The 144,179-nt window shown below is 37.2% G+C and overlaps 3 protein-coding genes across 3 annotated transcripts in view; 1 reads left to right on the forward strand and 2 right to left on the reverse strand.

The window, feature by feature from the left end:
• Positions 1-779: 779 nt before the first annotated feature.
• mllt3 (MLLT3 super elongation complex subunit) lies at positions 780-96,984 on the forward strand. Its single transcript, XM_041221633.1, has 14 exons — positions 780-905; positions 1,554-1,734; positions 47,031-47,113; positions 47,344-47,487; positions 48,442-48,480; positions 52,635-52,757; positions 55,627-56,235; positions 79,099-79,177; positions 81,301-81,348; positions 81,614-81,788; positions 82,735-82,834; positions 84,786-84,857; positions 87,097-87,168; positions 95,516-96,984. The coding sequence occupies exons 1-14, from the start codon at positions 894-896 to the stop codon at positions 95,645-95,647; spliced, it is 1,869 nt and encodes a 622-aa protein (XP_041077567.1). The 5' UTR covers positions 780-893; the 3' UTR covers positions 95,648-96,984.
• A 20,399-nt stretch (positions 96,985-117,383) lies between these two features.
• Positions 117,384-119,501, reverse strand: LOC121296283 (histone H2A.Z). Its single transcript, XM_041221648.1, has 5 exons — positions 119,409-119,501; positions 119,041-119,118; positions 118,648-118,761; positions 118,210-118,339; positions 117,384-117,970 (listed from the first exon to the last, which is right to left on the reverse strand). Exons 1-5 carry the CDS (start codon positions 119,409-119,411, stop codon positions 117,909-117,911), a joined length of 387 nt encoding a protein of 128 aa, XP_041077582.1. The 5' UTR covers positions 119,412-119,501; the 3' UTR covers positions 117,384-117,908.
• A 21,945-nt stretch (positions 119,502-141,446) lies between these two features.
• The window catches only part of LOC121296289 (DNA damage-inducible transcript 4-like protein), a 3,426-nt gene continuing 693 nt past the window's right edge, over positions 141,447-144,179 (reverse strand). Inside the window, exon 3 of the mRNA XM_041221662.1 lies at positions 141,447-143,357. Within this exon, the coding sequence (XP_041077596.1) occupies positions 142,867-143,357 (491 nt within the window). The 3' untranslated portion in view covers positions 141,447-142,866. The remainder of the gene's footprint in view (positions 143,358-144,179) is intronic.

Genomic DNA, 144,179 nt, shown 5'->3' on the forward strand with positions numbered 1-144,179 from the left:
TCAGTGTGTAATATAGTATTCAATTCTAGACACCCGTAACATTTCCAAATGGTTAGATTCAAGGTGCCCCATTTCCATTTGTTGCACTTTCACACAGTGAACGCGGTGTTGCCGATCGTTTCTGTGATGGTTAGCAGGGCTTTACCATGTATTATCAATAATGATTATTATTTTACTTACTACCATTTTTTTTTTTTAAATTGTGGTTTACACACACACACACACACACACACACACACACACACACACACACACACACACACATATATATATATATATATATATATATATATATATATATATATATATATATATATATATATATATATATATGCACCAGTGTTGCCTGTGGGAAATCCTTATCCTCTCTTTTAGCAGGTTAACTTTCCTGCGTTCTGTTCTGAGAGTTTGGTCGTAAATGACTTCACACAGCACACCAGCGTGACGACAGCCTTAGCCTACTAAAAAATAAATAAAAAATAAGGTACGCGATGACGATAAATCCCTCTCAGTAATCTTTCAGTATAATGATAGTAAACTTGAATAAGTATATTATACATGTGCACCGTCTTGCTGTTAACCCTTTTCTTTTGTTGCTAAGCAGCAGTCGCGCTCCTCTGTGTGGCAGCGCTCCTTAGGAGGGTAGTTAGGTACAGCATGACATTGGCTGACTGATCAGTTAGTTACCTCGTTTCATTGGCTCGCCTTTCTCTGTTATGTCTGTGTCTCACTGTCAGTGTACACAAACAGCGCATGCGTCTTGACTCAATCTTCAGCCCTTGGAACTCGGGCTCAGTTCAATAAGAGAGACCATGTCCGCCATCAACCTTATGAACTATCCTTTCATTTAAACCAACTTCTTCATGAAATAGCTGTAACACACGGCCTCAAGCATGGCCACTTCGGTGAGTATGCACAGCTCAATGCCCTTGTATTCCATACAAATGCATGATACTGTTGTGCTCATACAAAAGGTGATACTGCAGTTCAAATAGTGGTGCAGCTTTCCAGCCATATTTCTATACAAGTACAGTAGAACTAGTGAAGCAGAGGCGCGTCCACAGTGCTGCATTTCTCACGCATTACAGCATGTCTGCAAATAGAAGTTGTAGAATTTATTCAAATTCGGGTGAATATTTCAAGAGTGTGTTGCAAAGCAGTTACGACCCGTGCAACAGACATGTCATGCTTTCCAATAGGCAGGTTAATATAATAACGATTGTGGAAATGCTCTATGATGGGGCATTGCTATTTTTATTGTTCATCAATTTGTTGTTCTCTTGAATTACAGATAGATTTACAAATTATGCATTACTTCCTTTAAAAAAAAAAAAAAAAAAAAAAAAAACGGGCATTACAAAAATGGCATATGCGTCTTGCTGTTAATTTGATATATTAAGAATTGTTTGTCGATCATTTTTTTTATTATTATTATTTTTGATTTGCGCGTTTGGTTCTTAAACTGTTAATCCGTACAGAACGCGTTTGTGCGGGTTTTTTTTTTTCTTCCGATTATTCTTTTAAAGTTGTATGGGGTTTGTTTGCTCTTCTAGGGTGCAGTTCAGGTGAAACTGGAGCTCGGTCACCGAGCCCAGGTCAGAAAGAGACCTACAGCGGAAGGGTTTACTCACGACTGGGTGATGTTCGTTAGAGGACCGGAGCACAGCAACATTCAGCACTTTGTGGAAAAAGTCGTTTTTCACCTCCACGAAAGCTTCCCGAGACCAAAAAGAGGTAAGAATATATATATATATAGTTGCATTGCATTGCATTTTTTAAAACTAGCATTAATCTAAGTTAAATATCATAAAGTTACTTTATTGTTGGAAGTTTTAAAATGTTGATGTTTTTTTTTTTTTTCTTCTGGTAATTCATTGAGAGTGATTGTTGACTTGGACTTTATATCAATTTATAGCCAGTTTGTCTGGTGTTGTTGGTTCTGTTATGTGTATTTTTAATGATGATAACAATCAACGTGTTTGTATGGGATTGGTTTGCGTTTTTTGTTTGTTTCTTTCAGATCGATTTGATTAATTATCACAGATCATTTATATAAATATAGGCTATATGATGCACTTGAGGTCCAACAAGTGCGTGAGTTTATTGGTATACATGTCTATCCATTTGTGAAAATATAAGATTTAACTTGTTTGAGAATTAATCTTTAAGGTAGCATTTTCGTTTTTACTTGACTAATAGTGTGTTGCAGCGGGGTGCAGACTTTATGCTGTTTGACAAGTTAATTGTTGGGGAAACTTTGTTAATATAGATTATTACTGTTATTTTAAGTAAACATTGATCAGTTTCTGGGTTAGGCGGCTCACCGCCACCCTCTATAGGATTAAGCGGTTACAGATAATGGATGGATTTATCAGTTTCTTATTTGCTTTCCGGTGTTAGGCAGATTTCTGTACACCACATAATTATGTATCCCTGCACGATTCCATGCCCGTGCACATGCAGCTTTTCAAAGCTGGACGTGGATGCGCGATATTCCTGTGCCTGAGTCCCGCTGTGTTCTCAAGCACTGCCATTGAGTTCTGCAGCAGTTTGGAACAAATATTGAAAACAACTAATTCTGTAGCAAAATAAAACAGCACATTTAACACCACCGATTTTCCACAATAGGGCCTAAGCTCAGCCTCCTACGTTGCTCAGTACACGAAAACCTTGATTAAAAGTATTTTAATAAAACAGTATTTTTCTTTTAAAACACATTTAAATTGTATTGCATGTAAATGCTCTTCAGAAACATCAAGCGTTCACGTACAGAGATCTTGATCTACACAGGCGTCAAACCTAAGGGGACAGAATTCTGCGTAACACGGGTATGTTGATTAAAGTAAATCTGTGGATCGGTTACATTTATAAAATATCTTCAGGATCGACACCTATAGTCTTGGGTTAAATATGATTTTTATATAATATGACACTAGAACGGTTTAGATTATACATTTTAAAGCTCCAAAACATGTCTGTTGATGGAAAAATAATCTCTCAGTTTCATTTCTGAAATGGGTTTTAACACGAGGTTTTGCTTTGAATACTGGTAGCCTATTGGTTCAAAAAAATAATACTAAAACTGAAACATTGTAACTGTGAAATGCGGTGTCACTGAAATAGTTACAATTATGAGAATCTCTTCCCACAACTTGTTTCAAATGAGTACAAAGTAGCACGATATTACTAGTAATTCAATTTATTAGCTCTTCCATAGGTAATTTCAAAAGCGCATTCTCTGGAGTTGCCCCAAAAGTGAAACACAAACTTGTGTAAAACGAGATTTAAATAGCGGTCCTTTGCATAATTTGAAGAGTCGGTTACTGTCATTGTAAGGCCACAGCAGATGCCTGCTGGTCTGGCATTTTGTGTTCATTTGTGCCAAACTGAATGCCAAATGTTATACCATTCATAATTATTTTGTGCACAACCTTGGGGAACGAGAGCGCTGCTAGGCGTGGCAATGCTTTGTTGTTAAGTACAGTAGGCTATTAAATATTTGATGTAATGCTTTCTGTTTTGGGTTAGGTCTCACGTTGGCTGTGTTTGTGTTTGGTGATCTTGGCAGAGATCAATTAAAATGTTTGTTGCTTTGAGGATTTTTTTTTTTTTTTTTTTTTTTTTTTTTTTTTTTTTTTATTTCTACAGCTGCTGGTGTTTTTGAATTTTCCTTGACGTGACAAGTGCTGGGAATGAGGCCAGCTCCAGTGCCTGGGAGAGACCCTGTCTTATTGTAATTACACGCAACTCGGATTGCAAGGGAACACTGTTTATTGGGAACAGTTGTAAGATTAGTCTGTGCCGAACACGTCTCTCACTTCTGTGATTCACGTATGTTGTAGAGCTGGGCATTTAAAAATGCAGACATGAATGGAGGGGGATGGCAGAGACGTCTCTAAAGTAAACATAAGGAGCAGATTTATAATTTACTGTTGGTTTCACAGACCCCAATTGGACATCCTAAGGTAGATCAAAACGGGTCTGAATTTTATATGTCTGAGATAATATGAATTATTTAATTTATAATGCAGGGTGGTAGAATATAAATAAAGTTCATGAATTCACTACTGGAATGTTTACTGGGCTTTTAATGAATACAGTGTTATGAACATGATTAAACCAGGCACATACAGTATGACAATTGTTTTATTTCAGTGGATACATGTAAACCATTTATTGAATATCTCTATGTTTAAACAGTCTTAAGTTTTTAAAGCGTCACTTTCTTATTTATGAATCGGTTCTCTAAGTTTAAGACGTTAGAGTCTTATTCAGCCAGACTTGTGTGTTTCTTCAGAAATCAAAGTATGTTAAGTTTATTTGAATTTTGAAAAAGGTTTCACAATTGTGATTTCCCCTTTGAACTGTCTGTATGTTGTGGTTAAAGGGAAAGAAATAACTAATTGCTTCTTTCAATATATCCTTAGAATACAGTTTATGTCACTTAACCTCTCATGTATGTTAAATTAGCTGATATGCAGGCCTGATGAATTGGTCTTTTAAATCCATAGCCCTCTAGGAATAGAATAGCTCAGTAAATCTTAGCCTGATGGCTCGACACAGACTCTTGTGTTTATTATTGTAACCCAAATCCTTACTTTTGAAATTGTGTCAATGCAGCCCTGTTCATGTTTGTAACCCTTCTTGTCTGATGTTCTATCACCTGATGATGTCACAGTGATGTCATTTTGATCTCGCAGCAGGAACACAGGGTATTGAACATGTGCTCATTTAATTATGTTGTCTTTTTAAGGAACTAGACTTTCCATTCTAATCAAATGATATATTGCAAACACAGTATTATAAGTTGCTAAAAATAGCCTTATGTCAATATTAAGCAATGTATATACCATTTTAGATTAGCCTATTTCATGCTGAAAATCTGAATTGATTTGCAGACAATGATTTGGCTTTTTAGCAGCCTGGAAGAGATGTAAACAATAATGCAATCTACTATACTATGTCACGATTCTTCTTTCTGAACAGAAGAGTAATTTACTCAAACCAGTAAAGGTAAAAGTCTGAGTATAGTTAAATGAGAAATACAGGCATATTGTAATTTAAAACGCACACAATTTTAGTTTATACACTTGCCATAATAAACACTACTGGTGCAACTTTATTCCAAGAGCACTTTATTTAGTCCGGTGGGCTGTCATTTGAATCATGGCTTTCTCACTTTAAAATGGCAACCAAATGTTGTTTATAATTGTATTCCAGCAATTACAGGTGTGATACATCGACTAAACCTATGGTATATTGATTAAGGAGCTAATGGTTGTTAGTGATGTTTTGTTAAAGCATTTATCATATTATATTTTATTATTTTTGAAGGCATCTAATAAGGTGAGACTTCTATTCTAGTGCTGTGTTTATTGTAATGTACCTTGTCTTCATCCATCAGATTATGAAGACAAGGTAGATTACAATAAATTAATACAGCACTGGAGTCCAAAAGGCTAATAGAATTTGAATTTATTTATTTAAACACTATAGAGACACGCTTTATTCACTTCTAATGAGCAGTGGTTACAACATTCTGCCCGTGCACCTATCTCTTGTTTTTTAATTTTTTTTAAATTTCATTAATTCTTCATTCTGTGGGTGTTGGTATGTACAGGACCGTACATTATAGCTGTACATCTTTTGCTACTGTTTGCACTGCAGCAGTTAAAATCAAGAACAGCAGTAAGAGAATGCTTTTTTTAGCTGGCATCCCTCTTCACTTGACTAGCTGGTAGGCTGTGGTTACAAGGTCTTTGTCATGTTTTGAAAATCCTGGCCTGTGTTTGCCAGCAGGATTTGCATTAGCTAAATTGAGGTTTTTAGAAATGTGGTTCCACAGTTCCACATTTGTTAGACATTTTTTAAGTCTTTGTACATATTAAACCAGTAATATAGATTTAACTCATATATATATACATATTTTTTTTTATGTGAGGAGGCAATGCCTCCTTGCCCCCTCTAAGGAGCCTCTACTATATAGTTTTGAACCCCTACTAAAAATATATAATCTTTTGTATACATTTTTGATGCTTCAAAGAACTCCTAAAATAACTCTAAATCAATTTCAGGGTCCCAGAAGCCAGTCTTTGCCAGTAGTATGACCTTGTTATTGTAGTGACTTGGTCACTTTGTTGTGAAACAATTACATGAAGCTAAGGATCTCCGATTTATTACAGTAGTCTCTGCGTATAGGAACACCTCCTAAGAGAACATTGTAAATGCGCCAGCTAAAGGAACAGGAACTTCGCTTAAAAACCTTCTTAGCACGGATAGTGTTTCGTTCACAATGGATTCAGTCAGCGCTCCAGGTAAAGTTTTGGTTCTGGGAGTAACTTACTCTCTAACACTAAGAGAGTAAAATGTGTTTTCAGGGGGTAAAATGCAACATTACCTTGAAGTCATGAGTAATCTTGATTTTAAATACTGTACAATCTTTAGTGGCAATGGTGTAGGCATTAAAGAAGAGCCTTCCATTTTAACTGCAGTGTTACTTTGGACTACTGTACAACCATGAATGTGTTCTGCAAGGTTCTTTATCGGCTCTGCACACATTTTCTCAAGGCATCACACTGACTCTGCAAATTAATTACGTTCCTTATATTTTATCATTAAATTCTTTAAACTCAGTGAAAATGGTAACTTCAATATGAAGCCATACAGATACATAAAATAAGAAAATCCATTAAGTTGTAAAAGTTTATTTAATATTATAGTCACCTTTTTTAACAGTTGCTTCTGACGATGGTTCCAGCTGGATTTGTAGCTGTACTGGTGTGTTTCGGCTTCAACCTCTGTAGCTTTGATTTTTTCTTATTCATACTGTGATTGGCTGCAAAGACAACAAGGCTAGCCAGAGATTGGATAATGTTTGTTTGGTCGGTTTTACTTGTGTAGTTTCCTAGTAACTAAATACATTGTATTCTGGGAGATGTAGTTGTTAGTTGAAGTTTTAGGGGAGGCAGACAAGCTGTGTAGCAGAATTGCTATGCATATTTTTACGCTTTAAATTGAATGCGTATTTCTGATTTTTTAACATGTTAAAATGAATAGGTACACAGCTTATCTAGACTGCAGATACAGTACTGTTTTATAACATGATCATTCATCATCATCAATCTTAAATTTAAATGGTTTATTCAGTCTTTTCAAAAGCGACTTGTCATCACAAGAGTCTTGATTAGTTTAATAAATCTTTCCAGAACCACCGTTGACTTGTTTTTTGTATTCTGATTTCATGAGTGCACATCATCGCTACAAAATGGCATGTGAACAAATGGGGAAAATTGTTGGAAATTGTTCGAGCTCTTGAAAAAAACCTGACTCGGACACAAGTTGCCGAGCAATTTGGTGTTTCCTGTTCTGTTGAGTTGCTTCACCTTTCTGTTAAATGTACATGTCTTGTATATTGCTGCTGCATTTTGTAATGTGTAGAGGTGCTGTGGAATTTAGTTTGACAGTTTTTACTTTATTTTTATAGTTTATTTAACATACACTTGTCTATTGCTTTTCTCTTATTCAGTTCATTTCATATGTTGATGCATGTGCGTCATGACAGTTTATTTATTTATTGATTGATTGATTTCATATTGTGTCTGGTGGCTAACTCCATCTTATAGAGCACTTTGGCTATAAGAACACTTCACATGATTCCTGAGGGGTGTTCTCTTAACCACAGACTACTGTAGAAAGATATCGCCAGACTTCACAAGTACACCTAGGTTGAAGAAAGTAAAGTGTGTTTCAAATGAGCTAAGCCTCAGAGATCTCTTGAAAATAAATCATGGGGTGTGTGTTTGTTTTTGCAAAGCTGTATTAAAAAATATAAATCTTGCTAAATTCCTGATACTACCAGAACTACTTAAATAAATCTGTAAGGTCTTTTGAATGCAGAAAGCACACTGAACCAGTGTTTGTCTTGTCTTGAGGAATGAGTGTAGAGTATTAAGGAAATGTTATGTTCACAGCAGGCACATACTTACCTTAAAAAGTAAGTCATCTAACCTGACATCCATAATGAGGCGTGTTTCCTTTAAATAACAGAGGCTTGTGTCAACTCTAATAGTGTTTAATGCTGATGCAGAATGCTGTATTTTAGTGACAGATTGAATCCAAGGAATGATAAACAACTGAAAGTTCAATGCTTAATGTTACAACATTTTTAGATGTAACAAAGTGTAGCCTAGTTTTAAAATGTAAATTGTAATGGTTATTCAGTATGGTGGGTTGGTGCACCTAACAGATAGAACCTGTTTTGTGGAAAATCAGCACTGTATATAGGTGAAACATTTTTATTATCGCCAACAACAATTTCAAGCAGTAGTACTTGCACTAGCTGTGTAATTTGGTGCCACACAGTGATTGACAGTTTGGGCTTTTAAGATTTGGGTTGGATTTATTTATTTATTTATTTATTTATTTTTCTCCAAAAATGCCTTGGAGTCAGTTGCTTCAATAAATAACCAGAAAAGGAAATGACAAACGTCTGGGATTGTGGTATACTATACACACACACACACACACACACACACACACACACACACACACACACACACACACACAGCTGGGTTGTGTTGTTGTTTGGAGGCATCCATTTGACACAGATTCTAGAATTAAGTTTAGTTTGTCACAACATCCCCTATAATGCGGGATGTCTAATCTAGCAAAAAAATACATCGTTGTTAAGCTTGCAAGATTTGTGAGATGATCACTGAAACTGTTTGTGGGATGTCCAAGGCTGCTGAAGCTGTGCGTTGCCTTTTTTTTTTTTAAGATAAACAGTTTTATGAACAGGCTTATTATTTTCTGTTCAGGGGCCCAGGCACTTTGATCAGGAGAGCTGTTTGACTGAAGACTGTAGAAATTTAAAGGAAATCTGAAACCTGTGTTTGACATTCTAATGTTAATAGACTTTAAGAATTGTTTTCTATCAATACCCCTCATGTGATAAACGTCCAGTGGTCTGGTCTTTTAAATGTCGAGAACAGCATTATCTCACTTCCTTTGCCTTTTGAAGGTCTATATTGTTTAATACAGTCAAATTACCAGCTGCTAGATTACACTGGTGCCTTCTCGGGACATACACAGGATAATTTACTTACTTTAATTTGAAAACACATGTCTTTTTATAAGTAAATATATTTTCGACATTAATATAAATATTTTAAAGACTGTCTTTGGCAGACCATATGTTTTGTTTTGTTTTATATTGACATTGACAAAATCAATTCTAATCTTTAATCATAATGATGACAAAGGTAAATTTATTTTTAGCATCTGGTTGGCTCCTTTTGATGTGCCCTCATAGATATTTAATATTTTATTTTGTATATCTTTATTGGCACATAGATATTCTAATTGAAGCCAATGGATGCCTAACCATAAAAGCTTACAATTCTCAGACATATTGGGTAGCCTTGGAAACCAGATACTTAGCACTGGATACTGTGAAGAACCATCTGAAACTAAATTAATTGCAACATGTTGTGTTTTTTTTCTTCCTGTCTTTATTTCATGACCTTTTGTTCAAGTATGATTGATCTGTGTGGAAAGCATTACAGGATCTTGTGTTTTCAAAATAAACTCATTAATTTCTGTTGCCACATTCGATCGGTTTGTTACAGCAGTTCAATTGTATTTGAGTACTAGAAGAAAATGTACTCTTTGACTCTTTGCTGAATTACAATTTCTAAGTTCTGTTTTTAGCACTGGTCACATTTGTCCCATGGTGACTGTCTATAAGATAGGATTTTTTTTTTTTTTTTGTGATGGCCATGACACACTTTTACTATGCAGTATTAGATGTTTCACTATTTTCTTTAAAAAATATTATATTTTAATATGTATTCCATCTCATAAGCTAACCAACATACTGAAGCCTAAAGTTGTTGAAAGATGGAGCTCATGTTAAAAAAAAGTGGTTGCAAGGTAGGAAGAATGATTATAAAATTAGCAAAATGTGGGGGTAAGAATGTGTACATGGACAAGTACATTTCTGCAAATATAAGCTTTTAAAGGATAAAATACCATAGTATGTGTTTTTAAAAAAAAAAAAAAAAAAATTGTCTGTCCCTTGAGTACTATAGACTGGCTCTTGTTTTTTTCCTTATGGCGCATACAGTGGTGCCCAAAAGAAACAGCTAGTTTACACACTGTAATCGGTAGGTAGGCCGACTACATGTAGAATGAGCTTCCAGTTCTTTGTTCCACCATATATATAGTTCCTTTTAGGGATTAATTATTATATTTGTCTATAACATTACTCCGTCATTTACTGAACCTGAACCTAACTGGGTTCTATGTGTTGCTGATAGACCCTGAAGTTCTGTTTGATAGTGGTAACCACCATTTTACAATATACGTGCTATCTATCTGGAGGTGTTTGTCAATGTCTTTTCAAGTCGGTGCTGATCATTAGTAGGCATGCTCAGTCAAACTAGTTAGGGTCCAACATGAATCAACCACACTCTACAATATGTCAAGACACTACTGTAGCATTTATATTTTTTTACATATACATTGCATATTGAATGTACTTTTATATACAGGCCAAACATCTTAACCCAAACTACCAAAACTTCATTTAGACTATTAAACAAGTACTGCAGGTGACTGAAAGACTTTGTAAGGAAACGCTGTACCTATATTTGTTTATACTGTGCTAATATGTTCAACAGTAGAGGGTCTTCTGCAGCAATCAACACCATCTTGCATTTGAGTTGTTTTCGGGAGGACACATTAAGTGTATTTGTTTAAAAGGGAAGCCCGATCTATGGGGCGTCTAAATATAAAAAGATGCATTTATGTTATGTTTAATCAAAACAGGCATGAGTTAAATCCTGTGACTACATTCAAATTCTGCAGGAGCTGAAAAACCAAACTGTCGTAATATATTTTTCTTCTGTTCTGTACGATTTTGCTGATTTCAGCTGGACCCAGGGATGCCGTGCTTTATGGGCAATGCATCATTAATTTTTATACAGTAAAGTCACAGGGAGAGCCGAGTATCATTAAAACAGTAAAACTACATTATTCTTTCACATCACAGGTGTTACATTAGATATGAATAGATTGCCTGTAATTGCGTCATTTTCTCTAAACAACGTGCACAGATTGGTTAACCTAGCTTAAATCCCTCTTGGCTTTTTTTTGTGTGTTTTTGTTTTTAGAAAGATGTACCTTTTTGGGTTCACTGAAATCCCTAAAGTACCATTTGCTTAAAAAAAAAAAAAAAAAAAAAAAAAAGCCTTCAATGTTACAAGTATTGAAGATTATTTTGCAGAATATAGTGTCATTTTTCATTTGATTCTGAATAGACACTTAGGCTTTATCTAGATGTTAATCCTGGCCTTGTCCCATTTTGACAAGCCAAAAAAGAAGGGTAGATTTATGAAGTCTGTAAATTGATCACTGTTTTGATTTGATATAGATACGTTGTCTTTTATAATTGTATGCCATTAAACAGCCTTGTTCATGATATCCATTTGCTGTCCATCATTCCTTCTTTCTGTAGTAACTAAATACAAAACATTCATTTATCAGGGTTTAATACATTGAGGGAAAGTGTTTTTTTTTTTTTTTTTTTTTTTTTTTTAATTTTAAAAACCTGTATTTAATGATTAAATCAATATGTTAGCCTCTGGGCTTTAGGTCTCAGTTTCTGTATTTATTGGAATCCGCCTTACAATCATGCATATAAACTTTTATTTTTTAAGAAAAAAAGTGAGAAAGGTGAACTTAGATAGAGTTATATAGCTTCTTTACTGAAAATATCCATATCTAGAAAGCTATCTGGACCCCAGAAGGGAACCTTGTAATTGTAATTGTTCTTGTTAGTTTTGTAGTTGGAGTCCTGATAAATATTGAAAACAGACCCATTTTCAGTGGTTACCCAGAGTAGTGAAAGTATAAAATTAAAGAGGATTGAAATAATTTAAATTCTGAACCCAGTTATGTATTGCTGGTCTTCTCAGAAAATTAGCTTTGGTCCCCAGTTTCTTCTGGTTTTTCCTCCAGTTTTGCAAGCCCAATCGGTTGTTTACTCTGTATGGTAACTGAGTATATTCTTGTATTGATTTTTCCACACTAAATTGAAGTATGTTTTCAACATTGTATGTTTGAAAGTTTAATCCACAATGACCGTCTCGCTACTGCTTTGAAGCAGCCTATGCAATTGAAAGATTTTGGAGAATTTTAATATGAAGATACTTGTCATTTAGTAGTCATCAAATCAATTTGTATGTTACGATTTTGGTCTCTACTCGTCTATGCATATTTCATTGTTTGTATTTCTCATATGTTCGTGTTTTTGTTTCTTTAGCGAGCGAAACGATTTTTGGTTTACCTTTTCTGTTCTAGAGCGTGTAATGAGAAAATAGTATAACCTGGACAGTGAGTTGGTATATCCCCAGTGATGTCAAAATTCATTTTCACAGTCTAATTAGCTATAGTGCAACTACAGGGGCAAGGCTTCCTTTAAAGAACATATGATCAGGGCAAAGATATTTCATTACAAATGACACTGAATGACTTAATGATATTATAGGAGTTTAACGACAACAGCGTCTCTGGAATAATTTGTTCTAAGGTGTCCTGGGTGTCTAGTTAACATGATGGAAACCACAAAGCCTGGGGCACATGGCCCTCTGTATCCTCTGTATTCAGTGACCTCTTCAAGTCTGGAAGTGACTCTTGAAAGGGAAGTGGTGTTAAACATTCAGGGGAAAAAAAGCCATGGTGGGTTTGCACACACAATAGCTGCAGTGATCCAGCAAATTCAAATGTCGGGTGCATAGACTTTATTATGAATCTGTTTCCCCTTGCTGTAGACTTAGAACTGAGGCTACTGGCAGCTTTAGGAAGTCTATGATTCCAGTTTCTCGGGGGTTCGGTGTCTGTCTCGTCTTTTGCTTTTATGTAGCATTATTATTATTCAGTCATTTAGCAGACACTTTTATCTCTGGCGATTTACAGAGACCTGGGGGGTGAACTGTGCATCATAACTGCTACTGCAGAGTCACTTACAATAGGATGGAGCACAAGGAGGTTAATTGACTTGCTCAGGGTTCACACACAGTGAGTCAGTGGTTTAGTTGGGATTGAACCTGGAACCTCCTGGTAACAAGTCCCTTTTTTAACCAATTACCACCAAGCCTCTTGTTAAATCAAAATTACATATGGATCGTCCAAATAAAAAGCAGGGCCACAATGCAAATATCTGGAACACTTGATGCAGTCCAGTAATATTTAGACAACAGAATTGTTTTGAAACAGTAACTGTATTTTCACCATGACAGTCACATGTGTTTTGATGAGATTTGAATTCTTTTAAAATACATAAACAAATCTTGGAAGTGATGCCCTGAATAATGTGTTGGTGTGAATCTAAGATGAGAAAATGTTGTACAGTGGATTTGTTTTTTGGCAAGTTGCTTTTTCGAGTGGCTGCATCTGCAGCACTACAAAGCGGTAAGCTTGTTTTATCTACCCTCTTTATCTGACAAAAGCATTTTTCAAGAATTACCAGCGCCTCCTGGATTGTATTGTAAAGTAAAAGTGCTTTGAAGCCCCCTCCCCAGGTCAGGCGGAATATCAAAGAGCTCCAGGAATTCACCAGTAATTGTTTTACGACTCGCCAGAAATCATACCTACTTGTATAGGTGGTACACAAAGGGAAAGCTGTGAAACGACAAGCTGTTGCGGCTGGCATGAAACAGAAGAAGAAAAGGGGAAAGGGAGTGAGAGATAGCATGAAACAGGAACTGGGCTGCAAATGCTTATTCTCTTACTGTTTTTTTTTTTTTTTTTTCTCAATGAAAGGGGGGGGGGCTGAGGAAGCAGTTTATTGAAGCATAGTTAATAAGGGCTGTCTGCTGCAGAGACATTTTTTCACTTAAGAACATAAAAACAAGGGAGTAATATTCTCTTTACTGTTTTTAAACAAACATGGTTTGTGAGGTTGCTCTTGCTATTTGTAGCAGTAGTGGGTTATAAATTACTTAAACAGTAATTTTTACAGCAACTGCGGCTAGAACTTCCTAAAGATGTGAAACAACTTACACAACTTTTACAGGTCCCAAAAGTTACTGTTCTGTTAAGTTCAGAGATACTTGGATCTATTTGCTTCTAAATGTTCAATGTGTATGATGCATTGTGTGCAGCTGGTTCCAAGTTTTAGGAAGCCTTAGAAAATCTTTATTTATTTATTTATTTTATTTTACCAAACTGCAGTGGTTTGTTTAGCTGAAACATATAAAATCTTAATCCACGTGGCTTCACGCACACAAGACTGCTGTTAGTTTTCTCAAAATGTAATTTAGCTGAAAAGTACTTGGAATTTCAAGTGTCATAAAACATAATGCTTATAAAACAGAATGTTATTAGATTAACTGCTAAAAGGCATGAAAACACACATAATTGCAGTTATAAGAAAATGAATCTGGTTAAGCTTTCTGAAAATAAACATACTTCAGAAAACTTGAACTTGTGTACAAGCAAGTAAATACCCAGAGAAGCAGAGAGGGGAAAATGGAAAATGACGGAACTCGGTTTAGCAGCCGGCTATACTATTGCTTTCAAGCTGAAATGAGCCCTACATTTATGCACACAAAAGGAGGGGGCTTACAAGTTTAAGCGTTAAAGCAGTTTTGATTGATTGTCCTAATGGGGTACTATAAACTGTAATTGAGGCTGGTTCCTCTGATAACCAGAGAGATGATACAACTGCATGTAAAACATTTTAATAGATGTTTGTTTTGACAAGCAGATCAGGTCTTTACACTTCATTACAAGATGTGGCAGCAATCTCTGCTTATGAGTACAGCAGTTAAAATATAACAAGCAAATAATGTTTTTGGCCAGAGTTTTTGATTGCATTGAAAAAATGCATCATATGTTTTAATTATTCAATAGCATTTCTAGATGGTGAAGATTGCTTCACTAAATGGATAATTTAGCAACTATGAAAGTCATTACACTATTTTGTTAAATAGTTGGCACAGTACAGTTGAGTTTATCTTGTTTACTTTGAATGTTTTTTTATTTTTTTTATTTGTGTTCTATTTTCAAAAGTCTGCCAGTTCCAGTAGAATGTCAGTAATTCTGGTCCCAACACATTCCAATTTGGTAATTTCGTAATAACAGTTTAAGATTATTCTTTTGCTGTGAATTCAGTTTAATTTCAAATTACACATTCTAGCACTGGATTAAATTTATCAGACACACATGCTCATCAGTGGCCTGAAACTCACAGCTGCTTAATGGAGTCAAAATAGATGGAGTTTTGGCCTCCTGTTGGTTTCTTTCTTGACCTATAGCTTTTAACTACATGTGTGTTTTAGTTTTTCTTATCTTGTTAGCCAACTGCTTTAAATTTCAATAGTTGTGTGTTGACCATTATCTGTATTGTATGTAATGTTTATAGAAAAAGTCCAATTGTCCTAGAGTCATGTGCCAGGATAAATAGCCTTTATCTGAAAATGGAGTCTGGAAAACTAAGAACAGAAAAATTAGACTTGTTGTTTTTTTAATGAATAGGCTATAACCCCCTGATAGGATTTTTGGACAAGCAGTATAAATGTGCACACTTAGTCCAGGAGTTTCCCAGTACACACTACATTAGTAACAGATGTGACATGAAAAAATCGTCAAATTGAATACTATTGCTGTACTACTATTTAAAATAGAATGTGGTGATGCATAAAATAACTAATTGTCCATTTACAAATTGCGATGCAACATCATTCTGTTGCTTCCATAGGGTACCTCTCAAAATCCATCCTCCAATTGTCTAACTTTTGAGCTGTAATCATACAGTTACTTTGTGTGGTAATACTATGGTGTGTCAGCATAGCTCCTGGGCCCACACTCCTTTACTGTGGTATTTCATTTCTGAGACAATCAGTTTATAGTGTTTTAAATTTAACACAACCGTTTCCAAGAAATAGTGAGTGATTTGGGCAGACTGCTTAGAGGAAGTGAAGTGAAAATGATTTAAGTAGAATTGTACATTTCTAGGAGTCTTGAAGTGGCATTGTCTCTGTTCGGCCAGCTGCCAGGTGTTCATCCCAAATGAAAAGTTAAAACCAAGATTTTAAAATCATTAAGCAAGTCACTTTGACAGTGTGGAGGTTTATTTTCGTGTGCCTATTAATGTCACACTATGCCAAGAACTGGGACTGGATAGAAAGGGATTTGACTTACAAAAAATTAATTTCTCTGATGGCAAAGTAACCCAACGCAAGTGAATATGAAACCTCTAACTGTAGAACCATGCATAATCATGGGATTATTGGGGATTAGAAACAAAATGTATTATTGGTATTATCTTTAACCATTCCATCAAGTTAGGTTGGATGTAGAAACCTATTTGATTTTTGAAACAAGGAGATTTTTTTTTTTTTTTTTTTTTGTAAAATGTCATGTCAATTTCCAGCATACATGTTTGTTGTCATCTACTGTAGTTTAGTAGCAGGTATAATATTGATTGACTGTTGAAGATCTCTTCAGGTAACATCTTTAACCCCTTAATGCCTTTTCTGTATCATACAATGCTTAGCCACCGCCTATATTTTTATTTTTAAATCCAGCCTCGCAAGCCAGAATTTTTCACATACAGTACATTGTGTTGCTGGACAGAAAAAGTGTTTTGTACAAGAAACGGAGTTTAATTAGGTTTTCTAATTTCGAAAATGCTTGGGACAATACTGGGTTGATCAGCTTTCAACTCTGCAAAGTCTTCCTCTAGAAAGTAATGCTGCACTCCTTTCTAGTGGTACACAGACAGAAGTTTTAAAAGGATGCTTTTTCCATAAGGTGTTGAATCATGCCTATGCCTTTTTAATGAAGATGTTTAGTGTTAGTGGAGATCTGTTCACTTCAGATTTGCATTGTAATTTGAAGATACTGTAACATTTGCATTTGAACTTTTATAATAAGTGTCTAGTTTTTTGGTTGTGTTCAATGGGTTTTCAATATGTTCGGTAGGTTGTAGTCATATTGTAAAAGTGGGCAGAAGGCGAGGGATGAGATTTTGGCAGCTTTGTCACTGCCTGTGAGTGTGTGTGCACTGCTGGTTTGTTTTCCAGGCTGCACAAAGGCTAATCCCTGCTGGTTACCGGAGTGAGAGAGTCTGGGAAGCCTATTGTTTCAGTTGTAGACCATATGGCAATAGTGGAGATCAAAGCATTTAGGAAATTGGCACTCTTCATTTTGAAGCAGTTATTAGTTCTAACACAACATTTCCTAATGTTGTGCTTTTGTGTGTGTGAAACAGGAGCTTGTTTTGAGATGGAATTTAAACCAAACCATTGTAGCTATGCTGTTTTGATTCAACTGATTTGATATTGATAGTGATACAGACTTTGTTCTTTTTTAGTGTTTTGAAGAGATACTAGATGCAGCATGGTTGGTGTAAAACAATGTGACCAAGCCTCTATAATATAATCAATTTTTTAAAATGTTATTTTTATTTATTTTTTATTGCAGTGTTATCTGCTTTTGCCACATATTTCCTGTGGATTTTCATGTGCAACCAGTCTGCTGTCCATAGGATGTCCCAGTAAACAAGATGCAACACCCAAGAGTTAACCATAAAATTCAGACAAACATCTAGCACTTGCAGCAGGGAAAGAAAAACATGCCTTTTTTCAGGTTAAGTCAAACTAGGATGATTTGTTCTTTCCAGGTTGGTAGGAAAATTGGATAGCAGCCTTCAAATGTCTTTCAATAAATCTGATCTAGCCAGTGGCATGTATACAAATAATGTCAATGGCATATTTACTTCTAAATGACACTATGCTATTTATTGTTAAGAAAAGAAAAACACTTCAAATCCCACATTTGCCACTGTTATCTCAACTTATCGCAGATAAACCTTAGCTTAGTGAAAGGAAACTGGAAAGCCATCTTTCACTTACAGTTCTAGTTAAAAGCATCAAGAGACATTCAAGTCAAGTAGTGTAGCCATTGAATGAAACTGCATTAAGCAGGCAAAATTCATTGTTAATGGGCCCAAGTATCAGCATTTTTTTCTTTAATTCCAAGCCTTAGAGTTATTTCTTTCAACGGCAATTGTAGTTTCTTCTCCTCCAAATTAACCTTATCCAATAAATGAATCAATATTCACAAAAAAATATATAAGCGGACAGGATAAAAGAAACCATTCAAGCTTTCAATATACAGACTTTTTGATGATCAGATGTAGAGCATTTTTTATGTGATGCTATCTTCAGCATATTGCTTTATAATAAGTTGTATAATGAGTTGTAGTGTGGATTTTGGATCATTTGTATCATTTTTGTTAATAACATTTTAGAGCCTGCTTGTTAGTCACTGGTTTTCTTACAGCAAAATCCAAAACAAATATACCACAGACTGTATAAACTGACATTACTACTTTTCTTGGCTGCCGTATTATGAGCCGGCATGATCATTGTCAAAAATGTCAGGGTCTGATACTTTGAAGAATATTTCTTGCTGAAGTCACTGAAGGCTATAAAACATATACTCTGCATACCCAGCCCTAAAACCGAATATTAACGTGTTGTGTTTCAGAATTGTACATTATGCCAGATATAGGGGGGAGCACATTTTTCTATTTTGAGGATTTTCAACCTTTTCTAAAGTTAGTTTAGAACCAGTAGTCCTCTTTGCATGTAGATTCTTGGCATCAACCCAGTGCCCTTCTTGGGCTGCATTATCTTTCATTGCTGGACAAAGAAAGATGCATTGTTGCTGTTTTCAAAGCCTGCACTCGCACTGTAGGCTTCCTATTAGAACTTTGGAAGTACCTCTGATTTTGAAGCCTGAGTGCAGCACTCTGTCTGGTTGAAAGCCTCCATTTTGTCCACTGATTGTTGAGCAGAGTTTATGTACATAACAACTCAAGAGTCAAATACTATCTACAACATTTTAGCGCTTTTATTATTTATTATCAAAAGATACTTTAAAACTGCCAAAGCTTCTTAATGCTTGCAGGCTTGTTGAGAGGTGTTATCATTGTTGGGCGATGTAGGAAAGAGCAGTTTAATTTTATTTATACAGAATTTATCAGGAGTGTGAAATATCTTAACAAGCATAATCTCTTACAAAACTACACTGTTTATGTTGAAGACATTTAAGCAGGGTTTGAACCTAAACATGTATAGCAATTATCAGCACATTGCTCTTAAAAAGCCACCATGCTTAGTGAATCACTAACTTTTGTATTTGCAAAACCCTGTTTGGGTATAATTTTGTTCTATAGCTTCTAAATATCACAGCATGGGTTTGTTTGAGTTTTTTGTTGTCTTGTGCTTCCCCAGTTCAGACATGTGTCTTGATGCTATTTTTGTATGTTTGTATACCCTGATTTAGTTGGTTGCATGCCCTTTGAGTCATTCTGCTGGAAAGCATACAATAAAACTGCATGTCTGTACTGTTCAAACCAATTTGCGTAAAATAAAAATGAAATAAATGCTCAAACAGGTTTACAAACACAATGCCTCACACTCTTCCAGCAGCTATACAGTTAGCATTTCTGTTTAGCTTCAGTAGTGTAAGCAAATGGGGAGACAAGTGACAAGTTCCACTTAGCTGGGCCACCCAGGAACAGAGAAGTGAAAGCAGACATGAAAACAAATCACATTTATTCATTATCACACCAAATATGTCTCTTTCAGAGCTCACAGCAGCTTAAACTTAATTCTTTGGCAGTCCTTTCCTTTTTAGATTGGTGTTCACAGTAAATATAACCCACACCCGGATACCCATTATAACCCACAATAATCTTTCACAGGTTTTGTGAGAATTGGTCTTTGAAACAAACTGTTATAAGAAACGCAAAGACTCCTGGGGGTTTTCTATAAACAATTTTGAAAACCACTGCATCAGATAAAAAGCCTCTGCAGTAGCAGATCCACTGGTTGTTTCAATTACATTATTCTTGTAGGTGACCACTCAGACACAAACTACGGAATATAATGGGCACACTTGTGAGTTCATTGACATATTATGACGTTACCACTCGGCAGTCGCCAAAAACAGGGACTGCGGAGTTCAAAAAGGTGCGCTATACTTCTTGACCCTGCAATTGCATAACCAAGATTTCTTGTTATGCTTATCGATTGTTACAGTGAGTTTCCTATTTTGACCTGTTTCTCTGGGAGCTTAATTTTTAAACATGGATCTCTTCAATTTACACACTTACCTTTTAGTGGAAGCAATCCCATATGGCTTTGTTGTCTTACTGTAGGCAAGCAACTTTCTGCTTGTTGCCCATATGTTTGTTTCAGTAACACCTTCTTTTTGCACAGCAGCAGTTTGAACTCCAGGACATTCACATGGCATCAGATATAAACAGGACTATCGGCACTGGCATGCAAGCAGTTTTTCTTCAGAAGAAATGGAATGCTGCAATAGAAAACAAAGCTGAGTGTTTGAAATGTTAGCCAGATGAAGTAAGCAAATTGTTTACCTCATTAGTAAGCACAATTAAGCATGTGTTTTTTTTTTTTTTTTTTTTTTTTTTGTCTGAAGATGTCACGCTGAAGTTTAGGAAATCAATATGGACTGGAATTGTGGCTTAAAATAACAAAGAAAGACTCTTTTATCCACCCCTAGCTGGGATGTGTTTGATTTACCTTGTTTGTGTTGCAGAAAAAGTCTAATTTGTTGGCTGATTTTGTAGGTTTTCCAAAGTTCTTGATATTTATGTTAAATGCTGATATATTTACAGTAATCAGTGTCTGGTACCAATTACCAGCAAACCGATTTCATGTTGCAAATGGTTTATTAGTCTATGTCGGACAAAGCACTGTTTGTTTGAAAATGAATGGCTTGGTTCATCTTTGACCACCTCCACCATCACAAATGTCACAACCACTGCTTTTGCTCTCTGCCTCCACTACAAATATTATTCATATCTGCAACCTTTCATGGTTTATTTCTTCAAACTTTTGCAATGGTGATATACTTTTTTCTTTCTTTTGTTATACTGTGTTAAAGTGCTATTGACTTTACTTCTGCAGCCATGACCATTTCAGAAGTCTATGATTATGGTTAGCAAACAAGTTTACTTATAGATCCAAGCTTGTTGTGTGTCCTTAAGACTGGAATTTAGATTTCAGATTTTGTATGTAAGTGGTGTTAAAGCATTGCCAAATCCGTTAATGTTGAAATCTAATTGAAGCAATTGGGACAGATATTTAAACATCATAGCTGGTCATATGCATTATTTGACTTATCGTCATCCCCACTGTAACTGTTACTGCACAAATAAACTTGGCACTGAAACTCCGACCTGTACTGTATATGGATATATGCTGTAAAATGCCGTGTGTATAGCATATTATTTGCACATTAGTCAGACAGCTATTCACATTGATTGTCCATATCTTATTCATCACTACATTTTACTGTTTTATTGGCAGAGTTTCTTATAGTTTATTGTATTTTTCATACATTTGTTTGAAGGTTTGTGTTCTGTTCAAACTCCTCCTGAAACCATATAAAGCAAATATTTTTTGTAATTGCCCTTTTATATTATACAAGAGACATTTGGAAGTGTTTTAGAGAAAAAACTGTCTGATGGAAGTGCCATTATTTTTAACTCTTCCTGTGGGCCAAGTCATCTATAGTGGACTTTCTGTACCTCTGAACTCCTTCAAGTCAAGGCATAATATCACATAACTCCCACTGTTTCGGTATCTCTTTGCCCAGAGGTGAAGGCAGCTTTTCAAAGCTGATCTAAAATTGAAGACTCAGAGAAGGAAGGGGAGGGGAGGTGGGGGGCATCTGATATGATGTATGAAAAAACAAAACAATATAAAGGGAGTTATTGTGCCTGTTGCACTTAAAAAAAAAAAAAAAAAAAAAAAAAAAAGCCATAGTAATTGCTTACAGAAGCTAAGATTTTATTTGATTCTTGCATGCAATTTATCACCAGCTTGACAAAACTAGTGTCAGAATGTGAGGTTCACTGTCATAGTCTGCTGAAAGGCAGCATTTTATAGTTGTCGTTCTTTCCTGGTCAATAACTGTGAATTGATTTAGTCCAAACAGAGACAATTTTCAGTTCTTACTAATGAGGATTATCGTCTTTCTGTTTGGTGGGTTATTTTTCAGTAATATAATCTTTAACCTGGCACCCATTGAAATATAATGGCTGTGCTAAGAAAGTAACGCCCCTGTCTGTTAACACTTGTCCTAATGGCATACAGTAGCACACAAGCTGTTGAGCTCGTTCCACACATTACAAATATCTATTTAGTAATGTGTGGGTAATAAATCTCCTCCGTGAGGTGAAGTGGATTCAATAAAAAAAAGGAGCTGGAGCGTCAGTATTTAGATTCGCCTCTGTTAAGATTTAAAAATGATCCCACTTTTCAGGGTAAACATCTTGTCAACTGCAACAAACATGTGGTCAAGAATTATCATGGAGCAATAACACTACTGCTTTTCTTTGGCAATTTATCCTCCAAGTTTCAAGATGTGAAAATTAGAGCAGTATTTAAGCAATTAGGCTTTGAAAAGTTGGGCAGGGAAAATGCATTGTAACAGAACTTCCAAGTCAGATAAGGTTTTGACAATTGAGACGATTTTATTAGCTAATCAATTGGCAAAACATATGTCATTGGGTTTTGGAGCAATGCATATGTATTTATAATTGACTATTCAAACTTTTTTTTTTATATTCATTCCCTTGTTTTTTTTTTCCTTTCGAAAGACTGGTAGCAGTTTCACTGTGTGCTTATCTAAAGAAGTATGAATATGTTCTTTATACTAGGGCAGATGTGTCACTTATGTACAATGTAGAATTGCTTATCAGAATTAAATGCAGCATATTTAACAATTCACTTCCTTTTAAGGCACATCTCTGATTTGGTTAGAATGGATTTAATAAGTATTATGTTTATAAACCAGCCAAATCAACTGATCAGTCCTTATTCTCTGTGGCGAAGGTGAATTGTTGTGTCTAACCTTTTTAGGTTTCTCCAGTTAGTTTTCATCCAGAATTGTTACTTGCAACTTGCTCTACAAATTGGTTTGTTCATAACCCTATTGGGCCTGCAGCTCTCTACACTGGCACTGCTAATGTCTTAACACTGAGACAGGGAAAAGGCAAGTGTGGGTGGGAGTCATCCTGCTAACAGCAACAAATAAAACATTGTTGTGCCATTGACTTAATTTTGTTGGTGGGTTTCAAGTAATGCCACTTGTACTATTTGAATAATCCTAACAAGGTCTGCAAAATAAAACTTGCCAGCCATGTTTCCCACTTCACTGATACTAAAAGTGCACTGACCGGTTGATTTTTAGATTGGCAGAAAAGGAGTTGTGTTTTTCCTCAAATGACTAAGTAATTTTCTTAAGCAAATGGTCTGCCATACATAGGGAAAGATGGAAGATACAGAATGATAGATATAAGCAGGTAATTTTACATTCATGATTTAAAATGACTGTGGACCTTTCTGAAGACCCCATATTTGCTTTGGATTTTCACCCATAATCTCAGAAGGAGGTAGGTATTATGAGGAATGGTCAGACCAAAAAAAAAAAAAAAATAATACTTGAAATAAATACAGTACTTGCAATCCTAGTTGTCAAGGCTCAGCTGTTTCCATAGACACGGTCTGAAGGGAAGGAAGATCTTACTAGCACTTGTGCAGATGTATAATTTGGAGTGAGTCGTTTGGGAATTCAAATTGTGATGGAAGAGAAGAGACGTATATTTCTAAAATGCCTAAACCGAGTATAACAGTTAAACAACGCTGCAAAGAATTTCTCCTGACTTCTGGCCAACTGTTTAATCCACTGGAGATAAGTGGATAAAATATGTATTGTGAACGTGCCACTGCTGAGGGAAGTGGAACTAAATTATTTTAGTGATGAACAAAATTTAGCAATTATGAAAGAAGTACATTGTTTGTTTGTTTGTTTGTTGTACAGTAGATGCTGACTATTAGCAATCCTGGTAAAGACAACTTTCGGTTATTAACAAAGTTTCTTGTTAATGTTAATGGATTTCGGATATTAGCAATATCTGCCGCTTAATGACAACTTTTTTTTTTTTTAACAGTTTCTATGGCTACGGCACGCACACGAATACATCACGCACACGCATCGCAGCATATATTTATGTGTCAGTTTTCATAACAGAGCTGTACATTTTATTGAGTCTGATTGTCGTCTGTCATCTTGGCTTCAAAACATGTAGACCTTTCTATAGCTGATAAAGTTTGGATTCTGAAGACACTGCGTGAACCCGGTGCTAAACAAGTACAGGTAGCAAAAAAGTTTGGCCTCTCAAAATCAGTTGTAGCATGCACAATTGGGGGTGATTTACAGCTGAAGGTGGTGAATCGTAAAAAAACAAACATTGGATGACTACTTTTAAAATGGTACTTCTGTATTAAATGTAAGTCTTGTATACCAAGTTTGTTTACTGCTTAAGGATATTGATAGTATATTGTTGTAGTACTATGTGTACAATACGGTACTGTGTGTACTTTTTTGTTTTACACATCCGTGTAGTGTTAGTGAACAGTTGTTTGTTCTGATGTTTGGTGTTTTTTGTGTTTATTTTTTAACACTATAATGAACCAAGACTTATTTCAGTGTGCTGTTTCTACAACTGTACTATACATAGCTTTTCAATGTACATATGAAAATGTGGCTTTTCGCTTAGCTTTTTGCTGAGAACAGAGAAGTTGGTAATAAATTTGTTTGTTTGTTTGTTTTCAGGGGTTCACATTATTAAGAAGCTGTACTTGGGCTTGTTCATTTTCCTCTTCATGTTATTTTTGCTTCCTGGACTGTCTGGATTTCTTGTGATGGTTTTGAGGTTTTTCAGAGGGTCTATCATTAAACATGCACAGGAAGGCAGATAAATAAACCTCTCGTTTTCTGAGCACCAAAAAGTATTTATCTTGTTCAAAGGTGGACATGCGGTTCAACGCCAAATCCAAACATGAGCTTTTACAAATGCTACAGGTACCGTGAAACTTCTAACCTTTTTGGAGGTGGAGCTGTGAGGGTGATGAGTGGAACTTTTGAAGTTACATGTGCGTAGCATACAGTGTTGGGAGTGATTTTAAAGAGCTATTTATGCAGTTTACACTTATTTCATAGCCTAGAATTTATTTATTTGCTGGAAATTACTTTAATGTCACCTTTTTAAAAAAAAAAAAAAAAAACCAAAACTGATTTTAAATAGTTTTAAATTATAACTAAATGTTTATGAAGTATTTGAAAGGGCTTCAAATTGGAAGTGTCCTATGAACAACCTGTTTGAAAAATAGTATGCAGCTTTTAAATGTTTGCACCATGCAGAGTTTGCCCATTTTATTTTCTGAAGCGGGAAAATGTTCTTGCTATACAACACTAGAAAGAAACTACTCTGAATGGTAATTGGTCGATAACTATTATGTAAATATATTTTTTGGGGGGGAAAAACTGTTCAGTAGAAACCAAATCAACCAACAAAAAATGCATAAATTAGTAAGGTATGCCTTCTGACTGCTTTGTTTAATTTTCATATCTGGGACACCATGCAGTTCCCATTCAATTCGAAGACTACCACCACCAGATAGGTATGACATATTCCTGCCCTTCAGGTAGGTATCGCTGAGTTCCATACCAGAGCTGCCGAAAGGCCCCTTCTCGTGATGATGCACTCGGTCCCGCCTACCAAGGGAATAAAACTGTTACTCGCAGGAAGATCCTCCTCGTTTTTGGTACAGTAAGACCTCTGTGTTGAGCTGAGTGTGTTGATAGAAAAGAGCTTCTCAAGTCGGTTGTATTTCCCCTGCATTTGTGCTGAAAGCTGGCTTGCCGTTTTCCTGGAATCAGCGACTTAAAAAAGAGTCCTTTATTGCCTTTCTGTCTTTCAGCGGCCTTCACGCTTGCGTGTTAGACCACTCCTTTTTATCTGTGTGTCGTATGTGAGCGACTGTCTGTGCAGTCATCCGTGAATGATTGTCTATTCTTTCTGAGAGTACACATGTCCTCCTCGGGGCTAGGCCTTGCCGCTTCCCCGCTGTTGAGTAATTCTGCTAGCACAGACCCACTGCTACAGTGGTTAGGGCCTTGTATGAAAGGTGTACTCTCCCTCCTTTTGCTATCTTTCTGAGTTTTGCTGTCTACTTAAACTCAACCACTGCGGCTTCGGCCTTGCGGCCCCATCTCCCCCGGTGCATGTTACGCGCTGACCAGGTGTGTGTGTGTGTGTGTGTGTGTGTGGGTTGACCACGTGGTAGGGTAGGCACCTTGTGTAGCGGCCTTCTCAGTGCTGTGGTATGGCGGCACGTGCAGAGCCTGTGAGATAGTTCTGAGAGTATAGGTATTCTCCTGGGGGCTTTGCCGTATCCCCGCTGTTGAGTTACCCTTCCAGCCGCGTTCTCCTCCATGGGGCTAGGTCTTGCCGCATCCCCATTGTGGAGTAGTTCTGCCAGCTACAGGCCCACCACAGCAATGAGTCGGGCCTTGTACAGAAGGTGTACTAATCTCCCTCCTCTATCTCAGTGCTCAGGTGCTTAGAGTAGTAACAGGCGGTGCCAATGCCTCTACGGTAGTGCACAATAATGCTAAATGGTACATGGTGCATTTAGTGCCCTCAGTACTCTGTGTACACGGCCCTCTGTAAACACAGTGCACAAGTGCTAGTACCTCTACCATGTAGTGCGATTATGCACAATGTGACACGGTACTCAGTGCACACGGCCCTTGGAATGCATGGTGCAAGCAGTGCATGAGCTGCTTGTTGCGTAGCCACTGCTCTCCTAGCATATACCTTACGTATGGCGCGGTACGTGGTGCACAAGGTTCCCACGGTACTTGCCGCATGATACAGAGTATTACTGCTGTAACGCTAGTGATTTTTACACTACGTTAATGCTTCCAGTGTTTAACGCAGTGCGAGCAGTGCTTTGGTGCTATGCACAAAGTCAGGCCCATGTCGGGGTCCTGTCCCTGTATGGCCTGTAATGCTGTCATCCTGTAGCAGGATAAACATACCCTCTGCGTGTGGTGCTTGGGCGTTCCTCATGCCACCGCTCACGTTAAAAGGGACGTGGCATGTAGGGTCAGTGTGGAGAGAGCCAGGAGGGTGAGCTCCACGTCCTCTACAGCCAGACCGTCAGTGGCTCTGGGTGCCCCAGAGAGCATGTACAAGGACTCGCTGCTTGATGTTGCCAATGCACAGGCCTCCCGCAGTCGCTCCCCATCTACACTGTCGAGACGGGTGAAGCATTCTAGACAGGCGAGGGACATTAAGGACCTCAAGGCTCAGATGGCGCAGGTCCTAGAGCTGTTGACCAAGCAGGCACCGATGGCCCAGGCCCCTGTCAAGGATCCGCCGCAGCCCCAATTTCCATACACCCCCCCTCCCCTATGGGAGTGCAGGTTGGTTGGGGATAGCCGCCTCAGCTGGAACAGGAGGATACGCTTTCCATAGCGGCTTCGGGGGGTGGAGTGTCTTTCTCCTCTGATATGCAAGTGGGTGAGACCCTTGTTGAAGAAGAGCCCGGCTCCGAGAGTGTCTCGGAGACCGGTTCCACCCCGTTATCCAGCTCGGTCTCTGCTCTCATGGGTCGTGCTGCAGGTCCCCTGGATGTCAGCGAAAGAACTACGCCGTTCAGTTTTTCGGACACAGGCACTGGCTTCTCGCCCTCAGAGTTTCCCAGCCTTCCCAGATTTTATGGAGGAAGTATGCTCCTCCTGGGATCTCCTGGCTTCGGATCTAGTTTACTTAAAACAGGCCGCACTGCTTGCCTCTTTGGAAGGCGCAAATAAGCTCGGCCTGGCGGGGTTCCCCCGGTAGACTCCACCATCACGGCCCTGGTTAAGGCCCCGCCAGTGGGTGGTACGGCTAGAGACCCGGCGTTCCCGAACCCTCAGTGTAGGTTGATGGAGACGCTTCTGAAGCGAGCTTACACAGCAGAAGCGCAGGCAATTCAATTAACCAATATGGCAAGTGTGCTTACCGCATATTTGGACGGTGTACTGCATGAGGCCCAGCTCCCTGAGCCGGTGACCTCCGAGTTATGTCTCCTGTCCAGTATGCTGCTGCAGGTCTCCGGTCTCCAAGGACGAGCCCTTGGCTGGAGCCTAGCCAGCTTGGTGGTCACTTGTAGACAGCTGTGGCTAAAACAAGCCAAGGTCCCAGATACGGATAAGGCAGCGCTACTTGATGCGCCCATGTCCCCAGGGCACACTTTTGGGCCAGCTGTGGAGGAGATACTACAAAGGTCTCACCGGGAACATGAAGCATACCGTCAGTTTGCTGCGTTTCTCCCTCCCTGTGCATCTGCAGACTCCCCAGACTCGAAATATCACTAGAACAGTCCCAATCCCCACAGCTCTGCTGGGTGACCTAAGGCATCGCCTTCAGGGCACGTCATCATGTAACCTGGCTCTGTTTGGCACCGAACGTTAGGTTACCCTGGTTCCCTGAAAGAGAAGACGACCACCACCTGCGAGGTCATTACAGTCGCCCTCACGGGTTCGATGGAAGATCTTCCTGTGAGTGATGGTTTTATTCCCTCGGTAGGCAGGACTGTGCGTCATCACGGGAAGGGGCCTTTAGGCAGCTCTCGTATAGAGAGCTCAGTGGTACCTACCCGAAGGGCAGGAATATCCCACTAACTGGTGGTGGTCGTCTTCTCTTTCGGGGAACCAGGGTTACGGTAGGTAACCTAAGGTTAACTATATGTAAAATAAACATGTGCTACTTGGTGCATGGCGTACTATTGCATTCCTGGGAACCTGTGAAAACACTGACACAATTTGTAATGAATCATCATAGTGACGAGGTAAGACAGGCAACATTACAAAGAAAATAACTAACAATAGCACTAGTTTATGTACAGTTATGGCCAAAAGTTTTGCATCACCCTATAGAAATTTTGCATCATAAAGTTGAATGAAACCTGCTGAAATAATGTTGCTTTAACATATTAAATTACTTTAATATGTTAACGCAACTGCTTTGCAGTTTTCCATATGCTTAATAAAAAAACTGACAAATCTGAAAAATGTGACATTTCAAACTCTAACATGAAATGCTATTATTATGGCTTCCGGTAGACTTTTGCAATATCATATTGTAGTTTCTTGGATTACATGATAAATAAGATCTAAATTATGTTCATCAATTATTTATTTATTTTTATAAAAATTGACTCGGTCCTAAAATTTATAGGTGATGCAAAACATCTGGCCATGTCCTGTTTCAGTACGAGTAGGTGAGAAGTTGACCTCGCTCAATTAGTTTTGTCAGCGAGCCAGGTAACCTTGAACTGAAAATTGGGGGCTCTTGATTATAAAATGTCAAGAATGCTTTTCTCTGCCACGAGCCAATAGGTGCATAATTCCTGTTATTTTTCACTGAAGTTATTTCAGCTTGTTTAGGCCTGCTAACAACCTGTCTTAACGAAAGGCAAATGCATTGTGACTGGTGTTGTTCTATGATTGGCATCCCTGACTGCATGTTGGAGCTAATGCTTTCAGCTAGCCAGATAAAAGTAATTCTTTCATTTGCAGTTTGCTGTAATTGTCAGTTCCGGTTACAGGTCAATGAATGTATTGTGCGCCTTTGTTGTTGAATCTACAGTTATGTACAGTGACCTTTTACACTTAAACCAGAGTACAACAGGCACATTATAGAAGGGAATTTTAAGTTTCAATCTTTTTGTTTGTCTGCATTTTTCAATGACATACAAGTCTATATAAAAAACAAATAAACAAAAAAAATAATTTCCCGTCCGTATTCTTGACGGCAGGGGTCAATTCTTCTGTTGCCTCTGTACAGTGACACATCACCGCTTTCATCTCTGTAAAGGTGTCCGAGTTACAATAGAATTGACAGGGTGCGGTTTAACTCTTTCTGCACCTTTTTAACCACTGCAAAACATACCCTCCTCACATCATCAGTTTTCACAGGTGCTTTTTAGAAGCTGTCAAAAGTATGAACTGCAGTTAATGGCCCAGAGTGGAACACCATTTGCTGTTTTTGTAAAGTGGTTGGTATTCAGCAGTACCACCAGCAATCCAGAATTGAGGTCTGATGGAAATATAACTTGTTTATTAGAATAACAGAAATAATCCATGTGTCACTAATAATATTCTCATTTACCCCTCCAGGGCCTCACATATATAATATGTACAAGACTGTCTCTAGCCAGTGTGATTTTGTGCTGTAACTATACTTCTGGAGTTTTGTCACAGGTTTTTAATTTAGTGAAAGAACGTTACTTTAAAAGTGACTGGCCTGCAACTGATCACACAGTTTTGTTTTAAAAATGGAATAAAACGATCATCCCATGATTTGTCTTGACTTACTCACTGAGATGTACCTGCTTTCAGATGTCTGTAATCAGTCATCCACGTTGTACAGAAATTTCTCCATGGCCCTACTGAACAGTTAAACGCCCCAGCTATGCTGTCCTGATTGTCCATGATGACGCTGTACACCACTGACTGTTGTGGCGGGTATTTCTAATAGAGATGTATAAAAAGCTTTAGAGCATTGCATTAATCTATCACACTTTCAGATACATTTAGCTCATGTTAAATGGATCCAGCAGAGTTAAAAAGTCCTGGGAATGAGGAAATCAATGAGCATGCAGCTAGACATTGTAGACGTTATTAAGGATATGTGAAGATCTGAGCTGTGTTTTTTTTCCCCCACTGTAAAAATTGGCTACTTTCACAGTCTAACAACAGGTATTTTCAAGATTTTTCATGAGTTTTTAAACCTAATTTGTTAAAGCAGTTACAAACAGCATTGCTGCATTCAGTATGTGTAATTATTGAGTTATTATACAACAATTGTTTCTAAATATTTTAATTGCTTACCTGACAAGCAGTAAATGCTAAATTGTAGAATATTTTCTTTTTTTAAGTCCACCCTTTTAAAGACATAATATTTTTAACCATCATCGAGTTATCAAACAAAAATAAAAGTTAAAAATAAGACTTGTGAAATGTCCCCTTCATGTGTTGGAAGATGTATTGGATCTTTAGCAGAAATATTTCTGGTCATTGATGCAGCTGGTGTCTTTTTTGTTGAAGATATTTTAAAGAAATTTCAATCATTTACTGGAAGCAAACTAAAGCAGCCTCCAAGTTCATAAATACAGTGCAACAGTAGTGTATTAATAAGGCAAACGGTTGCAGTATTTCCTTTTAAGGGCTAAATGTATATACCGTATTTACATTATTCTTTGGGTACAGGCAAGTCTAAGGGGAAATTGTTAACCTTTTAATATGCAGACTGAATCATTAGTGTATGAATCCAAACAGTACATCTGCCATGCGTCAGCTACTTTGTACAAAATGTTTTTTTTTTTTTTTTAATAGAACTGAAATGCAGGTTTGCATTTTTTCTCTAAGAATATGTAAATATTCTGCTGTGTATATTTACAGTTAAAACACTGGCAGCTGAGCTGTACGGTCAGTAAATAAAGTGCGTACTATAATTTAATTTCTGGCTTCAAAAGTAAAACTTATTGACAATTTGCATTAAAATAATATAATAAAGTACTGAATTTTCATTGTTCAAAACAGTGACTTTAAAGATGGTTTGTTGAGTCTGAATATTACCGTATATTACTGTATAATATTTGTACAAATAGCATTGTCCTGATCTCCATTTAATATAGTCTTTAAATAACTCAACTGGCTGTTCGCATGCAAAGGACATTGTGCTGCAGATCTTACCTAGTATAAACTACAGTCAATTCAAAGACCTCACATTTTCCTATATGAAAGATACACATATTATGGTAACTAAGTGGTTTTTTTTTTTTTTTTTTTCATAACAGTTGAAAACAACCCCTTGAAGCCAACTCATCCACACATGTTTGCATCAATTGCTGCTTTTAATATGACTCATGTTCTCTGATTGGCTGAGGTGTTGAAGGCTTTATGTTCATTTTTTTACAATACAATTTAACATGGTATTATTTTAATACTTCACAGTGGGTATCTTACTTGCATGTCTGTAAACTTTTATACTAAAACCTTTTCTTCTTTTTTTTTTAATTGCTCAGGTCTTGACCTGGGACCACCAGGAATGATACGCATTGTTGACCAAAGCACTTAATTTAATTACATATGATTCATAGGCCCCAGTGCACAGCTATTAAGTATGTCCCATAATATTTATACAGAAGTATCTGTTTAAGGAACTGTTACGTTGGCAACAAGTTGGACTGTGCCAGAGACCATAGCTGTCAGTCAATATAAAACTTAAAGCAGCAGGAACACAAACATTGGCAACAATTTTAAGATCTATTTGTAGATAAGTCTAGATTACAGTGACCTTGTTGTTTTACTGCTGCAGACATTTTAGTAAATTGTTGCTTTTAGGGAGAAGTAAAGGCATCCATTGTCCTCTGTGTTTTACGTGCTCATTCATTTTCTGTTGTCAACTCCCTAACAGTAACTACATAATGTGATATAAAAAAATGTAATCTTGTTTTTAATCACATATTTAATTGATAGAATTACTGCATCCATCTTATTTATTGTTATTGTTATTATTATTTTAAAATCTTCAGCAGTATGGTTATTGCTGTAGAAGTGTCGGGCTGCTGGAAATGTCAAGGTGTTGATTCGAATGTTTTGTAAATTTTCCACAAAACAATCTGCTAGACGTCTGTTAGTTTCCCCAGTGTATAACTGGTTGCATTTTGTGCAAGTGTTGCAGTACACTACTCCTTTAGAAGTACACTTAGATAGATGTGGAGTGATGATTTAGGGCCTCTGATCTCAGTTTGGGTATTCATATATTTGCATGTCGTTGCATGAGACTGTACCTTTTAAAGGTTCGGCAGAAGAGCGAATTTCACTGTGGACCACGTGTTCTTTCACGTTCTTGTCTCTTTTATCGGACATTAGTGGAGGATTTTAAAAAATAGGTGCTGTAGTTGAGTCTGGCTGTAGAATTGTAAAATGTCTTTGCACAATTTTCTGTATTTCTCTGTTGGTGGGACTAGAGGAATTCTGTTCACTGTGTTATGGTGGTATGTAAAGCATGCTTTCTGTCTAAAACAAAATGCGGGATTTAGCATTGTTGATGATCTCGTCTGGAAAACCGCAATTTGCAAAAAATCCACACATTTCATCACTTTTAATAAAGTCTTGATCGTCACTGCAAATACTTCTGAGTCTCTTAAGTTGGGAATCGGGAATTGAGAGTTGAGAATTAAGAGTTGGTAGGTTTGTAGTGAATAGTGGTGTTGATAGTGGAATTCTCAGCAGTGATGGAAATGTCTAAAAACGATGTTCTAGTCTCCAAGATGTGCTAAGTATATTCTAAAGCTGGGTGGGAATTTCATGCTGACGAAATGAACTGTTTCAAATCTTCATAAAAGGTACCAGAAATTCCAAAAATGACGAATTGATAAGTTTTCATGCCTCGGTAATGTATAGATTGTCACCATTAATATATATATATATATATATATATATATATATATATATATATATATATATATATATATATATATATATATATATATATATACACACACACACACACTCACACACTCACACAGTGCCTTGCAAAAGTATTCAGACCCTTCCTATGGTGTCCCATTTTGTGAAATTACAAAATGATGCATACACATTTTTTTTAAATTTAGTATTTTATTCAAAACTTGAGTGCTCAAACTGAACACTTCAAAGGGTAAGAACTTACAGTAAATGTCAGCAAAAACTAAAGAGAAAAAAATGAAATATGTTGATTGCATAACTATTCAGATCCATCAACTCAATATTGGGTGGAAGCACCTTTGGCAGCAATTACAGCCGCAAGTCTCAAGTACCAACTTTGCACACCGGCTTGGTGCAATTTGTGCCCATTCTTCTTGGCAGATTTGCACAAGCTCTCTCAAGTTGCTTGGGGATCGCTTATGGACAGTAGTTTTCAAGTCTTTTCACAGATTCTCAATAGGATTCAAGTCGGGGCTTTGACTGGGCCACTCAAGGACATTCACTTTCTTATAGTGTGGCTTTGGCCTTGTGTTTTGGATCATTGTCCTGCTGAAAGGTGAATTTGTTAAGTCTTTGGCAGACAGGTTTTCCTCTAGTATTTGCCTGTACTTTGCTCCATCTGTTTTTCCTTCAATCCTGACAAGCTTTCCAGTCCCTGCTGAGGATAAGCGTCTGCATGGCATGATGCTGCCACCACATTGTTTGACTGTAGGGATGGTTTTGACTGGGAGATGTGCTATGTTGGGTCTGCACCAAACGTAACGCTCGGCATTTAGACCAAAAAGTTCCAATTTGGTCTCGTCTGACCACATCACCTTTTGCCACATTTTTGCAGGATCACTCAGGTGCTTTGTTGCAAACTCCATGCAGGCTTTGAGACGGTTTATTTTTAATAATGGCTTCCTTCTTGCCACCCTCTCATATAGGCTACTTTTGTGAAGTGTTCTGAATATTGTTGACTGATGCACATTTTCTCCCATCTCGGCCACTGAACTCTGTAGCTCTTTCAAAGTTGTCGTTGGCTTCACAGTATCATTCCTCACCAGTTTCCTCCTTGCCCGGCTGCTCATTTTGGAGGGATAGCCTGATCTAGGCAGTGTCTGGGTGGTACAATGCACCTTCCATTTCTTGATTGCGTAGACTGTGCTCACGGGGATATTCAGAGACATCAACATTTTTTTTTGTACCCTTCTCCTGATCTGTGCTTTTCAATGACTTTATCCCTGACTTGCTTTGAAAGCTCCTTGCTCTTCATGGTTGAGTCTTAGCATTGAAATTCATTACCTGACCAAGGAACCTTACAGAGATGGGTGTTTTTATTCTGAAATCATGAGAACCACTAATATTGCACACAGACAGAGACCATTCAACTAATTATGTGGCTCGTTAGGGTCATTTTGTGCACCTGAATTAATTTAGGTTTGCCACAGCAAAGGGTTTGAATACTGAATTATGACTTGAATGCAATCATGACTTTTCCATTTTTATTTCATATTAATTGTCTATTTACTTTTTGTTTTTGCTCTGAATGTGTGGAGTAGGTTGTGCATATAACACATATTAATTCCTACTTCAAAGTGTTATGACTGCAAGCTTTAAAGCAACAAAATGTGAACACTGTGAGAGGGTCTGAATACTTTTGCAAGGCACTGTATACACTGCCTATAGGAAGTATTCACCCCCCTTGGACATTTTCCCAGTTTTTGTGTTACAACCTGAAATCTTGATGCATTTTTTTCTTTGTTTTACACAACCTACTCAACACTTTCAATGTGTGAAAAAATGTGCACAGTAAGTTAAATGGAGTCCATCTGTGTGCAATAAAAATGGTTCACATGATTTCAGATGAAATACACCTGTCTCTAAGGTCCCACAGTTGGGTAGTGCATGTAAAGCAAAGATACTACCATGAAGACCAAGGAGCTTTCAAAACAACTCCAGGATAAAGTTGTGGAAAGGCACAGATCAGGGGAGGGGTATAAAAAGATTTCAAAGGCATTGAATATCCCTTGGAGCACAGTCAAGTCAATAATTAAGAAGTGGAAGGTATATGGCACCACCCAGAATCTGTTTAGAGCAGGCCATCCTCCCAAACTGAGCAGCCGGGTAAGAAGGGCATTGCTCAGAGAAGCCACCAAGGGACCAGTGACAACTCTGAAAAAACTACAGCGTTCCATGGCTGAGATGGGAGAAACTGTCCATGTGTCAACAGTAGCTGAGGTACTCAACAGATCTGGCCTGTATGGAAAAGTGGCAAGAAGGAAGCCATTTCTGAAGCCATTTCTGTAGCAAAAGATTCTGTGGTCCGATGAAACAAAAATTGAACTATTTGGCCTAAATGCAAAGCGCTATGTCTGGCGCAAACCCAAAACAGCACATCACCCAGGTAACACCATCCCTACTGTGAGGCATGGTGGTGGCAGCATCATGCTATGGGGATGCTTTTCATCAGCAGGGACTAGGAAGGTTGTCAGGGTAGAGGGCAACATGGATGGAGCTAAATACAGGCAAATCCTTGAGGAAAACCTGCTTCAGTCTGCAAAAACCCTAAGACTGGGACGGGGATTCACCTTTCAGCAGGAAAATGACCCCAAGCATTGCTGTCCACCAATGATCCTCATCCAAATTTACAGAGCTTGAACAGTTTTGCCAAGTACAATGGACGAATATTGTGCAATCCAGATATGCAAACCTGGTAGAGACTTAACCCAAAAGACTCACATCTGTAATTGCTGCCAAAGGTGGTTGTACCAAGTATTGACTCCGGGGGCGTGAGTCAGTTTTTTATTTTTATTTTTCATTAACTGTTGCCTCTTCAAAGTGTTGAGTAGGTTGTGTAAATCAAAGGAAAACAAAAATCTAATTTAAATGCATCAAGATTTCAGGTTGTAACACAACAAACTATGAAAACATCCAAGGGGGGTTAATACTTAATATAGGCTGTGTGTGTGTGTGTGTGTATATATATATATATATATATATATATATATATATATATATATATATATATATATATATATATATATATATATATATATATAATTAAACAGATATATATAAACAGACAATCAGCTTCCAGATCTAGCAGGCTTCTATTTTGCATAGATGCCTGCTGGAAGGTTGAAGTGCTTAACTGTGAATTAATCAATCTGTGCATAATACCGGCTTTTATCCTTAACATTCTAATCTACAACTAATCTGCTAACATAAAAAGCTACATAAACATTGATACTTTCTGACGCTGGTCAGAGACAAGGGAAATCATGTCTATGACAGGACACCGTAATGAAAGCTCAATTCGCAGCTACTGGACAGCAAACCAACAGGAAAGACACGATTGGTCAACAATTCAGTCATAAGCTGGTGCAAAACAACACCCTGCATCAAAACCAGCTAGTCAAACTGCCAACCCTGTTTCAGTTCTTTCAGCACCAGCCAATCTACTCCTTTCCAGCTTCAATAATGCCCTACCTCCAACAACAAGTTTCGAGTCCGACTCCGGTATTGCATGATGGATAAGTATCTGCCTGTACATCTCAGGAGACCATTAATTCTGACCAAATCCCCTTCATTTGCAGAAATGCAGCCCCAAACTTGCAAAGAACCTCCACCATGCTTCACTTTTGCCTGCAGACACTCATTCGTGTACCGCTCTCCAGCCCTTCGGCGAACAAACTGCCTTCTGCTACAGCCATATATTTCAAATTTTGACTCATCAGTCCAGAGCACCTGCTGCCATTTTTCTGCACCCCAGATCCTGTGTTTTCGTGCATAGTTGAGTCGCTTGACCACGTTGGAGGTATGGCTTTTTGGCTGCAAGTCTTCCATGAAGGCCAGTAGATGGGTGTACCAGGGTCCCACTGTTTTCTGCCAATTCTGAGCTGATGACATTGCTGGACATCTTCCGATTGCGAAGGGAAGTAAGCATGATGTGTCTTTCATCTGCTGCAGTAAGTTTCCTTGGCCGACCACTGTGTCTACGGTCCTCAACGTTGCCCGTTTCTTTGTGCTTCTTCAAAAGAGCTTGGACAGCACATCTGGAAACCCCTGTCTGCCTTGAAATTTCTGCCTGGGAGAGACCTTGCTGATGCAGTATAACTACCTTGTGTCTTGTTGCTGTGCTCTGTCTTGCCATGGTGTATGACTTCTGACAGTAAACTGACTTCAGCAACCTCACCTTATCAGCTGAGTTTGGCTGTTCCTCACCCAGTTTTATTCCTCCTACACAGCTGTTTCTGTTTCAGTTAATGATTGTGTTTCAACCTACATATTGAATTAATGATCATTAGCACCTGTTTGGTATAATTGTTTAATCATACACCTGACTATATGCCTACAAAATCCCTGACTTTGTGCAAGTGTACCTAGAAGAATTGATGCTGTTTTGAAGGCAAAGGGTGGTCACACCAAATATGGATTTGATTTAGATTTTTCTTCTGTTCACTCACTTTGCATTTAGTTAATTGATAAATATAATCTATTAACATGTCTATTTTTGAAAGCATTCTTACTTTACAGCATTTGAGACTTGCTGCCTGTTAGGCTTGGTTGAGGGAAAGGTGATTGGCTGTGCTGGTCCTCAGTCAGCATGTGGGCGGGTCTGGACTGAGTGTCCGTTGGCAAAAAAACATCCGGTGGAGATGGTTCTGGGCGACTGCAACGCCATGCTGCCGAGGGGAGCGGTGTATACTCGGGAGGAGAGGGTCTGCTCTGCAGGAATGACAGCTACGCAACCCTGAAACTGCAATTGGTGCTTGTGAAGGCAATGCCCAGCCAAGGCCGTATGAAGCAGCAGGAGTTGTTGTATGAATACTGGTTCATCAGTACGTTAGTTTAGGGGATAGTGATCCCATGTTATATATAGCGAGGGTTACGTAGTGTAGCCGGTTCCTGGAGCGGGATGCCTCGTTTATAAGGCTAGCACTCGCTATGTGTGGCACCTTTTATTTGTAGTTTTTGTACTGTGTTTTATTTTTGTACAGCTTGCTGTTTGTGTCCTCTGCGTTACCATTGCTGGTGACGTCACATGACCCCTTTGTTTATTTACTTTTGCATGAATAAATCGGTGTCAGCATTTCAGCTCCATTCCCAGTTGTCTCTCTGTATTGCTTAAACAGCGGCTACCCACATGAGTTAATTGAATGCTCCTTAAACTCGTAGGCTACCCTTCTGCTCCCCCCTCCAGAAATGTTTACGGTCTCTGGAACAGTAAACTGTTTCTTCCCCTCTCTTCAATCTCACCAAAAAAGAATTCCCTCCCCTCCCTTCACCCCACTGCTGCTTTATGTTTTACTAACATTTAGTTTACTAGTCCTCATGGCACATAAATAAATGGAAATCCACCTGCAAGAGGAATTCCTTAATTGATATGGTTTACTTAAGAGAAGATAGAATAGGTCAGCTTGGTCACACAGGTTTGCATGATGAATTGTGACCAAGTTGACTGTGACCAAGCTGACATTTTTAAAGTTTCCTGCCAAAAAATGCTGATTACAGGAAAGATTCCACATTACTGTCAGTCCAGGTTAAAGTATCCAGATAACCTTTCACTTTTTCTGTGCACTTTGAATAGTTAAAAAAAAGAAATGTGTAAGACAAAATTCAGGTTATGTCATGGCTATCAATACCACCTACATACATACACACACACACACACACACACACACACACACACACACACACACACACACACACAGACAAACAACTTACCGAGCATATTTCACCTTCACACTGTCAACGCTAGGTAGGACCCCTAGATTAAACCTTCTTAAATGCCTTACTTAAATTGGTGAAAATCATAGACTGTGACCAAGTTGACAATTTTTGTAGTACGTGATATTTAAAAAATGCATTTATTTCTAATTTTAAAGTTTTATTTTTATTTTTGGATTATTGGTCATTTTAAAGCAAATACAAATGTTTATCATCAGGGAAGTTTAATTGCCCAACAACCTGCAGAATTGCATTTTTATAGGATTTAGAAATGTCAGCATTCTAGCTTGGGACATATCATTTTAACCATGTTGCTGACTTTACCGCAAATTTCTACCAATGATGACTTTATTTTTTTCAAAATAATCTTTGATAATATGTAGTTAACTGAACATAATTTAAAGTAGATACAGTGAATTAAATGTCAATTTTGTATGCAGTGAGACTATTTGTATTTAACCGTTAAGGAATGCAGTTTTTTTTTCTTTCTGAAATCACTGATGTATACACTTTAATGCATGAAAAATAATCCACTTTTTTCATGCAATGAAATTTAGCTCAGTTTTAAATAAGTAAAGCATAAGCTAGAAGTGTCTAATGCAATACATTACATCTCCTTTTTGCATTTACATAGACCAAAGAAACATGTGCACAGCTGAAAAAAGGAGCTTTCTGTCATTCTGTGATAAATCACCCAACAGGTTACACCCTACCATCTCCCATTTACACCAGACTTGGTTCTTGGGGTTGTTTCAGGCAAAGAAGTTCAAATTTAGGTCAATGGGTCAAAAGTTACAGAAAGGTTAAAATGTGGTCGATGGGTCGACGTTAATTAACCCTTTCCTCAAAAATTGATTGTGCTACTGACTTGTGGGAGGTGTCGTTTTATTGGAAATCGCAATAGATTTAACTTGCTGTGGTTTAGAGTTTGAGCCCTTGGCTGGAGATTTCATGTGGTGATCAGAATGTTGAAAGTTTCCAGATTTTGATCATGCAGATTCTGGAGTGTATCATGTAAATTCTTTCGCTCAAGAAACTCCACTTATAAAACCCCAGAGTACCTGCTGATTTATTGCAAACCTGTTGAATATTTAGTACCAGATGTGAAATTAAGATGTGAAAAAAAAAAAAAAAAAATTTTCACCTTTTGACCTTGGGGTGAAACCCCCCAAACAGCTCAAGAAATTACCAAGATAGGGTCAATATTTCACCCCAGGGTCAAAAGTCAAAAACTTTGTTCAGGTGTGCGGCAGGACAGAAGCCCTGTTGAGGCACAAGTGTGTGAGTGGATATTATTGGTTAGCAGGGAGGGAGTTAAAATGTGGGAATGCGGCTGGAGACATGAATTGAATAAGTGATTAAATTATTAGCCACAGGTGTATAAATAAGGTGAGTTTGGTTAGTGTTGGAGTTAATGTCGGTGCTTGTCGATGTTCGTGTTGTGTGCTGCCCCGTCCTCGTTTGTTTATGTACGTCTCTGTGTGTTTTTTGTAGACCTTTTGTTTTGGCTCTTGTGCAGTTTTATTTTAACGTATTTTTATTATTATTATTATTATTATTTATTATTATTATTATTATTATTATTATTATTATTAACGTGCACAATCATGTTTCACTGCACTATCTGTCAGTCTCCCTTCCTGGTCTAAACACCATTGCCAGTGACAATGTCCTGTCACAGCTGTTACTTCCACTTGTTTTCTTTTAGATTAATTTTTTATACCTTTTTTTTGTATTTGCCATGTGATTTCCAATAAAATTAAACCTCCTACAAGTCTGTAGCACAAACTGTTTTTGAGTAAAAGGTTGGTTAACATTAAGGGGGGAGGGGGGTACCCATGTACGGCATTTTGACCTCTCTAACTTCTGACCCCTTGATCTGATCAGTCTAAAAATGTAAATGTGAGCATGTTTGCCTGAAACAACCCGAAGAACCAAGTCTGGTGTAAATCAGACCGTAGGGTTTAAAATCCAACTTTTTGGGGGTGTTTTGTGTTGGAATGACCCAAAAGCTCGAGCACCATTGATATGGACTATATGCTTTCTAAAGGATCATAAGTAGCGGTAAATGCATGCTAAAGAATTCTATGAAGTGTATTCGATTCTGGGTTGAAAGATCATTAAAGAACACTGAACAAATTCAGTTGGGTGCTTATTTTCACATTGGTTACAAAATATTCTATAGGTTTGCAATAATCAGCATATACTCTGAAAGAATCTACATGATACACGTAAGAATCTGCATGATCAAAATCTGGAAACTTTCAGCGTTCTGATCACCACCAAGTTAATTCTGTAGTCGGGGGCTGAGACTGTGAGTTCACACTCTAAACCACAGCCCGTTCATGTGTTCAGCTCTGTCCTTGGAGAACGTGAAAATGTCTTGAATGGTGAAACTTTCAAATGTACTCTTGGGTTGCCCACGAATAAAGCGTTGAACTTTTGTGATGGTTATTTTGCAGTGGGAAAGCCTATGTATTGATTTATTTTGGCAGGATTGATATAAAAATGCTGCCAACTCAATTGCTTGAAGGGATTATTGTATTTCACGTGCCAGAAAAGTCTTATTATTTTTTGAGATAAAAGACCTGTAATGTTAAGCATTTCAATGGTAATTTGTTTTTGCTGATGCAATCAAGGGTTTTATTGACTAAAAGTATACTATTTTATGTATTTGTTTGATTTTTGGTCAGCTGTATTTAATTCAATGTTACCAGTTGTTCTAATGTACCAGTGACTGTTTGTTTGAATTGTTTTATGAACAGTGCCTCATTTATTTTTTAAAACTCTATTTACAATATGAAGTTTACAACTGGTAAATACTTTTAAGAATTATTGGCAGAACTATTGAAAATAGGCTAAACACAAACATTTGTGCCATATTTAAAAAAAAAATGTATGTGTGTAGGTACTATGCATCTGCCTTTGTCCCATAATTCTGACTCAAAGTAATTTTATCTCATGCTCCCAACTCCTACCTTGCACTGTTTACACACTGCTGACAGTAGTAAGCGTTTGAGATGCCCAGGTTTCCATAGTGAGATGAGATTTGAATCAAAGGTGAAACATTAGTTTGATTTTCTACAGCATGTATGCCACACTATTAAAAATGATCTTTTAAAGTGATGAATATAAATCTTGATATACAGTGAACACTGCCAAGCTTGTAGTCTCAAAACAAGGTAATTGGTGTAGGTGCCATGTGTGAGGGTGGGGCATATGCATATAAAGGAATCTTGCTTGATACAAAGCTAAATGTAGTTTATTTTGGCTTACTGTGTAGGGTTTTAAAGCTGATCATTTTAGAAGTGCAAGTTCTCTCTGAGTCGGGGGGAGGACATCGAATGTGAGGAGGCTTGGCTTGATTTATAATGATGACGCTTACCTAGGGGGTGGCCGTACCACTGTTTGACAGGGTGGAACAAATGCCAGTGGCTTGGGTGTGTGGATCTGGAGACAACTGTTTTTGTACTACCGGTAGGTCTATTCCAGAGGTGGCCAAACCGTGGCTCATGGGCAGTTCAAGTGCGGCTGCCGCCTAAGAAAATGGCATTGAGTAAACCGAAACCGAGTAATAAATGAAAGTATGAGGCTTTAAGCCAGAATGGGAGGAAGAGTTTGCTTTCACTGAAAACAGCGGTAAACACCTGTGTCTCTTCTGCAACAAGTCGCTTACACACACTAGGTTCAACTTCAAACGTCTATGAAACAAATTACAACACATTTTCATCTGAGTATCCTTTTATGAATATGTGTTATGGCATGGAATATTGCCCGTGCCAAACAACCTTATTCAGATTGATTAATCCTTTTTTTTTTCCATAGAATTGGAGTTGGCGCTAGACTCTAATGCATGTTTTAATGTTGTATTGCTGGTCTAAAGTTCATGTTCTATTTACGTATCTTGCGTATCATCATGAGCAGGTAATCCCTTTCAGAATACAGTTCACGTGTCCTCCACAAAGCTCTCAAAAGTAAAGATGAAGTGACTTTATATCATTATTGCCGTGCAGGCATAGTTCATGATATAAACCGGGTTTCACGTTTGCCTATGACAGCACATTACTAGTGCGAGGGATAAAAAAAGAAAACAAATTAACGGTGAATTAAAGAGCAGTGTTTTACTACTGTACATTTATATGAAACAGTTTGTGTTATTACCTAAAAAAAAGGGCATGAATCTTCGACCTGATGAGAGCTATCAATTCGGCATTGCACTTGGTGGTTTTTTGTGAATAACACTTAAAAGAAATTTGGTGACATTGGTGTTTTGTAACTGATCTGTATCCTGTTAAGAGCAACCATGCAGCATATTCCAGGCTGCACAAAATGTCAGTTTATCAGCTGAGATGATTATTGGTTATTAGTTGCGTTGGAAATTAATTCTATCCTGTGGTTACTTAGTAAAGCCCAGCCACGCAGCATTTGACAGGCTGCACAAAACATCATGTGCAAGAGAGAAGTATTTTACATTTTTTTTTTAATTTCGAAATGAAAAGAAACACATTATGAGTAAGTGTTAAAATACATTAGTTATTTATTTATTTTTATTCCTAAACAAAATGAATCACTGTTTTTTAATTCCTAAATTAAATAGATACTGGAGAGGAGGGCTGTAATGGAAAATTATTAACCTGAGAGAACACTGTTGTTACCAACAGGGGGCTATAATGCGGAAAGCTGCAGGAGGTAATCTGCTACCAAATCGTTGCGTAGCAACTCTATATGGCACCGCTGCAGTGTAAGGAACAGGGTATAAAGTATCCAAAGCTGTGGCTTGTACCTCTAGCTGTATTGCTTCAGTAAAATATGTACTGAATATGTACTGTACAACACAGTGTAAGAGAAGTGTTATGGTAGAATATGTTTGAAACATACAAAATATACTCTAACACTAATAATTTTTAGTTTTGAAAACTGAGCACCGTCCAGCCCTCTCCGCTCCAGCTTGTGTTTATCCAGAAGCAAACCTTTCATTTCTTCATTCGCAATCTCGACAGCAAAGCACAGCATGTGTAAGGCGTAAGATGTATTGAAAGAAATGTCTCGAAACCCTTCTGCCATTTTGATTTTTTTTGTTAAATGCCCAGATGACCAAAAAAAAAAAAGAAAGGTTGAGTGCAAGCGACTCTTATCATCCTGGAAGCATAACCAATCTCTGAGGTCACTTGACAAGGGTAAGTTCATCTTCATCATCATCATCATCATCATCATCATATTATTATTATTATTAGTAGTAGTAGTAGTAGTAATCTTTTTTTTACAGGATTACCTGTAAAATAATAATATTTTCAATCAAATGTAAACAAGTAGCTCTGGAGACGTCGCCAATAAATTATGCAAATGAGTACCATCGAAGGTTTGAACCTTCCTTTGGTAATGTGTTCAGATCCTTCAAAGGTCAAAATGTACCATCACTGTGAGACAGAGTATTCTCCATTGCTTTAGCCAGCGCTCCATTTTTTTTTTTTTTTTACACACAGCCCTATTTCCGTTTGTTTTTCACTGTTTTCATTTATGTATGTTTACTGGATAGTGAGTAACATATCAAATGAAAGGCCATAAAATAACCTTTCATATTATGTAAGTTGCAACAGGATCAGGCATATATCTGGTAGAGTTGAGAATATATGTATGTATAAAAAAAAAAACACATTTTCCAAAGTAATCATGTTTGGTCACTGCTATGTATGTTGAACCTCATTATGAGCTGAGCTTCTAAGCTTTCCAACGATGCCGCCCCTTTCAGTCTAGCTGCTACAATGACGGAGTAATAGACTGAAAACGAAACCTAAGCTGTTAACTGTCACATGATGAGAAGCTTAACCTCAGATGATCGTAATTCTGGCTAGGAGTACCGAGTGGGGCTGATTTTTAAGAGTTAAAGCGAAAGTCACCGCTTGAAAAACAACACCTAGGTAGACTTAATATCATTTTTTTTTAAACTGTTTACTTACTGCAGTGTACTGAGTTTCTATAATCCTTAAAGATAGCGGCCGAGAATCATGTAAGAGAGAATAAAGTCTCGTGGCACTTAAAATATCCAGCACTACTTTTATTTATTTATTTATTTATTTAAAACAGAACTACTCAGAATGCGGCTCATAGTGCTTTCTTCACTGACACCCGCTTCCTTAGAGATTGTTGTTGCTTTTCAGGCATTCTAAAATGGGTGAAAAATACAGTACCTTGGTGTCTTAAAATAGCTCTGCGGGATTTTCCCATACTGTAAGATATGTGGGAGCAACTTGGAAAATGTGTGATCCCGCGCTGAAATTAAAGCTCTGAAATCACCACAAAACAGAGACTTAATAGCGGAACAAAAATGCACCATGGCTCATTTGAATTTGTCACCTAGCATTTCTTTCCTAAACATTTTAATTCTCGAAAAACTACTGTGGGCCCTATTTTCAAGAGCAAAGGGAGGAACAAAACAGTATAGGATAAATCCAGCAGCAAGAAATAATATAGCTTTTGATTTGAATTACTGTTCTGAGCAGTTTATACTACTTCAAAAACAATTTAGTTTGAATTTGGCCTTTTAGACTTGAACGTGTATCTCTTGTAGAATTGAGGCCCATGTTCCTAAACATGCGCTTGTTGAGTACCAAACAGCAGCTGTGAAAACCTGTCTTGGGCAATGTTTTAACCCACATATGTCTGTTCTCTTTAAGCTTTCAATATTGTGACTGTGTGTTCTGCCTCCTGTTTTTTTTTTGTTTTTTTGGTTTTAATAAAAGCTTTAGTCACCTGCATACTGTATTCCTGAGGGCGCTTGAGCAATGCAAACATGACCTCTCGTCTAGACTGACCATCAGGGTGGGGTTTGACCTGTATTACAAGGGTTGCCCTCTTTTTCTGAAGGGCTTAGCAGCAGTGGAAATAAAAACCGTGTGGAAACAGCAGTGTTTAACTAAACATTTCATTAGTGTACCAGTCTGCACTGAATAACAGGGGTAAATGATTTCACCTTACCTAAATACTGTCTATGTGTTTACATAATCTTTTGGCTTCTTAATAAGTTGCTATTCTTTTACTTTATTATCACAGCCATATGAATACAGTCAAAGAAACCTTTGTGAGCTAAAATCTCAAGGACCCACCCTTCATGGGTTTTCCAGCCTTTTGACTTTGAGATAAGTAATGGCTGGTAACTGGACTTTGCGCCTCCATCAGACAACATCCATAACTTAAAATACACATGCACAAATTCTAAGTCACAACTTGTATGAAAGTAAGTGATTAGTTTCCATCAGACGACACCTCCTGGTTCAGTAAGTCTGTAGTATACAGTTTTTAAAAAGACAGCTCTGCTATAAAAGTCGTGCCCCCCCCCCCCCCCCCCCCCCCCCCCCCCAGCAAGCTACATTTCCGACTAATGAGATCCCTGGAGATTGCTTCACTGCTACTATGGAAAGTGTTGCCACCAGAATGTTCACTGGTACATTTTTAAGGTACAGATTTGTATCAGTAGCATTGGAATTGACACTGTGCTGGCTGACTATAAAGGTGGTCTGTGTTTACCAAAATAAAATAGTTGGTTCAATAGTGTAATTGCTGTTGACAGGAAACAAGACCGATTTACATGCAAATATGGATTCAGTAATGACGATATTTCTACAAATTAAACACAGCAAACTAAACCAGATGAACAGAAGAGAATCGTTAATTGTTGCTTTGCATAAATGGTCAACAGGAGTTTTGTATTTTAGGTTAAAGCTAAATCAAAGTATTGGTTTCGAGTCACACTGTGTTGCTGGATGGTTTTGTACTTGTCTTGAGAGATGGTGTAATTTTGAATACTTATGACTGTTTTTTTTTTTCTCCCTTTTTCATTGCAGTTTGTAAGGATCCACCTTACAAAGTGGAGGAGTCGGGGTATGCAGGCTTTATCTTGCCAATTGAAGTATACTTCAAAAATAAGGTATTTATTGAAAGCATATCATCCTGAAATGTTTCGTTTTGGCTCATTTCTTGTGCTGAGTAGTCTGCCCTTTTCTGAAGCCTGATATTTACTTACTAAAATGTTGTAACTGACATGTCTAGAAATGCTATAGTATTGTGTGGCAGCAGCCTGACGCTGAACATGCTTTGTGACAGTCACACTCTCTTTTTCATTTTTATGCCGCTGCCTCCCCCACTCTACCTGTATAGGAAGAACCTAAGAAAGTGCGCTTCGACTACGATTTATTCCTGCACGTCGAAGGCCACCCACCTGTAAACCACCTCCGCTGTGAGAAGCTCACTTTTAACAACCCCACAGAAGAATTCCGGAAAAAACTGCTGAAAGCGGGAGGGGTGAGTCCCGCTCTCTTGTCAACCAAAGGCAGCAATAACCTGGCTACTGATTAATGATCTCTCATTTTTAAGCGCAATGAAAGTCTGTTCAAATGCAAGAAAGCCTTTAAAGAGTTACCTGAGTAAGTGTTTGCTCACCTGTGGGTGGGTCTTTAGAGGTCACTCACAGGGTTGAACTTCCAGACAGAATAAATAATCCCCCCTGAAGCTGCTTTTTATACAAATACAGGCTTTGTCATCGAAGAGGTTGAAGGCATTTGGAGAGCACTCCAGTGAAGGCAATAAGTAACCTTCCAGATTTAATGTGAACTAGTCAGAACTCATTTATCACAGGAGGATTTACGTCTGTCCTTGGCATTGGGCCGAACTATCTCAATGTTTTTATGAATGGTTTGGGAGTGCCTTTTGTTTACATTCATCCCAGAGTGTATGGCACTATCTAGGTTAAAGTATTTGCTTACACTACATTTATGTTGAGTGTTTTTTATTTGTTTTTTTAATAGGCCCACTTGCTTTAGCTCTGATGGTGTGCTTGCCTTTTTACATTTGTTCATAAAAATTGGCAGCTTTTTGTTCAGAATAGTTTGATAGTAGTTTTAAAGATAATGATGTGTATTCTTTTATTTTCTTTATACTGTAATGAAAATGTCTTGGTAACCTGTCTTTTTAAAGTGAACACTGGCAATTTAATGAACATGTTTTTTTTTTTTTTTTTTTGTTTGTTTGTTTGTTTTTAATTATAAATGCAAATGAGGTGGGGACAGTTTAGAGGAGAGAGGAGTAATCCTTTTTTATTTATTTTTTATTTCATTCTATTGTTGGATACGCTCCCTTGGTTTCCAGTCACTGGAATCATTGTTATATTCTAGTGATGGTAACTGTACATACTGAATTGTAGGATATATTTCCAAGTTATTCTAACATATATATATTTTTCTATAATACCCCTAACAGCAAAGAGATCCTCACAAAAGGTTTGCAGAAGACCCAAAAGTAAGTATTGAGCAATGACCCCGCCCCCATTATGGATATTTTTTTATCACGTCTGTGTGTGTGAGAGAGAAGAGAGTTAAAATAACTATTTGATTGATTACATTGCCAGTGTGAATAAAGTAAATCTCGTTTTTTAATGAAGTGTGTGATTTAATGGTTTGTTTTTTTTGATTACTCGTCTGACAACAGTTCATTTATAGCTGTGTAACCTCTGCCATGTTAAGGGTGAAACAAAGCTGATCTATTGCAGCAGTTGATGTGTCTGTTGTTCACATTTTCATCTCAATTCACAAAGCTTGAACTCATTAGTACTTTGTTCATTTTTATATACAAATACTGTTTTAAATTAATGAAACTGTTCTGCTCTCTATAGCCCTGGCCAAAAGTTTTACATCATCTTATAGAATTAACAGATTTTGCTTCATAGTCGAATGAAACCTGCTGAAACATATTAAATTACATACAGCTTTGTAGTTTTACAAACTGTCAAAAATGAAATGTTAAATTTTGAAATCTAACATGAAATACTGTACTACTGTTATGGCTTCTGGTAGACTTTTGCACAATCATGTTGTAGTTCCTTTGATTTACATGATGTTGAATAAAAGATCAAAATTATGCCTGTTTTTTGGGTGGTATATTCATATAAGATATATATATATATATATATATATATATATATATATTATATATATATATATATATATATATATATATATATATATATTTGTATTTGTTGTGAAACAACACCTGTGGACACGATGTCTCACCCACCACATATATATTATAAATATAATTATCATAATAATAATAATTATTATATATAAAAACCAGGAGTTCCTAAAGTTCAGGTGGATGCAAAGCCTTTGTCCATAGCTGTAGTTTCATGAATACCATAACATGGAGTATTTATTTATTACTCAAGTTTAAAGCTTTCTGAATATGGCCCTTTTTGTTTAAAATAAAATTGCTATTTTTTTTATATATACTAACCTGAAATGTCTCTGACTTTATGACAAAGATATTTAAATGTACTAATCTATTTGTCCTATTGTTTTGTTTTTTGGAAAATGCACAAATTGTTATGAACAGTTATTATTTATTATGATAACCTAGTTGTTATCACCAACCATAATGCAATTCACAATTGAAACATTTGACTCTCACTTTAGTGTTTCAACTCTTCCCTGGCACTCCAACTAAAATTAGCTTTAAAATGCATTAAATATGCAATATTGGCATAATCTGATCTCTAACTGGGCATCATTAATTCATAACATTTACTGTCAATCGATACTCATGCAGATATGATTTTATGGCAGAGTAACAGATCAAAGTAAAAAACTGTTATAAATATCTTAGGCCAAAATATAGTATAATTCTGTAGCAAAGTGGTGGTAGCAAACTAAATAATCTCTTAAACTGTTCACTGCCATTCGCTCTATTCTCAAGTCTGCTGTTTTGAAGGAAGCATTTGTTAAAGTAAACATTTACTTTTATTTTTAAACCACATATCTGCTACTACACTAGGTTGAAGAAATCTTTGTTTGCAAGCCCTGCTTTCAGATAGTGTTGCACTTTCTTGGTCGTTTCACCTGAAGGGTTAAATGGACCTCACCACTACAGTGGCTTCTGTCTTGTCCCCTATTGACTCATCTGCATTTAGCCAGACATTGCTGAGGTGAAATGCAAGTGTAATATATTTTATTAGAGGAAGGGATGGAAACTGAAAGCTTTTCTTAATGCAGTGTAGTTCCAGGTAGCATGTTTTAAAAGGAAAATATTATTATGTGTTTTTCAGAAAAGCACATTTGAGACCAACTTTGCTAGTGGGATTGCAATTACATTGTTAGCTACAATAACTTTAAAATTAGTGCTGGGACAAATATCTGAATATTTGAACGAATACTTTTTGACATGTATTCAGATACAAAATTCATATGTTCGTATTCTCTAGAAATTGCAAAAATACCTTGCACTTATTTGCCACCTCACCAGAAGTTGCGTGACAGTTTCAAACGTAGCAAATGAAAAAGAGCTCCATGTGATATGTGAGATTAATGTATAAAAAACATGAACACAAGCATTTCTCGAGCCTCTATTTAAGTGTTTTAGACAGCAGAAAGTAAACAAACCAAATTATGCGTGTGCACGCATAGTGATCTCTATGGAATGCCATCTGGGAAAAAAATTTGTTGTGCTGCTTTAGAGCGAGTCAGAATCTCATGGGACAGAAAAAAGGCAATAAACGAGAACCAAAACAGTGAGTTTTTTCCCCTTCATTTTACAACACCATTGAATTGTTTAAGTCAAATTTCAGTTTTTTCATTTGCTTGTTCAGCTACAAAAAGGCACAAGTAAGCCTCATATTATTACTTTATGAAAACATGTCGATGGCCACTGTTTACTATGAAGAAACAGCAATGGCAAGGAATGAACAAAAGGAAATAAAGTGAAATGCCGTGTCTACTTTATGTACTATTTATTTTCAGTAATAAACAAAACAACGTTTAACTGCTTACTGGCATCTTCTGTTTTGTAGTTAATTCGCTGGGGTAAGGCCAGGCCTGCACAGCATATCTTTTCTCCTGGGATATTTTATATTTTATGTCTTGCAGTAAAATAAAGTTGCACACATGGGCCACGTCCCCTGCCTCTGCTTCTATGCTGTCTCTGCCTGCGTTGTGAGCAATCACTTTTATGGTTTACTTTTTGAAATAAATAAATAAATAAATTTTAACCGCAATACTTAGAATTTCCTGCATAACATGTGTACACAACATATATATATATATATTCATATATGTGTGTGTGTGGTGTGTGTGTGTGTGTGGTTGTGTGTGGTGTTGTCAACAGTGCCTTGCAAAAGTATTCAGACCCCTGACCAATTCTCTCATATTACTGAATTACAAATGGTACATTGAAATTTCGTTCTGTTTGATATTTTATTTTTAAATACTGAAACTCAGAATCAATTATTGTAAGGCGACATTGGTTTTATGTTGGGAAATATTTTTAAGAAAAATAAAAAACTGAAATATCTTGCTTGCATAAGTATTCAACCCCTGTGCTGTGGAAGCTCCCAATTTGCACCGATGAAAGAAATTGCCCTAACGAGGACACAATTACCTTACCATTGGCATCCACCTGTGAACCAAAGTTGCTGTTACATTTTCTGGATAAAAACCCCACTGTTGAAGGATCATTGGTAAGGCTGTGAATCTGAAGGAAAATGAAGACCAAAGAGCATTCTAAGAAGTTAGAGATAAAGTAATACAAATGCATAGATTAGGGAAAGGGTACAAAATAATATCCAAGTGTTTGGATATCCCAGTGAGCACAGTTGGATCAATAATCAGGAAGTGGAAGCTGCATCACACCACCCAGGCATTCCAGGCAAGAAAAGGCCGACCCTCAAAACTCACTGCTCAAACAAGGAGACTTGTGAGAGACACCACAGAGAGGCCAACAATCACTTCGAAGGAGCTACAGAGTTCAGTGGCAGGGAGTGGAGTAATGGTGCACCAGTCAACCATATCAAGAGCTCTGCATAACACTGGCCTGTATGGGAGGGTGGCAAGAAAGAAGCCGTTACTCAAAAAGTACCAAGCATGTCTGGAGTTTGCCAGAAAGCATGAGAGTGACCCAGCTGCGATGTGGGAAAAGTTTTTGTGGTCAGATGAGACCAAGATAGAACTTTTTGGCCAAAACTCAAAGCGCTATGTGTGGCGCAAACCTAACACTTCCCATGCCTCAAGACACACCATCCCTACAGTGAAGTATGGTGGTGACAGCATCATGCTGTGGGGATGCTTCGCATCAGCAGGGACTGGGCATCTTGTTACAATTGAAGGAAGAATGGATGGAGCAAAATACAAGAAAATACTGCAAGAGAATCTGCTTCAGTCAGCTAAAAAACTGAAGCTTGGGAGGAAATTCACCTTTCAGCAGGACAATGGCATATATTGCATTCACAGAACAATATGGGGTCTTATTCCCTGTATCACAAGTAGGGAATGGGCAAATAAAACCAAGTAGTTAATCTGACCAAGTCTGGAAAATTAAATGACAACCCAAACATTTCAATTGTAATGTCCTCAGTTTTTTTTTTGCCCATTGTGCTGCTTTCATCATATTTCTGTTTTGTTTGCTAGGTCATGGTCATGCAGGAAGGATCCACATCCCTCTTTGGACAAAGCCTGCAGCTCCCTGTACTTCCCAGTAATGCTGTGTCTTTTTCAGACACAAAGAAGAGCAAGTCCTCACATGGATCAAAGGTCAGTCTGTCGGAGGGTCTTTTCATTCACTAGTTTGGTTAGAATGACGGATGCTAATGGAAGCACATTTATAAGGTGACCATATGGCTCTGTGTTCAGCGGGACAGTTTGGGGTAGTTCAGGCTTTTCAACTCGCAACCCAATGCATTCTGGTCCTGCTTTTTTAAAGGTAAGAATGGTACCTGAAACAGGTAAAATGTACCAAAATGTACTGGGTTGTGAGTTGATAAGCCTGAACTCCCAAACCTGTCCCGCTGAACACGGAGCTATATGGTCACCTTACCCATTTACCATTACAAGTCTAATCCCAGTTATCAGGTAACAACAAAGAAAGTCTGGAGGAAAAAAAAAATCCCACTTTAGTTCTGATTCTGCATTATTTATGTAGGTAGTTTCCTTCTACGGCATATTTGATCTTTGTAAGTGTACAGGAATTAAAGCCATATGCGCAAGTCTAGTGGGGCTTTCCAGGTAATATAAAGCAGAGATCCTGTCATACAGGCTACACATCACTTATACCTCTATGAAGTTGTATTACAAAATAGAGATTCATGTTAATATAATAAATAATACTTACTTAATAATAATAACAAAGAACTGCTGTGTTCATCTTTGGCATCAGAAAGCAATATAAAGTTCTCATTGTGGTGCCTTCCATTACACTAAATATGCTTAGGTTCGAGAATTGGCATATTGCTATGTTATGGTTTTAATTAGCTTATTTTTTTGTTAAAAACCTTACATCAAGTGAGTTGGAGGTTACGGTAAAATGGTTTACAGCACGTGGAAACATTTTGAAATCAAAACAGACATAGGCAGTGATGGATTGCTCACTGGTTAGAGTTCACATAAGACAGGAGTTGACTTAACAAAATTCTACTTTTGTGGAATGAATTGATTAACAGTTTGGGTTCATTCTTGAAGAAAATTTATATTTTCATACCAAAGTAGTTGAGTACACTATTAAGGTTCCAGCTGTGCTACAAAATGTGTATTGCATATAAAGAAACCTGTTGTTTTATGCAGTGTTTCTAACTTTAAGTACAGTGTACTACCACTATAAAGTACAGGAACAAACCTACAAACTCCTATCTCAAAATGAGATAGAGTAGATGTTAATATTGGAGGTGTAGAACATTCACATTTTAAAAACTACAATGAACAGCAACATTTCAATCTAAAACAAAGGTGATTGCATTTTTAACCCCAACTGAAACATGCAAACCCCTTGTTCATTAATTTGTCATGGGATCCCTGAACAGATAATTGTCCCCTCTTCAAATATAATCAAATTATTTTACTAAGCAAGACGTACCATAAATTAACTGGTACCCCAAGTGTCACTGTTTAACCCAGAGAGAACAAGTCAATAGAAAATACAGTATGTAGAATTGTATATTCAATAAAAAATATTCTATTTGCCCATATAATGTGAGTTTCTCTGGGTAATGACATTGTGGGAAGCCACCCAAGCTTAACTGGGACCAGGATACAACACATTAGATGTGTTTGTCGTTTTAGTGTTTCTCAAATGCGGCCTCAGTAACGCTTATGCCCACCCACAGATTTTTATGTGGCTACCAGTGCACTGAATTAATGGAAATCGTATGTTTGAAAGTGCTAGAACAGGGATCATCTTGTTCATATCTGGATTTAACATTTCAAATTTTTCATTTGTGTTCATTTATTTTACTTATTTTTTCTCGAACAATCTTCTATTAACGTGGCTGTCGCAGGTTTGACACTGTTTTTTAAGAATTCGCTTTTTTAATTTCCCACCTAGTTTTGTAGCCTGTAAATTGACATTAGAACCAGCATAAAAGACTGCCTGTGAATGTTGTTTGAACAATAAAGCCTGAATCCCAGATAAACGGTGAGCATGTGCAGCTCCAGGCATTTGAGATTCTCACTAGGAGATCTGTGGTGGCTCAAACTCAAAGCTTCTTTTGTCTGAAGAATAGGGCACTTTATGAACAAGGTCCAGGGGTGTTCTGCCAGACAAAATAATAACATTTTAAAGGTGGTTAGAAAAGGTCGTAACTGACCATTTGTCTAGACTGCCTAATGGCTTTAGACCAGTATTGATGAAACATTGACGGGGGCAGGCAAATGCGACCCAGGGAACAAACAGAATTGCTTGTTAAGGAGGCTGAAATGCTGTTTATCGACTTGAAGAGCTCCATGTGTTGATGCCATACTTCTGGTTTTGTGTGGTCAACCACTTGTTATGTGGGTCCACTCGTAGCTTTTGTGCTTTGACCAGATGTCTTTCTCTACAGCATATGCTCCCTTTAATTGTGTGTGTGTGTGTGTGTGTGTGTGTTTTGATTGTTTTTTGTTTTTACCATTAACATGCAAGGAGTTCCTGTGCATACCTCAAACCACCTTTTCATCATGTATTATCCCATTCGTAGAATACACACTACTTTCATGATTTTTGGTTAATTCACTGCTAAATTAAATGCAAGTCAATTAACATGCTCAGTTATACCGGGTAGCCCTTGACAATTGTAGCATGAATTGGAAATCCCATTACATCTTGCAAAAAATAATAAAATAAAAATCCTGGAACGTTGGATAACAGGAGATTCTCTCTGAGAAGCACAGAATTGAAATGTGTGTTTTTATTTTTATTTTTTATTTTGTAAAGGTCAGTGCCAGTCATATTCTGGATAGAGCAACTGTGTAAAAACCTTTTGTCTCATTAAAAGGATGGGTCATTTGCACATCGCACCATGCTGCTGTTAATAGAGGTGGAATTTCCAGGTTACTCCTCTTCTACTGAACTACCAGTGCCTACAGTACAAAGTTATTTTTGCGTTTGCTGACTTCAATTTTTAAAAAATAAAACAATTTACATTCATTTCAGGACTTGGCCAAGTGTAGCACCCTCACCACCACCACTACCAACAGCAGCAGCAGCAGCAGCTCATCAAAGCTCCAGAAATCCATGAAAGAGCACAAGGACAAACCTTCAAAAGACTCAAAAGAGCATAAAAGTGCCTTTAAAGAACCTTCCAGGGAACTCGGTAAACTTTCCAAAGATTCCAAGAAACCCAAAGAAAACAGACCACTTAAAGACGACAGGCCCATTCCGAAGATGGCGTTTAAAGAACCCAAGCCCATGTCTAAGGAATTCAAGTCGGACACGAGTAGTGTCCACGTCGGCAGGGCAGGGGGTCTGCAGCATGCCATTAAGGCCCCCAACAAAAGGCTGCCCAGTGGCGACTCTGAACTTGTAACCAAAAAGAGAAAGAAGAGTAGCTTGGAGCCCATGCTGAAACCTTTGTCCAGCTTGTCTCCACCTCACCTTTCCTCAGACAAAAAACAGACGAAGGACAAACCCCAGATCCGACCGGCAAAACTTAAAATAGACAGCGAGACCCCAGAGAAAAAGAAACCCCCTTTGCCTCCTTTTGAAGATATTGTGGACCCAAATGAATCAGACATGGAGGACAATATGTCTACCAAATCAGAGGTGAGTTATGTTTTCCTGTTAGTGGTGGTGCAAAAAAATGCCTTTTTTTTTAAGCAACATATTTACAGGAGGGTACAGTGTGTATTGTGTTCTCTTTGAAAGGTGGATAATGGGCATCAGTTTAATAGGAGTTAATAAATTGGATTGTGAGCATTATAAATCACAAAAAGGCACAAATGTGGTGGGCATTGGGTAGGGTGGTGGGGGAGGGGTGACCTTTAAGAATTCAATTACAGAAATTAGTTTGCCATCTAGTAGTTTGGGGCTAAATGCACCAAGCATTTAGGACTACTGCAGTGTAGCATTTGTATCACATTGGTAATGTTTTCTTGATTTTAATAAAGAAGCTAAGTGAAGTTGACAAATGTGTGTACACATTTAGTTTTATGTCCTAGCATTTTTATATGCTGTACACTTTTTATTTAATTTGATTTTGTCTTGTCTATCAAGTTTGGGCTGAGAGAGCCATTCTTCCTGGCTGTTTTCATGTGTGTGCCTTTCCCTTGTTTATTATGGATAGTCCTATTAGCCTGTGGGTGATGGACAGTAGTAAACTACTCTTCTTTCAAAGCATTACAATACAGAGCTTTAAATTTGATAGGAGATTGTCCTAGACACAGGGGTCCTGATATTTGGGGGGTTGCAGATTTCTTTGTAAACAGCTTTTAATGACCATTCACCTACAGCACGCAAAGGCTGTGAACATCAAACGTAGAGCAGGCATGCACTGAAAAGATTCCTTTGTAATTGAGGTCTCAGAAGAGTTGGAATGAAGTGCTATTAAACATTGTGGGTGTCCAGCAAGCATGTGTTTGGCTATGTGGCACACGGTCTGAAATGTCTGTGCGCTCTGGTTTTTTTTTTTTTTTTTTTTTTGGGGGGGGGGGGGGGGGGGGGGGGGGGGGGGGGGGACGGGGGGGGGGGGGTGGGGGACTGGGTTTGGGGTGACGATGAGCTTGATGATGATGGTGGTTATGGAGGCTTGCTGCCCTACTTTTTGATATCATGTAAGTTAAAATGCATGTCTAGTACAGGGGGGGGTTACTTGCAACCACAACCATCTAAAATGTTTGGCCCTAATGTTTCTTATTTTGAATACTTTTTATTGTATTGCTTTTACCCTCTGAATAATCCTTTCTTTCAGTCACAGAGGAGAAAAAATGTATCACTGTAATAGTGGGGGGGGGGGTTCTGTATAATCCAGATTAAAGCATCCTAAGGAAGTTGTTTTTATGAAGCTCCTATCAAGGCGACTAAGCATCAAGTCCATTTTAACAAGATTTGCAGTTGTCAAATGGTTGTAACTTTCCTTCTGTGCAATAACTAATGGTTCCAGTGACCTGCACCTGATTGATGGCCCATATCTGTCAATCTTAAGTTAATGGGGCATGGCCAGTTATGATTAAGACAAGCGCAGCAGGGATGTGCTGTTTTAATGCCACACATTTTCTCTAATGAGGATATGCCATGTAAAATGAAATACTGAGAGTGGGGGAGGGGCAGGACTATCCAGATCAATCTTTCTGTTGTTTGAGGGGTTTAGCTTTTTAAGCAATAACTTTTAGATCTGGAAGTATTTATTTATTTATTTATTTATTTTGTTAAGTGCAGTATACAATCACTAATTTTAAAAATTGAAATTCAATATTACAGATGTACAGGCTTTTAATTTAAACTATTCTTTATTACTTTGGGTATTACTGAAAATGTTTGTACTTTAGAAAGTGCTGCATTTTTAAATCTGGTCTTTTTTAGTTTTATTTAATAGAACCTTGTTATCTAAATCATACCTGGAGTACCAAAAATGGAAGACAATATAGAAATATTAAAAAAGGATGCCGTGTGTGTGTGTGTGTGTGTGTGTGTGTGTGTGTGTGTGTGTGTATATATATATATATATATATATATATATATATATATATATATATATATATATATATATATAGTGGCTCTCAAAAGTATTCACCCCCCTTGGACTTTTCCACATTTTACTGTGTTACAACATAGCGTCAAAATTGATTTAATTAGGAGTTTTTGCCACTGATCAGCACAAAAAAAGTCTATAATGTCAAAGTGAAAAATAAAATCTACAAATTGTTCTAAATTAAATACAAATATAAAAAAGAAAATAATTGATTGCATAAGTATTCACCCCCTTTGCTATGACACGCCTAAATAAGCTCTGGTGCAACCAATTGTCTTTAGAAGTCACATAATTAGTTGAATGGAGTCCGCCTGTGTGCAATTAAGGTGTTTCACATGATTTCAGGTTAAATACACCTGTCTCTGGGAGGTCCCACAGTTGGTTAGTACATTTCCTAACAAAATCTGCATAATGAAGACAAAGGAACATTGAAAGCAAATCCGGAATAAGGTTCATCAAAAGCACCAGTCAGGGGTAGGATATAAGAACATTTCCAAGGCATTTTATATCCCCCGGAGCACAGTAAAGTCCATTATTAAGAAATGGAGAGAATATGGCACAACTGTGAATCTGTCTAGAACATGCCGTCCTCAAAAACTGAGTATCCAGACGAGAAGGGCACTAGTCAGGGAGGCCACCATGAGGCCTATGGCAACTCTAAAGGAGTTACAGTCTTCCACGGCTGAGCTGGGAGACACTGTGCATACGGCAACAATAGCCTGGGTGCTTCACAAAACTGGCCTTTATGGGAGAGTGGCAAAAAAGAAAGCCATTGTTTAAAAAAAACTCACATCAAATCTCGGCAAGAGTTTGCCAGAAGGCTTTTGGGAAACTAAGACCAAATGGAAGAAGATTCTATGGTCTGATGAGACCAAAATAGAGCTTTTTGTGACCAAATGTGGGTACTGTTGTGTAAAAAAAGAACAGTTGCATTTAAAAAAATGTAAAACAAGAAAAGCGAAAAATTGAACTTAAAACACAACTGCCCTGGAAACGTAAAATAAAGAAAATAATTAATGGGCTGTAACACAGCAAAAAGCTCAACAATTAAACAAAGCAAGTAAAGGGTTACCGTACCAAGCTGAAAAACTAATTCTTTGTGATCTCCAGTAAACCAACATTTTTGATAGCCAAATCCTAGAGTGCCTAAATAAAGTTTTGAGTCAACACAAGCTGATTTTTTTTTTTTTGTCCGTTGCAGCTTGCAGACACAGTATACAATATTTCGTTACATTGTTTACTGTCAAATAAGAATGATTTAATTGCACAGCAGATTCCCCAGTTAGACGATGAGGTGATAATATCTCTAAGGCCAAAGAATCAGGCACTGTAATTTAAAAGGAGGCCTACCGTTACCATAATCAAAAACAGTAATGTAGTGTGACTTTTGTACTACAGCTGGATCACCTGTTGCAGAGAAAAGAAAGTTTATTTCTCAAATTGACCATTTTAAGAAATGTGATTTTCAGAACACACAGGAATATTGTTGGGGGGATGAAAATATCGAAAATATAGAACAGCGCTTGCTGTGGTGTATTTAATATCGTAGTATATGCATAACAAACTAAATTTAAACTTGTTTTTACTGAAAAATAAACAGTAACATCTAATCATAAGAGCTGACTGTGCTACATGCTGTCAGATCAGGACTTCACTAACACTGAGCATGGGAGCTGCAACATGCTGTTTCCATATTACAACTGGACACAATTTAAGGTGTGGCCACCAATTCCATAGACAACACTTGCAAAATATTTAAATATAAACCTTCATTGCAGTCATCATCTGCATAGATTAACTATTCAGCAGAGTGAGACAACAAACAAGCAAGTACAGACACAGCAAACCTGGTTGTAATGGGGTAGGTCTCGGTTTTACAACAGCCGTTTAAGAGTGCACAGAGTTACTGGTACACTTGGTGGACCCTGCTGGAAACACTGGTACTTGAGATGAAAAGGTTGAAAACCACTGGCTTAGAGTCTAGTACAATTAGTTGATTCCTTACATAGTGCTTATTGTCATTTTACACAAACAATTGTACTTGGAAATATAAGGTATATTAATGTTGTCAATCCCCTGATGCAACACTCCCCTGATCATATACAAAAGTAGGATTTGTATTGCTTATGTAAAGGGGGTGTATGTTATTAGAATCACAAAAAGTCATTTCTTGCATTTCCATATTGTATAGAAATCTCAAATTTGAAGTTTTGAAAGAAGCTCATGTCATGCAAACCTTTTTTTTTTTTTTTTGGATATCAGACCATTCTAGGTTAAAGAAATGCCTTGTTTTCTGGGTGGTAGGGCATATAAATATATCAGTCTGGCTCTGGAAGCGAGATACTGTTTTTATGTACCCAGAACAGTTTGGATCATGTTTCTGCTGTAATTTGAAAACCATTTAAACCCAGTGTTAAAACTAAGTGAGTTCTTCTTTTAAAGCCCAGCTTGTTTTGCATGGCACTCAAACTGTCCCCTGTAGGTGCTAGCCTGAAGACATTATCTCCCTCATTTCTCTGTTTGTAGCCAGCAAGAAACATGTGGCATCACTAGATGGGTTGAGATTATTGCAGCTGCATCGTTTCCATTCCTGCATTGTAGCTTTGATTGCTTCCTGTTTGTTTGTTTGTGTGTGTGTGTGTGTGTGTGTGTGTGTGTGTGTGTGTGTTGGGTTGGGGGGGGGGGTGTATGTATTCATGTAGGGTGTGTGTGTGCTTTTTTCAGTTAACATCGTGATAGATAGCGTTTTCCCTTTAAGAAAATGGTTTACATTTCTATTATTTTTTATTTATTTATTTTCTTCTGGCAGAAAGAAGAAAGTCCTATAAACGCTGTGATTGGGTTATAAGAACATAAAACTGAATTTAAAAATGTATAGAGCTTAATTAATTGGCAACACTTAAAAAAAAAAAAAAAAAAAAAAAAAAAAAAATAGTTGCTAGGTCCTGACACGTTTCAAATGGAAACCTCACACAAAGAAAGAGACAGATTTACAAGCAGGAGCAAGAGGCAAAAAGATTTATTGCTGTGAAGTGGAATAGTAAAGGCTATTTGAAAACCAGAGGCTTATCTTTTATCTAGAGGCCTTTTTAAAGAACAAAACGGTTCTAAATGTATCTGCGATGACAGAATGCATGGCATTGCAGGACATGTTTCCCGACACTGTTGCACAGCACTGTGAGATCACAAAGAGAGAGGTTATTTTTGTCTTGCATTTTTCTTATAATTTAGTACACCAAAGGTCCAATTCTTCCCTCCTGTGTGCACATTTTTCACTGGACAAACTTGTACTATCAAGTGGGCAATTTGCCTGCAGTTTCCCCACAGTAAAATATATATCCAGCCCTCGGATATTGGTTACCCAGATACACGTCAGTCATTTTCTACCGGCCTTATATTAAGAATAAAATCAATCCCCATTATATATACAGCCTAACTTCATTATAATGAAACCCCCTGGGACCTGGAGACATGTTTGTTATATCAGGTTGTTCACTAGAATAGGGTTTGGTAATTTGCTGTATCAGAATTATGAAGAAACGCCAACATTGAATTGTACATCTTTATACAAGATACAGCAGTTCTTTCAAGACAACGTCACATTGATCAACATTTAAACTGTATATTTAAAAGAAAACAGTAAATTAATAAAACAATACAAAGTGCACTTAATTGCTAAATACAGTCATTTCGTGCCTTTTCTCTTGAAAAAACAAATCCAGTGTAGATTGCTTCATATTTTTCGTGCTTTTCACTGTTTCAGTCTTGTTAACTCCTCACGCCTGTTGTCATGGTTGCAGTTTGTGCCAAGACGGCAATGGTTGCATTCTTCACACATGATTCGCACTACAATAGGTTATCTGTGAATCAGCCTTATTTTTGAATTAGCCTACCAATTCTTTGTTTTCATTGAGAGAATAACACATTCACACTGGAGAAAGTGAAGTGTCAGTCACTACCGAGATCGTTTTATCCGGGTAGATTTTGTAAAAGTGATCGTTCTAATGGGCCTAATTTCCATTGAAAAAAGCAGTTCTTGCTGCTTGGATCATTAAAAATTGGAGTTTGTTATTGTGAAGTTAGTCTGTATATGTAACAAATTAATGGACTTGCCCGTCACCAGTTTTCTGATACAAAGCCCATCTCTTCAATATTATTATTTGAATATCCGTCACAGCCTGCATTTTTTTTTTTTTTTATTTTGTATGCAGTTCTGTGCATGGGTAAAATTATTACATTTTGCTATTGAGTTGTTGATGTATAATTTTACATACTGCTACAAGACATTTCTGATTTCAAAGTATGTATCGTATTACAGTTCACATGTCGTCTCTTTTGGCAAGTGATATTTTCAGAATCATATCGTTCTGAATCCAAATACTTATTCTGTCAAAAGTATAGTACTGGACCGTTTTTTTTTTTTTTTTAACGGTCCTTTCAGCTATGTAGTTTTGATAATTGCATCTTTTTTGTGTTCCCTGAAAAACGGACAAGGGTTGGAATGGGTCAAAATGAAATAATCAGATATGTATCACACGCGTTTAACCGTCATGGAAGTAAAATTGTATTGGGTCAGATATGTGAATGCTGTGTGTGTGTGTGTGTGTGTGTGTGTATATGTATATATATATATATATATATATATATATATATATATATATATATATATATATATATATATATATATATATAATATTCTGTGCACATTCTTAATAAAGGTAATGATATTATAGCAGCTGTGCTGCATAGTAATACTAAAAAATCAATAGAACCTAAAAAATCAACCCAATGGGAATTTGGTCTTTTTAAAAGCATTTTTATCGTTATTTTTATTTTAGTAAATCTAACACATTTTCACAGAACAACCGTTCTTTCGGACCACTGTCAGTCACATACCTGAAAACACAAGACAGCTGAGCTGCGTTTCCATCGTCGGTTGTTTAATCTACCGGTTCCTGTACTTCTGCTTTTATTTGTTCTGAATGTTGTTAGAGGGGCCAGAGAATACTGTGGCTATTGACAAGCGATTGCATAACATGCTGTCGTAGTCAGAAATCAGCGAAAGTAATTCCACATAATTGCTTCTATTTTGAGGAATCGGTGCCTTCATCGTGCTCTCTGAATGCCAGTTCTTGCTTGCCATGGTAAACAGAATCAGTCAAGTGTTTAAGAACCTTGTGATTTTTTCTTCTTGCTCATTGTGATGTATTGTATCATTAAGCTTCTGCTCATCCAGTTGAACATCAATCCGGGTTTGTCCAAAAGTTGAGTGTTACAGTGGCTCACAAGTGACTTTGGGAAAGCTCATGTTTTTGTGCTGACTTGGATAGACATGCTAGATTGCTGTAGCTAGGGATGGGATGGTATAAAATTTAGACGGTATGATAACCATTAAAATAAAAAAAATACTGTGGTAACCTTAATATCATGGTGTACAGTACATCAAATATCAAATAAAGGGAGGCTGGCTGTGGCTGTGAACCAAAAGGGCGATGCAAAGATCACGAGTGACCTACTACCGAAAAAACGGTATACCGACCGATCCCTAGCTGTAGCCAGTGCTGTTCCATATCGCCAGCAGTATAATTGTTTTAATTGACAACTACCGGTAATCCACGGATACCTTTTTTGAATTTTGAATCCCTTCCTGTGTCAGTTCGGGTATTTGTGGGTACACCTCCCTTTTTTGTATTCGTATAACCAAATTATATATGCAAGGTATAAACCACAACGGGCCGTGCTGTTCCCATGATATATACCATGCCAGAAGTGGGATATATCATTGGAACATCAAAAGCTTAAAGTGGTTTATACTGCATGTAAAACAACTACCTGTCATTTGGGGGAAGAAAAATAAATAAAACACCTTTTAAATTCAGACAAAACCAGAAACGTTTATTGTGTATACATCCGCAGTGTAATATGGTGCCAAATTTAATTTAATTACATTATTTGTTCACTTTTTAAAAAATGAATTGCACATGAATTTCTGCATTGAAAATGGCATCTCGAAACTAAAGCACTGAGCACAAGCTGATGATGTGGTTGGTCTGCAAGGAGTTTCAAATGAGAGCAGCTGCGATGGAGGCTAATGCCGGATCTTGAGTTGAGTTTGGTGTCATCGTCTTATGTGAGGCACATATATTGAAGTCTGTTTTCATCCTTTCGGATCTCCAAAAGATGTTTTTGTTAGTTGTCGGACACCCTTGTGTCCACGCCTTGCCAGATTTAAGTTGAAGATCGAACCATACTTTACGCACCAATCTGGCTGCAGTGTCAGGGGACAGTGCCTCAGTTACTTGCAGATGCTTCAGATCCAGGCCAGTTATTCAGGGGGTGATGTCTGGGCTTGATCTGCTTTTCTAAAGGTTTTCATGACTGACAGGAATACATATGCTGTCAACACAGATGTTAAAACTTCTACCTCTACTCTTGCAATCACTGTGCTTGTTGCTGCTGTTTCTGATGGTATAACACTTACGCACTATACACTGCTGGCTCAAGGTCTGTTGAAAACTACAGTTTAGATAGCATGATTGAAATGTCAGGATATCTTCCACTGACCTGAATGCCTGCCAGCTCAAAATATTAATATAATCCTAACTAGTGTAAAGGCACTGGGTCAGCAGTTTTTCCTTACAGAATAGTTAATAAAATATACTGAATTAAAAAAAAAAACAACATAGCAGTAAAATGTCACAGTTTGTTACTGACATGTAATTCCAAAGCACTTTTGAGATATACATTATATCATTTCACTTGAATAGAAGCATGAAGGTTTGACGATGAGTGTATTTTACAGTTAATATTTAGGGTTACACAAACATTAATCCAGAGGAAAGAGATGCTGTACCCGCATCATAAACACACAAACTCGGCATTTGCTAATGGCTTTATACTTCCAAAGTGCAAAGAAACATGTGGATTTCTACTGAGGAAACTGAATAGTGATGTGGCAGTTTTTACCAGTGATACACTAAAGAGTTTTTATCAAGCTTGCCGTGAATCCAGACAGTTTAGCAATATAAGGAAATAATGTAAAACTGCAGTGATGAAGTGACTGGAAGATTGTCAGGAGGTTGTACAATATAAATAATCGATACATTTGACCACAATATTAATAGATTAACTGAACACTTAAATGAATGTGTTATTGATCCTGCATATGGGCATTGGTTTTCAGATTATAATCCAAATCTTGTTGATGTGGGTTTTCATAGTACTGACACCTGCTATATGTTTTGTATATATAATAATCCTGTCTTGTTTTGCTACATTTATTAAAACTTCACCAGGAGCAAAGACCAATTTGTAGTTTTCTGTGCAAACCAAACATTAAACAGTAGTGTACACAACACAGTTTTAAATGACAGGATGTTGAGAGTGTTATGCATTGTGTTTATGTGTTTATTAAGTCTATGAAAGCTAATACAGCTTTGTGGTCTGATTTTAATGTAAGTCTACTTTTAACTGTTTTTTCTTTTATGGCTGAAACAGGCTTATCTAGCCTGGGTCAATCTCTGCTGTTCACCTTTATAAGGTTTATTCCTGTGGGGTGACTGTTTTTATTATGTCAAATGTAAATTGCAGATTGCCATAGCATAATGCTGTATAGGCTGCAGTATTTCTGTTACTGAGACCATTATGTTTAATGCTACTTAATTTCCCAGTATACAACCCTTTCTCCTGGTGTTGCTAGAACATAGGAGGCTAGAAGAGCAACAGATACGGCACAGTTTTAGCTGGAGCATTCAGCTGCATGTGCTCATCCTTCTAACATTATTTATAAAGTATCAAGTCATGCTCGTGCCCCATGCCAAGAAAAACATTGTGTACATTTTGAAGCTCGGCATGATTTATTACAGCTACATACAAACTTGTTTTTTCTTCTTCTATTGGACACAGTGATAGCTATTGATGTACTGTTTAATTATATGGGAAATATCTTTTAAATGACTGGATTATTAGTTATAATGCGATTTAGCACAACAGCTGTATGCTATATCATTGCATTGTCCTAAATGTTTGTTTGAGAATTTCCCCAGAATATTAAATGTCTTGTGGACTTGGCATGCATAAAGCTGGTATTAGTTTTTCTTTTGTCTCATTACTGTGCATTTTTTATGTAAGAGCTCTTCGGGCTTTGGACTTAAGACTGCAACCTAGTCTCTTCATGGGGGAGTTTTTAAGGTCAAAAAGAGTTTAGTTTTTTTTAATGATTTTTTAAGAACAATTTTCCTGTGAAAAGACCTGCTTTTAATGGTTGAAGTTCTACTATAAAAGAAAAAAAGTGTTGATTCTAATATTTTAGCACGTATAGGATTGGGCTTCCCTTTCAAGTACTAAATGTAACCATTTCCATATGAGTATTTACCTCTTAGACCCAAAACCTGAAAGAAGATGTATCAAAGCTGCTCATAGAGCCTGTGACGCAGTTATGGCCCGCCCTCGAGAACATAAAAGCGCTGTGGTTACAGACCTCGCCATTTTTTCCTTTCAAGAACTGACCTGACAGGAGAGCTGGTACAGATAATTAATTGTTAGTTTTTCAGCTATGTAGTCACATTATTGTGTTTTTACACAAATTTATATGTGATATTAAAAAGTAACCGCTGTATTAGTTTTACTAATTAAGCGTATTTGTGCCTGTGACAAAGTGCCCGCCCCTGTGTATATTATCTGTTATATGTTGTGTGTTTAATGTTGGTGTATAGTCATTGGTACACGGGATATAAACGGGTCTGTGTAACGCGAGTGTTTAAAATGTATATGTGTATTTAGGCACGAGGATTGCACAGCACTTCACGTGCAAGTAAAATGTAATAATATGTGAGCACGGGGAATTGCACTTTATTAATTCATGTGCTGGGATTCAAGTGAATAATTAATTAGTAATTGAATCCCAGCACAACAGTATATATAGATGCACGTTTTCACATACTCGCGGTTGGGTGTTCGGTGAGTGGAGAACGGGATAGAAAACGGAGGTAAAGAGAATAATAAGAATAAGAATAATAAGAATCATCGTAAAATATCTGCTCACCGTGTTTTGTTTAGTCCGTTTTTGTTTGTCTGTTTATCATTCGCTCAGCTCAACCAAATTCCACCTCTCTGTTTGTTTTCCTGTTTCTGGTCTGACGCCACCCACACCGGCCGTCTTTGTGACAGTGTACCACAGCCTATTTGTTCCATCCCACTATGTCCTTGTGCCCCACGTGAAACCAGCGGCTTGAGTCGCTCCTTCCCAGGGACCAAGCAGCATAAGTTGGCTGACTTTTTGTGCTCTCCCCCCAGGCAGCAATAGCTCCGGCTGGAGATCTTTTATTTCTCGTTTTTGCTTTGGCTAAAATGACGTATATTTATGTAATTGTTAAATGACTATTTTGTTGAAGTATTTTTCTCGTTGTGTTTTTTTCAGTTTTTACAGAGGCTAAGCGCAGACATGTCTGCAATGTGATGCTGCGGCACACATGTAGTGAGAGCAGCTGTTGGGCTAACAGCAACACTATGTAGCCCCAAGGTACTTGCCTCTGTTGTGGTTGCTTGCAATCTCTCCCACAGTATCTTGATGCCGTATTGGTGACAGCTTTAGCATCACCATTACAAAGGCTGTTAGTTCGTAATGGTGATGCTAGACAGGAACATCAACTCCTGTTCACCCTCCTCATCAGAGGCGGCAATGGACAGTAGTAGTGTTACCAATCTGTTCTAGTAGCCCCCTAGGACACAGCAACCTCACCCGAAGGACGGAGCACAAGGAAGTTAAGTGACCTGTCCATCATTGGCTGAGCTGGGATTTGAACTGAACATTCAGTCTGTAGGCAGGAGTCTGGCTGTGCTGGTAGCTGTACGTAGGCAGTGTTGGCTTTCCGAGGCATGCGTGCCTTACTGGGACAAAGCACATACTGTTGGAAGTCCCTATTACACCAGGGCATATGTTTGGGCCTGCGGTGGATGAAATGCTGTATAGCTCTCACTGTGTGCTGGAATTCACAAAAGAGCTGGTGTACTTGCTTACCAAATGACAACCCCCCAGTGTGCAAAACAGTGGCAAACTGGTGCCCTAGGCACCAGCAGCTTCAAAGACCAACACAGCTGGCTGCGTCTGCTGCCAGAAGTGGTGTTCAGAACCGGCCCGCGGTTGTGCACCACAGTGGCTTTAATAGGTTCCACCACCCAGCGCAGAGACAGAAGCCTCAGGCCAAGCCAAGCCAAGCAGCAGCCCGAGGAGTTTGCTTCCACAGGCCCAAGGTCCCTTTTCAGGGAGCATCGAGCCTGCAGCTCTGGGTCTGGAGCCTGAATGACTGCATTTGAGCCATTTGGGGCTTTCTAATAATAATAATAATAATAATAATAATACTTTATTTTTATATAGTGCCTTTCATAGTGGACCACCATCACAAAGCTCTTTACAAGATATGAGACCAGGGTGTGTGAACTATGCATCAGCTGCAGAGTTACTACAACAACGTCTCACCTGAAGGACGGAGCACAAGGAGGTTAAGTGCCCTCACAAAGTCACACAATGAGTCATTGGCTGAACTGGGATTTGAACTGGTGACCTCCCGATTACAAGCCCATTTCTTTAACCACTGGACCACACAGCCACCTAATAATGTCACTGACCCCTTCAAAATGACAACGCACCTTCCATGTGTTCCCAGTACGGGTACAAGTGGGGTGTTTTTCAAACGTGGCGTATACTGCAATTTTTACAGGACCTTGATAATGGAAAATCCCCCTCCATGTTAAATACTATCTGTATAGACGGGATGGACTGCATTTAAGTAACAAGGGAACCAGTCTACTCGGAGAAAAGATCCTCGAGCAGGTTCAGAAGCATTTAAACTAGAAAGGAAGGGGGGAGAAATCAACAAAAAACCAGAAGGGAGACCGCATCAAAACAAGAACAACAACTCAGGTAAGACAACCATTAAATGTATTTATCTAAATGCTAGAAGTATCAGAAACAAAATTTTAGAACTTGAAGCTACTGCACTAACAGGTAACTATGATGTGATAGGTGTTACAGAAACGTGGTTGTCTGAGAGTGATGGGGACGAATATAATATTTGTGGGTATACACTGTATAGGAAAGACAGGCAGGACAGAAGAGGAGGAGGGGTAGCGCTATACATAAGAAACAGTCTTGAAGCCCAGGTGTTAAACCTGGACAAAGAAAATAAAGCCGAATCAATATGGGTCAGAATAACGGACAAAAATTCAAAGGGCATAATAATAGGAGCATGCTATAGACCACCAGATTCAGACGGCGAGCACAATAATCTGTTATACAATGACATTAGAAATGCGTGTAGCAAAGGAGAAGCCATACTAATGGGGGATTTCAACTTCCCCCAAATAAAATGGGAAAAACCGGTGGGTAGCACGAAGGATGAAATAGAAATGGTGGAAATGACAAATGACTGCTTCCTAACACAATTTGTCAAGGCACCGACTAGAGGGGAGGCATGCCTTGATTTAGTCTTTTCAAATAACGAAGATAGAATAACTAAAACAGAGGTCAGAGAACCACTGGCAAACTCAGACCACAACATGGTCTCATTTGAAGTGTTTTTTAAAACCCCAAAAGTAATGACTAAAGCTAAGGTTTACAATTTTAGAAAAGCAAACTATGAAGGTATGAAACAGAGACTAACAGAAGTAGATTGGAGTAAAATAGAGAAAACACCCACAGAAGAAGGATGGTTGTTCTTCAAAAATGTAGTACTAGAGGCGCAAAACAATTACATCCCTAAAGTAGACAAATCTAAATGTAAAACTAAATTGCCAAAATGGTTTAATAGATCAATTAAAAAAAATATTCAGCGAAAAAAGGCACTTTACAGAGCATTAAAAAAGGACCAAAAAGAAAGTACGCAGAAAGAGTACACAGAACTGCAAACACAAGTCAAAAAGGAAGTTAGAAAGGCCAAGAGAGAAATAGAAATGAACATTGCTAAGGGAGCTAAAACCAATTCCAAAATGTTTTTCCAATATTACAACAGCAAGAGAACATTCAAAGAGGAGATTAAATGTTTAAGAGATACAAATGGCAAAATCGTAGATGAAGAAAAAAAATAGCAAATATATTAAATGATTACTTTTCACAAGTTTTTACAAAGGAAGATACGGACAACATGCCCCACATGTCATCCAGTTCCTATCCAGTTTTAAATAACTTTAGCATAACTGAGGCAGAAGTGTTAAAGGGACTAGGAGCTCTTAAAATAAACAAATCCCCTGGGCCAGATGAGATCCTCCCAGTAGTACTCAAAGAAATGAAAGAAGTTATTTACAAACCGCTAACCAAGATCATGCAGCAGTCTCTTGACACAGGGGTTGTACTGACAGACTGGAAAATTGCAAACGTAATACCGATCCACAAAAAGGGAAACAAAACTGAACCAGGTAACTACAGACCAGTAAGCCTGACTTCTATTATATGCAAACTTATGGAAACTATAATAAGATCCAAAATGGAAAATTACCTATATGGTAACAGGGTCCTGGGAGACAGTCAACATGGTTTTAGGAAAGGGAGATCGTGTCTAACTAACTTGCTTGATTTTTTTGAGGATGCAACATCGATAATGGATAATTGCAAAGCATATGACATGGTTTATTTAGATTTCCAGAAAGCTTTTGACAAAGTCCCGCACAAAAGATTAATTCTCAAACTGAACGCAGTTGGGATTCAAGGAAACACATGTACATGGATTAGGGAGTGGTTAACATGTAGAAAACAGAAAGTACTGATTAGAGGAAAAACCTCAGAATGGAGTGTGGTAACCAGTGGAGTACCACAGGGATCAGTATTAGGTCCTCTGCTATTCCTAATCTACATTAATGATTTAGATTCTGGTATAGTAAGCAAACTTGTTAAATTTGCAGACGACACAAAAGTAGGAGGAGTGGCAAACACTGTTGCAGCAGCAAAGGTCATTCAAAATGATCTAGACAAGATTCAGAACTGGGCAGACACATGGCAAATGACATTTAATAGAGAAAAGTGTAAGGTACTTAACGCAGGAAATAAAAATGTACATTATAAATATCATATGGGAGATACTGAAATTGGAGAAGGAATCTATGAAAAAGACCTAGGAGTTTTTGTTGACTCAGAAATGTCTTCATCTAGACAATGTGGGGAAGCTATAAAAAAGGCTAACAAGATGCTCGGATACATTGTGAAAAGTGTTGAATTTAAATCAAGGGAAGTAATGTTAAAACTGTACAATTCACTAGTAAGACCTCATCTTGAATATTGTGTGCAGTTCTGGTCACCTCGCTATAAAAAAGATATTGCTGCTCTAGAAAGAGTGCAAAGAAGAGCGACCAGAATTATTCCAGGCTTAAAAGGCATGTCATATGCAGACAGGCTAAAAGAATTGAATCTGTTCAGTCTTGAACAAAGAAGACTACGTGGCGACCTAATTCAAGCATTCAAAATTCTAAAAGGTATTGACAGTGTCGACGCAAGGGACTTTTTCAGCCTGAAAAAAGAAACAAGGACCAGGGGTCACAAATGGAGATTAGACAAAGGGGCATTCAGAACAGAAAATAGGAGGCACTTTTTTACACAGAGAATTGTGAGGGTCTGGAATCAACTCCCCAGTAATGTTGTTGAAGCTGACACCCTGGGATCCTTCAAGAAGCTGCTTGATGAGATTTTGGGATCAATAAGCTACTAACAACCAAACGAGCAAGATGGGCCGAATGGCCTCCACTTGTTTGTAAACTTTCTTATGTTCTTATGTCTATCTGGCAACCATTTTAGCTTGCCGTGTCAAAACTGACTCATCTCCTCAGGAGCTCATTTCCTGACGGGGCAATTTTTGAAGGACATTGTTCCTCGCTGGAGGTTACTACATGGTGCTTAATACACTCATTAAGACTCCATTTGAGCCAATGCATTCAGCTGAGCTTAAATATTTATCGCTCAAAGCAGCTTTCTTGCTTGCTATCACCTCCACAAAGCGAGTGAGTGAGATGCAGGCATTGTCTATTGCAAAAGTCTGCTTAATGTTTACAGAGGCCAGGACAAATGTTACACTTCATACTAATCCTGCTATTTTGCCAGAGACGATCACAGCATTCCATGTCAACCAGTCTGTGGAATTGGAGGCTTTCCATCCACCTCCTTTCCAGTCTGACAGGGAGCGGCAGCTCCATACGCTCTGCCCAGATCGGGCCCTGGCATACTATGTTGACAGGATGAAAAATTGGAGGCCTTCAGAACAATTTGTCTGCTAATGGACGAAGTCCTGTATAAGCAGAGGCTTTTCAAATGGATAGTAGACATGGTCAGGACTGCCTATGAAGTGGCCAATTTGCCCAGAAAAATTCACTGCCCATTCCACCAACGTTTTATGGGCTTTATCCCAGGGTGCATCTGTCAAAGACATTTGCAATGCAGTGGTGTGGGCTACAACCCATACCTTTACTAGATTCTACAGACCCATGTTTTGGAACTACAGTGTTAAGGGTGGCTTTTCAGTCAACCATTACAACACAGGCATAGAGGTGAGTTTCTCCCTCCGTCTTTTCACCCTAGCTACTTGTTAGTGGGGTTCCATTTGGTAATGCATAAGGCAGCCTCTCGGCTTAGCCTTGTAGCATTTTACAATATCGCCCTTGCAATGGCTTTGGTACACACACCCATAAGGTATTGGTTACATTTCATACTTGACCCTGGTTCTATGAAATAGAAATGTAACCATTAACCTTCAAGGTCGTTCAGTCCATGATTGCAGCAGGCTTGGAAGAAAAGTGATGTTGAGGTCTGTGACCGGAGTGCTTTTTATGACACCAATAAGTCAGGATGTAAATAAGCAAGGTGTTTTGCATTTTGACCTGGCTTGAAGTAGTTTTGTTTATTTAGTTTTGTACTTACAAATGTAAACTGTAACATGTGCAATATGACACATTTTTGAGAAGTATAGGGATAAAGCGAATTGTTTAGGTCCCTAGTTTACAAGCATCTACTCTGGTTAGACAGAGCTGTGGGGATGGGTGCTTGATTTATGAGGGGGCTCTTGACCATGTGTTTGTTGTCAGCCAGACACCCAGACAGACAAACAGGTTGTAAATTCAGCATCAAAGAGCATTTCATTTTCTATGGGGCCCTACAAGCTCTAATTCTGTTTACCACCCTGGTTGCTGTGCTGTCTTTTAGTGTCATCTTCCCCTTCCCCCAGGAAACCGTATATTCCCACAGAGAGCTATGCAGTTAATTTAGGTTAGTTTGGGGGAGCAGAAAAATCTGTGAATGTTCTTCGTTCCTCACCATTATGAAGCTGTATAGAAATGTTCAAATCGTTCCAACAGGATATTGACAGTTTAGAAGCTGCAGAAGCAAAGAAACATCCAACGAAGATACCATGTGTAAACAGTATGTAGCTTGCACACCTAGCAAATGGATGGACAGACATAGAGGACCGTGCGATATGTTGCTGTATCCAAAACACTTTATTTTATGTGAACAGGAAAGTGGTTTAAGTTTGTAATTCACCATAGCTCGGTGTTATTTACTAATGTCATCACAATTTCTGTCTACTTTACAGTTAAGCTTTTCATTTTAAATTGAATCTGTGAACTAAAACATTACAGGAAAATTACCTTGGTGCCTTGTGCAAATAAATCTAGACATTAGTTAAAAACTAAACACTTTTACATGGCACATTTTATACAATTATTATACAAAATTAATCATGATATATTACATGTTCAACATACTTTTAGGTGTTTAAATACATCACTCGGACACTCGCATCTCTGTTTGTATTTCATTATTAAAGTTAATCAGTGTTACAAAAACTCACTTTAGGTCACGTTTTACTAAACATTTTAACTAATAAATAAACAATTACCATACCGAACAGTATCATATTCATAGTAAAGTTGAGTTTTTACCTGTAAACAGAAACATGTTTAAAGTTCGGAATTAACCAAGTCCTCAGTGGTGTTTACATTATTGTCTATAGACTGCGGTTTGAGGTTCAAACTACATCTGCATCTTTACTTATTAAAAACACCCCTTTCTTATACCATTATAGTACTAGTATCATTTTAGTAGCAAAACCATGTTTATGTAGAGTATTTTAATTGTGGGGAAGTATGTTTTCATTCCTCCCATTAAATCTGCATTATGCTACACTTGCTCTTGCGTTCAACGCTGCCTCGGGCCGGTTGTACTAAAGGGATCCAATCCTGGATCCAGGCTCCAACCTAAGAGGAGCTTCAGTGGTCTTCGAAGACTAGTCATGGCTTTGTAATTCCATGACTCACAAACAACCTGAATAATATAGCTATTTGCCACACTCATAACTTATGACAACACTAGATGTGTTTACACTGCTATTTCTGATCCGGATCAAATGCATCGGTAACAGTGTAAGCGCTCTGCGATCGAACCCAGTGTACCTCTTGGGCATCGGTAGCATTTGATCCTGTCAGTGTACAGAATACATCTCCCGTTTTTTTTTTTTTTTTTAATTGTTCCAACACTTTATTGCTAGGAATGTCTTTGGATCTTTTTAATTAGACATTCAAGGGGTGCAACGTTTTATTATACTTGTTTGTGAATTTTTTTTTATTTGATCAAATAACACCGTGTAACACATTTTTTTTTTTTTTTGTTCCTGGGTAGTAAGTGTTATTTCCTAATTGTTTATGCCTCAAAAGTATAGGAAATGGCTATTATTCCCCACAAACTTTGCTTTTGTGACCAGGACAGTGATATTTTGAAATATCACTATTTCCAGTGAGAAAACGGGCGCTTTTGTGTCTTTTCGTTCACATAAAGTCAGAAAAAAACAACATATGAATCCAAATTAACATGTAAATTTACAGTATAATCGTAAATCTCGAAAAACTACTCACTTCTACATCTTTTGTAGTCATTTTTGTATTACTTTAGTATAAATACATGTTAATTTGGATTCATATGTTGTTTTTTTCTGACTTTGTGTGAACGAAAAGATACAAAAGCGCCCGTTTTCTCATTGGAAATGGTGATATTTCAAAATATCACTGTCCTGGTCACAAAAGCAAAGTCTGTGGGGAATAATAGCCATTTTCTATACTTTTGAGGCATAAGCAATTAGGAAATAACACTTACTACCCAGAAACAAAAATTGTGTTACATAGTATAATCGGCATGCATGTTTGTGCTTCTGTTATTAGACCAGATTTCGGTCATTTAAAACTTCTAATAATGAATTTAGTAAATCCTAACTTTAATTGTTGGCCTCCACATTTACCAGTGTTTAAAATGTATTCAATTGTAAAGTAATATTTTTTAAAAGTTGTGTGTTTGAGAACTGTTTGCCAGCTTTCCCCATATTTTCTTTGAGTATCCTGTTTGCTGGAAATCCTATTACTCATAGTAGTATACCCAGTGATGTTCCCATTGAGGATCTTTACAGGCCACTTTCCTCAATCCCCATTGTGTTGGGTTTTATTTTAAACCTCCATTTAAAAGTGCTCATTTCAACACTAATGTTTGTTAAATATATCAAACAGCAACTTCTTGTGTAATATTTGTTCATTCACATGATGTCACTATTAAGCAGCCTACATGCAGTTAACAGAAAACTTCTTCTAGACATTTCTTAGCACAAGTTATTGACAGTATTGTAATCTTTTGGTATACAATAAGGCTGTTTGTATGTCAAACTTACATTTTTACATGCTGCCTGTAGGTCATGCTGATATACTGCTGACAGCTCATTTTGCATTCACAGTCTTGATGGTAGATAAATGTCAATGACCTGCTTGTTAATTAAAGTAGCTGCTTAACCATTTGAAACACATTTAAACCAATGTAATCCACGTTTCATTAAGTCTCTGTTCTATAAGATCATTTTGGGATTGAGCACAAAAAGGATTGACGTTCTAACTGTTCTATGCTTTTAGATTAATAAGTGTTTTAAAATAATGAACTTTTTAAAGGAATACATCCATTATTATCCCAGGGCTATTGGAGCTTGCACAGCCAAGCAGTTACTAGAACAACTTTTTCTGCAATTGAAAGATGACTGTTTGACTTTCACAGGCTTCACATACATTAAGTAGTTGTTGGAACAATTATCACTCTTGCGAAGTACCTGCTTGTAATGCCAGTGTGTCGCACACAAGGCCACAATTTGCGCTATGATGATACCCATCTGCTGAGCTGTTTGTCAGCAGACAAGTAGTTTGTTTTTGTTGTTGGGAAGTACTGTTAAGGGAAATCTTCTTACCAAATGAGCACATCCAGCAAACTTTGCAAAACAATAATATTTTGTGTCTTGAGTTCGAAGTCTCAGATTCAGGTGTCACGTTGATAGTTTGAATTATAGCCTTGTAAAAATGTGTGGGAGAAGTTTCTTTAAGGATACATCTGTTTAAATATTTAGACTTTTAGCATTTGCAAAATATTTTGAAATCAATCATAAAACCCATCGAAAGAATCCCTCCAGTACTAATAGTGAGATGAAAAGATTGACGTCTGTATCTTACCTTTTTATCCGTCTGTTTAACTTGTGGCTAACATGTAACTAACCATAGGAGGCTCTGTGGTCTATTGGTTAAAGAAAGGGGTTCAAATCCTGGCTCACTCACTGTGTGACCCTGAGCAGATCACTTAACCTTGTGCTCCATCTTTCGGGTGAGACTTTGTTGTTAGTGACTCTGCAGCTGATGCATAGTTCACACACCCTGATCTATGTAAGTCACCTTGGATAAAGGCATCTGCTAAATAAGCAGATAATGATAACTCTGCACATGGAATCCTACCCCCTACCCCCCCACCCCACTAGGGGTATTGATAATTGATTGAGAAAGAAAAAAAATGGCTGTAATTTTTGGGACTGTAACTAACCCTGATGTCAAACGTTTGGTTTCACAGATTCTTTTTAGCAATAACCTTGGCTGCTGGAATTGATTCAAGTACAAGGACAGAGCTAATCAACTGAAGAATGTCTATGTGTGCAACTGCAAACTAATAATAATCTTGTGTACTCAATTTATATAACTAGATAGTTTGGTGAGGAGGATACCTCTGTTCAAAACCATGAATGTGGCATCTCCATCCATTCATTTATTTCTTGAAGGTGAGACAGGTGACTATCGTATCACGATGTTTCGCTTCACTTGCGCAAAATTATACCATTTACCAAGCGTGCTACCAAGACATCTAATTCATTGTGCGGTGACCATTGAAAGAATCCTCATTGGGATGCCTGGGTTTCCAGTGCATCAGCAGGAGGTGACATGGGAAGGTTTCCCTGGACTACCATAAATTGTCTTGGGACCATTTAACTAATGTGCGGTATGGATCTAGACCCTTATTGGATTGTCTGTGAGGCCAGAACAGGAAAAATATAGGGCTGTGTGCTGGAAGGTGTTTGGGAAATTGGCCCAATCCAGGCACTTTACTTCTTTTGTTCCAGGACCCCCTACAAGCAAATTTCAAGCCTGTGAAATCTTAATTTAGTCATTGGTAACCAGAGAGAGTAGCCCAAATGAATAATGCCATAAATACCAGTCCTTGGGACAGCCTGTAAACCTGTCAGACAGGGTTTTTTAGTGGCAGAGATAGTCTACTGTAGACTGTATAGAATGAGGTGCAAAATACATTGCTTGGAATGGAATAGTTTCTATTAAACATTTGTAACAGGAATGATGTAAAATGCCAGGGGTGAGTCCCATTTTATTGCTATCCCCCCCCCCCCCCCCAAAATAGCATTTCACCTTTGAGCATATGTTCACAAAGACCTTGAATTTAATCTATTTAAAAACTGTTTGCAAGATTATGAGAACCCTCCACTGATGTGTGCAATGGTTTGTTGCTGATTTTAAGTATCTACGTGTTTTTGTCTGGACTGTGCTTGGTACCCAGCATAGATTGGACAGATTATACATTACAACTTGGAGCAGAAAGAGGGATTTTAAATGAGTAAAAGGACTCTGCAATGCGCAGTATGGGATAATATAGCTCATAGCTTCTCAACAGATTAAAAGGACTGGTTGGTGTTCCCTTCAGCTTGTTTATAAATCTACAGGATGTCACTGATACCACCTTTTTTATTTTTTTTTAATTTTCTAGCAGTTGCAATGAATTTCTACTCTGCAATGAATAGAAGGAAATCCTGATTTTGGCAAAGCAGGCATTGTGTGAGCTGGAAGCAGAGACAGTAAAGGGTTGTAAATCACTATGTTCATTAGTACTGGCAAAGTAGATTGATTTATGGGGGGGAAGCAACTGTTCAGACCATCAAAGCTATTTACATGGAAGAGGAACTTCAGATAATGGTGCCATTTACATTCAAAGAAATTGTGTACCTTTCCAAGGACACTGTGGCAAATGGCATACAATCATTGTTTGTCACTTCATCACAGCAGCATGGTTTGGAAATCCTGCAAGTAACTTTAAAATCGAAGGTCTTCGATGGAGGGCTTGGCTTAGAATAGCTTTCTGTGGTTAACTAGGCTTTTCTTGTTGAGTGAAAATGCAATCTTTCTTAAAGACCACTACAAGGTGTGATTTTGAAAGGTAGAATGTACATATTTCCATATTCACATTCAATTGTGGGTAGCACACACTCCAAATTTTTATTTCACGTGTTAAATGTTCAACCTCAGCAACTTAGTATCTGTCCATCTAAACTGCATACTCATTAATGCTGCCTCATTGCCACGATGTACTGTAGATGGATTCAGTATGCCAATGACCCATTTCACAAGTGTGCCATTATCTCTATGCAAATACTTCACTGAGGTGGAACTTCTGAGATGGGAACCCCGTTCAGAGTGACTTTGTTTCCTGAGAATCGTCACATATGAGTGTAATAATGTAAATGAATGTAGGAGTTTTTGAAGCTGGTAAAAGTGGGAGTTCCCTGTCTCTTGAGTAAATGCAGCAGTTAACTAACTTTTTCCCCATCCTATTGCAGTCAGGGCAGCCCAGTCCAGCAAGTTCCAGTGCCAGTTCCAGCTCTGATTCCAGTTTTACTCCACCTCAGAACAGACAAGGTAACTATTCTAATTCAAAGCCTGATCGCTGGTATTTTATGCTGGGAAGTGTTTTATTCTGAACCCTTTTTAGTACTTTTGCATATCATTTGAGGGAGGTACTTCCTCTTTTAAGGTGTTAGTGTTTACCATTGGTTCTAAAAAGAACAATACTTTGCGATTGTCACCATCTGGTGGCCAAAGATTAAACAAAAACATAACCTTTTAAATCCTTTTTTTTTTTTTTTACAATACCAACAAATACAAATCTACACTATGAAACGTGTGAAGCAATGTTAAATGTTAAATCCTGAAATATTCCTACTATAAAAGGAAAAGCTTATCGGTTCTGTTGCACATTTAAATTTCTTATTTGACATTTACTGTATTCCATAAACAATATTGGTTATTGGATTAACTAGCTGTTATTTATTTATTTTTTTTTTTAATTGTATTTATAAAGCCATAGTCTTTCAGCTTAGGCCACATGTAAAACATGAGTTTGGTGGCATCTTACCGACCTGTGGATAGAACAAAACTTCACAATACAAAACCACCACAATTCAGAATAGCAGAGGCTATTTAGATAACAAATAAAGTGCATGTGTGGGGAAGTGGCTTATCTGCAATGAGCCTTGCTGGAACCAGTGAAATTAGTCCCTTGTCTTTTACAATTTACAATTAGTCCCAGTCATCCCATCTACTCACTCTTTTCATGTATATTTTATGCATGTCCAACAGAGTGTTCCTGTAGAGTATGCCATTGCTCCATGCTGGATTGTACTGCAACACCTTTTTGTAGAAAAATAAAAATAAATAAATAAGAAAAATTTACGGGCGATTGAGTTTTCACCAGTTATTTTGTCACAACATCCTCAGTTTGTATCAATCAGAGTCATGTCATTTAAGTGAATGCAAATGACAGACGTGAGGCTAATATTGGGTCCTAATGTGAAACAAAATAACTGGTCAAAACGGATTGAGTGTAGAGGACCATTGTAAATTATATATATATGACAAATTGCAATTGTGTTAAACAATATTGCAGAAATGCGTACAAACAAAGCAGGCAGCATCAGTAAGTAATGTGTTTTTTTTTCTTCTGTTAACTCTACTGTTTCGGCAACACGTTTAATAGGATTTGTCATAGTCTGACCTGTGTCCGCTTCTGCTGTCATGAAACGGCTTAATGAAACCATCAAAGAAGTAGATTTTGTCATGCCCATTTTCCACTAAGGAATTTAAACCCCCAGTGGATTAACAATCAAATGAAGTGTTATATTATTATGCTGTATTTAATGGTTTGCCAGGCTGCCAATTTATATGTACAAAGAGAGCCATAAATATACAATATATATATATATATATATATATATATATTATGTGACTGACTGTAGTGGTGCAATATGTGGATTTACACAATATTGAAAAATGAAAGGGACAGTTCCATTTTAAATGTATTTATTGATCACATGAACAACAAGAAAACATCATTATTGACAAGTTTTTTTTTGTATTTCTGTATTTTAATTGTGATATTTCTATGAAAAAAACATTAGAATGCATAAGGCAGGAACTGCCAAACCACTCATTCATCTGATTGCCTGTGCCTTTTAAAGGGAGTAGTCAGAGGCACACTCATGCGCTCTTGTTAGTGACAGTCAATGTTTCTAGCTGCCCATCACAGACCTTTTGCTACCAGTCAAACTGCCTGTCCGTGGCTTTTGAAACTGTCTCTGACTGGTATTTACCAGTTAAGGGAAATGCTGAAAAATGTCCTGGTTTATAAAAATAAAAGTAAACATTAATTTTGCATTAGAGAAATGTTGTTTGGTTCTGCATAATTTATGATTTTCTTTTTGTTGTAAATTTATATTGGTTTCAAGTTTCAAGTTGTAGTTTGCTTAAATTATCACATGGATGCAGATCAAACTGCTTTTTTGGGAAAAACAAATTTATTAGTTTTAATTTTAATAAACCAAATTTATGAATTTAATTTTTATTTGCTTATGCCGTTCTTGGTAGCTAATCCTGGTGACTCAAATAAACTATTGGTGGTATAGATTTATGAGTTAGACCAAGTCATGCCTGCAATATCTCTGAAAAGAATCCTAAATTAAAATTATTTTTTGTTTTGCAAACAGTGTCTGAATTCATCTGCAGGAAGGCTGTGCCTGTTGCAGCTCATACAGGTAATTCCATATTTGTAGAATAGCATTAAATAGGCCTGTGTTAAAGTTCAGCCCACAAGTCTCTCGCTCATCAAACTGTAGCACTATGTGTAGTATGTTCTTACTGAAGTCCATTGCTGTTAGCAGATGGATGTACTTACAGATGTATTTACAAGGCAATTGTGGTTTTCAAACAAACAGGATCTGGCTTTTGAGACCCTGTAACAAGAGCAGGTGTCTTTGATAAACATGTGGCTGTGAATGAAAACCTTTCCTGTTATTGTAGTTTTAGGCCCTTTAACGTCAATCATGCAGGACCTGCATTCTGATGACAATGAAGAGGATTCAGAGGAGGAAGAGGAGGAGGAGGAAGAGGAGGAGGATGACAAGGAGGATGACAATGACAACGATTCAGACGTAGAGCGGCCTGTACACATGCACATGACACACAGAAATCGCAGGTCAGTCTCGCCCCTGTGCTATTGACAGAAACACTAAATCAGTTGAAGAGACTGAAAATGGGTGACGGACCATTTAAAGGTTTTGAGTTCCATACAAATAATTTAATAAAAAAAACACACATCATATTAACACATCTTTCTTTGTATGTGTTTTATGAGTGGGAGTTCCTTAAAAAAAATGATTGTAATGCGATTGGTGTTTGTAGTCGTTGCTTTGTAGTCCTGTTTTTCTTCTGTCATGGCATAACTTTTTTTTTTTTTTTATTCAGAATCAAGTTGTTTAACTGACCAAAAGTCATAGTTATGTTAGACAGTGATGTTGTAGTACGTAAATACTGGGGAATATATAGGTTGTGTCAGTTGAAGTCCTTTGTATAAAGAACTAATGAAAGAGCCCAACCACACTCAGGATCATATCTGTAGTTTAAGTTGTACTATAACAAAAAATACTGGGTAGTTTGGGTTTTATATAATATAGGGTATGCATCCTTTACTGGTGTTGATTAATCATTTGCGTGGAACTCAATGATAACCATTAAATTAAGCCTCGTTCAGAAAGTCCCCCTCCCCTGCCCCTGTTTCAAGTCAGTCTGGTATCTGACATGCCTTATTGTTTTATAGCTGGGGGTGTGTATGAATTCTAGTATGTACAAATACATTACAAATTCAACAAGGTTCCAGCTTTTGCACACCCCTGGTTATTGTACTTTACCTTCTGTTGGGGTTAAACTGTTTTACCTCTTTGTGTAGACAACCCCCCTACAAAACTGTACCCACTTACTGGAAAAGGAAAATAAGAGATGTGACATCTCATTTCAGTATTGCTAGTTAAATGTTTTTTGTACAACTAATCAACGTGAAAGTCTAACTAATAAATGTAATTATGAAAGTGGCTGCTCAGTACAATCCATCCTGTTCTGATCTTCAGTACATTCCATTTCTACAGGGTGAGCTTAAGTGATGGCAGTGATAGTGACAATAGTGCTGCTTCTTCACCACCAGCACACCGTGAACCACCACCCTCACTAAAAACTAGCAAGAACCAGGTAGGAAACAGAGCTGCTTGTATTTTACTATGAGGGAGGAAACCTCACTTTCATGTTTTGAAGCACCTACTGTGATAACTCTCAACACTATGAACTACTAGACGTCTTACAGGTAATGTCACGTGGGAGAAAAGCAAAGGATGTGGACATATCGGGAGGGCTCGTTTGGCACGTCCTTATTATTTTTCTGACTATTATTTTGATGTAGTGTAACTGTTCTACGTCCATAATGATCATGGACTACTGTAGTAAAGCATAAAATCGTTGTTTCCCATCTGTAGAACAGCTCTGTGTATAGTAGCAAGATAACTCTGCATTTAAAGCAATTTAATAGTAAACCGTTCAGCAAATTTTGTACTAAATATAAGATTGTATGTTTACTAATTTTGTTAAACAATATAATTATATATTGTAACAATATAATTATTAATATAACTATATAATTACCTGTATGTATGTGTTTGTGTATATACTAACCGTGTCAAATGTTCATTTTCGCATAGTACTATTGTATCTCATCCAATTGGCCTTATGCCACCTCCTTTTATTTTGTTTGGTCATATTATACTGTACTACTTCTCAGCATGTATAGTGGCAGAGAATACTTCCATTAAGTTATATCCCTGCATGTTTATTTGTTTCTATGGATCATTATCTAATTAAAAAATGCTAGCAGAAATACTTGTCAACATTTACTACTACTTGTACTATGTGGTGACATTGTGTACATATATGTATAACTCCCTGTGTTGCATGAATTGGTGTATTGTCTGTTGCGCTGGCCAAACTTGTAATTGAGATGTCACATCTCAAATGAAATTTTCCTGGTTAATATATACTGATGCACAATGAAAACTCAACAGTCTAAGCTTTACATCAATAACTCACTGGGCACATACATAATGTTTACATTTTAAATAATGAGCAGGTTTGTTGATTGTCTGAGTAGTATTGTTCCTAGGGATAACTAAATACCGAGCTCAAGTCATTCGATTTCATAAAAATGCCAGGTGCTCAGTGTTTTGGTATTCGAGTTAAAATTGCCAAAATGAGTTGATTAAGAATCTGTATAAATAGCCTTTCAAAAAGAAAGAAATGATTTTAATTCACACAAGGTGGTGCAGATTGAGGGCACCCTCACTGCTCAGCGATACATTGACGAAGTTCTTGAGGCAACAGTTTTTCCATTCCTGCAAACCAATCCATAAGTGTCAATTTTCCAGCAGGATAATGCGAGACCACACAGAGCTAGGATTACAACGGCACAACTTCAAGAAAACAATGTCAAGGTCTTGCCATGGCCTGCTTTTTCTATGTGTCAGCGCTGCCAGGATTGTGTTAATGCTCAGGGAGGTCATACCCGATACTAACTTTGTAATGTTTTCATTTTGACAGTGTGTAAACTGAAAACGTATCAGGATTCTTTGATCTGTATTTTTGTTCACATTTTCTGTGATTTTGTTTGATTATATATGTTTAAAATAGTTGATTTAAATCAATTAGACCTGAGTGTTGAGCTTCTTTTGTGCATCAGTATATTTTCATAAATCATCTTCCATTCACAGTACAGTTGATTAGCATGGCTGTTTTATAATTGTAATACGCATACTGTAGTGATCAGTTTAAACTGTTATTTGACCCTTTGCCAACCTTTTCATGTCAATTTATCATCATACCCAGTTTAAGAGATTACAAACCAATGCTTAAAATCCATTATCTTTTATAAGCACCAGAAACCACCACTGGTCCCCTTGTTCCTATGCTGAAGACAATGTTAGCACAAGACACTAGCCGAAACATTGTGTACCAAGCTAAGTTTTAAAATATATTAGAAGTAGGGTTGGGGGTCAATTCCTGTCAAGTTCTTTTTAACAGAATACTGCTAATTGCAATTTTGATCAGTTTTTAAAGCTGGTAACTCAATACATTTTAAACTTTTGTTTTTTTATAGATTATTGAAGTGAAAAGCCCAATAAAGCAAACAAAACCTGACAAAACAATAAAGAATATGGATTGTGATACGGTAAGTATCTTTTTGAAAGATTCAGTTAATTGAAATACCTATTTAGTTATTGTTTGTTTGTTTTTTTTAAATTGTATTTTTAATACCAAACCAAACAGCTTGAAGTGTATCAAATATATCATTCTTATAAAGTCATTTGTGCAAGTACAGTTGAGCATTGTTGAATTTTTGAGAGGAACAAAATACCAGCCAAATAAAAAAAAGACCAGAACCAAAAAGCTCAGCAAAAGATGTTTCTCATTTTGTAATATTACTATGACGTAATAATAATAAACAATAATAATAACTCTGTATTTATTGTAGTTTCAAATAAAATTGATTGTTGGTGGATATTCATACATTGACTTTCTGTAGCTTTTTGTTGTCATGTAATAAAACATGGGAGTAAATCGCACTTGATAGATCACACTTTTTGTGTGCTTGTGTCTGTTCTCCCAATCAGCCACAAGTAATCTCCAGCAGAACCAATGTCTGTTCTGACTTGATCTGGAAACTAAACACATAATGAATCAATGTGGCAAACGGTAAAACTAATTTGATAAAACCAATCACATAGGGAAGAGTAATTTAAGTTTATCACACTTTATAAAAAATCATCATATTGTATAATGCTGTCATTTTAAAAGTTGTTATTGTGTCAGTTTAATTTAAAATTGAAGAAAAGGTCCCATATATTGCCATTTTGTTTTGTAACAATGGGGAAATAATTGTGCTGAATTGATTCAGAACTCTACATGCATTTTCTTTCTGGTGAAATTGAAAACTTATTTCTATGGGCAAAAAATGTAAATTACTTTTGAAATGACAAATTCAGGAGGAAGATTTGTTTTATGCCATATATTTAAAATTGGTCTTTTTTGTTCACTGATCCTTTGGATTTTCTTCCAGGACATTTCGGGTTATTACCAGAGGATTGGCAACTCCATATGCACAGCAGTAGACAGGACCAGACAAAAGCAGGTGAGAATAGCACAGACATTCAGTGGAAGTACCAACAATGGTAGAGTAGATAATGTAGCGGTCAGAAATCTCATGCAGCTGTGCACCGCTTGAGGTAATAACCCAAAATGTGTCAGAAGAAATTCTAAACTGAAACAGAGTTTTGTTTTGGTGTATTTAGAGAAGGGCTGGCAATGTAATGGTTTAATTAAGTGTTTTTAAAACTCATCCTGTTCACATTTGATCATTTCATCAAACATATTTTAATTGAAGGATTTCTGCCCTTGAGTTTCACAAGAGCAAATGGCAATATGGATCCTTTAACTTGACCTATCAACCATGTAGGTGCCATAATTGTTGCATACTTGCAATTGGGGAACACCTAGTGAAAATTATATCTTCTGTATTATTCTGTAGGTGATCCAAATATATAAAACAGCAGGTCACCGCATTTATTTATCTGCACACGCTAGATTTTGCTCATTTAAAGATGGTGACACTTTTTGTAAAGTTTATTTTACTGTGAGTTCTATTTTTTCCTTTGAAAGTTAAAAATGACATAAGTACCTAACAAAATAGTTTCTTGACTAACTGAACCATTATACAATTTAAAGTACAAATAAACTTTTAAAAGAAATACAATGTTTGTGTCCAGGGAATCTCAACTGAAGTGTTATGTTGTCTCTAATCCTTGACTTGACCTGACTTGATAATGGTAATGGCTGGCTGGGCATACTCAAGGCTGTGTGTGTTACCATTTTTTTTGGTGCTTTCTACATTTAGTGTCAAACTAAAGTACCCTACTTTTTCATCCTGTTTACAAAGATTTAATTTAAACATATTGTGTGAAACATATAGCACATAGTAGAGACTGATACTGATGTGATGCAACGTCTGGGTTTTCTTTCTAATCAGATGACATGTATCTGATAGAAAGCTGATTTTTCACTGCATTCAAGGACAGAAAAAATCAGAAAGCCCACGTGACGCGTCAGACTTTGACCTCTTGTAACTTGTATCGTAAAGCATCCCATGTGATATGTGTATGCATGTATGTCATGTATTTTGTATACATTTTCTTTCTGAAATGCGTTTTTTTTTTAAAGCTATTTATTGATGTTCATTTTCTAGACTCTGCTTTTGCACTGTAATGCGCTGTGCTGGTCTTGTAGGTAAACCACTGAATGAACTATTTTACAGAAATTGTATTTAGTAAACTTATTTGTAAACATGAAAGAAACCCCAGGACAAAGTGTTTTACACACAGTATCTTACCAGTTGTGTGTTTTTGTTTTTTCAGGCTTATCTCGATGAGTTGGTGGAACTTCATAAAAGGTTAATGACTCTGAGAGAGAGACACATACTACAGCAAGTAAGAGTTCTGTTTCACTGTTACAGTAATGAGATAAGTGTATATTTCTTCATTATTATTATTATTATTATTATTATTATGCCCGAATCCGAACTATATAGTCGCATCTACCTCACACAGCGTCAGTTTTCTGCTTGTTAACCACGTTGCATGTTTAAACACCAATGTGCTGCATTTTGACTGTACTTGCTTCCACCTAAGACTACAAAGACTCTTTTCAAACCCATTAAAATGAAGTGGGATACTTCCTTAAAGACATATTGTGGAGCTCAATGAGGCATAAAAAGCTCAAGAACCAGCCACTGGATTTTGGTTTGGGGATGGTCAGTGTACATTCCGGCCAATCTTTTTTGCATTCAGAATCTGAAATCGGAACACCAGAAAACGACTCGTTTTTCATTTTCCAGTTTCTGAGTTTAAAATAGAAAAATGGATTCAGGCTTGTTTTCCCATTTTTCATATTGGATTTGGCAACAGAATATTTGAAATTTAATCATCTGTAATACAAAAAGAAATAATAAACTGTAGGGATGAAAAATGAAGTCAATCTTCAAGAGTGTGATAAAGAAGGTAGTCTTTATTCAAGCAGATCTCTAGAGAGCACTTCACAGGCAATCTGTTAATGCTTTTCTAACAGGTACACACTTAAACAATGATAGATATACCAACGAATCAGAAGAGGGACAGACCTATTCAACCAAGTGTGCCAGCCCCCTTTAGTGATCCTATGGCAAGCTCTGTAAGATGCAAACATTTCCTCTCTCCCTGCGGTTTGCAAAGAAGGAACTACCATACAGTGCGAAACTGTAAACATAATTCACCCCCACCCTTCACCATATTCTGTTACAGAAGAACCCCCCACTGCAGCCTGAAAACACTCCACAACATTTAATATCTTAATTATTTAGCTCCTTCAAGACCTTTATGACAATGCAATAATTTCGCACCTGTGCTTATTGTTGTGGAAGTGTACTGATGTATTTTACCAGCATTTATTTATTAATTTAGCAGTTGTTACAAAGTACTGTATTACAATACAGCCGTAGGTCTACATTAATATAGTAATCATCCTTATCACTCGGCTACAGTGCATTATAACACTAAAAATAAGCGTTTAGGGGAGAAAAAAAATTAGGTACGATTCTTAATATTTAAATCTGGCTTTATAAACTTAACTGCATTATATTATCATAGCACATTTGTCCAGGGCGCTTGTGTTTAGAGCACAGTGAGCAGTCTACATTGATAGCAACCACAGTAAAATATAAAAATGGACACACTTCAAAATAGTGTGATATGATCAGAAAATTACAACTTGTTTTTTTTACCATTTATAGATCTTTCATGTTTCTTTTTTACTGCTACTTCAACATGTCCCAGTGGTAGTTGTTTTTTTCTGATGGCAAATCGAGCATATCATTTTATACACCGGTTGTCCCGCCTACCTGGGCACTGAAATATTGGAATGCATCTTCAGAAAGACACCGATCAGGAGTTGATCTAACAACCCACAGGTTTGAAACGTTTCAACCAGATGTTCTGAAACAGCGGCGACCACCCACTTGTGTTTGGTGGTCGAAGACTAAAAAATTTAAAAAACGTTCCTCTAAATCGGGCAGTCGAAGACGTTGTCTCTAAAGGTTTAGCGGGCAAGGGTACTGTTACCATGGAGTGTCTGTACGAGTGCTTCTGAGGACCGAAATCAAGAGATACGTGAAGATTTTTCAATACTAATGCAAGTATTCAAATAATTTGGATACAATTGTTTGTCAGAGTTTAAAATAACCACACGCAGAGCCAAAGAAAGAAAGAAATACTTTAAGGCATTTTCGTCTCCCAGTGTGATACCTGTTAATATTGAAATGCATTGGAAACAACTTGTATGTATGTAGTATCAGATTATCAATGAATATTATAAATGTTATTTGTTTTTTTTTTCCAATTCTTTTTAGGCTGCATTCCCACTGGGTCTGTTTCAAATTTGAAACCATGTATACATTTGCTTGCTGTTCACAGTTATCTGCTAGCGAAGGGACCAAGGTTGTTTGGATGCAAGTTAAAGTTTGGGTTTTTTGGGTCTTTTCCATTTTTTTTTTTTTTTTTTTTGTTGACCGAGTTTGTTTGTGTTTTCAAAATGCACTCGGCTGGGTTAGTTATGTTTTGTGAACCAGATGTTTACAATATCCTGCAAGGCATCTAGGTATCTTGAAAGATGGCAGCTATTAATGTATTGCTCCGGTTTTTAATAGCATATTTTTCATTCTTACCTACTGCTGTGGAAGAAAGAAATGATGAACACTGGAGGGGAGTTCAGGAAATCGAGTGTGAGCATTCAATGAAGAGGAAGAACCCTGGATTTTTTTTTTTTTTGTTGTAGTTCCCTGATGCATTTAGTTTTTTTTTTTTTTTTTTTTTTTGCTCTACTTGTCTCCTCAGAATGTGATCTAAACTATGTTTGAAATGTTTACCTCTGAGTCAGGTTACCTTGTATAATTTGTTATTTGTGTGTCAAAGGACCAAGTCCAACAGCTATTCACATTAAGGTTGAGCAAGCGAACCAGACTTGGTTAATTTGCCAAATGGACCAAGACCACCTCTTTAGGTGAAGTCGGTATGGTTCGTTTGCCAAGCAGACTTTGTTCGTCACACTTCAAACAAAAATGTACCGAAATGTACCGTGTGGACCAAAACCTCTAAAGATCCAGCCTTAGCCTAACAAAAGTGGAGCAGATTTAAATAAAATATCTCTCTCCCAGTTGTTTATATGAGGCATAGCTTTACATGTATACACACACACACACACATTTTATATATATATATATATATATATATATATATATATATATATATATATATATATATATATATATATATATATATATATATATATATATATATATATACACACACACACACACACACACACAGTACTGTGCAAAAGTTTTAGGCAGGTGTGAAAAAATGCTGTAAAGTAAGAATGCTTTCAAAAATAGACATGTTAATAGTTTATATTTATCAATTAACTAAATGCAAAGTGAGTGAACAGAAGAAAAATCTAAATCAAATCCATATTTGGTGTGACCACCCTTTGCCTTCAAAACAGCATCAATTCTTCTAGGTACACTTGCACAAAGTCAGGGATTTTGTAGGCATATAGTCAGGTGTATGATTAAACAATTATACCAAACAGGTGCTAATGATCATCAATTCAATATGTAGGTTGAAACACAATCATTAACTGAAACAGAAACAGCTGTGTAGGAGGAATAAAACTGGGTGAGGAACAGCCAAACTCAGCTAACAAGGTGAGGTTGCTGAAGACAGTTTACTGTCAAAAGTCATACACCATGGCAAGACTGAGCACAGCAACAAGACACAAGGTAGTTATACTGCATCAGCAAGGTCTCTCCCAGGCAGAAATTTCAAGGCAGACAGGGGTTTCCAGATGTGCTGTCCAAGCTCTTTTGAAGAAGCACAAAGAAACGGGCAACGTTGAGGACCGTAGACGCAGTGGTCGGCCAAGGAAACTTACTGCAGCAGATGAAAGACACATCATGCTTACTTCCCTTTGCAATCGGAAGATGTCCAGCAATGCCATCAGCTCAGAATTGGCAGAAAACAGTGGGACCCTGGTACACCCATCTACTGTCCAGAGAAGTCTGGTCAGAAGTGGCCTTCATGGAAGACTTGCGGCCAAAAAGCCATACCTCCGACATGGAAACAAGGCCAAGCGACTCAACTATGCACAAAAACACAGGAACTGGGGAGCAGAAAAATGGCAGCAGGTGCTCTGGACTGATGAGTCAAAATTTGAAATATATGGCTGTAGCAGAAGGCAGTTTGTTAGCCGAAGGGCTGTAGAGCAGTACACGAATGAGTGTCTGCAGGCAACAGTGAAGCATGGTGGAGGTTCCTTGCAAGTTTGGGGCTGCATTTCTGCAAATGGAGTTGGGGATTTAGTCAGAATTAATGGTCTCTATGCTGAGAAGTACAATCAGATACTTATCCATCATGCAATACCATCAGGGAGGCATCTGACTGGCCCCAAATTTATTCTGCAGCATGACAACGACCCCAAACATACAGCGAAAGTCATTAAGAACTATCTTCAGCGTAAAGAAGAACAAGGAGTCCTGGAAGTGATGGTATGGCCCCCACAGAGCCCTGATCTCAACATCATTGAGTCTGTCTGGGATTACATGAAGAGAGAGAAGCAACTGAGGCTGCCTAAATCCACAGAAGAACTGTGGTTAGTTCTCCAAGATGTTTGGGCCAACCTACCTGCTGAGTTCCTTCAAAAACTGTGCGCAAGTGTACCTAGAAGAATTGATGCTGTTTTGAAGGCAAAGGTTGGTCACACCAAATATTGATTTGATGTAGATTTTTCTTCTGTTCACTCCCTTTGCATTTTGTTAATATAATATAATATTGATAAATATAAACTATTAACATGTCTATTTTTTAAAGCATTCTTAGTTTACAGCATTTTTTCACACCTGCCTAAAACTTTTGCACAGTACTGTGTGTATATATATATATATATATATATATATATATATATATATATATATATATATATATATATATATAGATATTTTCAACTATTTGAAATAGTTGGTGTTTACAAATAAAATAGTATTGGGCAGTATCATCAGAAGGGAGGTCGCCACCATGGATGTGTCCAGCCTGAGAATTGACTGGGGTTCGCAAGTTGTGAACTGGTAGGGTCTCCACATCAATGTTTTAGAGCTGCAGGCCGTTTACCTGGCTTTGCAGCGTTTTTTGCAGGAGATTCGAGGGAGAAGTGCTTGTCCATAAAGACAATGCAACAGTGGTGGCTTACATCAAGAACCTCCTCTCACTATGGGCAGGACCTCCTCTCAAAGGGAGTCCCCAGTGCCTCAGAGTGGAGGCTTTACCCTGATGTGGTGAGCCTCATTTGAAAGAGGTTCAGGAGAGCAGATATATATCTCTTACCTCCCAGAAATCAACCCATTGTCCCCTCTGGTTATCCATAACAGGAGCCAGGGACCCACTGGTGATAGATGCCTTGGCACACCAGTGGTCTAGGCAGCTGTTATATGCCTTCTCACCGCTCACCCTGCTCCCGCTGTGTCACTGAACTGGTACCGAATTGATCCGGTATTGACAGCTACTGACCTGTGCTTACATCCCCGGTCGGCTGCCAAGCCGGTCTTGTTCGGGTCTTCACCAGCCCAATTGCTGTCCATCTGCCTACATTGGTTGGGGGGAAAAAAAGTAAAACTAATAAAAAAAAAAAAAATAGGCCTTACCTTTGTTAAATACATGTTGTTAATGTGTGTTCAGTTCTCAGTCACAGAACTGTGTGCTACGTGTATGTATTTAGTGACAAGTACTAGGGTTGGATGATAGTGACATTCAGCTATCAATTATAGTCTCTAAATTATCACGATGTAATCATCATTATCGGCCGAATAAATACAATATTTAAAATTCTTGTAATTTATCAAATTTGTACTCAAGCAGCATGACAACCACCAGTCTACGTCACCAAGTTTAGAAGAACTACACCGTATATGCGCAGAGTTTTTAAATTTTGGGTGGGTGCCCAGAACAAACGTGAGCATAAAAATACACCTATTGTAATTTGTATATTAATACATTATGTAGTTTTCTTATAAAAATAATGGGGTTTTTTTGCTTATTGAAACGTGTTAATTCGAGAACGTTTACTTTCATAAAAGAAAGTGCCACCAAATGTATTATTATAACGAAACAAAATTGCCAACGTTACCTGGAAGCATTGGTTTTCTTGACTTGTGTGGCAAATCTGCCATTAAGAGAGTCAAACTAGGTTTTTACAAAAAATACTATTAAGATCATACTGAGCTTTGCACGTAACTGCTTGTATGCAGCCAGTTTAATAAAATAAACCAGCTATCCTTCCATTAAAAGGAAATTCTTCTGTTTATGCAACTACCATTTTTTATAATAGCAACGCCATGGGAACAGATATACAAGGGTGCTGAGCACCCGTTTTTTCCCCCCCCCCCCCCCCCACCCCCATGCAGTGAATAGGCTGCAGTATAGCAATCGTGTTCTACTGTAGTTTAAAATAAAGCAGCAACAGTTTTTTTAGGCTATATTACACGTGTGCCATATGGGTGTGTTCTTTTTTTTTTTTGTTTGTTTTCTTTTTGCAATTACATTCAGTTTATGTAAAAATAAAAAATAAATCTCATGTCAATGTTTAATAGTTAAAAGTTCCACTTTTCTACAGTAATTTGACAGTGAGCTAGCGGGTTTTTATTTTATAAAACAACAATATTTGTGTTGGAAAACCAGTCATGCTTTGCCAGTGTACAACTTATTATCAAGTAAAACCATGATGTAAAGTTAAAAGCATATTGTTTAAAATCAGTACTTAACTTTCCAATGTACGCAGTGCTTACACAGTTCAGTGCCGCTTACTGCTTCATTAGGTCACTGATGATCACTACGATTTATCGATAATTTTTCAACGCGATAAAATTATCATGTTTATCGATATTATCGATTATTCTTCCAACCCTAGTATGTACTTAATGCAATGTCAACCCCTTTTATGCAAATCGCAATGCATACACCTTTTTTGACCAGGTCAACGTTTGCGTTTGAAGCTCTGGTGGTGTCTTCTAGCTTGTGTTTTTTGCAGTGCCTTACTGTGTTTGACAGTGACGCTTTGCATTTTGTTTTGTTTTTTTTAGATCTTTTTAAAAAATGTTTTGAATGGAGACATGAGTTACCTACTGCGATGTTAATAAAATAAATAAATGCATATATACATACATATATCCCACATACTATCCTAAAAAGTTCCACATGTATTTAGTGCTATAGGCCATGAAAGATGAAAACAGTTAACATCAGCACTTTAAATAAGGAGACCACAAATTGGAAAATTAGCTTGTCATTGACCTTTGTTTTTCAGATTGTTTGCCACAAGTAAAGCCTTTTCCATATTAAATGTGCAAAGAAAATTGGGTGGTATTGATCTCCTGCACAAATAATACATACATTAGTGGCGAAACAAACCAGAGACCAATGCATCTGTGTTCATCCATAAAGCATATCCATGATAAAAAATATACATTTAAAAGCCAATATTGTATTGCATTTAACTATTTCTTTTTTTTTACCAAAGCATCTGATGTGTATTTTGAATGTCATAATATCCCTCTGGCATTCTCAGTTTTTGGCATCTATCCAACAAATTTTAAATGTAAAATGTATTCCACATGGAGATCTGCTTTGTAGTGCAAGAAGAAAATGAGTCAGATTCAGCCCTGTCATCAGTGTGGACTACCTAGGTCTTGTTTAGTGATGTTGAATAACCGTTATAACTTAATTGTAAATGCGTTCCCTTTTTATCTCAAATTCTGCGTTGAAACTATACTAGATCCTCAGAGTTACAAGCGACATACATACAAACTGATGGGTCAATCAAACTCACTACTTAAGTCGAAACAGGGCTTCTGGCTATTGTAAAAGGACAATAAGATCTGATGTGTAAATTAACAGTTTAACACTGCTCTCCTTGATTATTTATGTTGACTTGAAATATAATAGAACACCAAAGGGCCAACAATGGGGGGGGCGCGAATGTTCAGTCTGGTCTCTGTCTATTTATTTCCTAATTCTTAACCGGTAGCTCCTACCCTCCAGATAGGTACCTACCCTGTCCAAGGATATTCATTTCAAAACTGCAGCTGGGCCGAGTATCCAAAGGCACTCATGCAACCCTGTTTACAATTTGATTTGCTCTTTACTTATTAAACCATAAAAAAATAAACATTTCCAGTGTTCTTCATTTCTAACATCTAAATTGAATAGCCAAACCCTGTGGCTATGTAGGAAATCTTTCCATCACAACCAGCCAAAGTTTTCCCTAATGGAGAGGTCCCTGTTCATCTGTTTTGATATCATGTCTGCACTGATTAGCCTCTGCACTGTGTAAGCTATGTGTTAGCTTGTGGAGAAATATGTGCCAAGTAGCCCAATGATCAGTGCTCATTTTTGATTATATATTTTAATATGTAGCAAATGGTCTTTCGACTCAAGTACGTCTAAAATTTCCAAATATTACTGAACAATAAAATTATCAGGGTCGACAAGGGCTGTTAGGGCTGTGACCACCCCCCCCCCCCACCCCCTTCCCCCCTTTATGCAGACACACACGCACCCTTAAAGGAACCTCATTGTGTAGTAACCAGCAGATGTAGACCACTTCATCTGTCCGTTGATCACTGCTTTAAGTGATGGCACACTGTAATTTTGAATATCTCTTCCAATTTATTTTATTTGTTTCTTCCCACTCTTCTTTCAGATTGTTAACCTTATAGAAGAAACGGGACACTTTCACATTACCAACACCACCTTTGACTTTGACCTTTGTTCACTGGACAAAACCACAGTACGAAAACTACAGAGTTACCTTGAGACTTCTGGAACTTCCTGAGAATACAGCGGATGGCTGCATCATGGAAATGAGAAACACACACACAAAAAGAAAAACCTTTTTTACTTGAAATATTGCAGTGATGCAACCAATCTGCCCAGCAGGCCTCAAGAATACAGCTCCCTAATGCTTTGTTTTTTGAAGCTAGTTGTATATCTTGAACCAAGCGAAGAAGAGTGAGGGAGAAAAAGAGACAGACCAGAATAATGTATTTCTGCCCAGGAGCTGTTCTGGAAGTGTTCACCTGGAAAGCCTTGAAAAAAAAAAAAAAAAAAAAAAAAAGAAAGAAAAGAAACTGACAAAAAAAAAATCTTGCTCTTAATGAATGTGTATATGGTTATCATATGTCTCTGTGATATTTTGCTTTTTGTGATGAATGCATGTTTAACACTGCCTTATTACATTATTGGTTTATTTATTAAGTCTCAGATATCGGTGATCGTTTAGGGAATGACACTACCACATTTTTTGTTTTACAAGCACTCAAGTAGCAAGAAAAAAAAAGGATTTTACTGCTGTGAGCCTATTAACACTTTTTCATGGGACCTTTTTAAAAGCTTAATTCATGAATTATGAACTAGAAAGCGCAAGGCAATTCTTGATGTTAGAAAGCTGTAGACACCAGTACAGTAGTCTATTAGAATGACTTTAATGAGTCATTTAAGAACAAAAAACTTATGTATTTCATTAAAAGCTGCAAGATTATAAATTATTTGACCTGAAGAAATTAATAGGAAAGGTAATATTAAAAAAAAAAAAAAAAAATCGAAGGGAGGGTGAATAAAAAGTTACGTTGGAGGCCTTGGTTGTGTTTGTGGATAGTGTTTTTTTTCTTTTCATTATTATTATATGATGATTTTTTTTTTTTTTTTTTTTTTAGCAAGCTTGCCCGGCCATAAAGGGAACACTAAAGCCAGTGTTCTATATTTGCACTAGCTTTCATTAAATAATATTGGTGCAACTTTAACTTATCGGCTTGTGCAGATTAATTAGCAACCATTAAAATGACAACAGAAGTTGAACTCCCAGGTTAGTTCATGTATCAGAAAAGCAACAAGGAAAAGAGCCGGACTGAAGTTTTGTCTTGTTGGTCTTGAGGTTGGGAGGCCGTTTAAAACGTACTCTTGCATGTATGAGGAATGTTGTAGAAAGTTCTTAATTTGTGGAGATATTGATTCGTTTTATCATCTAGTCCTCATCATTCTTTCCATTATTCTTCACTGCATTAGGGTGTGGTTGCATAATTGTTGCTCTGCATAGGATTTATTATGTAGTTCAACGAAATCATGTTTTAAAGAGCTGGGGCAGTTGAACCCTCCACCCCCCCCCCCCCCCCCTGAAAAAAAAAAAAAAATCCTGAAGACAGAAGATACAATGGGGCTCCAGCACAAATAAGTGTTTTGAACTTGTTAAATGTATTTTTACATTAGGTTTCTGTCTTCCCAAAACAATGTAAAGTCATTATTAATATAAGTTTGTACCCACAACAAATATACAGTCAATCTTATTGATACTAAATTTTGTTTTATAACAGATTCTGCTCATTTATGATCTATTCATTTGTTTTTGGTTGTTTAAGTAGGCCTCACAAATATTCAATTTTTTTTTTTTTTTTTTTTTATTTTTTAAACTTTTTTTTACAATTTAATTTTTGCTACTGTAAATGATCCAGGACTTCTCTTTCTGTACATTTGTTCTGTTTACTTTCAACCCAAAGACTGACTTTAGTTTTTTTTTTTTTTTTTTTTTTTTTAATTATTTAAATGTACTTTTTTGGGAAAATGTACTTTTACTGTGGTTCAAATTTAAATCAGCATGTACATTACTTGAAGCATTATAACTTTGTAGTACACAGTGTGCAATTATTGTTAGAAGAACAATGTCTCATCGCAGATTGATGTCGGAGCCTTTTTTCATTTCTGTCATGGTTGTCTCTGTATAATGAGTGATAACTGACTACAAAACCCAGTCCTTGTGCACACTTGATGTGGTACTATTGTTAGTCTGTTTTAAGTGTGATTCAGTCAAACCTGGCTGTTCTAATTTACCTTGTGGTAGAACTCTAAGGTGCAAGTGAAAATCATTTGGTTTCAAGAGAGATGTCAGAGTCATCATTCAAACCCTGTCGGGAACTTGTTTACTGTGTAAATGGTGCTACTAAAAGCAGAAAATGTATTTTTGCAAAAAACTGCAATACCTCAGAAAGCAAATCCTTGCAGAGATGTAATAAAGAACACCTGGGTAGTTTAAACACAGGCTGCTCTGTTTGCCTGAGAAGAATGATGGAGAACCATTCCCTTTTTCAAAATCTGCAAGTACTGCGACAACCAAGGTTTTTACCACAAATTTAAACTGGAATAGCCAACTAGTTGTGCTAAACTCCTTAAAATATACATTCGTTACTTTCATCTAATTGTTTTGTATGAAGAAAAAAAATAAACTCTTTTTTCCAAAAAGTGTGTTTTTCAAGAAGGATTTCAATAAGGTTGATGCACCCCTGTCATTTTGCAGTCTTGGGAGTGTTAGTATAGACAATTGTTTTGGTGTAGTCATGGGTGGGCTTTTGATTTCAAAGTACAAGGATTATACTTGACTGGTTAATTAAGAGGTTCATTTCCATGGTTTGCAACCCTTTCAGTATGTTTTCTAAATTATTCCCTTTTTGTAATTCAGAAAGGCTTTAGCCATTTTCAATGCAACAGCGTGCTACATTGTTCCCTTTCCAGGCCTTTTGATCTGACTGGTATTAATTACAATATCTGTTAATTGTACAGCCACAAAAGTGGTAACTCTTACAAACTCAATTACACTTTGGATTGGGTGACTTGGCTGCTAGTCAGATTCCTAGACTGATGTGTTAAATAAATGACAACTCCAACACTCCAGTGCTGAGCTGATAACACCGGCGTGCCGAGACCAGTATTTTATTTGAAACTTGTTCTAAAAAAAACTTGAAATTGTGTAACATATTTGTCTAGCAATAAAAGTATATTGCCGATATACAAATCGCCGGTGACTCGAACGAAATTAGAAAAAATGACATTCAGTGCACGCGCAAGATGGTCCTATTGCTTTCAAATTGAAGAAAAAGGGTGTCTCATCACTCTTATCCAGTTTTATTAGTGTTATTGATACTTTCCATTATACAGTATGTCTAAGTTATCGAGGACTTAACAAAAGTGAGTCTAGAGCCAAATATACCTTGTTATAACCCATTAGGTTACAACAATAATGAGATTTTAAAACTCCACAGGCTTTCTCTGAGCTTTTGAACAAGGAATTAACCATTTCTCTTTTAACGTTAACACATGCTACAGTCATTCTGTTATACTCAGCGTTTGACAAAATGACTACAATTTACAGGCAGTTGGTCAAACGACTATATATGTAAAATGTCATTTGGTTAAACTCCTGAATTGGCAGAAGAGACTTGACTAATATACGTATAACAGATTAATTGTATTACCTTTTAAGAAAATTATAAAAAGCATAGTGTTTAAGATTACGAGGCAGCCGTGCAACATCGAATTATGTTTTACTATTCTCTGGATTCCCAGACAATATGCACTTTGATCGCGTGCAATCTGCACTACAGTATAAGTACAAGAATGTCAAACAGTTGCATTTGGCTTTAAATCTATACATAACATGTTAGTCTGCAATTTAATATTTTGTGTGTTAACTAGTAAATTTGAACATTATCCAATCTGTTTTTAACAAACAGCTAGTTGCTACTCAAAATTAACTGGTCAATTCATTGAAGGACAAATTGGCACTTCAGTTGATTTAGGTTGTACAGTACATTATCTAAAACAATCACCTGGTTTATACACAAATTATCTAAGTTCAAACTTTATCTGTAACATTCCGCATACAAGGAAAAAATACTAAAGTGCCCCTTTTTTGTACATTAACTACAAGTAATATTCAAAACAGTAAGTTACAGGGTTAATGTGTTTAGGCTAGTCTGTTAAACATATTTGTTACTGGACAGCCCCTGCAAAGTACTGTGTGGGTAAAATTAATTTTAGAATATTCTATATGAGCAGGAAATAAGGGGGTACTATGTCGTAGACATGCTTTATAAATACCTCTGTGTCCTAATCGCAGATCACATCAGTCTAAAAAAGCACCATATAAAAAAATAACTAAATAAATAAAAAAAAAGCCCTGCTTTTGTCTGAGGACAAATGCAAAATAGCTTTTCATTTAATTGAACTAGTGCTAATAAACCAGTTTGTTTAGAAGCAGGTCACTTAAACTGTAATCTTAAGAAAAATTTACTATTTCAACTATAAAAAAAAGCACAGCCTGCCAAGGGTTCCAGGATAAAACAAATGATTTTTTGTCTAAACGCTGAGGTCTATGCAAGCTACAGGGTCGTAATGTTGATATTGATTTCAATTAGAAGACAGACATTCCTAGCACATGTGGTTTGTGTATGCATGCCAATGTGGGTGGTGTAAAAACGTGCTAATGTCCATTAAGAAACCATAGTGTTTTTTAGTAACTCAGGGAGGGCATTTGGCAAAATTAAGGCCATGCCATCTGAAAATCTTTAGGCTCCAGACATCTTCCCCTCTCCTGTTTGTTACAAACTAGGCAAAGGATTAGCCTCACCACCCTTATAGCTATAGATTCTGTTTCTGCCAAGCATTACTACTGTAACAGCTTTATTAGTTTTGTATTTATCGAACAGGGTTTCCTGTCTGACATGTTTACATTGAAATTATTTTGGTTGGTTAAGGACAGTGCAGTTTATGTTGCACATCATTGAAGAAAACTAGCTGACGACATGTTTTATCATGGTTAAGTATACAAGCATGAAAATTGTTTAATGTATGTTGTAGCATTAAATTACACAACAGACACAAATTGTTAAACTTTTAAATGATCCAGTTGAATCTAATTCAAAATTTAGAATACTGAGTTGACTTTGGAGTTTGTCACAAGAAAAGTCAAACTTAAACACTGCATAACGTATCAGTAAAATCAATCCTTCTAAACTCATGTATCCGACAAATACATTTCATAATATTTTTTGAGCGGTTTTTAGTGTGAAGATATTTTTTTAATGTTGCCTTTACTTTTTTGCACTGTTGTTTTAAAAAAAACAATTCCAATGTTTATTATGTACGAAAAAGAGAATCTCATCCAGGAAAGGTTGGCTTTAATATAAAATTATTAACAAATAATGTCTTGCTAGCTACAAATGAGTTGATAGTAGACAATGCATAGATATCTGTCAGATTCTTCATTACAACAAATAACACTCATGGCATTCTACATAATAAAATGTCCCAAAGTAAAGCACAGAAGTGCAATCTCTAATTAAGCAGAACATATTCAATAAAAGGGTTCTTTTACAGCCAAATAAAATCTTGTTTGGCATATTTTTTCTTGGGAGTGCATACCAATTGGGGCATAAATGCCAATTAACAGGCTTTGAAAGATGTTCTGCAAAAAAAAATCAACTAAATCAAAACAAATGTGTGTGTGTGTGTGTGAAGGCGAGTCCAACACTGTAGAGGTACCGCACACTAATTGCTGCTTGTTCTTAAACATCGGCTCCAAAGAGTTTTGCTTCTGGTGTTTGTGGATACTTTCCATATGCATTTGAACCAGCTTGCCAGAACTACACATGTATAAAGTAGAAAAGTGTTTAAGTGCACTGGTAAACAGCACCACATGAAGATACATTCATTGAGATGTGGACAGCACTTTAGGGTTAAGTAGTGTGTTGTTGTTTCTTGTATAAGAGCATGCTTTTCTGTTTCTGGCATTTGCAATCATGCGCTGATCAATGGAGAAAGTGACTTTTAGGGAGCAAATGGACAGAGTCTTCTCACTGTTACCAAATAAAATAAGAACTCTGACAAGATAGCGTCCCGTCCCAAGATGTTAGACAGGAAATAGACCCAAAGACAAAAGCTGCCGTTTTACACGCAAAGCACGCTTTAAAAAGCAAACAATCAGGCACAAAATCAACATGGCATGTGGGCCAAAATAAAAGGTTCTCTCAAACAAAATACAGGCTGGTCATTTGCCTTCATTGCAAGTTTACAATCACTTACTCCCTCTCTCACACAAAGGATTTCTCCTCTCTTTTATACAGGTGGCCAATCTCTAATTATCACTCAATTACCTCACTGGAGAATAGCCACACCTGTGACTGTTGGCAGGGACAGATTTAACCCCATCCTTGCACTTATTTACATAAGCAGGGCTTTTGCCCTGCCACAGCAACTTTAAAAGACTTTGGTTTCTGCCCCCTTTGTTACAGTGGTTTTTGTTTAGATATTTTCTGTTTACCAACTCCGTTTCAGTGGGGACTGAAATTCTAGTGGTCATTTTTTCTAAAACCTCACTTAACATTTTCAGAAGAAGTTGTAATTGGGAAAGGGCACTAGTTATTAACCCTGTTAAGTAATGATCGAAGCAGAAAGAGTAGAGCTTTATACAAAATACACATAATAGGATATTAAACAGGTGTCTGTGCTTTGCTTTTGCCATGGTAAGAGAAGAAGCCTCTGCGTGCCTTTTTAGAAGCTAGTAATGTTATCCACAGACAAAATTTGAGCTCAATGAACTGAACCAGATAATACATTACATGCCAAATTACACCCATAAATTGAATCTCTCGCTACTACAGTACATGTTTGGTTCAGTACAGTTATCATTTGCAAAAAGCCTAGCATACTCATTTTAGCAGAAGTTAAAAAGAGTGCTTATCCATTGCAAATAGATATCACATTTGGAGATTTGTAAGGGATCAGTTTCCTGACCCCAGTGAGGTGTTACATAAGCCGCTGATGTTGTTTGGAGAGCAATTGTAACAAATATACTAAGCTGTACTCCTTAACATCAATTTGTACAGTTATCAGACAAGAAAGAAAACAGCTGTGTTACTGATCCCATCAGAAGGGTATGTAGAGAATGTGGTATACTTCTAATCGTATTAACATGCCTGTCCCACCCTCAGAATATCAGGCAGCTTTTGTAATAAGGGTACTTTACACCCCAGCAGTTGTGGTGCTTACCATATTGTTTGCATCAATAAAAGGTTTAAATTTCAAACTTTTTTTTTTCTTCTCATCATCTAACATGAGCTTAACAAGCTTCCTAAACGTTTATTGTTAAGCCCACATGGCTTGCCTTTCCTAGTTAATGCAGCATTATTTTTATTACTGGGTGTGAAAAAATTATGGACTTTATATCCTTTCCAGATCAAGTACTTACTGTCTGTGACTTCTAAATTTCATTATTTCAGATTTAAATACTCAGCGAGTGGGTTTAGGTGGGATAGGTCTAATAGAACTGATGAGTCAATCTAGCTCAGGCTAACAAATAGAAAAACAACAGGAACGACAGTAAGAGTATGCTACAGATTTCCAAACCTAGATATCAACAGCACTTTATATACAGTAGCAATATTAATGCGGCCAACATGCAAGCCACAGTTTAGGAAATCCAAATTAATTTATACTGCATTCAAAATTGGGCAAAAAAAGTGGCAAATTACATTTAAAGTTAACATACGTAATGTTTGGTACTTTGGTCATAAAAAAGTAGGATTCAAATAACTGATAGGGGGTACTAAATTAAACAGAGCCGTGGTGTTGTAGTTAACACTGTCAGTGGCCAGGCAGTACGGGGAGACAATGAAAAAGTTTGGAAATGCTTTGGAATAAAGCAACAAGTTATGGTTGCTGAATGCACTGGTGAGACCGCATAAAAAAGGACATAGTGGCTTTAGACAGAGTTCAGAGAAGTGCACCTAGACTAATCCCAGAGGTGAAAGGTATGATGAAGACCAGCTGGGGGACCTGGACATATTTAGCCTAGAACAAAATTGAGTCAGGGTCATTTTGTAATGGCATATCCTTTTGACTGTCCTGTGAAAAGGCTTTTTTTGTGTGGAACATGTATCATTGGGCGGACTTTTAGACATCCAAGTAGTGTTTTAATCAGGCCGTATTAGTTATGCAAGTATTAATCATAGAGTCATACATACTTTAGTGCCGTTCATACAGACCCAGGGAGAGCTTTGGTGGCAGACATTTCTCTTTGTCACAAGATGCCAGGCTAATGCTTGTGTCAATAGTAGACTATTATGTTTGGATCTACCAGAACCTTAACCTGAACGTCCAACAGGGACAGCTTTATTACAACAGTAAGTAATTTATAATGAACATGACAAAGTTCAATCACTTTATAAATCAGTAAAATTTGAAAAAGTGGTACTTGTTCTATAACCCATATGGTATTTGTGTATAGAATATATAATATAATTTGTTCATCAAGCAAAACTCTGTTACTCATTTGTGGCTTCACCACCCATGAATGGTGTGGTCATTTGTTAAAATAATCCCGTAGAAAACCCTTATATATCTTCCTTCTTTGAACAAGATTATATGTTCCTTTGCTCGATTACTTTCAAATTGTTTGAAAAACAGAGCTCTCATTACAGAGCTAAAGGGTTATTTGCTGGTGCATGCCGTTCAAAGTTTGTCCCAAATGAGCCTTCTATTAATGAATGTAAAAACCTTCTCCTTGCCGTTTAATACACAGCAGTTGCATGATTTAATGAAGTGCGCCAAAGAATCATGTTGTCTTGATGGTTAATTCAGTCTTTGTGACAAACATTTCAAATCCAGGCTAAGCAATGCCTTATATAATTAAAAATCACTCAAGTTCTTTATAAAATGGGTTAAAACTGAAATAAACTTGTTAATGTAAATGCGTTTGAAAGTACAGTGAAACTTCATTACTAAGGCCCGTTAAGGCCTTTCAAATAGTTTGATTTTTTGGTTTATTTTTTTGGTTTATTGTGTAAATTAGTCATTTTATTTATGGTAGTTTACAACATCTGTCTTATTAGAGAGGTTAGTTAACAGGTTTGATTGGTCACAATTTACTGACCATTCATACTGAATACAGAAGTGGCCGAATATTGAAGAAGACTTTATATTGTCAACTGGAACAAAAAAAAAAAAAGTGGCTTGAGAGGTGGCCTTTTTTACCGAGGTGACTTTAATATGAGAATTTAAAGACTTTTCTAAAAACCAGTTTCATTGACCCTGATTAGCCCTACTCTGATCTTACTTTAAGCACAAGGATTAATCATGGTTTGTGAAACCAATTATTCTATTATTAGTTCTGAAACAGTGAGGACAAAAATCATGACCATATAGTCGGTAGAAGATTTAAGGAGACTATTTGTAGTTAAATAATAATTTCATTGACAATTGCTTTACAAAACAAAAGTGAATGTTTGGTATCCTGGATTAATTTAAACTATTTCACCAAGGGACAACAGCAGGGCATCCTGTTTGATTTCAGAAACGATCCCTTTCCTCCAATAAAGGAAATTTAAGAAATAATCTCCAACAGAAGAGACATGCAGACGTTGATTGTCATCGTGGTATGGGCCCAGGGCTAGGGAAAAAGAGTCCTGGAGAGCATCTGGAAGTCAGTCAAACATCACGTAGAGGAAGTAATTAAAAACCTCATTTATTTAGCTCCCAATTTATGATACTTTGGCCCTGCAAAGGGATCCTTCAGGTTGGTCATAAGTTTCTGGTCCCTTTTTAAGTATGAGGCCCATGTGAGTTATACTGTGTCATTGCTATTGTTCATTTTGCCATTTCAATTCTTTCTTTGGGTACAATGCCAATTATTATAATACATACCATATTTATTTGGAGAACCAATGACTCCATTTTTTTTTTTTTTTAAGACTGGCGCCTGATTGTCCAGTTATTTTCAGTTAAGGAGAAATTTCTCAAAAGATTAGTTCTATTTGCTAATTTAACATTATTGAGCAATATGAAGATCACCCCCTTCGCCATCTTAGTCAGAAACAGTTGACATATTGAAGGATATTTTGTGTTATTTTACTTCTATTGGATATGGTGCAAGTCATATTCTGATCAAATTATATTGAAGGAAGTCCTCAGAAGTCACAGGACATTATCCAGGACACAAAAAAAGCATTTAACACCTTTTTGCAAATACTGTAACCCTCTTTCAAAAAAAGATGCCATACATGTTAGTGATGAAGGGCAGTATTAGTATTACTATTGTAATAACGACAGTATCGTGCAATAATGACAAAACCAACAGGCCTTCCCTACTGTGATTTATTTGCAAATACTGTGGAATTCTGGGTGGCAGCTTCAAACAAATTAGCTTTTCAAAAATCAGATCAAGTTATGTAAAGAACAAAAGCAAGCAGACTTCAAAAGGGAAAAGTAGTGGGGGGGGGGGTGAGAGAGAGAGAGAAAGTGGTGTAAAAGGTTACGGATCCCCCCCCCCCTCACAAATGTCTGGCTTTTAAAGCAAATCACAATCAAAACCTGCACTTTGATTTCCTTTTGACTATGAATGCTGCTAGCCCTACTTTGTTCCTCTGGATATTTCTCAGCAACCCACCGAGGCGTGAGCATTCCCTGCCCACCACGTCTGGGCCAGCTAACAGACGCTTGCACCCCCCCCCCCCCCCCCCCCCCCAAAACCAGCCAGCAAATCTGGAGTGACTTGCTTTTTCAATCAAATCTAGCCCTCCTCACAAAGATTACAGACGTTGCCATGTACCCCCTTTATTCACTCTCTTTTCTAGTTAGTCATCCATGTGTGCATTTCCAGTACAGACAAAAACAAAATGAGCACCTAACCAGCCTGGCATAATTTATATGCCTAATGCCCAACACCTGTCTTCTAACTTCCCATCATTTATTTTTTTTAATCTTGGATATTAAGCTTTTTTTTTTTTTTTTTTTTTTTTTTTTAAACTTCTAATTTTGGAATACCAGTTTAAATGTTGTAGAGTTTCCCACACAACAACCATGAGGACTGACCCTACTTGAATAGACTAATGTGTTTATATACATACACTCTTTACTACCACAGTGATCTGCAGTTTCAAGTGGTAATTATCCTTCCTAGACTATTCCACAATGCTGTCAAGAGTGCTATGCGTTTAATAGTTATTAAATGAACTGCTTTGTTTCCCAGAATGGTGTAAATTCCAATGAATACCTTAAAATTGGAACAGAGGCATGAAACTAACCCAGTTTTAATTGTCTCTCAATACAATACAAATTGTGCCCTCTTGTCCTTCTACACAATGTAGCCAAGTACAGCAGCAGAAACTGCATTTAGACTGGGAATAAGGCAACACAACTCATCAGGACTTTTTTTTTTTTTTTTTTTTTTTTTTTTTGTTTACATATTTACAGTATATAAATGTTAAAATATTTTGACTCCAACCTACAACATGCACTTTCTATTATAACCTCAATTACCCAACATTTTCTCTTGGCAACAGATGCAGCTAATTAGTTGCCACAGAAAAGTATCAACACTCCTGTTATAGAAGAGCCTGAAGGTGCAGCACAAGTTCCCTTTGAAAAAATTGAAACTAAACAAAGCACACATACACACATCCAAACACACACTGGAGTTCTTTATTGGTTTAATGGGTTACTGTGTCCCTTAGTTGTTTTGCCAACAATTTTCCCCCCCAAGTCAGTAGCCTAGTAGTAAAATACTCCTGCAGATGTTATGCTGTAATTTTGCAGAAAAAGTACATCAAGGACATCATTAAATCAATGTTCATTAGCTATATTTCTAGATACAAAATTGCAATTTTCACTGGAGAAATCCAGTTTTAGGTTTGTGAATGACAGAAGGCAGTCCGGGAATTACAGACACTGCATTCCAGACAGTTTCAGTGTGTCCTGTACATCGTTTGTTAGGCCTGATAAGACACCAACCTGGGCCACACACCAAGTAATTTAAGCCGCCTCGTTCTGCACAACATTAGAAGGAAAAAAAAAAAAAAAAAAAAAAAAAAAAAACTCTGGAGAACCTAGCCTAGTTCTGGTTAATCCTCATTTGCGGTTATCAGATGCATACAATGGGATCAATTATTTTCAGCCACAAGATTGTTTTGGGCTGTGCTTCTATGTTTTAAATTCAACCCTTGCTGTGTTAGGTATTCAGGGTTTCATCTGCACAGCTTCTTATTTTTGCAACAAAAAGGCATACAGCTATATCATTAGTATATACTATTGAACAATCTTCTTATACAGACTGATACAATAAAAGTCCATTAATAACTGCTAGATATGGGCAAATCTTAGCAATGCAATGTTTTTGTTTGCCATGGATGAACCTTTTTTTCCCATGGCATGCAGTAGTTGTTATTTGTCACGTGGCGGCTGCAGTTAATAGAAGTGCCTTTCACAGCGCACAAATCACTATCCGTTACATGCAGGTTACATGGAGGAACACTTCCTTCTGCTGGGTCCATTCAGGCCAAGGTGAAGAATCCCATGAGTTTTTTCAACACCTTTTGTAATTGTAATCTTCTTTCAAGAACCGTAGAAAAACAAAGAACTGCACTTGACAGTGGAACTGGTTTTTCCTAACAAAAAAAAAAAAAAAAAAGCCAAAATAAACAAACAGTCTGATTGGCTTGCGAAGAAGGATTAGGGTTCAGGCCTCATGGTCAGATTGTTAGGAGTGATTCTTGTAACGCGAGTAAATGTTTGTTTTTTCTCCAACAAAGGAAAAAAAAAACAAAAACACATAATTTATCTTATTTTGGAACTACTTGGGTTAAAGTTCAAGTTTTAGGTGTGTAAAACTAAATATATAAACACAGTAAGTATCTTTTTGTTCTTAGGACACAATTCTGCTGTATGGTATACAGTTTATTCAGAGAAAGTTGGCAGTTCGGTAATGGGAATGTGATAATGGGGTCCTGGTATTTTTTTTGTAGCTCTATACCCCTGCCTCTTTGAAGCTAGTCTTTAAGCCTAGCCTGGATTCATCTAAACATTATAGAAACAAAACACCCACACTCCCAAATACAGTACAGGTACATATTGTCGTGCTTTAGTATTTGACATGGGGCATCTTAGTCAAGAACACTTAAGGGCTCAACAGGATTTTTTATTATAGAAACAGAGACCGCAGACGTTGATCTCAGCCTAGGCTCAGGCCTAAGGAAGAGGTCCCCACACTTTCCCTACATTCTTCACATTTCAGTATTGCTCTTTTTTTTTTTTTTTTATGAGACACAAAAGTTGTAAATGTGGGCCGGAGTAAAACAAAACTCTAGTTCATAATTACATATACTGTAGACATGTGTTAGCCAGATCTTAGTAGTGTGTCTCACGCTGCACACGGGACTCAGTGAACAACATTCTGTGCACTGTATTGTTCACGTCAAACAAAAAAAAAAAAAAAAAAAAAAGGTGAGGACAGGTCATGCTTAGGTTAGTTTGACTATTAACAGTATACCAGCAGTCAGCTCACTTCAGAATCTTAACCTGCTTTAAACATTACAAGCAGTATAAGCGATCTAGTCAAATGCCTGTGGCCTGGGACACCTAACTGTTGCTGCGGTCAATTTTCTAGCTGGCAGTGACCGCTGCATCATACATTAATGCCTAATAGCAGATTCATAATTTGTTTCAAGGAAATTACAAAAAATGAGAAATTTGGTAAAACCACGTTACTGCTCCTATAGTAAATGTTCTGGACTGAATTGTAAGCTTCATTTAAGGATTATTTTCATAAACGCTTAACTCTGTCTACCAAAAATTGGAAATCAGAGCAGGATTATGTGGCATAAATCAACAGTTCAAATGGAAAGGAGATAAAAAAAAAATGACCCCCTTCATTATTCTTAAATGATCATTATCACCTTTCTCAGCATGATGACATTTACCCAAACTTACCTTTCAAGCAGCAGGCTTTTAGAATCATCAATCATTACTCAGCTATCTCTCTTTGCTTAAGTGTGCCAAGATGACAAGTAAGTAACAGATTTAAACATCCTATCCACCTAAAGGTCAAAAAACATTGAGGATGATTATAGAGGAAACAAATAGATGACAGGCACATTCTTGTTGAATGGACATGTGTGTATTCTTGTGTTCATAAGGATATGAGTAATTGAATTCAACCCGACAACAGCAGCACTGTCCTATTGACAGCTGGTTCCTCAATGAAGGCCCAGTTAGCTCTCACGCATCAGCGACCACAAGGCAGGAGTACATTTTAATTGTTTCTTATTGAAAATAAGAATATCTTCATGCATACTTAGAGGTCGTTGTTAGCAGGTTTGACAACGAAAGCAGCATTGCACTAAATTAGAGATTTACATTAATTTATTTCCACTCAATTTGAATGTCACCTCAACGCTGTAAAGCACGACCCACAAGGATTGAAGATCAAGGGGCTCCTCTGTGGATGTTGCCAAACTCTTGAACCCTGCAGTCTACCCAGTGGAGTTTACCATGGCGTGATTAGGTGAACTGACTCCGTGGGAGTGCAATAGGTGAGGTAGCACACCTTGTGGGCCTACAGCCACGACTGGTACATCTTCACAACCAAGATTTGAAAATAGCAATCTCCCAATTGCATGACTACCCCGCATTCTACGTGGCAGTGATTTTACTAGGTGACCCACTGGGAACCTCAATAGCAATGTTTTTCACACGAAATGTTAGTTAAACTGAAAGAGCTATTCTAATAAGGTCATTATATATATATATTATAGTATATATATATATATATATATATATATATATATATATATATATATATATATATATATATAAATCTCTTCACATTTTATTTATGGTAATTGTTCAGCATAAAACTTTACTGAAGTTTACAGCCCTTTAAACTGCAAACAGACTGATGAACTGCCAGATGCTGTGTTTGACATTTGGAGTCTAAAGTTCTGTCACAATTTAATGTATTTTACAAGTACAGTATATGAAGCATCACACAGCTATAAAAAAAGTTAGAGAACATGCATATTGTAAAAATAAAAATGTACATAGAAGCTTTAAACCACGCTGTGACATACAACATTTGGGCAATTAGCATTTATAGGACTTTTTTCTGGTACTGGTTTACAGAGGGCATAGCTATCCTGTGACATAGTGATTAAGTCAATATCACATTTATATTTTTAAATATATCAAGTGAACTGGTTCTCCAATTGACCTTGTCATGGTCAACTAGCACACGTTTCTGAATTTTGTTGTAGCATCACAAATCAGGTCATGGAGACCTACTTTTGAATAAATTTGCAGGTTGTCGATTCTCCGTGGCTCCTGGAATATTAATATCCAAACTAAACACAGCTGTATTTATACTACCTACCAATCACGTCATGTCACCTCCAATAAAGAAACAACTCCTTCCTCATGAAGCTCTTGGAATTGCTTCCCTTTAACCAAAATAATTGGAACAAACAGAACCACTGGTGTTCCCAGAGCCTTTTATACCAGACAAATCAGAAACCTGAGATTCGCTGTATCCTGTGTCGTCTATATCTCAACCATATATTTTTAAATATAATACTCATTGTAAACATTCCGATTTTTGTATTCACACATCATGCAGCAACTGGAGAATACATTTCTCGGGAGTGTTGGCCAGGAGACAATTAGAGTAGACATAATGCCTTTCTTGTAAAAACTGCAGGGTGCCCTGTAAAACTCTACATAGATTTTTTAATTTAAAAAAAAAGTTATGACAACCTACACTAATATTTTAATTATTGTTATCAATACATACAGTACTGACACACTTTTGACAGCCATGTTAAACAGTTTTTACCGTTTACGTATGTTTCTACTGGATCCTTCTGTGGTGTTCTTAAAAAATAGCGAGACAGAGAGAGAGAGCGGGGAATCCTTGGGCAGACCCCGGAGTTGTAAAAGAGCAGGCTAGATAGCCGGTAGAATAGGACGGTGATCCGGGTCGTGCGGGTAGCGGCAGCCGGGATAACGCTGCCGAGTGCAGCACCTTTTATTTGTAGTTTTATTACTGTTTTATTTTCCCTTGTTCTTTTCGCCTTCTGTTTTCATTATTATTTCTTTGAGCACCTGCGAGTGTCCTTGCTGTTAGTGTACCAGCTGTGGTATTTCCGTGGTGCTGTCTATCATCGTTGATAGACAGCCCACGGTCAACAGTGCCCTCTGCCGGAGAAAAATAAGAACCGGTCCAAAATAAAACTGGGCACCTGTGTGGTGTTTCCAAGTACACCTGTCTGTCTCCTGGTCAGTGAATTACCCACACCCCTTCCACAGATAGATACATAAAAGAATATTTCTGTAGTAGGTTTTAATTTTAAATGGGAAAAGGGTAGTCAACATTAATTTATTAACCATTTCCACAGTTTTTTCGGTGTTTTCCGGTGTTTATTGGCTATCCACCAATTCTTTCTTAATTAATTAATTAATTTTTTTTTATCGGGTTTTAACGGTTAAAAACGAAAATCAGAATCTCTAATTATAATATAATAATATTCATAAAACAAAAAGTTTAAAATACAAGAAAAAATTAAATTTTAACCAAAACCTTATTCAACATTTCTATAGTAACAGCAGTTCCCTTTCAATTCGAATGACAACCTATCGAATGGGAAGAGCCTCTCTGACCGTCAATCTCTGAGCAAATATACAAAAGCTGCCCAATTAGGGCCCTGCTGTGAGGGGGGACGTCCCGCCCACCTCCTGTTGAAGAGGGACGTCCTCACAGTAGCACATCACCATTTTCTTTCGAAAACCCAGGTCAGCTGGGGACACGACCTCAAAGGGTAACGGTTGTCATTCTCTTTTCAAGGAACCAGAGTTCTGATAATAACCTAACATTCTCTTTCAATTCAAATGACAACCATTATCGAATGGTAAAGCTGTACCAAAGCTGTCGTGGCTCCAGATTACCAATAGTACAGCCTCACAGCGATAGCAACAGAGCCCACATGACGCCTAAGGGCATGACACCTGCAAAACTCTAGAGCCCAGAGAAGGTCTCGTTCGGTTTGTCACATCAAGGCTGTAAAAACGCACAAATGTCTGACTACCTGTCCATGTAGCAGCATTGCATAACTCATCTAAGGAGGCGCCATGAAGGAAAGCCCACGAAGTTGCCTGGCCCCTGGTAGAATGGGTTGTAATGTCCCCCGGTAACGGGGAGTCCATCTGTTCATACGCAAGTGTGAACGGAATGCGGCCACCAGCACCGCTAGCAACCTCCCTGATGCCTATTAGGTCAGATCGCTTTAGTCACCGCCTGGAGCTCCCCCATGTCTGCTTGTGTAGCTCTCTCCTGCAGCCTCTCTGCCAACTGATTCTGGTAGAGCACCAGTATGGTCATGGCATTTGCTGCTCGGGCTGACAGCACTGCCGATGCATAAGCTTTTTTGAGCATCGCCTCTGTTGTTCTGCAAGGCTTGGATAGACAGGTTGGGTCCTTATCCCCCTTGGTGAAGGTGGAACCTTGCACCAAAACCGTGACCGTGTCCCTGATAGTGGGGAATACGCCTAGGCCCGCTTCTTGGGCTCCTGCAGTAAGAAGCAGAGACTCTGCTGTTCTGGAGGCTGAGGGTGCAGACGCTGGGTTGCTGAAGGAGGAGCGCACTGATCTGGACGTGGACAAGGACAGCTCGCCTGGGCTAGGGGATCATGGCAGAGGGGATGGGGAATGAGACTGTGGGTGCTGGGGCTGCCCGGTGGTCGGGGGCAACATGCCCTGAGATTTCAATAAAGTCTCCAGCATAGTCTGCTGAGCCTTTACAGTCTCTGCCAGCTCCACGAAGCGCCACTTGGCCGAGCTTGGGAGTCTTCGAGGCAACTGAGACGGTGAACGTCTGCACCTGCGTGGGGAAAGGGAGCGGTGCCTGCGCGGCAATCGCCTGTCCCCTGGTGAGCGTCCCCTCGAGTGGTACTGCCTCTGCGGTAACCATCTCACCTCCCTTGAGAGGTGTCTGCGCCTCTGTACTGGTGGTGGGGTAGAGGAGGGTGACCCAGCTGAGCGTGAGAGCTCCCTGGTCACTGTAGCAGGGGGGGTCCTGGATGACGTCAGTTGAGGCTCTTGGACCACTGATCTCATTCTTCCCTGGTTGGAGGAGAGAGAGCAGGGGATAGGGCTGCTCTCCATCGCTTAGTTCTCCTTGAGAACTTCCAACATGGAGAGCAGTCCAGCTCACCTGCCAGTGCCTTGACCACGTGTTCTGGCCCTAGGCACCTGGCGCAGGATCGATGTTCGTCCTGCCTGGACAGCTTAGCTGAGCACCGGTCACACTGGTGGAAGCCAGCTGAAGACCCAGTTGACTGCACTGACATGTTTGCAGTTGTTGTTGTTTTTTTTAAACTGCTGTGGTCAATGAGCAGCTGCAGACACGTTTTTAAAACAATTCACCGGTGCTAAATCAATCGGTGCTGGGACCACAACAGCTCTCCACACGGTGTATTAACTACACAAGGCCTTGTGTAGTGAAAAGAGCAATGGCCACTCGCTAATCTCTTCAGAGGGGTCGAAACCAGCTCTAGTGAAAAAACTGATGCGAGAATAAAGCAAGGGCACTCTTTTAGATACGCCTGAAGTGCGATTTTACCGTGAATTATTCCTTAATTTGCGGATAAATCCAACAAATTAGTCAAATTCGGTGAGGACATCCCTCTTCCCCCCTCACCGCTGGGCCCTGATAGGGCAGATTTTCTATATCTGCTAAGAGATTGACGGTCAGAGAGGCTCTTCCCATTCGGTAATGGTTGTCATTCGAATTGAAAGGGAACTGCTGTTACTATAGGAACGCTGAATAGGGTTTAGGTTAAAATTTCATTTTTTCTTGCATTTTAGACATTTTGTTTTATGAATATTATTTTGATTTTCGTTTTTAACCGTTACAACCCGATTTAAAAAAATAAATAAATAAAAATTGGTGGATAGCCAATAAACACCGGAAATCACCTGAAAAACTGTGGAAATGGTTAATCAATTCACGTTGACTACCGTTTTCCCGTTAAAAAAATAAAACGTACTACAAAAATAATAAATACATTTCCTAGTGCTTCCAGGCAATGTCCCGCCTTCCTGACTTTTATCTATCATTGATTAGTTCTGAATACATTAAACCCGCCTCAAATAGTGAGTGACAACACATTCCTACATTGCTATTGGAGACTCCGCTTGCGGGATTTAAAACGAGATTAAAATCGGAAATTGTTAGCGGAATTTAAAGCTGTATTAGTTAAAATACAGAGGATTTAATTTAAGGATTGTACGAAATGTACGAAAACCCCAGAAGAATATGCTTGTGACCCTAGGGATTTCGTTGTGGAAGAGAGCAATGGAACAACGGTACAATTTAAGTGTGCAAGTACTGTCGAGTTACTACTAGACATATTTTGAAAGAAAAAAAAAACAGTCAAGCATTTTGGAAAGTAACTGAAAACAATAATTTCACACAGTATATCAAAAACGAAAGCCCAGAAAAAAAAGATTTACATAAAACTCGGAAATAGCTAAAAATAAGCACCAAAAAATACAATTAATAAAAACTGAAAAATAGAAGCCCTAATTATAATATACACAACAATATATATATTTTTTCCACTTTGAAATTGAGGAGGCACTACTGCCCTTGTCTCCTTTAAGGAGCCACCACTGGCCCACTTGTATACAGTAATATACCAGTAGTATGGGGAATTTTATTGCAATCCAGGGCTCAGAGATGTAAATCTCTGCTTATGTGCCATGTGATAAATATGTATTTTGATGATTTTCTTTTACATTTTGGAATACATAGCTAAGAGAAAAATGGCTTCATCTGAAGGAGAAAATCACAGAAGAGCCTATAGTCACAAACTTTAAGGACCTCAGAGCTGTTGTGTATTGACATCTTTAAACTAGGTTGTTTAGCTTATGCTGACAAAGACTGCAGCATATTTTAAAAACATTTCCCCCAGACCTTCATTAATTCTTTTTTTTTTTAAAGGAGACAAACACCAGCAAATGTTATGAGTCAAACTTTGAGTAAGTCTTGGGAGTGTTCTTTGACATAGCAAGAGTTAAAGACTGAAGTAAGCACTTTGAAAATATGAATCCCTAAAGTAAATTCCTAAAATAACTCACTTTGGTGCTCTTCAAAGATAGAGGCACTGCTTGTACAAGAAGCTGACAAAGCCTCTCCAATGAATCTAACTGAGAATTGGTAGATCAAATTGAAGCGGTTGGTAAAAAGACAGCAGTCTTCTGTTGAGAACAGAATATAAAGATAGACTTGTGCAGAAAGCTGGTCTGGAACATGTGGTTCATAAAACAATATATTTATTGAATGTATTTATTTGACCAGTACTAAATAATTGACTAAGTATTTATACAGGAGGTGCCCACATTAGTATATATATATATATATATATCTATATATATAGATATATATATATATATATATATATATATAGGTTCACAAAAAAAAAAAAACTGGGGACACCAGTGTCTAATCCAAAAAAAATACTGCGTTTTTACTACTCAATGCTACACTAAAAACATTTAACATGTTTGTCTAAACATTTGCGCCTATCTTTGGTGTGGGCAATATCCCCGTTAGCTCTCGAGGAGAGAGAAGGAGAGAGAGAGAACTTTTTGTCCTGTTTGTTTCGTAACATATCTGTGTAAATGTTAACATACATTGGGAATCCATTTGGTGGCACTATCAAGCTGTTAACTGTTGCAGCTTTGTCTGTTTGAAATATGAGATTTCCCTCCCTAGTTCAACTGCATGTCACCTGAGTACCCTCTAGTGGACACATTTTATATATATATAAGACATACTGAACTGGCAAAAACAGCACTCAAATGATCAAAACATAATAGCCTGGTGTGCCTTGGTTGTCTCCAACAAAAGCATGTTTTAAAAAGAATGGTAATTATATCTGTAATCATATACAGTATGTGTTAATGAAATGTTTTGATTGGAAAAGCTGCAGCAGCTTCTTAGAGACAACCCAAAAAGCAATAGAGTATTTTTAAAGCATACTTTCAAAATGCACTGCAATTCCATGAATTCCTGCAATTCAACTGACTTCTGTGAACAAATACTGTGCGTACTTTGCACAATGCCTTTCATTCGAGAGGCTGCAATTTTAGCTGTGTCCTTATCAAACCTCTAGGTTCTGTCAACTCAGTACACATGACTTGTCCAAACCTCCACATACTCATTTCACTTTCTAGATGGTAACTTGTGACTTAACATTGGCCAACCCTGTTTGTAAAACAGCATTTTTTTTTTTTTTTTTTTTTTTTTATGTTAAACTGAACTATGTAAATATATCCAGGTAAATGAATAACAAGTAGCATTATTTGATAGTGCATATATTAGGTGTTGGGAGGTTTAAATTGGGCACCTAAAAGTATTGTAATAAAAACATTCCAGTAAACCCATTATCAAAATGGGTGTTTCAGTGCCTAGACAAAAAAAAAATCCTCCTTCCCTAATGTATACAGTTGACTATAGCTCAGTGACACCTGCAAACTATACAACTCAATCAATATATTCAGACATTAGCAGTGTTTTGTTAAATCAGACTACCGATTATAAATATATCAGTCCAACACCCATTGGTTTGGTTCTGGACATATAAATGCCAATCTTAGTGATAAATATGTTAAGTGATTTAAAAATGAGATTGTATTGTTTAACAAAAAATGAGAGATCTCAAAGTTTCAGATCAGCAACAATGGTCATAAGTTTGATTCAAATCTTCCACACTTCATTCCTGAACACCACAAAGCACCGATTAGGGAATTGCAGACATCTCTTGTGGACTTTCCATTGAATTAATTTGTTTTGGCACCTGATAAATCACTTTAAGCTTATTATATGCAAAGCACATTTACTGGGACGAATGGACACATCTAGTCAGGGCAAACAACTTTAATCTACACAAGCTGGGATGTACATCATGGAACATTTTGTTAGAAGTAAGAAAACCACAATGCATGAGCATGACACACAAATATTCATATTAAAAAGGGGTTCACCAATTGGAACAAAAAGTCCAGTGTTTCTGCCTTTTATAAATCTGCTTTTAGACAAACACATCAGTATTAAAATAAATAAAAAACAAACACCAAACCCCACTATGTTTAAAACATTTATTGAGCGTTTGTCCAGGATACAAATTAGAACAAAAACATGGATTTGAATTGAATGTAACATTCAATCAGGTATCGAGTGTAAAATAATGTACACAGAACAAACACATACCATAATCTACCACAGTTTAATCAAGCTTCTTTGAAGCCACACTTATTTATATACCCCAGAAATGAGTAGATGTACAGCTCAACACACAAAAAAAAAAATTACAAAGCACAACACTTCTCCCACCCACTTTAAAACAAACTTCCAGAGACAGCTCAACCAATAAAACCAGTTTGTTCTTTATACAGTCTTCTGTTGTCCCTTTTTGCCAATCAGCGATTTGTGAATGTGAGGAATGACACCTGTTGAGAAAAAGAAAGAATCAGGACTTGCTGTTGACTCCAATATGTACCAAAATGTCAATTAAATATTTTAATACAGTGAGCCAATATACTAGTATATCCAGCCTGAAATCTAGTTAGTAACAACAACCTTCACTCCAACTGAAGGGTTATCCTGGATAAACACTTTAAAAGACTATTCCAAAAGCCAAATTAAAGACGTGCTTTACTGCAGCAGACTTTATAGGATTGGCACTTACCACCACCGGCAATTGTTGCCTTGATAAGCGAGTCCAACTCCTCATCTCCTCTAATAGCAAGCTGCAAGTGGCGAGGAGTGATACGCTTCACTTTCAAATCTTTAGATGCATTTCCTGCCAATTCCAAAACCTGCAACAAATGAGAAACAGATCAGACATCTTATCAACTCAGCCTGCAACACTGATTAATGGCATAATGTCTCAGCTAATACATTTACGTGACCGACTCTCCCGGAAGAAACGCCCGCCTATGAAACCGTAGTTTATTTAAAATTAAAATCCACATTCAAGTATATGAATCAATCCACATTCAAGTATATGAATCCATGAGATTACAACGTCATTGCGCCCCTTCGGGCCATTACTGGAAAGTGATCTAAAGCATTTGGGGGCTTTCAAAGTCCTGCTTAGCTTTTGTGGTTAAATAAAATGAAAAACCTCGGCAGTGAGATACTCCAGGATGGCTGCACTGTAGACGGCCGCTGTAGCGCCTACGCGACCGTGGCTTGTAGTCCTTGATTTCAAATGCCTGTGAATTCGACCCACAGGGAACTGAAAAAGGAAAAGCAGGGTCAAAAACACTTATCGGTTGAAAACTTAAGATTTGCCTGCAGGTGCCCATTTAAGGTATCTGATTCCTAAACAAAATGTTTATGTTTTAAACCGCTCGCTTGCACTTGGCGAAATGAAGGCCACGGTGCATTTTATAACACAATCGAACTTGAACAATCAATGTTCCGTTTTATAAAAAAAAAAAAAAAAAAAAAAAAAAACACAGTCATTAAAATACACCCATACACACTATTGGAATCTACAGTATGATGCACCAACCTGCAGACCTGCTCTCTGAGAGCGGGAAACCGACTTTGTCTTGGTCTTTCCAGAGTCCTTCCCAGCTTTTCCGCCAGCCTGGACAATACAACGTTGCATTAAGTAAGTCGAATGAAAATGGAGAGGTGTTGAATTAAATGCACTCTGTACACTTTATCGCCGTTTCAAAACAAATTAAGAAAATCTGCATTTACTGTACGACTCTCATCATTCAAATAAGGGTGTTGTTACATTTCAAACACCGGCTTCATGTTGCTACTGCTAAATCCAACACAAAATATTATTAAGACTACGTCTATTTTTCGCAAATTTTAAAATAACACATTAACGTAATCTGTAGCTTTACATATAAAAGATACAACACCTACCATTGCGTTCTTGATAAGCTTTACTTTGCAATACAAATTAAAAAAAAAAACCTACACCACGATCTATTTTCAAACTACTGTAATCCCGCCTTCACTCCCTTATATATGGAATGCGTGAAGAAACATCCGGGACTTTGGAGTCAGCCGTCCACCAATGGAGGGAAGTCAAAAAAAAAAATCTCAATATTCACATTCACTGTCCAATCAAATTACCCGACGTTTCAAAAGGGCTCTTCCGAACATTTCCGCGCGAATGTGAGCGGTGTATTGTGGTAAATGTAGTTTGCTCACTTTGGGCTTTTACTCTGCAGCATAACATCCCTGTTCAATAACGTCTGCCTAAATGTATTCCCAGTGTACTTGAAATTAACCATTTTAACGACTTAGAATAGCAGGAGTCAAATTATATACAAAGGTGAAGTAATAAGCATTTTCTCAATCGGTTTTGGACTTGGAATTCATTTGAGATTTATTACTACCCAAAGCAACACACTTCAATATATACACACACACACGTATTAGCACACATCACTGATGTATATATAGTACTATAACAAAAACAACAACACAAGTGCAGGATACTGCATCTTTAAAATATCTTGTGAAAGTAACCTGGTAATATTTGATGAATCAGGGAGGCTTATACAGTATTCTCAATATTATGTTGCATTATAATCAGAATTTCTGAATATTTGTGAATAGAGTAGCCTTCACCACTTTTTTAAAGGAACTATTTTGTAGTGAATATACTGTTTTTCATTCTTTGTATGTCATTCAGATATAAGCCTCAAGAAAATTGTTACAGGGTAAACACTGATGGGTTACTAAGTAGGGCTGAATGGCCCCTCAATAGCTTTGGAACTGTGTTAAGACCAAGGTGTTAGACACGCCCACTTACAATGATCAAGATGCCCACGCTTGTTACAAAATCATTGTCATGCTATCACTTAACAGCAAATGATAATTTCAAGTGAAACACACTATGTTGCTGTTAACTTGAAAACACCAAATACCTGGTACAGGTATAGCTCTAGTAAGTGGTTTTGGGGGTGGGGGGTCAATTTTAGCTGTCTAAATTGTACCCGGAGGAGCCAAGGACCACAAACAGTAATCGGAAAAGGCAGTATTATGTGTTTCTATAACATGTAAAAGGGAGAGAATGAGCAATTTCACATTTTTTATAAAAGTTATATTTTATACCTAGTGTAGGACTTGTGTATATTTCAATAACAGCATTCTGTTCAAATCCTGTTGTTATGGTATGGTAACAAGAGGAAGGGTCCTATTTATGAAACTGCAACTCCCAAGATTCACAAAATAATGTATCTGTACCCGTGCGTTCTCAGAATTGTCTTTTTTTTTTTAAAAGCCAAACTAGTTTTATTTATTTATCTATCTTACTATGTGTTTATTTATTGAATAGAGACTGAAACATAATCTAGAGCAAGACAAACAAGCTATTAGCTGTGTCCACAGGATAAAATAAAATACAGACACAAACGAGTAGAGATATAACATTTCACATAAGTGCAATATAGGTAAACAATAACATGATCATAAGCTGTACAAATATAGGACACAGTCAAAAATGAAAACAGATCAATTACACAATAATTAGCATTATGTATGCTAGCATTTTCAAACAAACATCCATATGCAGTATTCTGCTTTTGTTTGTGCTTGATTTTAAATCATGATTTCTTTGTCTGAAAAAATAATTGAGATATAACATTTCTAAGTATTCACTACACATTGTCAATGTGCTACAAAGTTATATTATTGAAAAAAGTTATATTATTGAAATATAATTATATATCTATATATATATATATATATATATATATATATATATATATATATATATATATATATATATATATATATATATATATTCAATATAATAAGATATATCAAGCAATGGTTACATCTTTATACATAATTTTATTTTTTATTTTTATGAGACTGAAAAATGAGTGCTGCAACATTAACCAGATGCAGACTGCTTCTTTCAGATTTGTTCTACATATTCTAAGCTTTTCTCAATGACTAGATATTACTTGTTTGCATAACGTCCTTCAAGATTTCTTAATCTATTTACACTTCCCTGCTGCAACAGTCCGTCAGGTTTAATACAATATTAAAACATATAAATTAAGTATGGCAGCCCAAGCATCAAAAGTACTGTCTGCTGTTGCTAAGATACTGTAAAGGCCAATAAAGCTGCAATGGGCTACACAGCAGATATGACAGTCATTGATAGAGGGCTCATGGTTTAACTTTAAAGTAAAATCTAATTTCTTAGACTTGTGTTCATAACACTTTAACATTGACTGGTAGTGTTGTAGCAAGATTTCATCTCCTCATCCAAGAAATATATACATTTATGCTACTATTATTATTATTATTATTATATTATTATTATTATTATTATTATTATTATTATTTATTATTATTATTTTTTTTTTTATATATAGCGCAAAATTGTTCATGCAGCACATCTCAAAGTGATTTTCAATCTAAAAAACACACTAATACATAATCATAAATAATCACACAGACTATACATGTTAAAGCATAGTGCACAGAACACACATGCTACACAAATTCATAAAAGCAGATCTCCTACATAGGCTGATATGCCAGTTTAAAATATGAGTTTTTAGTGACTTTTAAAAATATATATATTTTTTAATCCTTAATTGTCTGTGGAAAGGCATTCCATAACTTGGGTGCATAGCAGTAAAATGCCTCCCATAGACCTGAGCCTAGTTTTCTATCTCCCATAGACCGGAGCCTAGTTTTCTATCTCCAAACATATCAGAGATGTAGCTTGGTGCCAAACCGTTCAACGCCTTATATGTCAGCAATACATTTTAAAATCAATCCTGGACTTAACAAGCAGCCAATGCAAGATGCCAACACAGGTGTTATATGTTAAAAGTACTAGTTAGAATTCGAGCAATCAAGTTCTGAACATACTGTAGCCTATTGAGAGCATGTTTTGAAGCACCATCAAGCAAGGCATTGCAGTGATCAAGTGGAGAGGAGACAAAGGCTTGCACAAGTCTCTCATTATCAGATAGAGATAGAATCTTAAATGGGCTATGTTACACAGGTGACAAAAGACACTTGGGTGACATTTCGAACATGCGCTTCGAAGGTTAGGCAAGGATCAAGGATAACACCGAGATTTCTAACTTCAGAACTCACGTTAATTACCAGCCCGGCAATGACCAAACTGAAGCTACCCAATTTACTCAATTGACGTGGAGAGCCAAGCAACATAACCTCTGTCTTATTACAACTTAACTGCAAAAAATTATGTTTCATCCAAAATTGAATTTCCATCAAACAGTGTGAAAGTACAGAAGTATCTATTTTTGTGTCAGGTTTAGTTTGTAAGTAAATCTGAGTGTCATCAACATATGAATGAAAACTGACTCCATGGCGACGAATTATCTGGCCAAGTGGCAGCATATAAATATTAAAGAACAAGGGCCCCAGAATAGAGCCCTGTGGGACACCTGTGGAAACCGGAGTTGAATTGGACGACTAACCCCCCAACGAAACAAATTGCTTCCTGTCCGACAGATAGGACTTACACCAACACAACACAGTGCCAGAGATGCCCACAAAGGTGTCCAGATGGCTAATAAGTATTTCATGATTAACAGTGTCAAATGTGGTACTAAGGTTCAAGAGGACCAAGAATGTCCTCCAGAATCTGCAAGCATAAACAGATTATTTACCACTATTACAAGAGCTGTTTATGTGCTGTGTAAAGGTCTAAATCCTGACTGAAGAGGATCATAAAGATTATGTTGCAATAGGTGATTACTTAACTGATGAGCCACTGATCTTTCCAGAATTTTAGACAAAAAAAGAAGATTAGAGATAGGCCTATAGTTATATAGAGCATCTGGGTCTAAGGTAAATGCTGTAGTATCCAGTAGTCAAAGACCCATTAACAAGCTTAGCCACCACAGAATTGACAATTGGAAAATTTGAAACAATAAGGGATGTTGTAACAGGATCCAGAGAACTGGTTGTAGGATTCATATTAACAACCATTTTAGTCAGACTCAATGGCTTAGCCTTGACGAACTTAGAGAGAAGAGTCCCTGTAAACACTGTTGTAACAAGTGACAGCTCACCAGTACTAGTATGGGGTAATAGATGCTGTTGAATGTTATCTATTTTAGTTTGGAAAAATTCCAAAAACTTGTTACATTGCTCTTTAGAGCCAGATGGTGTAGATTTACATTTTGGCTGCAGCATTCGATTTATTGTCAAAAAAAGACACCTAGGTTTGCCAGAGCCATCCTTAATAAGACTGGGAAAAAAACAACGATGGGGCCGAATTAATAGCATTCTTACAAGTGTATTTATGCTGCCTCCAAACCTGAAGAAGCACAGCTAAGCCAGTGTCCCTCCATCTGCATTCAAGCTTACGTTCTGAGTGTTATTATTATTATGTGCTTATTTACTATGATATATGGAACTTATCATTATTTTATTTATCTTTGTAAGTATCTAGATGTACTGCTTTATGTGAACTGAGACATTGATCCAGCCATGTTGAGATTCAGCACAAGCAGTGAGCCAGTGCACCTTCACTGTGACCTAGCTGCCAGTCAATTCTGAGCCTTCTTTCAGAAAAATATTGCAATAGTCTGGAAAGTTTATGGTAATCTCAACTCACCAGAGCTGAGTTTTTTTTATTTTTTTTTATTTTGTGATAAATTTAGAAAAGTATCACATGTATTCACAGAGAAGCAATAGCACAAACAATGACAATGTGAATTGTCCTACAATGCACTGCAAGCATGCTTCTATGCTGTAATGAATTTTCTCCAGCAGCTGACTCAGTTGAATAATAGGACGTGTCTGTTTGCTAAGCTAATGTAACCTGGATGTTTTCACACAAAGCATTACTGCTGGAACCTGGAGACAGTCATGGTTCCTGGTGCATGTATACATTGTCTGCACTTCTCCTGGGTACACTACTGGCTTTGACTTGCTTAGTGTTTTGCTTGCCCTTGGTACACATTTTTCTAGTTTTATTGGAGCCTGCAATGCCAGCATAATTACTAGCATTCAAAATGTGTAGTGCTCCGGTACTCAAGTATGCGTTTATTTAAAATGCCCACCCCTATTCTATAGTCTTCTCGCATGGTTGGCAGTGGGATATGTGTGTGTGTTACTCTTGAGAGTAGTGTTTTTATGTATTGAGGTTTCTTTGGTATTTAACTGGATTGTGTGATATGAAGTTGTGTCAGCTTCACAAATGGAAGTTGGCTCTTTCATTTACAAAGGAGTCAGGGGGTATGTCTCTTACCCTGGAGACCAAAGTTCAATACTTAGCTACTACCTCTATATTGTGTTAAGAACCGTTTTTTTGGTTGAGGGAGCAATTCAGTCTCAATGTCGTTTTTTTAAAACTTGCCTTTAAAGATGCACAGTGCAATGTTGCTGAATGCATGGTGGTTGATATTTAGCTGACTAGTACCCAATAATTAACACTATCAACTAATTTCACTTATGAGTGAAACTGAATTACAATTTAGGCCATCAGAGGTGAAAGGGTAGTATCTCACTATGCCACCATGCCCCCCAAACGCAATTCATTTGAGAAGAAGGATTTCAACCTAGGTATACAGACCATAACTGAAAGACCATCCATAACAATTAATCTTCCATTATTAGTCTCTCTCTCTCTCTCTCTCTCTCTCTCTCTCTCTCTCTCTCTCTCTCTCTCTCTCTCTCTCTCTCTCTCTCTCTCTCTCTCTCATTGTTTTTCAAGCACACACCAGATCCCACACATTTATAATGCTCATGAAGTTCTAATATTTCTGTCTAGACTTCAATGATTTGCCTCCAGCCTTGGTACTTTTCCAAACTGCTGAAATGTAGTTTCTTCTGTATCTCTGTTACTTTCAGTGTTATACAAAACAGTACTTTATGTATTTAAAATACATTTAATAACATTTAAAATAATTGTTGTATTTGTTGTGATTATACACCAGAGGCTAATAATACAATAATACATAAAGGTTTCGACAGCAGTTGTCAGTATAGTTTTAGACAGTTTCAATTCAAAGGCAACACCAGCGATTACAATGGAAAGCATCCAGCCTGTTTGGATATTCTGGAAAATATGTAGTCCAACATTCATTGTATGCTTAAAAGAAATGCTATATTTCCAGAACAGTGAGATACAATTTAGAGCTGACATTGATGCCAGGGTCAGTCAGTTCTCCACTTCAATATAATAGGACTAAAGTCCTTGAGACTGAGCAAAACAATGTATAGGATGAGCTTGCAGTACATATGCAACACTACTTCAAACAGTAGATATGCTTTAGTGATGTTAAGCCTCAACAGAACACAGGTAGTTCAAAAGAAACTAAGATGTGTAGACATTAATAAGTACTCACTGAAAACGTGTGTTATAACCAATAAGTGCTTTGGGGATTGTTTTTGTATTATTTATCTATCTATTTATTTGTCATAATTCTTCCTAATAATTAAAAATGCATGCTCAGTATGGCATTTAGAAGACCATTACAAAGTCATTATCATACTATATGTGACTGCTGTAATGTAAAGAGAACCCTCATTTTGTTAGTTGCAGTTTAAAAAGGGAAATGGAAAAAATATAGAGTATTGCAACTGCAGTTGTCCAGGCTGCCCAGAGGATGGAGCAGTTCTCTGAATTACAGCAACAACAGTGAGGCATGCTGCCCCTGAAAGCTAACAAACAAACATAGTTCCCAAATCCCACAGTTTCTGTGAAGGGTCTTTCAGAATTCTGTAAAACAGGACAGTTTAGATAGTGTCTTTAGGCTCTGCGTTGCTGTGTGGTTGTTCCATCCATGTACTGCAAACAAAACTATTTGTGGCAATATGTAAAAGGGATATTTGCATATAGTTAAGAAATGACAAGGCACAACAGGATATTACGAGGTAGCAGATCAAATCTACGATGCACATGTCCTCCCTCTCTCTCTCTCTCTCTCTCTCTCTCTCTCTCTCTCTCTCTCTGTTAACAACTGTTGTGATATTTCCTTTTTTAAGGTCCTGGTTTTTGATTTTTAAAACTCAGTTAAGTGCCTGTATATATATATCATTGTATTTTTTTAAAGTAAATGGTAAAGAGATGTCATGTAATTTGTTTTATACTGTATGAACACAACAGTTGCTCTTTTTATGTTTGAAATAGTGATTTTATATGAAACTAAATAATGGACTACAGTATTCTACCCACACTGGTCATAACAATTAGCTGTCACATGAAAATTGTTATTATTATTTTATTATTATTTTGTTTATTTAGCAGACGCCTTTATCCAAGGTTTGTCTCAAGGTATTTAAAAAACAGCACAATGCAACATTTTCACAAGCAGACAAAACATGTGGTGAATAGTTCAACCAGTATTTTTCAGGTTTAGGGTACCAGGTATATGTTTTATTTTTAAGTTGTGCTCTGCTCTTCTTAAGTTATTCTGTCTTAGGAAACATGCTACATTATTATATGCAGTGATTGATAGTGATACTGTATGTATGTTAAAATGATCTAATCTCGAACCATCTAATTTATACGGTATATAGCTATAAAAGCTTGTCCACTGTGTAACTGGACAGAAGTATCACACCACTGGAAATGAAAGACCTAATTTCATGTGGACCTCATGTCCAGTTGAATACTGAAAAGTCAAAATCAAAAGAAAACCATTATCTGAAATATGAGACCCAGTTCAAAAAACTTGAAGGACTGTTTTTTTTTTTTTTTTTTTTTAAGTGTTTGGCTTTGTTTAAACAGTGTTTTCTAAAACGTGAATAAACTAATACAACCAATACAAACTAATACAATCTCTAAAACAGTTTAGAATGGTTTTATGAAATTCAAACTTGATTTAATTAATGAAAATAAGTTTTGATTACTGCACTAATTAATAGCACAGACATCATCTGACACAATCCCATTATCAGTGTTGCTTATCAGGTGCTTGCCTCTTCTCATACCGAAGGTTTCACAATAAAACATCAAAGGTACTTTAGAATTGACCTACATCCAGCCATCTAAAATTTACAGGATGCCTTGGGTTTATATCGGGTGTCATAAACCTCGAGAATGCCCTATTTATTGATACAATAAATGAAGGATCCACTGTGCACAGAAGAGGTCATAGTGTACCAATGAGGCTTCTAACTAGATAAAATGACAGCCATGATTTTGTCTGTCTGTGATTAAGAGGTATATTTATATTACCTATTCCTGCCTTTTTGCATGATAGCTTTTCAACGATAATCTATAAAATATAGATAAAATGTTATAAAATTAATTTTGAATAAAAATAAAAAAAGCAGACTGGAACCAAGAAAGTACTTTATATTACATTGCTTTTAAAGAATATACGTAGCTGATTTTTTTTTTTTTTTTTTTTTTTAGCAATTGAAGAGCTCTAGGAAAAATAATGATAACCTGCATTTCCATTAAAAATGAGATAATAATATAAATAACATGCCATATCACAGCATCTTTATCCCTCTTCAGTCTTTTGTAAGATTGTACGAGAAAGTGTCACTTTTTCTATTTTGCTCTACGGGGACTGGAACTGCTAACCAACATTTCACTAAAGTGGGTGAATTTATGAGTGAGTCAAACATTACATTTTAAAAACAAAAACAGATGCACACTGTAATTTGCTGTTCAATTGATATATTATATGGATTCAATATTAATTGATGACTGAATCAAAGATCCGATTTGTCATTTTGTTAAATGTTCACAATTGAATTTCTAAAAGCAAAATCATTTTTGCCCCCAACCCCTTAAATCTGCAAATGACTCATAAGATATGTTGTCGATAGACGTGTCTGTTTATTATCTGTTCATTTGAAAGTAAGCATTATTGTTTAAATACACTTTTATTTTGTATTAGTGAAAGGGTTTGGTTAGTATAATTTGCTTCTTTTGTCTAACAGTATATGTTGATTCCCCAACAATTGTGGGTAATTTCCACCCCCAAAAATAGTCTCTGTAATAAATGCTAGCTACTACTGACTACAACTTCCTCTCTTTACTTACAAAAACCTTTCAGCTCTGCTTCTGGAACTGTTTTGTTATCTTCCTCCTTTTCCATCTGTTTGACATTGCTGCAGAGGGCTTGCGATGTGATATCTTTGGAACAAGATCATTGTGTATAGATTTTCTGTTGTTTTTGAAAGTTACTAAAAAGATTAAGCACTTGGCAACATATTTAATGTATTTTTCACAGTACTAAAGCAAAGTTGTAAGGTGCGCATTATTGTAAATGGTCAATTACCTCCATATTTTGGAAATGTCAAAAGCAATTGCATTAACTTGATTGTTTTATTGACTAACTTCTTCAAAAATGCAAAAGGGCAGTTAGCTAATGTTAAGTTATATATTCTAAAAGTAATTGTTCGATGAGTGGGGATTCTGGTTTCAACCTTTTATTGCATGAACATATTTAAAAAACAAACACCCAGTTTCCACAATGCTAGTAACCCTATAGATCCCTATATAGAACAGCAGGAAGCAACCAGAACCCCTTAATGGACATGATAAACCCCAATATAGTAATATTTAAGTATTTAATCTGTTTTATATCTGTTTTAATCATTGATCTTCTGTGCACACTTAAATAAATACATGCCATTATTTGGACTGGGACTTCTGTCTAGTTTTAACAGACTTGGATTGGCACTAATCTTGGACTATTTTACAAATGAAACCAGGCATTTGATTTACCACCACTCCCTTCCCCTGAAAGTTAACCATCAGCTGTGAGGAAATACTGTTTTAAGGCAAAAAAAAAAAAAAAAGTTACACCTCAAACATGTTCAGTATACTACAATGCAAGCACTAAATGAATGCCAAGAGTGCAGTGTTTGATACAGTGTTTTATTTCCCCTGGAGCTTCCATAATCCTGACTGCAGGGAGTCTGCTGACTCTGCAAAAACATTCCATCAGGTCAGTAGCTGTGCAGCATTCTTAAAGGGACAGCTGACCAATTTCATGGTGAGGTATCAAACTGTTTCTGGTCTTCTCCCTTTTTGGATTTTTCACCACTTTTAGGGGTAAAAAAACAAGATAAATGATAATTTAATAGTTACTCTATGTGGTCCTAGTAAAAGTAATTAGGAAATGATAACGTGACATCTTTCCTGCAAATTGAATTAAACACAGTATTTATCTAGTTGGAAACATTAAAAGAGGTAAGAGGTGCTTTACATTGTTCCCTTTAATTTAAAGACGACCACCAACAATACTTTTGGGAAATGACTGCCACAGGTCAGGTATTTACTGAGCATTTTATACCAGAGCTGCCAATAGGCCCATTCGGGGAGTGACGTCCTTGTTCCAAGGGAACAAATAGTCACTTCATGGAGCTCACTCCCTCTTTTGCCTCTCACTGTGGTAAGGTAAGGTACTAACAGTTGTGATTGAGATCTGTATGAAAGAGCTGTTTCTCAAGTTTTCTAGAATTCCTCTGCTTTATTTTTAAAATATTGCTGAAAGTCGGCTTGCTTCCCCGGAATCAGAACCTCAGTTTCTGAACTGTGCAATTTTTTATCTTCTGTCTTTTCATCTGTCTGCAGACTCCTTTCTAACCTACAGCTGCTTCTGTTGAATGTTATTTTCTTCTGCTACTTGTAGCTAAAAAAAAAAAAAAAAGAGAGACGCGTGATTTGGAAAGAGGAACGGCCCACACAGCGATTGTGACGGAGCATCTGTCGAGGCTGGGTCACCCTCAACGATGCCAAGAGCCAGTTAGTATCTGTGCAAAATACAGTTTGCTTAGTACTCCAGCTGGACTCCCTTGCAATGCAGGCCTACCTTTCAGACGGCAGGGTAGCTGCTATACAGAACTCTTTTCCAGTTTCAACAAGGATCGATAGTACGTCTGATGTTGTGCCAAAGGTTGCTTGGTCTGATGGCTGCAGCCGCATCAGCCCTCCACTGGGATTACTCCATATGCACCTGCTTCAAGTATGGCTCAATACCTTCCAGCTACACCTCAAGCGCGACAAGCACCATCAGCTGACTCTGTCCCGCTCATGTTGGGAAGCCCTACGCTGGTAGAGGCAAACGTCTCCCCTTCGCAATGGTATAAGGATAGAGGTAATCCACAGCTGTCATGTAGTGATGACAGATGCGTCCAACTTTGGTTGGGGAGCAGTCTGGGCAGGCATAGGAGTCCACGGCTCCTGGTCGGGCCTCAGGACACACTTGTTGGTAGTGGCATATGTTAACCACGAGAGGACTTTGGTCTCCTGGATTACATGGCATATCCTTCTAGCTATTGACGTGGGTGAAACAGAACCTGCTATCCCTCCTGGCTGTTCACCTCCAAGGTAGTGAATTGGGTGGCAGACCGTCTCTCAAAAGAAGTTCCTCACCCGTCAGAATGGTGGCTCCACCCTCAAGTAGTCCCTCCACCACTGTGGCGTCCACTAGACGTCGATGCCCTAACCCATGAGTGGCCCAGGATGCTCTTGTATGCATTCCCGCCAATACCGTTCCTTCAAGCTATCCTAGAGAAGGTCCAGACAGAGCGACAGTTCTCCCAGTGGCCCCCAGATGGCCCAGGAGAATCTGAAGCTATTTCAAAGCCAGCCCTGGGAGATTCCACTATGCTTAGATCTTCTGAGTCAGACGAGAGGCACTCTCTGGCATCCAGAACCGGACAGACTCCAGTTATGGGTCTGGCCCCTGAATGAGACCGCCTGTCTTCTTTAGGGCTTTCAGACGCAGTCATAAGTACACTGCAGAATGCTAGGGCCTCCTCCACAAGGTCGTTGTACACTTACAAGTGTAGGTATTTTCAAGATTGGTGTCTGGCCCGGGGTCATGACCATATCTCTTTCCCTATAGCAGCTATCCTCCAATTCCTGCAAGAATGTCTGGAAGCGGGAAAATCCCATTCTACACTTAAAGTGTACCGGGCAGCCATATCTGCTTGCCATAGCCCTATTGACTTGGTGTCCCCAGGTGCCCAGTTCCTGGCTATCCTTTTTTTTTAAAGGCAGCTCAGCGCTGACTATTGCATAGGTTCTTATCTTAAACACTGCCTTCTCACGACATACAGTGTGTGTGTGTGTGTGTGTTTTAGCTGGAGTTATTCTTGGCTCACACTGATAAAGCCAAGTCTCAGGCAGTAACTGTACGTGCGATTATTCTTTAAATAATTTACATAAAATACGCAATGCAAATATTTTTAAATAGCTTGTTTACACGATAACCGTGACTAAACTAAAATAAAAGAGGATAGATAGCGTCTCGCTTTGTTTCAATTTGACAAATTTGTCAGCACTACTCTGTTTTAAAGAGCACTCGTCTCCAGTATTATTCAGAGAAAGTGGATTTGTAAGTAAATATACTATGGTGTTTCACTTGTCTGGTGAAATAAAAAAAATATAGAGATAGAAAATTAAATTCTACATACTGAAATGTATTATTTTTCTCAATAGCAGTCAGTGAAATTCAGTGCTTATGCAGCATATTAACACCCCGCCTCTGCTCACTAATGATTGGACAGCTGTCAGATCTTTCATTTTCCCTTTGGCTACTCACTCGCCTTCAATTTTCATGCAGAATAATGTGAACGGCCTCTGCTTGCTTATGATTGGACAGCTTCTTAAAATTTGGCAGATATTTGACTCTGTTATTGGTTAAACTTACTGTCAGTACCTGTAACTGAAACAGACACAGTTTATGTCCCACCCAGCTAACTTACGATTGGGCTACCTCAGAGACAATGCAGATATTCAATTGAGTGATCGTATCGTACAAACCCTTCAGGAAAAAAAAAAAAATGTTGAGTACGTACAAGCACAGCATAAGTGAGCAGCACTGTCAATAGACTGCTGTGGTGCTTTTGTTGGAAAATGTTTAAAGCTTTCTTTATTTTCCCATGCTACTACTCGCTAGAAATGTATTCACGACCCATAATTTAAGAACAGCTGCTGTGGGCATGAATTTGCCCGCAGGCACCACTTCGAGGACCTCTGGTCTAAACCATGACCTGGTGGTTCTCACTAAGACCCTGTTTGAGCCCATTCACTCCATAGAGTTGAAACACCTCTGCCAATCATGTTCTACAAGAGGAGAGGCTACATCGTGGGCCCTCTTTAGAGGGGCCTCACTATCCGACATGTACTGCGGCTAGCTGGGCTAACCCACATACTTTCAGCAGGTTCTACCGACTTAACATGGTAGATCCCTCTGTACGGTACAAGTCCTTGATGTTGTATGCGTACACAGCTAACTGTGGTTTTGTGGTTTCGAGATGTCCCTCATTTGCTGTCTCTGCTCACACTGGTGGTCATCTTCAAATTGAATGCGAACAGTAGGTTATGGATATAACCCTGGTTCCCTGAAAGAGAAGATGACCACCAACCTGCGAGGTTGCATCGGTTGCTTTTGCGGGTTTGATGCAAAAGAGGAAATGACTATTTGTTCCCTCAGAAGGCAGGACCAAGGATGTCACTCCGTGGAGAAGCCTATCTGCAGCTCTGATATAAAATGCTCAGTGAATACCTACCTGTGACAGGCATTTCCCAAAAGTACAGCACACCCTCACTATAACATCCTTCATGATAACAAACATTTGGCTATAATGAACCTGGCCCCTGGACCCCAAATAAAAAAATTCAAAAAATCATATAAACACACACTGTCAACATCCTGGCCTGTACGCATGGGATGCCACCTCCACAGTGAAGTCAACTGTAACTGCTCTAAATCTTAAATAATTGTATGTTGCAACAAAGCTGGAAACTGTAGTAATCATCTGAAAAAAGGAGTAATGTGGGCATGTTTCTCTCGTGAATATAGGTTGTCAAAAAACACTTTTTTGGCTTGTTCAGCAACCATGCTGCAGGCAAAATTGATTAAAGAAATAAAAATAAAAAAAAATACTTGAGGATCTGATGAACTTTTCATGTCAGATTGATTTTGAATAAATGCTCAGTTTAGAATTCTTCTTAAGATTTGGTGCACTTTGAAACGATTCACGTCAGATTGATTTTGAATAAAAGTTCAGCTTCAGTTTGGCATTTGTGCTTTCTGTACTGCGTTTTAATTCTTTAATGAATAGGATAAAGCAAAGATAGAATGCTGCATACGTGAGACAAACAGGTAAGTGTAATTCTACTTACATTCATAATCTCATCTCATTAACATACTCCAAAGGTTAATCTTTCATTATGATTGTCCTTTTGCTATAACGAACCCCTCGATATAACAAACAAAAGGCTTGGACACCAGCAGGATTGTTATAGCGAGGGTGTTCTGTATTGTTGGTTGTTGTCTTCTCTTTCAGGGAACCAGGGTTACATCCATAACTTAACGTTATCCTTAATGTGTTATCAATTGGTAAAATATACAGTATGTGGCTGGCCAAATCAGAATAAAATATTTAAATGTATTTAATAAACAAAAAAGACCATGTACAGCACATTGTATAATTCTTTTTTCAAACATAGTCGTTTACATGCACAGGGTCAATTCCTCTGAAAACAATTATTTTCATTCATAAAGAGAAATGATCTGGTACCATGCACAAATTATTTTATGATTTTATAGATAGTAGATAAAAGGCAATCTGATTTACATTTCAGACTGCTAGGAGTCGATAACATGGTGACTGAAACACTGGGGGTATTGTTATGACTCACTATGACAATAATGAATAATGTGTGTTAAAATTGATTCTAGCTTTGAAAAACTATCCCTGCTATTTTGTATTGTTCCTTTGAAGCAGAGGTTGCTAACTGAACCAACTTGCATTGCATTTTGGTTATGTTATATAAAGATTTTTTATACCCCCACTGGTGTCAGCTAAGTCAGATTCAGTACCAGCTCCAGTGTTGAAAGGCTTCAATATGGATGAAAAAGCTACTGAGCCTCCATTCATCCTTTTCTTTTTCCAGTGAATCCTATACTTTGAAAGAAGGCCGTGTCTGTTTGAAGGCTTGTGTTACTGTATTCTCAAGCCCATTATTAGAACGCTGACTTTGCATTCCAACGAGTGATTTGCAGCCTCCAAGGCCTCCAGATAACTCTGAACATGCCACCCATTGTTCTCTTCTGACAGGCTGCCACTTTCCTTCTGGCCTTCCAAGTCTTCTCTATGCCTGATAGCAAAAAATGAGATATCAGTGAAATGCTGAGATATAATGTGATATACACCAGTCAAAACAGAGGATAATAAAAATGCTACGATAGTACAGGCAGTTCCACTAGTTTTTTTTTTTTTTTTTTTTTTATTATCCTGGTAGCAACTATAACTAAAATAGACCCAAACTTTTTAACAACTACAGTGCTTGTCACAACCTGATAATTAACAGATATTTCAAGGCCATGTTATCAAGTACTTCAGTATATCTTTGATGTCTAAATCAGATAGAGAAAAAAAACGAGGGAGCATGTTTTTAAAAAATATATTCAATGCATTGCATTATAAAACGTATAATTCCAATGCTTCTGCTTCCTGGTACCTAATCACTTCACATGTTGTAGTTCACACCATGTGAAGAGCTAAAAGATTCTATGCCCCCCCAAAAAAGCGAGACCAATAATACTCTTATTACAGCTAATATGAGGTAAGAAAGTGGATTTGAAAGCATTGGTTAGCACTCCTAACTGAAAAGTAGATTTTTTTTGGGGGGTGGGCCCGGATCCCATGACAGAGCAGGTGAACAAACAGTTCTAAATGGAACCAATACTGCTGGGCAGGGGGTTTCCCAAGACAATTCCCAATCAAATCTGATGGAGTAATATAATGTTCTACCACAGTGGGCACACAGGCTTCATGCCTGGTTCACAAGGAAGCAATACATGTTTTTTTTGATACACATAGCAGTGTGGTTGGATGCAGTAGCTTCCTCATTGGGTCTGGTATTTTAGCCTGTGACCCAAAGTGAATGCTGACACAAGTAAAAGCATCACATAACTACCTTACTAGCAGACACACACTCAACTGACATTGGCAGAGCTATATGTCTCTGTCGACATATGTAGTACTGGAAGAATGTAAAACCTGCTGGTGATGAAATAAGACTATGCAATGCAGTACTAGTGGAGGGTGAGTTTTGTGACTACTCATATCTATTCCTAAAAGGTTTGTTGTATTGTTCATACAAGTGCTAGTTACTGCAGCTATGTGTGGTATTTCTCAATAAACTATTAATGGAACTACCACAGGGTATATTGTTTTAAGTGAGAACTATCTCTAAGCAACTTCAGTCATCTGTATGTTGTTTAGGATGATATGTATTAAATATGGCACATAGGACCTTAAAATGAACACAATTCCTATCCTATATAGGGTTTGATGCATATGGAGAAAATATGAATGCGACAAAAGACTTGTTAATTTTTGCAAATATACCCTATAATAGTTCCATAAAGGTGAAACTTCCATTGTAAATATTCATTTTTGGCCATCACTTGCCGATAAAATTATTCTAGGCCCATGTCCTTTGTGACAAAATCTGAGTTTTTCAAATATATATATATATATATATATATATATATATATATATATATATATATATATATATATATATGTGTGTGTGTGTGTGTGTGTGTGTGTGTGTGTGTGTGTGTGTGTGTGTGTGTGTGTGTGTGTGTGTGTCTCAAATCAAAAGAAAACAGTAAAAACAAACACAAGATTATAGTTTTACAGTGCTTTGAGAGTAACTAATGCTATTAAGAGGAGAAAGTCAATTAAACACAATCCTAAACAGGTGAGATTTAAACATGACTTAAGAAACCATGGGGAAGGATCTGAGAAGACTTTTGAAATTCAGATTTGGAAAATGCATGATTATTTTTAACGGTATTTAGAAGGTTCTGCAATATTTGTCTAATTCAGGTTTGTATAAGACTACCCCCTGACTTCATTCTTTTTGTATGTGGCCACTTGATTTTTTCAATGTTCTGCAGTATAGTTTGAGGTCAAAGGTTTGTGAGAGGTAAGCCCCAGCAAAAAAAAAAAAAAAAACACAGAAAAAATTACCCTACATTTGACAAGAAAAATTATTTTGCAATAGTTCTGTATTAATAAATAATACAATATAATATTGGTATATGACATTGCCCTTATAAACGTTTACCAAGGTTTCACATGCTTTTCCCATGGTTGTACTATGCATTTAACATAGTTTACACTGGTTTGCTATGTTTATTAATATGCTTTACCATATCTCGCTATTCTTTACATTGCTTTACATTACCTATATTTTACTGTGCTTTCACTAAGCTTTATTACTCTTTGCTATGGTTTTAATCTGGTAAACTTTTATAAGGGCATAGCCAAAATATGTTTAACTCATATTGCATGTAATACCATGGTGTTCAGTATATGGTAGTAAATCAAGGCCAGTCATAATTATAATATGAAAAACCATGTTCAGAAATAATACCAATACTGGTTGGAGACTGTTCCATGTTCATTGTGTTGCTGCTGCTGGCTACATGGTACTGCTGTTTCTACAAAATCTTTTCTTCATGCTAACAGCAACAATAAGTATACTTAATTGTTAGGTGGGTGACATTATTGAATGACTGTGAAACATTAGGAGCTATCTGTCCACATGCACAGTAGTAAACCAGATGGCAGTGAATGCAAGGTCTGCTAAATCCACTTCAGCTGTGCAACCTGATTGTATAAACAGACAAACAATGCAGAACAGCCTCAAACTTAAACACATTCATGATTAAGATTGGATTGTTTAAATAGTCAATACTTTCCATGTCATCATTTTTAATTTCTGGGGTTTATATGCCTCAAGTAGAAATTTAGTGGGTCTCTTGCATGAAATGGCGTATGGTTAATGAACATTTAATTAAGAAGAAACTGTATTAAGTGTATCTATATAATGTATTAAGTTTAACAGCACTATTTGACTCCTATATTTGGGTCTCGTTAAATGAAAGCACTCCTGTTGCATCAGCTACGCTTGGAAGAGATCCAGCAGTTTTATTTTGAGGCAGCTTTTCGCCGGTCAGTCAAAAACCAATGAAGTATTGTATAATAAAGTATTGTTTTGTGGGCGCATGACATCACTTTTCAGGCACAAACTGTACATAAATAATACCCTAGATCAGGGGTCTCCAATCCTGGTCCTGGTGGGCCGGTGTCCCTCCTGGTTTATGTGCTTATTAGAAGGTCCCATTAATTAATTGGTTTTTGTGCTTATTAATTGGTCCCATTAATTAATTTAGGGTACAGTTGGAACAAAAACCAGGAGGGACACCGGCACTCCAGTACAGGATTGGAGACCCCTGATCTAGAGAGCTAGATAGATTATCTGAGCTGCCATCTTTAAGCAATTGACACCGCTTTAAAAGCAAGGGAATCTCTAACGCAGCCATTTACTGAATCAGTTTTACACAGATGGGAACTGGTTTGGCTTTGCTTGGAACATGAATGTTGGACCAAAATATCCCAGTCATGGAAAAACATGTTATTGTTTTGTGCTTTGTAAAACATAATAGTGGGAACTATGTAAGTATTCTAAGCATTGAACAAATTAAATGGAGCGTGAATATCACATATTTGAGACTTGGACAGTTTGTAGCCTTTCTGCACAATATAAACAGGCAGCATGTATGTCGCCAAGCCAGTGCAATCAAGATTTGGGAACATGCCACATTTTAGCACAAGTCCCCTGCCAAGGCTATAGTTCTGTGCACTTGGGCCAAGGTGCTAAATAACTGGAGAATAGTTTATTTATTTATTTATTTATTTATTTATTTATTTTAACTAACCTTACACAGACAGTGCTCTAGTCTCAGCTTAGCTCCAGTTATCAGGCTCCTCTAGTTATTGAGTTTTATTAATGTGTCACAGAGAAGTGCAGCATAAACACAGGACATACGACTTTTGTGCTTCTTGTACTGCTTTGTCTGTGCCAAAGGAATTAATGATCTGTGAAATGTTGTTTAAAGCTTGGCATCCCATTTAAGTGCACATAGTTATTTTTAACTGATAAACGTACGTTTACTTTTTATAACATATTAAACATGTCTGATCAAGCCAGCTGTACACCGACAACAACATGCATCAGGGCGAATAATGACTTGAGTGATTTTTAGACAGGCCAGAATTAGCTTTAGAGATACTTTTTTTTTTTTTTAGGTCTGACTATCTTGAATTCTTTACCAATGGAGCAGGTTGTTTCTGTAAAATATCCCAGTGACAGAAAAAACATGTTATTGTTTTGTATTTTGTAAAATGTAAAAGTGGCAACTATGTATTATAAGTATTGCACAAATTAAATGGAGCATGAATGTCACATATTTGATACATAGACAGTTTGTATATAAAGTGTAGGCTTCCTAGATAGATAAGATTTGAACTATATATATAGATATATCATATATATATAATATATATCTATAAGATCTAACTCTGCCTCCTTTCTTTTCAATGCAATACAGTGTGGTATATTTTGTACATAAACTACATTTCAATATTTCGATTGTGTTTTGGGGAGTTAACATTTTTTTTATTTCACAAAAATAGAGCAAATAACACTTAGTGTAAAAGTCCTTTGGCCCATAGAGTAAATGTGTCCCATAGTTCACACTTAGGTAGATGACAGAAACAGTATGTTTGGATGTGCTGTATTCTGAGGAAGGGAGGAGGGTGTTTATCAGTTTGGTAGATTAGGAACATATCTCTCAGCAGGCAGTGCTGCCCCATTGATTGATGGGATTGTTTACTAGCTATCCCTCCTGGGAGTGAAAGGAGAGACAAAATTAGGTTTAACTCCATCTTTACAATGGGCTTATCTGAGAGCCAAGGCACAAAGCCCTATCAAATATGATACCAGCAATTTGTTCATACTACACTAACCCCTAGGCCATTTTGGCTCTAAACCACTTTCTAAATTATATTACTAAAATTAGGGCAGTACAGGGAATGGCTGTTTTTTTTTTTTTTAAACCGACCCCTTGTGCAAACTTAACAGCAATCACAGCCAAGCCATTTAAAACACCTCTGAAACAGTTCTCTGAAATGGGCTTCTCCTCATTCAGAGGTCAGACATTCTGTTGCGTTTGCCAGATCCTTTGTTCTCTTCTGCAAATAAAGAGGCCAGAATTAAATTCCGACAATGCTTTTGAAATCTGAAAAACAAATGTAGGCTTTGCAACAACAGGACTAGCTTTTCATGGATTGCAAGAAAGATATTATTAGATTTCCTTTTTTTTCTGTCTAAAAGTGCTTCTGAAACAAATTTAAACAAATTAAACTGGGTCATTGACAAATCTTTAATTTGCTTGTTTTCAAAGTTTGTTATTCATGAAACTGTTGCTTAACAACACTAATGTTTAATAACTATAACTAATAAATACCTAATTCTACTGGAAAATTTTGGAAATTTAAAAAAAAAAAAAAAAACAACAGGCTAATTTATGGGACAGAGCTTTAAAGAATTATGACCCGTGACAGCTAATCGCAGCTGCTTGATCGTGTGTTCCAAATTCCTGCTTCATTCCAGTCCCACAGGTCATTTATTAATAAAGTTAACTTACTTACAGAATTTAATCATTAAATACAATTGTTTGGTGCACACACTTGCAAGTTTGTGCAACATATTGTAATTTAGATCCTGACAAGTAAATGGTATAAATGACTCCATATGGTGTACAGTTGATGGCTTATTTGACTGCACAAGTCATCTTTGTGTGGTTACCAGTGAATGGGGTGATGATTTCCATATACACAGAAAAATGTGTAACACCTGTTTCTCTCAAAGGACCAAGGAGAAATAAGTGTGATTAGTAGAGGAAAACAGTTTTTGTATGCTTTGCCGGAAAATTAATACTGTAATCTTGACTCAGGAACAGTTGATTACAATCTAGATTATTTAGGAATTACGCTTGAAAGGAGGTATGGTAATGTTGGAGGTTGCCAAAAGCAGCACTGTTTCGCTATCTAGATGTTTATTGTAAAGCCAGATTTCTTTATCAAGTTGTTTCTTCCAATACTTTATCAATATTCACAAAATACATTATGGGTTAAGGAAGTCAAAATTATGTGCCAGGGGCTCTTATTTTAAATATTAAAAGCAACATGGACTGCATTTATGTTGTATTTTGGAAAGCCAAATGATACACTAGTTGCATTAAATACAAAATTAGAAAAAATAAATATAAACAGTACTGAACCCACTCTCCCCATTTACATTGGCCAACATAAAAAAAGCCATTTCATATTAATGGAACACTTCAGCTCCACTTGTTTGTCAGTCACTTGAAAAGAACTGTATTGTGCTATTAGAGTGAAATTCTAAACAACAACTCTGTATGGATTAAGGCTTGAGTTAATTTCAGCATCTGCTCTGCTACATGAATTATTTATATCAATTGAGCCTGTATTAAAAACAAGCACGGTGAAGAATGTTTTTTGCAATTACCCCCGCAGACAGACCCAAATCCTGTGCTGTGAATAAAACCCATGAAAAGTAGGTTTCCTTGAGCTGATACATTTTGTCTAAATATACAGAAAGCTACTCATGCAAGTGCCAGTATTTCTGAGCTAATGTTATATTGAACCAAAAAAAAAAAAAAACTGTAACCTTTCTCTTAAAAGATAGTGTACAGATGGTTATCAGGTATATGACTAAATAGACTTAAGATGACCCAAGGGGAAAAAAATAAAATTAAAACCCCACTAAATTACTAGTATACAAAAGGAATCATGTTTCTTTACAGGTGAACTATAGAGTCAATAACATCACTCTTGTAAAAACCAGTCTATGACAACTCAAACCATGTACACATTTACAAACTAAATAGGTTCATAAGCAGACTAATTGAAGTGGTCTACAATTAACAGGGCCAACACATGTACTTCAATAAATTCTCTCAAATACTTTCACCTCACCAATTTAAAAATGTAAAGCCTTTTTGCAATTGGTTTTGGCACCAACCACAATGCAAAAGAAATGTCTTAAGAAAAACCACAAGATTAAAAATATTCTTTTTTTTTTATTGTCAAAAAGACAAATATTGGTCTTCCTTTAACAGGCAGTTAAGCTTAAAAATATAGGCTCCAGCTGTAGAGTAACAGCACTGCAGCAGTAAACACCTTGGAAAGGCATCTTGACATCTGTAAAAATGGAAAGTGTACAAACATCCCTGGAGCACTACAATGACAGTTTTCCAATAGTGCAATGATCGCCAAGGCAAAAAGAAAATTACAAATCCATACAAAGTGCAAACAGTAAAGTGAAAAGGAGCTACAAAACCATAATTTGCCTTATTCTTCACTGACCTCATTAATGTAAAGGCACGGTGTTTTAGAACTGTGGGAAATGAAGTGTGCCAAATACAGACACATCAGGAGGTGGCTGGTGGCCCAGCTATTTGTTTAGAGTGACCCATGTGCCAACAGTTCAAATTTTAAATAGAAATTATGTTCTGCGAGCCCACTTGACTACTGTGCAAGATAAAGTTATCTTCCCCAATAGTAAACACTAATTAGGAGTTAGCTAGTAACATGGGGGAGGGTTGGAGACAGAAATCCACATCTTTGCCTTCCCTAGTGCATGACATTAGCTGCTTCCAGTGTTTTAACATTAATTTCAAGCCAAGCTTCTTAAAGAAAAGTAATGCTATTGACCACAATCAGATGCAAGGCAATTTCTGGCAGACCTGCAGTTTGCATACACTGAAACAGCAAACAGATACAAGGTTAATGTTGAACTTAAGATGCAATCGTCCCATATCAAATCAATTTGTAAATATAGAAGACATTTACCCAATCCAAAGTAGCTCAACAAGGGCAATTTTAGTTCAAAGCTAAGTCAGTGACTCATTCAAGGCATGAACTTGACTCACAGGTGTCAAGAAAACATTAAAAATGAAACGCAGTACATACCAAATTAGCAATTATTGCACCTTTAATTTTAGATGGAACCAACTCCACAAATGTTTCATATAACAAATAAATCGTGTCTGCTTCCATTTAAATACAGTTAGCAGCCACCTAAAATCCAGTCATGGGGTGAACATGGTAGTCATTCAAGTAGGCCCACTGAAAAGAAGTGTGTGTAGGGTTGGTTGCGTAGTGTGCTTAAAATGAAATACAAGGACAACACAGATTTAGAACAATCTCCAACAGAACAGCACACATGTTGATCAGTTGTTATACCACCCATGGACAAATGATAAAGCTGCCATACTAAAGCTTATATTAATGTATGGGGGGGGGGGGGGGGGGACCAACCACACATGTGAAAGGTGAAATCCATTAGAAGGCCCACCTATATAAAGTGACAATTCTTTGCAATGCTGCCCACCCACCCCCAAAAGATGCAATACAAAACAATTTATTAAAGACCACATGTCATCTCAAAACATGTGGTTTTTGCAGTCAGGTTTTGCCGAACTTAGAAGTGCGTGAAGTTTCAGTACTCCTCTACAACGGTACCAGCCGACGGGGAATACAGTTTCTTTTTAACCAGTCTAAACCCAGGGCTCAGCTTCAGAGCATGCCGGAACCCAGGAGTGAAACAAGCACCGATGAGGAAGAAGTCTCTAAGGCTCGGCCAGGCATTGCCATCCTGTTTGAACACCAGGGTCAGCTCAAATGTGGGCAACACCGTGGAGTCGTAGATTATCCGGTCCAGTTTTTTGCACACATTTTCGACCTCCAGATTGATATACAGGATGCAGCCCCGTAAGCCACAGGGCTCACCAGAAGACAGCCGCAGGACGTCCCGAGCTATCCTCCTAGTGAGCGTCTCGGGGACCAGAACCTCAGAACAGTGCAGTTTGGTCTTCTTGGCTCGGGATAGGCAGTTCTCAAACATCTTGGCCAAATTCTGGCAGGTTCTCTCCTCAAACACCTCTCCATTCAGATTGGGCTCAATAAGGCCATGATCCCAGTAGTCCAATTCTAAGAAGCATAATTAGATTTGTTAGAATATACATATTTGCAAACACATGCAGTTGTGTGTAACAACATGACCAAGCAGATATAGGGTGGTGAAATGATTTTATTTCTGGACCCTTTGCAGTGGGAAATAAAAGGCAATGGTAATGGTGTATAAAGACAAGGAATTATAATGGTTTGCTTTAAAACAGAAACAACAACTTAAGTTTGTGTTACTATAGCTTTAAGAGACCTACAATAGAATATGTCATCTCCAACTGCAGCAGGCAAGCTATCAGGTTTCAAATGACACACAAATAAAAAGAATCCAGCTTCAAAAACTTAGACTTCTAGCTGGCAAAAAATATCTGCTTTACAACTTTTATTTCAAGAGCTGTTATGCTGAACTAGCTCAGCTAGTCTGACTCTTTTCAATTAATGTTCTTAGGATTAAAACTAGACTGCCGTGTAGAAATAGTTCTAGCTCAAATATTAACGTTTAAAATTAGGATTACTGAGATTTATAATTAACAATGTCAGAAATCAAAGTTTTATTAATTTCACTTTCCCTAACATTAATTAATCCAATACCGGTATGCAGCAAAAGACAAATAACAATTCTTATTAAAATCACATTTAAAGACTTGCCAATTGATTGGGTTACGGTATGTGTTGTCCAACTGAAATTAAAAGCATAGTTAAAGACGATGACTTCATTGCAATTTGCAGCACAGCACCCCCCTCTCCTCCCTCGTCATCCGTGCGCTACTCTGCAGCAAGTCTTGTATTGATAAACAACCATACATAAATACATGCCTTGGCACGTCTGTTTATACTGGACTGAAG

The sequence above is a fragment of the Polyodon spathula genome, chromosome 2 (assembly GCF_017654505.1).
Source record: "Polyodon spathula isolate WHYD16114869_AA chromosome 2, ASM1765450v1, whole genome shotgun sequence".
Lineage (NCBI taxonomy): Eukaryota > Metazoa > Chordata > Actinopteri > Acipenseriformes > Polyodontidae > Polyodon > Polyodon spathula.

Excerpts from the sequence above, each read along its gene's own strand:
- mllt3 (XM_041221633.1), top strand. Across the intron at positions 48,481-52,634 it reads GGTTTGCAGAAGACCCAAAA|GTCATGGTCATGCAGGAAGG; the intron begins GTAAGTATTGAG and ends TTTGTTTGCTAG. Across the intron at positions 79,178-81,300 it reads TCCACCTCAGAACAGACAAG|TGTCTGAATTCATCTGCAGG; the intron begins GTAACTATTCTA and ends TTTTGCAAACAG.
- LOC121296283 (XM_041221648.1), bottom strand. Across the intron at positions 118,762-119,040 it reads CTCAGAGAGCAGGTCTGCAG|TTCCCTGTGGGTCGAATTCA; the intron begins GTTGGTGCATCA and ends TTCCTTTTTCAG. Across the intron at positions 117,971-118,209 it reads GGCAACAATTGCCGGTGGTG|GTGTCATTCCTCACATTCAC; the intron begins GTAAGTGCCAAT and ends TTTTCTCAACAG.